The following is a 123,875-nucleotide window of genomic DNA, read 5'->3' as shown; positions in this document are numbered from 1 at the left end:
TGGGAGGAATTTGACACTTTAAAATAACAAAACAGAGAGAGACAATCCCCATCATGTTTTTTCTTTCCCTTTTTTCTATTCAAGGACCTCCACAGGGTGTGCATTTTTCACACTGTAGAAGAGGTTACACAGGATAACAGAGCGTGCATAGCAAGTTACAAATCTCAGACAGAAGTTTCACAAACATCTCAATCAAGAGCCGGGCTCAAGCCTGGGCAAAATTTTTCCAAAGGTCCGTTTATGTGGCAATTATATGCAGAAGAATCTGTGTTACTGGCTTTTACGTGCTATACATTCAGCTCTGAAAATGGCACTTGGGACTCGACACCATTTATGCACTCCTGGAAATACTATTTGGAGAGCAGAACTCTATTAAAACTGCCAGCATGGAGTTCTGGAGAAGAAGAGGGACTAATCAAGATGTCTGGTGCAGCTCGTACAGTTTAATGACAGGACAGCATTGGGGCAGCCGTGCAACCTGGATCCTGTTCACCTTGGCGCTTACTCAGGCCAGAGCCAAGTGAATAACTGTATTTGAAATTGGACACAGAGAAGGATGATCTAATTTTAGATCAAACTATAACATTTTCCTTCATTTCTCCATTAATAACCTTCAGCGTTAAATTCATCATTTATAACCTGCTGCTGTACAAAAAAGCAGCATATAAACGCAACTCTGGTAGAAGTGGTGGCATCAAGTCGGGGCAGGTCCTGCAACCTTAGCTTTTGTGAGGTCAACTTGTTTCAGTATGGCACATGAGCAAAACACTCAGCAATTCCTTACTTTGCCTAGCAATAGGGCAGCGGAAGGGAAAAGCACAGTAGTCTTTCCCTCAGCCGTGAAATGTTGAAAGCAATAGGTGGGGTGGGGTGGGTGGGGAGATCTTCTCCCCTGTCCCCTTTCAGCCCAGGGTGCAGTTCAGGCATAGCCGCTGGAAGTGAACACCGGAGAGCACTTTCTCCTCGCTTTGTGTCAGGGAACAGCCTTGTGAACGGCTGGAGCGGTCTCATTTGATCGCTTTACAGGGAAAAAGAAGTTTAAACAAGACAGAAACTTCAAGGCGTCGAACACAGTTCCAGGTGTGTGGAAAGCTGTGCCGAGCCTAGCTGTCCACAGACCCTGCTTCGGCAGGGGTGTTGGACCAGATGACCCACAGAGGTCCCTTCCAACCCCGAACATTCTGTGATTCTGTGTGATTCTGTGATGTGTCAGCTGTCAGGACGGATCACAGCCGGATTTGGTCCTTGGTGTTAGCCACATAGCAGGATGTTCTGTGTGGTTACAGTATCTACAAGAATAACTCAATCTCATGAGGCTTTATCCATTATAGCAGCTCTGCCAGAGCATGTTTGGTCCTGGGGCTGTGAAGTTCTGGTGCCAATATGAAAGAGAATTACTGTTCAGCCTCGGAGAATCAAGCGTGACTCCCTTTCCATTTTCTCTCTCTTTCCTCCCTCTGCTGGCCGACAAGTTAAAATCATAAAGCGTTCAGAGTTTCCTTTTGGTCTTCAGAGACATCCTAATCTAGAATTCAGCGAAACTTCCAGCTCTGACTCATCTTGCAGGTAAAATTAAGATAAGCAAAACCAGGTGCATCAGACCTACCCGAGGTTACCTTGTTGTTCTGGGGCTAACCTTGGTTTCAGCCCTGGGCTAGCATCGGTCACAGGAATGCTCTAAAAAGGCCAATGCCCACGAGTGCTTAGAAAACACCCTGAGAGAGAACCTGGTGCATCTGGCTGCCTGGGGCCAGGCTGACCATGACCACCCCAGAACCGCAGAATCGCGGAGTGTGAGGTCTCCAGTCCAACCCCTGCTCAGAGCAGGGTCACCTACAGCAGGTTGCCAAGGGCTGTGTCTAGTCAGGTTTTGAGTATCTTCAAGGATGGAGACTCCACAACTCCTCTGGGCAGCCTGTTCCAGTGTCTGACCACTCTTACGGTAAAAGAGCTTTTTCTTATGTTTAATTGGAATTTCCTGTGTTTTAGTTTGTGCTCATCGCTTCTCATCTTTCCTGTGGGCACCACTGGGAAGCGTCTGGATCTGTCTTCTTTACTTCCTCCTATCAGGTATGTATACACATGGATAAGATCTTGCTGAGTCTTCTCTTCTCTAGGTTGTACTGGTGCACAGGTTCTTGCTTCTCAGGTGCAGGACTTTGAACTTCCCCTTGTTGAACTTCACAAGGTTCCTCAGCCCATTTCTCCAGCCTGATGCTGTCCCTCTGGGTGGCAGCACGAGACTCTGACTCCTCTCAATTTTGGATCATCTGAGGGTGCACTCTGCCTCCTTATCCAGGTCATTAATGAAGATGTCTTTCAGTGGTGCCCAGCGACAGGACAAGGGGCAACGGGCACAAACTGAAGCAGAGGAAGTTCCAGCTGAACATGAGGAAGAACTTCTTCCCTCTGAGGGTGACGGAGCCCTGGCACAGGCTGCCCAGGGAGGCTGTGGAGTCTCCTTCTCTGGAGAGATTCCAGCCCCGCCTGGACAAGGTCCTGTGCAGCCTGCTCTGGGTGACCCTGCTTCAGCGGGGGGTTCGACTAGATGACCCACAGAGGTCCTTTCCAACCCCTACCTTTCTGTGATTCTGTGATGTTTAAAAGCATTGGTCCCACTATCAACCCCTGGGATCTGCTGCTAGGGACTGGCCTCCAGCTGGAGGGAAAGAAGGAAAACCACATCTCTTATAGAATCTGTGTTGTCCCATGTAGTGCACAGATCATGGACAAGAAGTGAGTTAGCTGTTGGTTTCCGTACATGCAAGAAGGTGCATTTATGGAGCTGTGCAACAGGGATGGAGCCTGCTGAGTGACAAACAGCCCCATTTCTTCCCATCTGAGAGGAAAATTTGGGCAAAGGACAAAGCTTCTAAAGCAGATATTGTGGGAGATCCTGGTGAACTCTTTCACGAGCAATTTTCCTCAGAGCTTGACATTTCACTGTGCAACGCATTGATGACATTGCTCGGAAACACACCACGGCCTTTACTAGATGAGTTCCACCTCTGTCATCTGTGTCATACCTGTTCCCTTGATACAAAATTTTTTGGACTGTAAGAGCCACTGTTCATGGGAATACAACCGGCATCAATCTGTTCCTTCCAGTAGCTTTTGAGGATGCTAACAGCAAACCTTGCAAATATCTAGTATTGGTGTTAAATGCTTTTACACCCCAGAGTTTTAGACTTTTTCTTTTACGTTGCCTGCTGGCTTCTATCTTCTGAAAGGCAATCTCTGGGTATAAAATGAGATGATATAGCAACAAACACTTTGTAAGGTCGACTACCGATGAAAGAAAGCCTGTCCAGCTACATTAAGAGAAATATGACCCTCTTAAAGCTGCTTGCCTCCCCCTAGTAGAAGAAACCTATATGCTGTTCTGCCTTGGACAATTTAGTAGCAGCCATTTCAAAAACAGTCTTCAGCATCTTAAAAGAAAACACGCTTTTGACAAGGCTGCTGAAAAAAATACCCTCATAATAAAGGTATTCTCTTAAAACAGCTGCTGAAACAGTGGCAGGTATACTAGACTAAAGTTAAATTTTGCTGTCTTTGTGATTACTAGCACCTCGATGCATACGTTTTCCTCTCTCTCCTGGTCTGTGTGGGAATTATTTGGAACAGACCTGCTTTAGATTTAGTACACTCTTTAAACCGACTGTGAGAAAAGCCATCTTTAACCGTCTCCTTCACCCTCAGGAGAGCTCTTCGTCTTTCTTCCCAGCTTCTTCTAAGTTTGTCATCTACAGCAGACTAGATGTTTCACAGCTTTTCTTCTGGAAGACTTAGAAGCACCCTCTGTATTGCGGTAAGATGCATGTCTTGTAAGGCTTCTTGAAATCCTCTGCGTAGCAGGTTCACCCCAGGACTGAAAACAGTTTTGAATATGTAACCTACAATCCCTTTGGCAGTGTTTTACACAGCCATTTTAACATAGCAGTTAGCAGTCTCTACCTCTTCTCTCCAAACAGCAGTTTTTCAAGGGACAGTGGCCCTGCCTCCATAGGTCACAGAGAATCCCATATACGAAGGAGGAATATCCCTCCCAGACTACACAATTGTTTAGGATCGCCATAATTTTCATCACCTCAATGCTTGTTGGTCTGAGGTGTTTTTTTATATTTCAGAGGAGGTTTGTGGGGATACAGTTCTATCATCACCTTGACAAAACAAAAATCAAATATCTCTCTTCTGTTCTGAAATTATTGCAGTGAAGTAGTGCCAGTAGGATGTTTAATCAGAGGAATATAATGTGGATAGTCATAAGCAGTGGTAACAAATTTGTTGGCTTTTTTGTGCTGGATAAGTATGCAACGCAACAGCAATGCAGATGGCTCCTCAAACACTGGTATTCTATAGTGCCTGTTTGTGGCTTCCAAAAGCTGAATCCTTTGGAAACATCTGCAGAAAAAGGGATATAAAGGGTTTTGCGATGCTGTGGAGTCCATTGGATGACATGTGATGAAAAATGCCCGAGTGCTGTCCAAAGCTTTCAGGTTAGTTTCTCTCCAAGCACATCATCCACCAGATGATGAGCTCAGAAATCATGGACTGCCTTGTTAAATGTTGGAGAACCAACCCCTGGAGGACTAAACAAAAGCCATGACTATTTCTTAACTGTAAAAAAGACTTTGAAAAACTGTGTTTTCCAGTCATAGGGCTGCCATGTTTCCATCATGATTGCTTCCCAAGAGATCCAGGGGTGCAACTAACTGTACTGGAAAGGCAGATTTGGCATTTTGTTGCAATACTCGGGTGCTGACTCCACTGGGAAGAGTGATGGAAACCTCCCTGTTACATGTCCATTCTGGAAAGCATCGTATCCAAGTGTTGCAGATATGGGAAATTACCCTCCCACGTATGGGATTTAGGAAGCCGTTCCAATCAACTTGCAATAACCACTTCCTTCTCCCTTTTCTGTTTCTAGAGGTACAACTCTGTCCGTCCAGCAAACATCATGCTGTTTGGCACGAGTGCTTTGCACTCCTTCAGGGTAAAAAAAAACAAGAATCACCCCACCTTTGTAGTCTTCTGTTTGATAAGTGGTTCTCCGTGACAGGTCCCTGCTTTCAGTCACTGTGGAAACGTCATTAGTGAACAACCGTCCATAAACTTACTCAATGGTCACAGAATGACAGCATGGTCGGGGTTGGAAGGGACCTCTGTGGGTCACCCGGTCCAACCCCCTGCCCAAGCAGGGTCACCCAGAGCAGGCTGCACAGGACCTTGTCCAGGTGGGTCTGGAATATCTCCAGAGAAGGAGACTCCACAGCCTCCCTGGGCAGCCTGGGCCAGGGTTCCGTCACCCTCAGAGGGAAGAAGTTCTTCCTCCTGTTCAGCTGGAACTTCCTCTGCTTCAGTTTGTGCCCATTGCCCCTTGTCCTGTCGCTGGGCACCACTGAAAAGAGTCTGTCCCCATCCTCTTGACACCCACCTTTAAGATATTTATAGGCATTTAATTATTGGTATGATATTACAATTACGCAACTTGATTAAGTTTCACTTCCAGTATGTTGCAGCACTGAAGAGAAAATACTGGCCCAAACACAGTAAATATTGTTAGGGGCAATATTTAAGGCCAGTAATTAAATGTATATACAGGATTTACCTCATTTCACACTTATTATACAAAGTTCTATTTAAAAGGAAGTAAATGCTATTAATTCTTAGATTAACCAACTCCCACAGAATATTATTTCATTTTGTAGCCAGTGATACATGCCTTGTCAAGTGGATATCTTTGAGTAAAGGGCTTAGATGCTTCCATTAAGCACAAGGCCTGTAAGAAAACCCAGCTCTCTGGTATACCACGAAGTCATTTTCCCTTAAACACTTCGAGATGCTCTCACAGGAAAAATACATTCTCTCTGCAATATCAAGACAACTGTAATATTGGAACTCCCAGAAATGGGACCATCTGAAAGCATCTAAATCCAAAAAGCCTTTGGATTTAGATGCTGTCAGGTGGTCCCTTTTTTGAAAAGGACGGCGCACCTCTTTTTTAAAAAAAACCCCAACCTCTCAACTTTCCATAAACAGCTTCCCAAGCCTTCTGGGAGTACAAGGTAGTGGCACCCTCAAGGCTGCTGCTTTCTGTGAGAGCCGCATTTAGCTCTGGTGCATAAACGCTGCAAACGTATCCGTGTAGCAAGAAGTGTTGTGGGCTGTAAAATACCTCTGCATCCTAGATTTTAAAGTGCTGTTAAATTGCTTTACAGTATGAGCTTTGACTTCATTATTGGTAGCAAAGCGGTGAATGAGGTGTTTGAGAATTATGTTTGAGGACTTGTTTGCAATTTTTCTAATCCTAATGGAACCGTAATTCTGAGATGCAAAAAAGGGGCCTGCCTAGGTAGTGGCAACTCAGTCTTCCATCTTCCTGTTTAGCTGAAGAGCTCGGTGTGGGCATACTGAGACAAAGCTGCTACCTCTGCTGCGATGAGCTGAGAACAGAGCAGCCCAGCCTGCTGTCGTGCATGCGCATCTGAAACGGTAATTCTGTTTCTCTTCACATTTATTTGTGCCGTCTAGGGCCAAAGCTGTGAGAGCCCTGCTCCTGCCTGCCATTTTTCAAGACCTTAGTTTGGTTTTGGTTCCTTGGAAAAGAGCATTTGCCCTTCCAGCAATATCAGGTTTGGAATACATTTTCTTTAGCAGCAACACGTTTAACCTTTCTCAGAGCCGTTGCTGTTATAAATACAGGGTGCTTTTCAAATATACAGTAAAAACCACCCTACGAAACATGATTTATTAACCATGTGTGGAGGTCCATTATTTTACAACAGCATTTTACTCTCCGGTTATCCAGAACTCTTCTTTAGCTGGGCAAGAACAGCGTTTGGCTGCATCCAACACACTTGGGAGCAGGAGGGGTCAACGCTTGGCACTCAACAACTCAGAGGCCAAAAATCTGGCACAGGAAACCTAGGTCCTCCTGAGCAAGCAAGAGATGAGATCTTTCAAAGGTGGTTACAGTTAAGGTACAAAAGCAGAGTGCCAGGTCCTGGGTGGCATCTGTATAACTCTGCTCCGGGAGGAGGGGTGTTAACAGGGACAAGCGTGACCTGCAAACAGGATGGGGTGGCTTGGTTGCGCGCCAGCCGCTGTGCGCGTGTCTGGAGGGCTGCGTGGCTTTGCAGGGAAACGGTGTGATGTCCTGGGTAAAACACGGAGCTGGGCACTGGGAATCCTGTGTGGTCCACCTAAATGAGAACTTCTCAGAGAGAAGGAAGCGCCCTCAGCACGGAGTGGGTTTAAGTCTGGTTTCCAAAGCAAACAAAGCTTGTCCGAGACAGGCATTTTTGTCTGTGTTTGCTGTCACTTTACCAGCTATTCCCTCATCATTTGTCAACTCGCTGCCTAATTTAACCAGATCGACTGGGGGAGGGTGGTGCGGAGGACATGAAGTCGCTGCAGTTTTTGGTGGCAGGGTCACTGGGTGACATAACGGTAGTACTGCTGATAGGTCCAGATGAGTGCCACCACTGAGGGAAAGGCTTACATTTTGCTACTAGTCCTTAGCCACTGGTACATTAGCTGTACAGCCCAGCTCAAACCACCCCAACCAGATGTGGTTTCTAGCCCAGCAAGGAAGCAAGGAAAGGCTAGAAGAACAGCAGAAAAGAGGAGGGAAGCAAAGGGTGCTGTGAGGAACATTAGAAGGTATGAAGGGGTTAGAAGGAACATATGGGAAGAGAAAGGAATGGGAATTATGTGACTGAATGGGAAACCCAGCTTCGCTAGTTGTACTCTCACAGAGGTGCTTGCTGTTTGGCTTTACCTTTGGGGTGACAAAGGTTTCTATGTTTCCAGAAGAAAGGAAGAGGACCAAATAATTTAGATTTATTTTCTATTTGACCGGATCCACATTCTGGCATCTGCAAATCTAGGTTCTGCTTTAGGCTGCTTTTCCTGCCCTCGTTTTCCTTTTATGAAGGTCTGCAGAGTAACAGAGACCCTTCACTTGCTGTCAGTCATTTCCAGGAGACTTTTCTCCTGCTTCCTTGCTCTGAAATGTCATTATGTCCAGTTTTTGGTATCTGTGCTACCTGCTGCCATTTTCCACTAGTCTTTTTTTGTGTGTTTTGTCCCTTTTCTTCCTGTCTCTCTTCTCCTTTTCTATATACTGTTGTTCCTTCATTTCACACCTGACTTTTTTCTGCCTATTGTCTTCCTGTCATCTGCCACTTCCATTTTGAAATACCTCTCTTCTTCTACCAACTAGATCAGGCTGCCAAACTGGCTTTTGAATTTCTCCAAGGATGGAGAGTCTCCAGAATCACTGGGCAACCTGCTCCAGTATCTGACCACCCTTATGGCGGCATTTTTCTTCCTTAGATCTAAGCAGAACTTCCCATGCCACACCTTTGTCCTTTGCCTCTCATCCTGTCACCGTGCACCTCCAAGTAGAGTCTGGCTCTCATTTCTCTGTGTGCTCCAAACACATAATTGTAGCCAGCACCGAGGTCACCCCGAGCCTTCTTCTCTCCAGGCTGCACAGACACGGCCCACTCAGCTTCTCCTCATGCCACAAGTGCTCCAGCCTCCTGACCATCTTGGTAGCTCTGCATTGGACTTGCTAGGCATGGTGATGTTTTTCTTGCAGTGGGGAGACCAAAACCTGACACAGCCCCCCCGTGTAGTCTCACAGGTATCGTACAGAGGGGAAGGATCACATCTGCTGGCAAGGCTCTTCCTAATGCAGCCCAGGAGTTTGTCAGCCTTCTCTGCTGCGAGGACACACTGCTGGCTCATGGTCAGCTTGTCCACCAGAAGCTCCAGGGCATTTTCTGCAGAGCTGTTTCCCAGCCAGTTGGCCCCAGGCTGTGCGGTGCACAGGGCTACCCCTGTCCAGGTGCAGGACCTGCATCTGCTTCTGTTGAACTTCATGTGGCTCCTGATGGCCCAATTCTCCAGCCTGCGCACGTCCCTCTGAGTGGCAGCCCTGCCCTCCTGCAGGGACTGTGCTACCTCTAGTAACTGATCAGCAGCTTGATTTTGGACCAGGTATTTTAGTCCTTTGAGCACAGTGGCGCAGGTATTTTTCCATTCAACTTAGAGTCAGCTTATCAAGGCTGTATCTCAGCAATTTTGCTGTAAGGACCACGCTGGAAGCTTTACTACAGGCAAGGAAACAGCATCAACTGCACTCTGCATCCACAGAAGCCAGTCACTGGGTCATAGGCAGTAATCATAGACAGGATCAGGCTTTGGTAAGTCCATGCTGGCTGTTTCTAACCACCTTATTATTCCTGTGCAGGGATTTGCTTTGCAGCCTTCTCAGGGATGGAGGTTGGCTGACTGACCTGTGTGTCCTTGGATCATCCTTCCTGCCCTTCTTGACGATAAGCATGTGACACTTCTCTTTTTTCAGTCACCAGGAACCTCCTTGATCTCCAAGACAACAGGTGGTGATGGAGTGGCCTCATAAAGATATTGGCCACCTCCTTCCTTATCCGGGGAAGCGGATCTTACTTTTCTCCTCTTTTACCCATTTTCTGCCTCCATTTTTGTGGTTTTCCTACTTAAAACAGTCTTCTGATTTTTTTCTCCTGTTTTTTCCCTCCTGCATCTACACAGTTTCCCTCTCTAATTTCTCATTTCTCTCTTTTTTTTTTTTCTTTTCTATTTTATTTGTCCTTTCCTCAGGTGTAAGATGACATCCAGCCATTCAAAAAAGAACTCCTACAGAGAAGTCAGATTTAAAGCTTTCATACAAGATTTTTTCTCATGCTGGGCACTATACTCAAACAGTTGTTCTTATTCTTAAATATGACCCCTCTTCCTCTCCAAGGAGCTATAACACGAAAAGATGCTTAAACAAACAGGCACCCACCTAAGCACTACTAACCTGGTCTTATCTCCACACATCATACTTCTTTATTAATGAAAACCTGCTGGCCGCCTCAGAAGATATTGTCTAAACGAGCACAGAACAGCTCCTTAGAGAGATGATCTCTCCAGGTTTACACACACAAATTTATTACTGAATCATACTTCTAAGAAAAGAGTTTTTCCTTATGCTTTTCTCTTCTGCAAAGCACTCTTCCCACAGATTATTTTTAAATTTTCATTACAAAAATAAACTTTAAAAAAATCTATAAGACTTTAGTAATAAAATTAAATGATCCTGATTTAGTCACGTTAAGGGGCATATTCCAGCTATGTGGAATCTCATCTTGAAAGTCTAGCCATGGTGTGAATGCTTAAGGAGATCACGTAAAGACAGGTCAAGCAAAAAAGGTGAGAGGAGGTGTGCATTTAAAAGATTTGGGAAACACCACCCCGGGGAGATATCTGCTCAGTCAGCTGGGGACCCTCACATTGCCCCTGGTGTGACGGGGTGACGGAGCTTTTCTTAAGGCTGGCTGCTCTCAGGGTAGGTTTTGGGGATCCACACACCCCCACGGTATTCTTGTAGCATCATCCCCATGCCCCCATCTCAATGCACTCCAACCTCTAAGGACACTTTCAAGCTTCTTCAGCGCTCTCGCCCAAATGGGAGAAATCAGAGTCCCAAAAGGAGCTGCTGGGTTTTATGGGCTGTCAGCCTGGCCTGGTGGTAGGTAAGGAGCTGAGATAGCAAGTCAGCATTAAATCTCTTCTCTCCTTTAAACCAGCTCACCTCTTCATTGTCTCAAGATGTGGACAGCTTTATGCGTAGCCAGAGAAAAGAACTGGGGATGTCAAGTATCTGCACTTTTAAACGTTATCAGTCATTTCCCCTAATCTAATAAATTCAATTGACGTTGGAGGAAAAAACACAGGATTTACCTGCACACACATAAAGAATATTTCTACTACTAACTTTTTCATACCTCTGAAGATTTGGCTTTCTTCTCTCTCTCTCTCTTCTTTATCTGAAATCTGTCTTCTTTCTCTCGGCATTGCCTTTGGTGCCTAGACTCTCTCTTTCATCTTTCATTACGACAGTGTTGTTTTCCCTCACCCGCTGGTTATCTCTTTTCACTTCCCTACTGCAGAGAAGAAAGTGGCTTGCCTTTGGAAGGAACTCCAGCACTGAGACATCCAGAAGCTCCTAATCGATAGGACATACAACCCAGGTTTTTAGGTTTTTCTCCCGCTTCATCTAAAGATTTGCAGCCACCAAAAAAGCACTGCTCTTCTATGGGAATGCAATTCACTCAACTGCCAGGCATCGCCATGCCCCACCACTGACAGTCCGTAGGTGAGTCAGAGACTGCATTGGTGTATATCTACCACCTTGTACTGAGAGACCCATAAATACGAAAGCTAAGAGCCGAGACAGATTACGTTTGGGAAGTGCTGCCTTGGGTGTGAATCAGCCTTATAATGTTGTTTATAGTAATGTTTCTATGTTTCTATTGTATTTTAGGGATAAATGTGACTTTTCTTGTGGACACAAATATCTGGCCATTTTGTGGGAGCGTGGGGCACCCACAACCCCTCCTTCTCATGGTGCCTTCAGGAGGAGGAACAGGCCCCGACGGTGAATAACGGAGGAGCCTCTCTGTGACGCTGCGATGGTTGCACATGTAGGAGGTACTGCTGCAGATGGGCGTGTTATGGTCCCTTCTCCTCCTCATGGACTCAGAAGGGAAGAAAGGATAACAACACTGAACTGCAGAGCTCCTGTGAAGATACCACATATGCTCTTCTGCTGGGTATATTTCCCTCCTACTGTCTCTTGGCCTGCTTTTCTCCACCATTGTGGTCTGTGAGCTGTCATGTAGCCTTTGCTCAAGGACATGACCTCAATTCCAGTTCCTCAGACTCTCTCACTTCTGTAGATGTCTCCAAACTATCTACATCCTCTCACCTTTTGTTTTCTGTCAGCAGCGACTCCCTGAGGGCTCCCAAGGTGCACATCTGCTCTGCAGTGCTTTACCGCACTCCAGAGTCTCTCCAGCTGTCACTGGCTGCTGCAAAACAGCTCCTCCTGGCACAGCTTTCCACCCGGCCAGAGTGTCCTCACACCACGATGTCTCACAGCGGGAGGGATACAAGCACTCTGGAGATGGGTGAGGGAGCAGGAGGTGGCTGATGCCCTAACACAGGTAGGAATCGCTCTGCCACAGCCCACCCTCCCCTGGGCTTCAGACACAGACACAGCTCCTCCAGAAGGGATGCAGAGCACTGTGAGCATGCACATGCCTCCGTGCCGACTCCCGCCCCGTGGCCTGTGTTTTGCTTTGCTCATCTCTCATGTGGCTTGCCTTCATGTTGGATGTTGCTGTGAGAGGCGTTGGACTCGGGACCTTTTGTAGAAGACATCTCTTGGGAGAGCACGTGGCTCCACGATATCACCACAGAACATCAGGCAACAGAGCATGGCAGGCTTGGGATTGCTCCCTCCTTTCCGAGCAAATTCCTCTTCTATTCAGCAGCATATGTCTGCATTCACCCTGCCCACTCTTGCTCTGCTCCCCCATAGTCCAGATGTCCTCTCCTCCCTCCTGAGACCCACTCTTTTTTGCTGTGCTCCAGGTGAACCTTATCGCTTTGGGGATGAAGGGGCAGTGGGGTGGGTCCTGCCACCTGCAGTCACAGGGCAAAGGTGTCCATATACCCAGAGAGACCCAGTCTGCCATATTGTTGTAGCAGAGCGCAGAGGGCAGTCAGCAAGCTGATGGGAGATGACTGTGAGTCGGGAGCTCAGTTAAGGCCGTGCAGCAGTAAAGGACATCGTTCTTTCCCTGCTTGCTTTCTGTGCAGTAAGAGCCGGCCACCAGAAAGCTGTGTGTAGCTCTTGTTCAGTGCAATGCAGAGGCAGGGTAGGCACGCGTGCGTTTTGAACATTGCAAGACACTGCCATACAACAGTGCTTGGCGTGGCACTGCACGTCTTGACGTGGTACGGAGCTGCTGTTGGCACTGGAAGAGCACCTGGGGATGGGCTCATCGTGTTGGGTGTGAATGCAGGCTTGGGATGCTTGAACACACAGCTGAGCTCCAGAGTTCTTTGGGATCCCTGTGCAGACAGAGCAGTCGTGCGCCAAGTTACAGAAGGTCACAATGTGCCTCGGCCAGGACCTCAGAAGAGCTGAATGTGCGTGTGCTTTTCTGTTTCAGACCAGGATTAACGCAGCGCGGACTCTAATTTCGATTCCAGGAACGAAGTTCAAGCGTATATCCTTGCATGGCCAGGAGGGCTACTTGAGGCAAAAGTGAAATTGATTCTGGTTTAAAAGGGCTGTAAAGCAAGATAGGAGTAAATATGGAGAAAAATCATCTGAAATTGGTTAGAAAAGAGCCATTACCCAGCAGGCAGTAAACCACTGAAGATAGGCTGTTGAATAACCATGAAAAGAAAATGAGAATGCTCTGGCATATACAAGCAAAAACCAGAACATTGCACTCCTGCAGCAGTATTTTTTGCTTTGGTCCACGTGTCACTCTTCCATGGTTTAAAATTAGCAACTGCCTTGAAAGACTAGACATGTGCCCCATAACTTGGAAAACACTCTAGATCAGGGTCGGTAACTATCAGAGGGATTTATCCCAAAGTTCACCCTAGAAATGCAGCAGTGGGGACATATTCTGGGAGCTGCGTGCAAGCAGGACTTGTGTGCCAAGTTACATCACAGATAGCAAATTGAAGGACAAAAGATGGATTTTGTACTTGGTGCTGGCATGGAAAAGGAAAATCTGGCTGTATACTTGCAATATCTGGAACACGAAACTGTGGCAGTGGTTTTAATTACATAGATGGGACTTACTGAATATACCAGTCTGGAGACTGTAGAGAAATTCCCAATGAGTGGCTGTATCACAGACAGCGAGTTACTGTACGAATTTCAACTGCTTCTTTACAGCCGTACAGTGGACTTTGCACCCTGAGTGATGTGGTCTGGGCGTTTCTACTTCTGGTTCTCTGTTCAGCCCAGATTTGATGCTGCGTATAAGGCATACCTAGTATCTTAATGAGAAAATAAAATTATTCATTCCACTTTGTCCTTGGGAATTTCTAGAGGTTGTATTACCAAATATACCCGTGAACTCCTTAGACTTATGGATTAGCTTCCAGTCAATGAAATAAATAATGTCTCACTGAGCTATATATGAGACAATTAAATATTTTAAGAGTAAGAGCCTAACTTCTAGTTCAACCATTCAACTTGGCAAGAGTTCAGGTTTAGAATATCATGTGTAATCTTAAATATCACTCACAGAATTCTTGATGGGAAGTGCTTTTAGGATAGTCCTTCTAACAACCAGGACATGAAGTTTAATCTTGCGCCCAGCTGTAATAATGTCTACTTTTCAAGTAATTATTTTAATATCAACAGTTGCATAGGTAAATTATATATCACACCTGCATGCCATATAGAATGACTTTTTTTTTGAGATAAAGGTTTAGGAAAAGCAATGCTTGAGATACTGCCTCCGTACCCGAAGGGGTGGGTACGGCTCAGTGTTAGTTTGGACCCTGGCTGGTCAGAAGAGGCAGGAGCCACAAACAGTCCAAAAGTCAAGGTTTTTTTACAGGTTTCTTAAATAGACCTTCCTGTAACACTGTGGTGTGGTGCCTTAGGTGTGGTAAGTGGTCCACATGAGAGTATCTAAGATGTATAGACCTATGACTTCAGTTTGAAGAAAAGCGCGTTCTCCATCAACGCAAGTCAAGGCCTGAATTCCTCTCAGACACTGGTGACCTCCATAGCATTCATGCTGCCACTTTATATTAATGTGCCACAGGTGCCTGCCACGTGTCTCACTGCATTGTGATAATTAGGCAACGAATATCTGAATGTGCAATGATAAACCTATACTCGTAGCTGTTGCTTGTCTCAAAAAAAAATCATCTGGCTCGCAGCTGGATCCAGCCTCTGCACCTTCCCTGTCCTGCATGTTCCCATCGAGGTCTTCTTCAGCCCATGGAGTTGTGGTAAGTCTCTGCGGAGACCAGCTTTTCCCTGTACAAAGGAATGTGCTGTGGGGGGATCTGACTGAAGGAAAGGCATTAAAAGCCATGGTGGTGTAGGACAGAGAAGCAGGGATTCTGTCTTTTGGGATTCTTTTGTCTTGTGAGACCTTAGGTTTTCCTTCAGTCCTCTGTGTCTAAAATCCTGTGATTTTACACAAGAATCTCAGCCTTCTGAAAAGGAGAAATTATGGTTTTATCCAACATACGTGCATATAGAGGGTCTGAGGAGGGAGTTTTGAAGGGCCTTAATTTCCTGATGGTGCTGGGACAGAGAGGCTGACAGGGCTGTAAAGAAGACGACATTGCCTCTTTCCGAGGAGCGGTGAGAGCAGGTCTGAGGAAGTTAGGCACAGACATATATATCTACACTTGCCCTGATCTTCCACTCTTTGTTATATATTTAGTTTATTATAGCTGCTGGAAACAAAAAGCCAATATTGGGTTTGAAAACACGACTTGTATGAGATAGAGGAGCCCAGAAATACAATGCACATAAATATGAGAAAAGGGAATTGCTTGCTCTCAGCAATGTGGAATAAATTTGCAGAGGCACAGTAAAAGATGAGAGATTATAAAAAGGCATTAGGGCTGTCACTGTAAAGGAGTCGGGGAATTACGGAGCGAGCTCACATTACCAATTCAAACTGGAGTTTGCTGTAAAGAATGGCCTGGTCTTTAGAGGTAACAGAATAGCAGTGCCAAGTGCATTGAAATCTGATATTCTCTGGAGAATTTAGCAGGATCGTATGGGCATAGAAAAATGTAAATGGGAAGCATGAGCTATGTAGATGTAGCAAGCTTCATAAAAACTCAGAGATAAAGAAAATTGTAAAAACGAGCTATTTGTTCAAAATATCAGCTTAAAAAAGAATAGAACTCGTGCTGATAGATCAGGACACATTACAGCCATGGTTTGAAGTAAGTGTAGATATATTTATACTCTGCTTTTCTGGCACAGACTACATTGCAGTGTTGGATCATTATTTGCATTTCCCTGTGGTAGTGCTACAGGGAATCTAGCATTAGAGCGTCTCACAACGCCCATCATATCTGCATTTGCCAGGCAGAGAACCACAGAAGGGAGATGAGTAACGAGCCGTGATTCAAAAACCAGGATTTTCAGCCATTTTCAGGGGCTGATGGGGAAGATTCTACCGTGTAACATCTAGTCCCAGACATCCTGTATTGAAATGTCTACTGAAAAATGGCATTAAGATGCTTGAGATTTCTTTAAAAAGCTACTGGAACTATAGAGATTCTTCTAATGCTGAGCTTGGGAGACTGCCTTTAAAGTACAGTCGGTCTCCCTTTATTTTAAGAGGTGGTTGAGAACCAGACTGGCTAATACAGGGGCTAAGCTGGGTGCTTATAAATACGGACGAAGATATCCCCATTTTATGGGGAGCAAGGAGACACAGCCTGCATACAAAACCAAGGCTTTGTGGACTCACGGAGCTCTGCCTGCTGCGGAGCTTGCTTCTTTCTCCTTCAGAGCACAAATGGGTACAAAGGACAGGCTTTGGCAGATAAGGAGAATATGGAGATGAAGCCCAGGGAAGTAGCATCTGAAAAGACTCTGCTGAGATCAGGCAGAGATCTGTGGGAGCTCCTGAAAGACGTTTTTGCATGCTGTTAGAGCAAGGAATGCCATTTTAATTTTTTTTCTTTACAAGAACCATAGCGAAAAAAAAAGGGGGGTGGAGAAAGAGGTGTAATATGTGCTATTATTAAAAAGATCGGTGAGAACTGGCCTGAGAAGATCAGACTGGAGAGAAACTGGTGCAGAGGTGCCCATTATGGGTACCTATACTTGCTTACTGTATTATATGCTTGTATTAACTTTCCCTATCATGAACTCTGCTGAAGTTCTGCCTCCCAAGGAACACAAAGCTACTGAAATGTTATTTTCAACTTGTATGGTTCGGTGCTCTTGGTCTGGTTGGTTGGTTGTTTCTTTTTTTTTAAGCTGTAATTCAAGGGTTTAAAGAGCAGCTAAAAGTAACTTTGCAAGTGTTTGTGAGTCTGTATCTTTCCCCTTGTGTGAATGCCACTAACCCACCTCTAGCCACAGCGGTGTGCTCCTCAGCTGTCTCCCTGGAGCTCCTGCCCTACTAGGCAGAGGACAACAGCTCCCAGGCGTCTGTCCCAGCGGATGAGTGGCTGACCATAAGCCCCATTCCTCTCACCAGCTGGAGTTTCACTACGCTCCTGAGCTCACATGCACCCATGAGCAAATGCCCCAGAGCTTTGGGAGCGACCGGTTTGTGATCTCCGGGTACCCCTCTGCTGCTTCCACTGCCTGTTGTAGGGAAAGCCCGTGCCACATTGCCCTCCCATGCCCAAAAGAGGGTGGTGGCTGTCTAGCAAACCCTTTGGTCACCCCCAACAACACCTACCTCCACAGCCATCGCCCGTTCCACCTCCTCTGCCTTCTCTTTCCATTTCCTCTGGCCATTCCCAGTTCCTGGACTCCCACGTCTCTGCCCGTGCAGCTCACAGGACCAACCCAGCTCTCCCACGAAGACAGGACGCTGCTGGGGGAGTGCTGAAGCAGGCAGATGTGGTGGGTAGGCAAGCTTTGGAAGAAGTGGGTAGGAGCTGGGTTGGGTTGTGTCCAGTGCAAGTGTGCCAGCTTGGTAAAATAAAAGAACCAGTGTTTTGGGTTCTGTGGCTAGGTGTTAGGGTACAAAAGTCTTAGTAAACACTCTACTTACCGTAACACTGGGATACATTTAAATTAAGCCTGATTTTGCTGTCTCATCTTTGGTTGTGACTGAATGGTGGCGTTGTTTATAGCACTTGTTTTCATGTGTCAGTAAAGCAGCTCATGTGGCGGTGATGCTCAGGTGAGAAAGGGTGAGTCTTTCTGGATGGGGGGGGGGCAGAAGGAATTTGATGGGGATTGTCATAAAATTGAATTCCAAGTGTGTTTTGAACCTGGTGAGACTTCAGCAGCATCTCTGATCTTATTTCACTTCGGAGAACACCTACAGAGAAAAGAAACTATGTCCATTTGTACCAGGCTGTATTTGGGTACCTTTGTTTGATAGTGCTGAGAGATGAACTCCGCGGCCACTGCGTTGTACAGCAGCAATATTCGGATGAATGGGCTTTTTGCCGTGTTAGACGTGAAACTCCAGCAGAGTGTTCACCTCCCCTTTCTGTCTCGTGGCTTCTCTTCCTTAGCTTTGGAGTGTTTAGGTCGCAATGCTGAAGGCACCCATTGCCACCTCCACGTGTGGCCTCAGGAACTCTGCCCTGCCTGCTTGTCCGTTGTCTGTAAGTTTTTAGAACAGCTGCACCTCACAGATGTGAATACTTCAAAAGAAAGAATTTTTTTTCCCTCTTCCCTACTGCCCTCTTGCGCTTAATATTCTTCTGCGACACATTTAGGAGACTTACAGCGTGTCCTATTTCTCCTACAAACAGCTCACTGACCGCTTGCTAGAGACAACCTGCTTGACTAGGCGGACCTTTGCGTTTGAGACTTGGCCTCACACCTTTTCCTCCTTATCTTAAAAGTAAAGAAGACAACAACAATTTTGCAGGTCACAGTTACACGTGAATATACAGGTCTTTGGGTTTACTGCTCTCGTGTCGACAGGTTGTCTTTCAGCACCGTTTTCTCCCCCTTGTACGACTTCAGAGCCATGCATGCAGGTGTTTGCGAGGAGGACCTGCTCCCTAGTTGGCTGCTGACACCTCTATAATCAGGGATCCGTGGTCATCACGCGGCAGAATATGAATGCCTCATAGACAGGTCAGAGATTTACTTTTCTATTACTTGTGGAAGTAATGCGACTCCTCAGCTACACAAATAGAAGTCTGGAAAAAAAAGGCTTGTTTATTTTAAGGTTATGGAAAAATAAATCTGACTTTCTCCCAGTCCTCAAAGCATTGGTCTAGGAGAGTAAGGTCTTTGGGAGACTTTACTGCTTGTTTCAGAATGTCTTAATGCTTTGTTTTCTTTGAAAGTTACCTGCAAAGAAACCAGTTGCTTGTTGCTTCTTTCACATATCTCCTGTGGAGATGTGTTTTCTGAAAATCTCTCCAGCAACACACCTGTAATTACAAAGTCAGATCTTGTTTGCTTTGAATGGCTGTGCCTAATGGGCAAACAAGTAATTAAGATTTCCAGCCAACTTCCACTAACTTTAGCCACAAAACATTTCAGAGGGAGCTGGAATAATTGATTCGACTTTAGTCTGCTTTGAAAAACTTAAACAGCTGTTTCGGAATATTGGCAAAAAAAGAAAATTAAATTGGACTCACTGAATTGGTAATTGTTGATTCTGGTTTCATGTTTCAGAGTTATTAAGGTATTCCTTTCCAATATATAGTGGGCTAGGCTTTTTCACCTCTTAATTAACAAAGAATGTTTTTTTTAAGGACTTGAGTCCTTAACTGAAGGAATATGCTCTCAAGACGTGTGAGACTGCCAAAGATCATAACCATCAAGGAAGCTAGAAAACAGTGACCCCATTACCACTGAGATGAAAAAGAAGAGGAAAATGAGGGTGAGGACTTGTATGGCGAGACTGTGAAATACAATCTGAGAAGACTGATCCGGACATTTTTGTACAGTCACGAAGAAGACTTGTTAACCTGTTTCATCGATTCCAGTTTCTGTTACATTTAAATTGGAATGTGTAATGTTTCCTTTTTTTTTTTCACTACTATGTAGTGTAATACAGTCGCTATTGCTATTAACCTTCAGGCAGACAGAAAATCAGTGAAAGCTGATGTGTGATACACTTCTATCTGGAATTAATAGCCCTTGCCCTCAGTTTCACAGAAAATATTGTAAGACTTGATTTGTGATAAAGGTGGCAGGAATGAGAAGTAATGTGGCTCAGAAAAGCCATTTTCTGTTGTCTGATGGCGAGCTCTTCCTTTGGCCACAGGTGTCTCATGGTGCGGAGGAAGGAGTTGGAGAAAGCAGAGATAATTAAACCCCTACAAAAGCTTAATGCTCCATAAATGGCACACGGAGAAAGCGCGACGGCAGCTGCTCTTGAGTCCCCAGTGACGAAAATCTCTGCCTGGTGCAACCAGCTGTTACCTGCGCAGCGGCTGGAACAGCAGAAGTTTGATAAAGCTGTCAGGAAGCCTGCTTTGTCGGGCTGCACTCCGGTGGGACCGGTGGTTATGTGCCCCCAGTGGGACCGCTGTCGGAAATTGTGTTGAAAAGATGCAGAGGTACCCGCTGCCCAAAGGGGCGACAAAATTTCTTTGTTGTGGAGTGAGTTCCGTGGGTCTTAACATTCATATGCAGACAGCAGCATCTGTGGGGAAAGAGGTGGAGTTTCACAGGGCTAGTGAGTGGGATGACTCGCACAGTCACAATCTCTGCTTTCGTGTATGCCTGCAGCGTCACTCACGTCATACGGACGATGCCACGCTGGGCTGCTGAAGATACAGCTGCCAAAAAACATGGTGCAACTGATTTAGTATGGAACCAGGTTTACAGAGCACACTGGGGCAACAGGCGAACGGTAAGAGGTAGGACCGTCAGGTCCTTATTTTGAGCTTAAAAACAGAGGGTTTCTGAGTGGCGTTTAAACTAGTCATGCTATTTTGAAAAATTCAGCTGACAGTTCTACTTAAGATGCAAGCCAGTCAGGTACAGGATACTCACTGAGGTATGGCTTCAGGAAGCAGAAAACAACATGCCAGCAAAAGGCAAGAACGTAGACAGGGTGGAAGACTGCAGCACAGGCCATAGGTGACAACTGGGCTTGGGCTCATAAATCACATGGCAAACTCTGATAATACCAGCGCTCTTACTGTGGAATATTAATTAGCACAACGTAATAAGTGACAATTTAGCTCTTTCATAACTTGCTTTTGATACAACTGTTGTTGTTGAAACAGATTTTTTTCCCCTGTCCCTTCAATTTTGTATCAGAGCTGTGCCTTTTGCAGCGCTCTCTACAATAAAAGGTAGCTGAGATCTCGCCTTGCCCGTCGGAAATGCCTCTTCCTCCTCCCTCCTTCACCTCTCACTATTAGGACCTATGCTCTGGTAGCTACATTTTTTGCACAACAGGCTTTGTTTTTGTTACTAGTGGTATTAATTTTACCTGCCTATCCCACAAGGGTGTCTTCTTCCAAAGAAAGGCACAGGGAGCTGGGGCAGGGCTCACGTGAAAGAATGTGCGGTCTGTGCAAAGTCCTTCCTTCTGCGAAGGGAAGGCTGCAAAGTCTAGATTTGCTCAAGCTTCGTGTCTTACCTTTGGAGTCATCAGCCGCGTTGCTCAGGCCAGACTTTGTGTTTAGGAATAACCCCGCACTCTCCGCCTTTGGAAAAGTTGCTGTCCACAGGTAGGAAGGGAAGACAGCTGGGCTCTTGTTGCTAAGGTGGAGATGAGAATCCTCTTTACTGTTGCTAAGGACAATTAGAAATAAGAAAACAGCCCAGCATTTACCAGGTTCCTGAATCATAAATTTCATTTTCTTGAAATCACCTTTGGGGCATGTCCTTGTTCTTCTCTGCTTGTGTGATCAGTGCTTTTCTACCTCCCGAGGTTACGAGACCACCCCAGGAGTTAGCAAACCAGCCACTCAGAAGTCAGTTGCCCTATGAAAAATGAAAAAAAATTGCTGCAGCTGCATGCGTGGAAGGGCTTGGTAAACACCTTCCCATCACGCTTCTTGAAAGCCTGTAGAAAGTATTTCAGTTGTTGCTAGAAAGTCACTGCCACGCAGCTCAGCGCCCTCCTTACTGCTGGATCTCATTCTCAGGGAGCAGCCAGCCCTGCGCTCCCCTGGGGAAAAAGCACCGAGCTCAACGGCCGTGCACCAGCAGCACATGCAGGACGTCCAGCAACAGGTAAATTTTGCCTGGGGTGGATCTTTCCCTGCGGCACAGGCTGCATGCGTGGATGCCCTGGGATGCATTCAGCAGCACACAAACAGCAAACTTTTAGAATTAATTTAGAATTTAGAATGGTAGGGGTTGGAAGGGACCTCTGTGCTGTCATCTAGTCCAACCCCCCTGCCGAAGCAGGGTCACCCAGAGCAGGCTGCACAGGACCTTGTCCAGGCGGGTCTGGAATATCTCCAGAGAAGGAGACTCCACAGCCTCCCTGGGCAGCCTGTGCCAGGGCTCCGTCACCCTCAGAGGGAAGAAGTTCCTCCTCATGTTCAGCTGGAACTTCCTCTGCTTCAGTTTGTGCCCATTGCCCCTTGTCCTGTCGCTGGGCACCACTGAAAAGAGCTTGGCCCCATCCTCCTGACACCCATCCTGCAGATATTTATAAGCATTTCTAAGGTCCCCTCGCAGCCTTCTCCAGGCTGAACAAGCCCAGCTCCCTCAGCCTCTCTTCGTAGGAGAGATGTTCCAGTCCCCTCCTCATCCTCGCAGCCCTCCGCTGGGCTCTCTCCAGTAGCTCCTCATCTTTCTTGAACTGGGGAGCCCAGCACTGGACACACTACTCCAGATGGGGCCTCACCAGGGCAGAGCAGAGGGGAAGGAGAACCTCCCTCGTCCTGCTGGCCACACTCTTCTTGATGCACCCCAGGATCCCATCGGCCTTCTTGGCAGCCAGGGCACACTGCTGGCTCATGGTCACCCTGTCGTCCCCCAGCACACCCAGGTCCCTCTCCGCAGAGCTGCTCTCCAGCAGGTCCGCCCCAGCCTGTACTGGTGCCTGGGGCTGTTCCTCCCCAGGTGCAGGACCCAAACGATGCCCAGCATCTCAGAGAACCTTTAGGCGCAGCAGCGGAGCGAAAGCCTCCCCTCACCTGAAGAAAAGAGTCCCCAGGGAATGAAACACTGCCCTGCCACCGAGAGCTGGGGCCAGACGGCAGCTCTGGGCTTCGGCGCTGGCGCTTCCCTGCCGGCCCGGTGGAGCACAGCCGGGGCTGGGAACGCGGGCACGGCGGAGAGCGCCGGGGCACGGTTCCCCGGGACCCGTGTGGGCTTGCCGGCCGGGCCAGGGACCAGCGGGCGACGCTCCCCGCTCGGCAGAGCCCCGGGCGCGACCCCCGGCGCGGCCCCTCCTCCCGCCGCCTCCCTTCGCGGGCCGCGCCAGGCCCTCCCGGCAGGCGCCGAGGCTCGCCCGCCCCGCGGCCCAGGCCGGGCCCCCCCCTCCCCGAGGCGGGTCCCCCTCCCGGGGCCGGCCCTGCGCGGAGCCCGGCGCAGGCACCGGGTAACGGCGGGCAGCGCAGCGGCCCCGCCGCCTCCTCGGCCGCGGTAAGTCCGCCGGGGGAAGGGCCGGGCCCCGCCGAGTAACGGGCCGGGAGCGCGGGGGGGGGGGGGGGTCCTCATAGGGGGGGGCCGTTGTCGGGAAGGCCGGGCCGGGGCCGGGCAGGGCAGGTGGCGGGGTGGGGGGGTGCGGGCTCTCCGCGGCCTGCGGCCCCCGGTGCGAGGGCGGCCGAAGGGGGGGGGGGCCGGGGCCTGGCCGGAGCCGTCTGGTGGGGAAGCCTCTGGCGTCGTGAGGCCGAAGAGTGTGCGGGGTGAGGGCAGGGCAGCCCGCGGGCTCCCGCCCGGTGAGGGCCAGGCGCTGGGCCGGGGGTCCGCCAGCAAAGCGAGCGAGCAAGCGCGTCTCCTGCCCGTGACCTGCCTCCGGCCCCGGGAGAGATTCCCAGGACGGACGGAGAGCCTGTGGTTTTGAGATCTCCTTCCAAGGAGCTCTTTTTCCAAGGGGCTTCCTTCAGCGGGCGGAGACGGAGCCTAAACCTCGCTCAGCTGGGCTTGTGTCACTTGGGCAGCATGGAGGGAGCAGGCGTCCCCGACCCTCTCCGCAGGGATGCGCTCGGTGTGGTGCCTCCATGGGCAGAGCTGCCTTTGGCCCCTTCCTCCCTGCAGCCCTCGGTGGAACAGGTTACGAGAAGGCCTGCGGCAGGAAAGGTGAAGAGGGGATTCTCACTTTAGTGGTGGTCTCCTGAAAGCCGAAACCAACCACTGGCATTTTGAGAAGGTCTGAGGTAGCGCTAAACTCATTCTGAGCAGAGATTCGGAAAACCGGAGCTGGGCCCTGGAGAGTTCCCGCTCCGCTTTTAGCAGCGAGTGCTGGCTCCGGGTGGCTTCACACAGTTGTACTTGCAGGTATCCCCAGTGTTTATAAAAGGAACAGCACTTCAGCCAAAGCTCCCATAAACCAGACTCTCTGATTTTCTGAGAGAGACAAGTGGAGGTCCTTAATGTGAATATTTGTCCTGTGTGTTTAATAGCATCTAGTTCAGAAGTGGACGACAGCCGTGTGCAAACACCAATATAAGGAGAACGCCAGACCAGCAGCTCCCTTGCAGGGTAAGGCCTCCCTGCATTTAGAGAGCACCCCTTGTATGGATACGTAGGTACATTCACACACCTACTTCAGAAAAAGATTCTTCCCTTAATGCTTCTGAGCAGAAACACCTATATTTGATAAAGAAAGGCTAGCGTTCTCCCATGACGTTCGCTGAATGACACAACAACCCCCATCTCTCTGCCCAGGACAGAGAGATAGTGGTGGTGGTGTAACCTCAAGCAGGAAAAATGAGTTATTTTTCAGTCTTGCCTTGTTCAAGAATAGCCGTCTGCCAAATGAAACAGTAGCGGCTGAACAGTTTGTGTGGCAGAGGACGCTGTCTCTTCACTACAGTTAGTGCCTGTTCTCTTTGAAGCCCGAGCAGCACCATTTCACGTGCCTGGGTTTTCCCATGTGCTCGGAAAAGATGGCTTTTCCCCTTGATTCCCACGCTGTTGGCCTGGAGATCCACTGGTGGTGCCTCAGGGCTAGGAAGGAGGACACCTTCTCCTGTTTCTGTCTTCCCGTATGTCCCCTCTGAGACTGCGTGTCTGACTCGACACCATGTAGAAGAGCCACCATGGCTGATCCTCCTTTGCTGCTCACTTCTCTCTTCTGTGCCCTGTCGCAGTGCTGGTGGCCCACTGAGACACACTTGCGTTGTTCAGGGCCACCAGCAGCTTCAGGGCGACAGCCTGCAACTCTTCCTCCCCCACTGCCTTCCCCATGGCCAACAACTGCTGGAGCGTCTTCAGTAAACTCTGCACGTGGGCATCTTGTAGCCTCAGGAGGAGATCTTGGATGTCACTGGCTGGCAGCTGTCCTTGCTGCTGGCCACTGGCTGTCACCTGTGTGGCATGTGAGTCAGAAGGAGTTAGTTGGACTTTCCTCGACCATGATGTTCCCTCAGGTGAGGAGGCGGGGATCACAGCTCCTTCAGTGTTAGGGACGAAGTGGGCTGGCTGGGCGGCTGTGGGAGACGTTGGGAAAAGGAGCTGGGGACTGAAGATGCCAGACAACATGTCATTGCTGCTCATGGTCATGTCGTTGAAGGCTCGTCTGCTGCCCAGCTCAGGTCTGGTCTGTCTTGGGCATGCAGTCCTCTGTGGAGGAGAAAACACACTTCTGTGGAGGCAGCGGGCCTGGGGAGCAGGCACCTAGCCACCCCCCTGTTCTGTGTGGTTAGCACTCACTGCACAATCCTGTCTTTCCCACTCCCTGCAAAGATGAGCCCAAGAAAGGAAAGAAACCTTCTCCTTTCCTTGCCAAGTCTGCCCATAAGTCTCTTCTTGTGATTACCAGTTCTCTCTCTGTTTGCTTTCCTTCCCATGAATCACCCTTTCTCCTGCAGTAGCCTGGATTGTCTCATCTTGGTTAGGAGCGAGAGCTAGAGATGAGGGCTGAGGTGGTCCTCAGAGGTTCATTTTCTTCAAGAATACCTTCTGCAAAGTCTCTTTTTTGGCACATGGCTGCAAGTGCCATCTGTGTGAGCTAGTCAGCTTGGTGTGAGTGCTCCTAGAAGGTGAGCTGCCTGTGGCTCTGCCTGTGGCTCTCTTCTACCTTCCCTGTGTTTTAGCCTCCTGTTTTCCCGCTTCCTCATTTTCAGGGCTCTCCCTTTTGCCTGATCGTTGCCCAGGGCACACCACGGTCTTCAGGAAACAGCTAAATAACTCACCTTAATGAAGTACCTTCTCTTTATACAGCGGTAAAAAGAAAAGCTGCAGAAGTTGGGGAAGAAATGAGTTCCTGGCACTTCAGAGCATATGGGCCCTAGAAAGAGGCAAATAAAAGACACAGACTCAGTAGTAAACTCCAGTGCTGGCATCCCACCAGTCCTCAGCAATAACCTCACTGTCGAGTGACATGCCTCCATGAAGACCCCTGTGCCATTTGGGGCCCTCCCTGAGCCTTGGTGAGAAACTCCACCGCTGCTTGGTCATCTCCGTGACCCAAGGTGTGATAGGAGGCTGGCCCTAGGGACACTTGTGGATGTAGTTGAGTGTGAGAGAGGATGCTCACGAGCAGATGTCTTCTCCTCACTGCAGGATCGCTACCCACCCCTCTCCCCTACCAGCTCACGAGTCTCCGTCCCCTCCCAGTGATCAGGTCTGGTGCTGGTCGTGCAGGGGCCCTGTCCATCTGCCTGCCCTTGGGATTCACAGTCAGCTTTACCCTCAGGGACGACTCCGTGGTTTTCATACTCGTCCAGTCTCCGGACCAGGGTGTTCTGGCAGCCGTACAGCTCACGAAGGAGGCAGGCAGACCTGGCGCGGTGGGCAGTCCGGAGGGACTTGAAGAACTGGTGGTACTCCTGGTCAGAGAGTGGCGTTCCCGGCTGCTGCGCTTTGCCACCCCAGCACAAGAGCACTGGCGAAAAATAAAATGCAGGGAGTCAGAGGGAGAAGGAAATGCTAACCGTGGCACACTCAGAAGAGCTGGAGGGCTGAACCCAGATCTCTGAAATGAAACAGGCTCAAGGTGCAGGTCTAGACCTGAGGAAAACCTGTTCCACCCATATTGAAGGGGGTGTAGGATTTGGGGGACAGTACATGGCTGAGGGACCTTGACCAAAGCTCTGGAGATTCAAATCCAGAACTGGGAGAAATGTCTTGGAAGTCACAGCTGAAACTGGGAATGTAGCTCTGCCGTCAGGGCTGGAGCAAGCAGAGTGTTTCCTTTCAAGATTTTAGACTCTGCAAATTCTCTTCCTCTGGGTCAGTGGGTCCAGACCCCCTGAGTTACTGGAGCATGCCCCAGTGGACGTGTGTTTGCCGTTGCAATGGTCCAAGCATTCACTGAACCCTTATACAAAACTCAAAGACAGTTCTTCCCTGTAAAGAACATTATGAAACCTTGTGAAATCAAACATTTGGAGGTTAGATATGCCCACGTAAAAGCTTCCTGTGCAATCTTAATTTCATCTCCTCTTGCATATGCTTTTTATATATTCTTGAAGTACACAGCAACCTACTCGTCTTTCCTTAAGACCTGCAGCCCCTTCAGTGTAGAGACTGGACCTGCTCTGGCAGGGAATCAGTTGCTGGGGTTAGGCACTTACTTTGTTCAGGACTTCTGCCTCTTCTCCCACAGCTTGGAAGGTGTATGGAAGAATGAGTCGGGCAGATGCTGGAAGGGCAAGGGCAGTTTTCTAGATACTCTTCCAAGAAGTAGGTTTTATTCCAGGCTACACCACAGAGGCTCCTGTGTGATGCTAAGCAAGTACCAGGTTTCTTAGCGTGTTATTAATGGCATTTTCCTTACTTCGTGGGTTGCCATTTAGAGGAAGGCTGAGCTCTCTTGCAGGTTTGGAGTCTGCATGTGGTGCATTTTGAGTGGCAACTGCTACATTAGCATATGTACTCTGAAAAGGCAGAGCTGAGATTCCGCAAACTGAGATTCTAAAAGTGGTGGGTGTTTTTGACTTTAATCCCTCTCTGCCCTCATTTTGCCATTTGCAAAATCACTATAAGCCAATTAATAGCTGTGAAGCACTAAAACATAGAGTACGTTAAAAGTTCCTGAGGAAATGAATCATTCTGTATATAGCAGAGTTCAAATGGGATCAGTACGTAGGTCAGAGTCAAACACCGAGCAAGAAGGGTGACATAACGTACTGAATAGTGGCTCATGAGAAAGGCAGTGTCCATGCAGGAGCTAGGCAAGACAAAACCCATGTGAAAAAAGTGAGGCCAGGTACTGAAAGAGCTGGGTTACTACGCCCATGTGCAGAGGGAGCAAACCTAAGGCTGCAAAAAGGCACGCTCGCAGTTTGGCTTTGCAACCTCTGTAATAGTCTCTTAACCTAAGATGTCTTTTACTTTTCCCCTTTGGGTAAAAACAAACTTTAAAACTTCCTCGTGGCCTCCATCTTATTAACACCTATGTGTCTACAGATGCAGCAGGATGAAAGGAAAGCATGTAACTTTCCCCCTGAGAGGACAACGGGGGCTATCGAGCACTCGATGAGGCAGTGTGAGACGAGAGCACCGTACTTTGCCAGGTGACTGCGGGGAGGTTTGCAGGATGCAGGGGATTGAAGAGGGCCAGGGATATGGGACCCCTCCACGGTCTCCCACCAGGATGTGGCCAGGGCAGCCTGGCCTTTCTATCCATTTCTTCCAGCTATATCCCTTTCTGTTTGTCTTTAACCAAGGTCCTCTCTCAGACCCTGTCTCCTGTCTCCCCTGTCCCATCACCTGTCCAGCTCTTCCCTTCTGGCCTGGCGGGTCAAGTCCAGATCTCTGCATTTGTGCTCGTGTCTGGTTTATGTGCCCAGCTGTCCCTGTCACCACGTCTCCCGTCTCCACCTCTGCTCCAGCCTCTGCCCACTGCATCCAGCTCCAAGTCCTCCTCCCCAGCTCCCTGGTTACGCTCTGGCTCTCCTTGATGAATAAAACACCAGCTCCGATGGGTGAAGACCAGCAAAATTTTAAGCACCTGAGATCTTTGCACCTGAGGCATTTGAGGGTGCTCCCGTCTCTTCCTCTCACCTCCAGACTGCTGAAGCTGAGGAGCGATGGGGAGGGGTAGGGAGCAGCCGGGTCAGCTGCCCTTACTCACAACCTGGCCTGCAGGAGAGACGTTCCGTACTCACCAGGCAAAACCAGAGAAACCCACGTGGCCAACATCACACCGCGAGTGGTGCCTGTAGCTGCCGGAGGTGTCACCTCTGCTGCCTTGCCCGCCTGCCCACGTCCCCCTGCCCCTCAGGGTTCACCTGGGAGAGTGGGGGGAGGCGGCGCGGCTGTGGTGTCACAAACGCCTCTGTTGTCACTGTTCTTCCCTCCGCCGCCCCGCTTCCTCCCGCCCACACCCCGCTCTGTCTCCTCTCCTGCCCCGACGCCGGGTTGGTGTCGGGGAAGGCAGCAGCGGCCGCCTGCCTGAGGCTGCGTTTGACATGGCAGCGAGGCCTGCCCTCCCCATCGCCACGCCACTGGGTCGGGGCTCAGAGGAACCCCCCCATGGAGGGTGTTTGGTTTGCCCAGGCTGACGCTCACGGCAGCTTTCTGTTCTCCATGCGTCCTCGAGGCTTGTGGTCTCAGTGGTGGCTCGCCCGCCCCTGGCCTCCGGGGCCTCTGTCTGTCCGTTGTCACAGGGGCTTGGTGCGGCCCATCACGTCCCCATGCTGCAGGTCGCTTCTCTCGTTCCTCGTCTGGCCTCGTGGGGACTGGGGTACCTCACGAGCCCGGACGCTGCTTCGCCACTCGGCTTTGTCCAAACATGGCTGCTCTGGAGACCAGCACCTTGTCCCTGTCTGGTGCTTGGTGGCATTTCAGGTTTCCTGTCCTGTTTAGGGACAGGGCTTTACTACGCACCACACAATGTACTTCTCTGCCGCATCCCGCAACCTGCCTGGCTCTGCACAGCATCAGCTGTCCCCTGCGTCCGCTTTCTGCCTTCTGTAGGTGCTCACCACGTGGTCTCGGTGGTGGCTCGCCTGCCCCTGGCCTCCGGGGCCTCTGTCTGTCCGTTGTCACAGGGGCTTGGTGCGGCCCATCACGTCCCCATGCTGCAGGTCGCTTCTCTCGTTCCTCATCTGGCCTCGTGGGGACTGGGGTACCTCACGAGCCCGGACGCTGCTTCGGCACTCGGCTTTGTCCAAACATGGCTGCTCTGGAGACCAGCACCTTGTCCCTGTCTGGTGCTTGGTGGCCTTTCAGGTTTCCTGTCCTGTTTAGGGACAGGGCTTTACTACGCACCGCACAATGTACTTCTCTGCCGCATCCCGCAACCTGCCTGGCTCTGCACAGCATCAGCTGTCCCCTGCGTCCGCTTTCTGCCTTCTGTAGGTGCTCACCCACCATCTCAGGGTGCGTGTTGACTGTGTGCTCGCAGCAGCAGGAGAGGACGGAACCAGTAGGACGTTTCTGTCCTCCTGAAATGGGAAGGATGGTTCAGCAGGGTCAGGCTTACCCACAGAGCAGCACTGCCTCGCGGGTGGATGGGGGGGTGTGGGGAGGGAGCCCTCGGCTTCCCTGGGATCGCTGCCTGCTGCCCGAGGAGTGGGAACACCCACTCCCCAAGGGGGGATGCCCACCGAATCCGAATGTGGAGGAGGCAGGATGTGACTCCAGGCTGAGGCAGAGCCGGCAAAATATGTCAGCTCTCCGTTTTGGGGGCTTTCTGTTATCGTGGTGGTGGTGTGCGGGTGGGGAATCTTCCCGGTGTCCTTGGGAGGGCCTGGCAGCCGATGTCCATCACAGTACCCTCTGCTGGTACACCACCGAGCAGCCAGTTCAGTTTGTTTCTCATTTTGAGAGGAAAAGATGCTGGTTTACATTTCTTGTTCTAACAAGCACCCAGTCATGGGTAATTTTACACTGGTGGCATGGTGGGAATCCACATGAGCAAAATGGTGCCACGCAGTTGCAGAGCTGGCTTTCACATGTGCGGTTTTGATGCATTTTGTTTCTGTAACCTTTACCTTTCTAGGACGTCACTGAGCCCTCAGCATGTTAAAATGCCTCTGTACAAATACCACTGCTCAAATGTAGTCCTAAAGCTAAATGAGTGACCTGATTTTCTATCCCACAAACCCCAGTCCCACGCAGCCTAATTCTGCTCTGAAAAGAAATCCTGGAGAAGTGGGATTGCGTGTTGGCTGACTAAACCATCTCGGTGTTCATGCATAAACAAGTGTGTGTGTGTGTGACAGTTTTTTTCTGCTCACTGCCAGCCCTGTAAACTCCATCTGGACCGAGGCAGCCAAATTGCCATTTTTTTCTGGAGCACAGGACAGGAGATTCTGCCTTCAGACAGATAATGTGTGCGCAGACCAAAAATCTCGTCTCTCACCCAGACCTGTGCCTGGCTGAGCCACTTGAGAGCAACCAAGCAAAATATTCCTTTGACAAAGGTGGTAACCGTGACGCCACAGATGCAGAAAGCAGCCTAGTTGTGAAGGTGACGTTTTTCCCTCCACCTGCAGAACAGAACTGCATTAACCACATTATGTTCTCATTTAGTTCGCTAGGAAGAAAGGTGATGGAGAGAAAATGGTTTGAGGAATCCATATTTTCCTTATACAAAACTCAGCCGGAGGCATTTCTGGTCCGGAAGTGCAGCAGGAGGAACATCCAGCCACTTGGGAGAAGGCAGCAAGCCGGCAGGCAGCTCTCCGCAGCATGTGTAGTTGACCCCCTCTTCGCTACACGAGCCGGCCATGGTTATTGGGTGTGCGTGGCAGAACAGGCGGGGACCCTGACTCGTGTTTCTGGGTGTCATTTTCCTCTGGTCTAGGTTGCTTTCATCTCCTAAGTACTTATCCTCCCGTAATCTCGCTCTACAGCACCGCTGCTGTGGCAGGTATTTATTACATCTGTTTTCTTTCCTCTGATCAGGGTCTGCGGTCCCTGACTTGGCTTTAACCTCCTGGATGGAGTGAAGAGAAACAGCTTTGGGGCCAGAAGCAGCTAAGCACCCTGATAGTAGAGAGATTGCTCACAAGGTGAGAAATTGAATAGAACATGTCTGGGAAGGGAAGAAAAGAGCTGAATGCTGAAAATTTGGCATGTACTGTGCTGCACGCTCCGCGCTCACCCTGCCTCTTCTGCTCCCATACTGTATAGACTCTGCTTTCAGGAAGATTCGTAGGCAGGGTATGATAAAGATGAAACACATCCCTGGGGAATCTAAATACCCTTTTGAAAAGAGCCTATCACAAATGAAATCAAATCTTGTGTGTTTTTCAGCAAAAACTATAGTCAGAATGTTAGAAGGCATAACTAACCAAAGCGTGGCTTTTCCTTCCTTTCGTGCTGACAATATTTTTAATGTTTTATTGGTCATTTTGCTGCCGTGGGCCAGTGCTATAGCTTTATTTGTAAAACAAATGTTTCTCAGCCCTGAGTGTTGTAAACAAAACTTTGGAAATCAGTATAACCAGTGTGGTATTGTCTTCCAAAATCAGCAGATCACCCGAAACAAAACCAGAGGGGTTTATCCTGCTGCATTCGTCTCGTATTCTGACCTCCCACATGTAAGAGGATGATGTTAAGTCGCTGAGCAGCGTCATCCAGCTGACCGGCTTACCTCACACTCCAGCATCTGTTGCCGAGGTGTGTTCTCCATATAACTAATAATAAAAACAGGAGCTTCTAAATGTTTCAGTCTAAATGTTCATTTCCATGCTTGGTTAATAAAACAGTTCATCGTTCCACTTGCCTATCTGTTCTGTAGACAAAATCTAGATACAATTTGCTGCAGAATATGTAGGGCTTTCTTTTTAAGGAAAAGGGCTATGACTGGAAAGAAGAAGGAAGAGAGTCTAGTTGGCAGGGTGGATGTCCCTGTGGTGTTGGCTGTTTCTTTCCATGATTAAGCATGGGAATGGTGGAAGAAGAGCAGTGATTCATAGCCAATGGGAAGAGAAGACGCTACAGTGGTTTTTGAGGAGAACAGTGATGATGCTCCTCTAACCTCGCTAGACATGGGAGCTTTGAGGACAAGCAGGTAACAGGTTTTGTCCTTTAGGGCTGTCACTTTATGACAGAGGACCCTCTTTGCAGTCAGTGCCACAGTGGCTGCCCATCCTCGGGTCACACTCCCTTCCCATGCTCCTCGGTCTCCGTGCCCTCCCTCTGCCCAGAGAAGATTCCGAGGGGCTGGCTCCTGTGCGGTTACCTAATGGTGGCTGACAGGCAGTAGGTCTCTGTGGCTGCCCTGTTTGGACTTGTCCCTCAGAGAAGCCCGGGGGGTTATTCATTGCTAGTTCCTCTGTTCACTCCAGCAGGTGACAGGACCATGGGCGACACGCAGAAGGGCAAGCTTCACCAGGGAAGTCCTGTGAGAGCTGAACTGCATCTGTTCCCCTCCAGAAAGCTCACAGGTGATACCCTTCAGGACACCGATCAAAGACAGGACCGCAGGCAGGAGCTGGAGACCGAAAGTGAGGTGGAGACGTCTTTTGGAAAGAGGCGGGCAATGGTAACACCCTGTGGGATGGAAGTCTGGGAGTGCGAGGACAGTGGCAGAGCGCACATCAGCAAGGTCATCCTTGCTGGGGACGAGCCGGACCCACCCATGTGTGGGAACGGTGCCATTTGGATTCAGCAGGTGGGAGAGAAAACCTATGAGTGTCCCGAGTGTGGGAAGAGCTTCAGCCGGAGCTCGTACCTGAGCCAGCACCAGAGGATCCACCTGGCAGAGAAACCCTTTAGCTGCTCCGAATGTGGGAAGAGTTTCACCCGCAACTCGGACCTGATCAAACACCAGCGGATCCACACCGGTGAGAAGCCGTACCAGTGCAACGAGTGCGAGAAGACCTTCAGCCAGAGGTCCAACGTGCTCAGGCACCAGCGGACCCACACGGGAGAGAGACACTACCAGTGCAACGAATGCGGGAAGAGCTTCAGCCAGAACTCGCATCTCATCGTCCACCAGCGAAGCCACAAGGGAGAGAAACCCTTTCACTGCCCCCGGTGTGAGAAAAGCTTCAGCGACCGCTCCTCCCTGATCATACACCGGAGAGTCCACACCGGAGAGAAGCCCCACAAGTGCCAGGAGTGCGGGAAGCGTTTCCGGGACAGCTCGGCCATCATTCGGCATCAGAGGATCCACACGGGAGAGAAACCGTACGAGTGCACCGAGTGCAGGAAGACCTTCCGGCAGAGCTCCTCGCTGGTGACCCACATGCGAACGCACACGGGCGAGAAGCCCTACAAGTGCCTCGTGTGCGGGAAGGGCTTTAGCCAGAGCTCGGCGCTCACCACTCACCGCCGGATCCACGGTGGGAAGGCCTTGCCCGTGTACCACGGCGGCCTCCTGCCCAGCCCCTTCCAGTGTGCCGAGTGCGGCCGGAGGTGCAGCGACCGCTCCGCTCTGGCCAAGCACCAGAGCACGCACGCCGAGGAACGGCCCTACATCTGCGTGGAGTGTGGGGACAGCTTCCGCCGGAGCTCGGCTCTCAACGTGCACCTGAGGATCCACCGCGGGGAGAGACCTTACAAGTGCGAGGAATGCGGAAAAACGTTCAGGCATAGCTCAGCCCTCGGTGCCCACCTGAGGATCCACGCAGGAGCCAAGCCCTACGAGTGCGGCGAGTGTGGGAAAAGCTTCCGGAAAAGCTCGACGCTTCAAGTCCATTTGAAAATCCACGCGGCCAAGAAACCTTATAAATGTACGGTGGGCAGGAGAACGCTTGCGTCTCGCTCACTGCTGCCATAGGGCTCGAGCGGACGTTCGGAGCAGGAGAGAAAAGCAGTGTTTGGGTGCACCTGAAAAAGGTGGGTGATGAGAACCACGGTGGGAAGAGACTGGCTGGAGACATGTTGACTCTGGGGTCCAGGCTGGGCGCTTAACCCCAGCAGCAGAAAAACCACTGGGAGGTCTGGAAGCAGGGAGCTGGTCCTGCGAGCCGAGTGCTGGTGGTTTAGCAAGAACACCGAGAGCCCGAGGAACGGGCACCAGCTTCTGGGTAAAGCGGGGGCTGTGAACATGCGGTAGGGTAACAACTGGGAGAATCGGGCTTGTGAAATAACTTTTCAACTGAAGGTCAAAATAAAAAATTGCGGGTCGGTTCTTGACTCAAAACTTTGGCTTGTTCGACCCTGTCATAGTCTTAGGAACTCTCGTTACCTTCCCTTGTTTTTCATGAACGTAGTGGAGTTTACCCAGTGTTTGACAGGGCGCTTCCAGATCTTTCGAGTCTGAGACTCTGGAGCTGAACCTCAGTCTGTCTTTTCTTCCTCCTTTCCAAATCTTACATGGGACAGGGAATTCCTACCTCTGCGCTACCTCTCCAGAAAACATGGATGCGCACGCGTTCCCGGTTGGAACGCTGCCCGTTCCTAGCCCGTGGCGGCTTCTCCCAAGTTGCTCCTCTCTGCTTTGAAACACCTCCAACTTGGGGCATCGACAAACTGTGGGCAAAAACGTGGCCTTTCCTGATTTAACCAAAGACAATTCCCCCGCCCTGAGATGTGGTGGTCAGAGCCGGTACATGGCGAGTTCCCAGCACTAGTCCACAGACCGCCTGCAGTTTTGCTGTCCTTTTTATGATAGAATACTCTTCACTATTGTTTGTAAAGTATTAATACGTAAAGCTCGGCACTACCAGTTGGGAATTACTCTGTTGACTGCGGATTACACGCTCCTCCTCTCTACTGCCGTGTTTTGTTGCCGGCGATGTGTTCCCATCCTAAATAAACCCGTTGTTCCCCCGTGCGATCCAGTCCTCTGCCCCTGCCTATGGCAGGGGTGAACCCTGCCTATGCCGGGGAGCGGGCCGAGGGCAGCCGGACCGGGAACGGGAGGGGATGGAGGGCGCAAAGCCGCCGAGGCCGGGCCGCCTCAGCGCCCGGGGCTGCCGAGCTGGGGGTCGGAGGGCGGAAAGCCGCCGAGGCCGGGCCGCCTCAGCGCCCGGGGCTGCCGAGCTGGGGGTCGGAGGGCGGAAAGCCGCCGAGGCCGGGCCGCCTCAGCGCCCGGGGCTGCCGAGCTGGGGGTCGGAGGGCGGAAAGCCGCCGAGGCCGGGCCGCCTCAGCGCCCGGGGCTGCCGAGCTGGGGGTCGGAGGGCGGAAAGCCGCCGAGGCCGGGCTTCCTCAGCGCCCGGGGCTCCGGCCCTCTCCGCGTTACCGCTGCCCGCCACCGCCCCCCGGGCACAAGATGGCGGCTGGGGCGCGCGCCTTCCGGCCGTGGGCGGGGCGTGGCGGAAGGGGGCGGGGCGTCCCCGGCGCTCGGTTCGAAGCGGCGCGGCGGGATGGAGAGCGGGGCGGCGGCGGGAGAGGGGAGCCCCGGCGGGGGCCGGTTCCCGTTCCCCTACACGCCGTACCCGATCCAGGAGCGGTTCATGGCGGCGCTGTACGGCGCGCTGGAGGCCGGCCGGGTCGGGATCTTCGAGAGCCCCACGGGCACGGTACCCGGGGAGGGGGGGGGGCCGGTCCCGGTGCCGCGGGGAGGGGGCTGCCCGCCGGTGCCGCGGGAGCCGCCGCCGGTCCGTTCTCTCCGGCAGGGCAAATCGCTGAGCCTCATCTGCGGGGCCCTCTCCTGGCTGCGGGACGCGGAGCAGAAGAAGCGGCAGGAGGAGGAGCGGCTGCTGGCGGCGGCGGAGCCGGGGCGCCCGGGAGGCGGGGGCAGCGCCGGGGAGCCCGACTGGGTGGCGGCCTTCGTGCGGAGGAAGGAGGAGCGGGACGCGGCGGACAGGCTGAAGGTCGGGGGCCGCGGGAGGCCGCGGGGCCTGAGGGCCTGAGGGCGGGAGGGAGGACACGCGGGGGAGGCTGCGGGGCCTGAGGGCGGGAGGGAGGACACGCGGGGGAGGCTGCGGGGCCTGAGGGCGGGAGGGAGGACGCTCGAGGCGGGCTGCGGCCTGCGGCTGTCGCAGGGCTCCCCTCCAGTCCCCAGGGACGAGGCCCCCTGGCTTTATTGTAACCGCATGAAGTTCAACAAGGCCAAGTGCAAGGTCCTGCACTTGGGTCGGGGCAATCCCAAACTCAAGTACAGGCTGGGCGGAGAGCGGCTCGAGAGCAGCCCTGAGGAGAAGGACTTGGGGGTACTGGTGGGTGAGAAGTTCAACATGAGCCAGCAATGTGCGCTGGCAGCCCAGAAAGCCAACCGTGTCCTCGGCTGCATCAGGAGAAGCGTGGCCAGCAGGGTGAGGGAGGGGATTCTGCCCCTTTACTCCGCTCTCCTAAGACCCCATCTGGAGTCCTGCGTCCAGCTCTGGGGGCCCCAACATCAGAAGGACATGGATGTGTTGGAGCGGGTCCAGACGAGGGCCATGAAGATGATCCGAGGGCTGGAGCACCTCTGCTACAAGGACAGGCTGAGGGAGCTGGGGCTGTTCAGCCTGGAGACGAGAAGGCTCCGGGGTGACCTTAGAGCAGCTGCCAGTACCTGAAGGGGCTACAGGAAGGATGGAGAGGGGCTTTTCACAAGGGTGTGCAGTGATAGGACAAGGGGGAATGGCTGTAAACTAAAAGAGGGCAGATTTAGATTGGATATTGGGAAGAAATTCTTCCCCATGAGGGTGGTGAGGCACTGGCACAGGCTGCCCAGAGAAGCTGTGGCTGCCCCGTCCCTGGCAGGGTTCAAGGCCAGGTTGGATGGAGCTCTGAGAAACCTGGGCTGGTGGAAGATGTCCCTGCTCACGGCAGGATGGTTAGAACCAGATGATCTTTAAGGTCCCTTCCAACCCAAACCATTCTATGATTCTATTATTTTAGGAAGAGCAGATCAGGAGGAAAAAGCGAGAGGATCGCCTGGAGAAGATTCGCCATAACATTCAGTTAAAATACGCAGCAAAGAGGAAGGTGGGTTGTCCCGCAGAGGTTAGAGCTCTCTGTTGTGGTTGCCTCGAGTGTTGCTCGTGCTCGCTTGTAGCTGCAGCTTCACTCTGAACTCCCCAACCTGTCTGTCTGGGGAGCTCTCTGTGTTAGGTTGCTGAAATTGGCCATCCAAAATTTTTGGTTGGATTTTCTGCTTAAAGTACGGGTGTGAAAAACAATTTGCGTGTAGATGATTTCCTGTGACCATGTTTGTGTGTGGCTAGAAAGGGCGTGTATTCTGATGGCCTTCTGGCCCTCTGGTTCTGTTTTAAAAGCTGTAATACTTGGATTTCTTTGTTGTTGTTCCTGAAAGCTGTCTGTTTATTGAGCGTGTGTGAACACTCTGAACTTTTGGAATAAAACCTGTAGAACTGGGATTAAATGTAAGATTATGGGAACAGAAGCCGCCCTCAAAAAAGCCAGGTCAGGCTTTGGTTTGTGCTTTGCTCACCCCTAGGGAACGATTGTACTCGTTTACTTTCATAGCAAACGTGATTGTATTGTTCAGAAATGTCTCTTTTCCGCATATAAAAAGTTCACAGATATATTTTCTTGCCACTTAGGTGGGTGAACTGGCTTCAGTACTCTTGACTCTAAGAGCTTTTTGATGATATGAGTCAAACTTCCCAGAAATACCCACTTCAGGTCCCCAGGCAGGCAGATTTATTAGGCTGCCAGGCTATTAGTTTCTCGTGTGCTTCATCTCAAGTATAACCATCTCTAATGATTTTTATACAGAAAATTGAAATATTGGATATGAGTAGAGTGCAGAACACTACACAGGTCATGTTAGCTAAGGATAAAACCTCAAGTGCAGTGTTATGTTTTGGTCAACTCCTGTCAAAAGGATGTGGCAGAAATAGCAAAGGTTCAGAGGTGAATGGCAAAGAAAAAACAAGTGGAACAAAGAACTTTTGTCTCTTAAAAGAGGGTGAAGAGCATGTGAAATGAGAAGCATGATAAAAAGCAAGAAATCAAATGAGAGAAACATAGAGCTTTGGAGAAGCAATTGATTCATCTCTTCTGTAGTGCTTACTAACAGCGTTTCATCATAATGTTGAGGTTGGAAGGTACTGTTTTCAGGTTGAAAAAGTGAGCTCTTCTGTATCAGAACACAAAGTGAGTCAGAAAACTATTCTTCAACAGTTTAGTGGAGTTTTTGTACAGGGGTAGACCTGTCTTAGAGTAAGAACCACCTAACTGGAGAAAAAACAGCGAGAGAAGTCTTGTGCTCTGCGTTTTAAAACGGGTGCTGGGTTTATCCTAGCTTTGAGTTGTGTGGGCAGAGTGTTTGATTATGTCCTTACATGTATGTTTGTTTGGGTTTATTTGCACACTGTTTTTTCTTAGGCAGACATCTTTTATGGGCCGCTTTAGACAACTAAGACTGAATTACATGGATGTTGTCATTTCAGGATCTGTTAGTTCAATGAGCCTTTTGCATAGAAGGTTCTTTGTGTTTCCCCCTTCATCTGTGTCTGTGTGGGCAAGGCTTTGGTTGCTAACAGCTGCATTCTGTGGGGCTGAACAGCTTCAGACACCCTTGGTGCGTTTGCTTGTCCTGCTTGGGGTTTACCCAGCAAGCCGTTCCCTGTGTTCCGGGTGAGGAGCTGTGCTGACTTCTGACCTGTCCGTGGCATAAAGCCATGCGTGTGCTACCTCTCTTTCTGCATGGGAAATGATGTGATCGTCTGTTCCTTTCAGAGGTCTGAGGAGGATGAGGCAAAGCGTCTGCTTCAGCTCAGCAAGGAGGTTCTTTCAGAGGGAGCTGGAGTGGATGCTCTGGCGCAGCTGGATCACAGTGAGGAGGAGCTGATTCTTGCTGAATATGAGAGCGATGAAGAAAAGAAAGCGGTATCTGAGTAAGGATGGGGACTGGGGGGGTTTTGTGCCAAGGAAACATTTTCTCTGTCATTTTTGGCGTGCCTTAATTAAGGGGATTTCATATGTGGTTGTGCAGATCTGGAGTTTCTCACCCATTTAAGCTGGGTAAGGTAGTGATTATTCTGGGGATTTGTTTGTGTAATTGGTTGTATTTGTGTTGGGGGGGGATTTGTTTGGTTTTGTTTTTGAAGCTTTTGTTAGACTGATCAGAGTGACCTGAAGTGTTTTCTGAGAGTGCATCTTTCTTAAAATGTGTGGCAATGTCACGCCTTTATTCATGACTGGTTTCCCAAATAATGCCTCTGGATGCTGAGTGAGTGACTTGAGATCAAGTTCCTTGCTTTAGACAAGCAAAACGTGACTCGGGCCATCAGAGGGAGGATCAGTGTTGCAGATTAGTACTGTCATCTTCTGATACTCTAAAGGGAGAGATGTTTGCATTTCTAAAGGTCGACCTTCAGCATGAAAACCCAGTGCACGCTTTTCTTTCTTGTACATTTGCTGTATGCAGAAAGCCAGGAGCCATACTTCAGCATGAAAAATCAAACACATTTAAAATACAAATTTACTAATTAGTGTCTGCACAGATCCTCCTGCCTTAAAAGTTGCAAAACACTTAACTACTTCATTTATATATAGTTTATCAAACATTAAACTGCTGTTGCCTTTGAGGAACTCTGTGGCAGCTAAATATCTTCCTGAAGCTTTTCTTTATGCGATAGCTTGAGGGTGGTAAATTGTCTCTAAAGGGAAATTTTTACAAAAATAAATAAATAAGCTCACCAAAGAATAGTATAGCACTGATTAGCTTATGCCCGGGGCTGAGAAGCCCCAGATTTAAAAGAAAAAAATACATTTCTTGAAGTTGTTAAAGGCACAGCCTTACAGACCTTTCTCTTTTAAAGAGCAAGGCACGGCTTGATTGTGCGCGCTTACACTATTCTTAAAACATCGTTTTTTCTTTTACCTCACAAGTTAAGATCTGAGGCTCTTCTAGAGATGACATAACCACCCCTCTCAAGACTTCTCTCCTGTGGTAGAGCATCATTTGATTCTAACCGTCAGCGATCTGCTGAAAGGAAACTGTTTGAGCTTTCTCTTTTCTTAGGCTGGAGGAAGATGACGATGATTTAGAAGAGGAGCATGTGACTAAGGTGAGATGAGGAAAGCAAATAGTGGCACCTTGTAGAACAGCGTAGGTGAGCAGAATTATGGCCTCCTCGCACCCTTCCCAGGGTCATGTGGTACAGAAAGATTTAGGAACTAGCATCCAAGAATTGCCAAGTTTGTTGATAACAGCAACCAGTTCTGCTGCGCTCACCTCCTGGACTATGCTGGCTGCCTAAGCAGCCTGCTCTGCTGGCACTGCTGAATTTTTGCTGTGGCTTGCTGTAAAAGCACACTGCAAGAAATAGTTTTTTATTACTTTCCATTGGCCAGTCCCTGTTTTTATAGGGACCTTGGAAAATTACATTGAAACAAAGGCAAATGCATAGGAGAAAACAAAGATGAGGCTCTTGGCCTGAACAGTTGTAAGGTGACACTCAGACATGTGCCTTCCCTCGTGTTTTTGACTGCTTGAGCAAGGTTAATCTTGTTGAAGCGTTCGGCTGCTTCCTTGCAGGATTGGTTGTAGGTAGGGGATTGGCTTCCATGTTCTTGTCTTCCCTTTGTTCTTCCTCGTTGTAGATTTACTACTGCAGCCGCACTCACTCCCAGCTGTCTCAGTTTGTGCATGAGGTGCAAAAAAGTCCTTTTGGCAAAGAGACGCGTCTGGTCTCCTTGGGATCCAGGCAGGTATGTGGTGTTGTTCACAAGGGCCCCAGAGTGCACGTTAACTTCATGTGAGAGACTTTGCGAGGAGGTGCGTGGAGGTGATGCCACAGAAGGCATCTCGGGGATTGACTGAATGTCCCATTGAAAAACTAAAGCAGTCATGGGTCGTGACACAGATCTGTGTGATGTACGTTTTTCTGCGAGCTGTGTTTTGGCCATTTACCCTTTGATGTAAATGCAAAAATCTGTTTTACCTTTTCTGGTGTGGAATATTACAGATGTCTGAGTCACTGGGAAGGCGCTTCTTTTAGTGTTACTTCTGGCAGCATTTTTTAGAAGCTGCTATGTAGCGATGAGCCATCTCACTGCACCTTTTCTCATTTTTTTCCTCCTTGCTAAGTTTTTCTGGGTTTTGAGCAGATTTGTAGCAGTTAGCATGAACAGTGTCTGACCGATAGACTTTTCCATTTCAGAATCTGGCCTGAGATTGCTTTTATTTTACAGCAAAGGGTGTGCTGCAGGGGTACTCAGTGCTTAATGACCCCCTACCGCTCCCTCTCTTTGCATGTCCAAGAACCTGTGTGTGAACGAGGAGGTGCGACGCTTGGGGGCTCTGCAGCTCATCAATGACCGCTGCATGGAGATGCAGAAGAACAAACATGGTAGGAGCACTTCCAGCCTGGGGAAGCAGTCGCTGGTATGAGAGCCTGGAGACAGTGTGCTCTGCCAATCAGCTCTAGCAGGAGAGTGGTAGGAGCTTGAAAATGGCAGGTTGGAGGAGGAGAGCTAGAGATCCGTGGCACTTCTCCTTTTCTTGTCCTCCAGGCTAGGATGCAGAGATCTGTACGTGTTTTCTGACTGCCTGAAGTTGGTCAGGACTTCTGCAATGGAAGGGATACTTGTCTTTAACTCGGTACTAGAAGTGTTGGAAAATGTCACATGGCTAAATCTAACTGGCACGAGTAGTATCCACTGTGGAGATGGAAATGTTACTGCTGAGTAATATTTAAATAGATGATAGGTCAAAAACGCACATGGCAAAGCCTGCTTTGAAATCCAGGAGGTTCTGCAAAGGGGTTGTTCTAGGCTATGCGTTGCTCATAGCTTTCTTTCGATTTCTGTGGTTAGAAAAGAAGAGTGATGAAGATGTGGAAGGGAAGAAGAGACGTGTGAGTCGCGCTGTGTGCCCATTTTATTCCTGTGAGCAAATGCAGTTTCTCCGTGATGAAGTTCTAGTGGAAGTGAAGGATATTGAGCAGTTGGTGGCTTTGGGAAGGGAGACCAAAGCCTGCCCATATTATGGGAGTCGATACGCCATTCCTGCTGCTCAGGTAAGGTGTGCACACTTTTAGTGGAATTAATGCCAGGGCCTCTAGGAATAAAACAATTGCCTGCTCCCTTCAGTGCTGTTACTCAATATTGTGGGAGTTTGTAAACAGACTGTGTGTCTGTCACTGTAGTTTTGCTGAGAACGCAAAGGGAAATAAGAATACCCATTTGCAGTTAATAGGGAGGCTGTAAGTGTGTCTCAGCATTCTGAAATACTTGAAAGGCTCAATAACTCCGAGGCAATACTGACACGTGGGTGTAATCTTAGCTCTTGCCACCGCTCTGCTTCCTTGCTTGGTTCTCTGTCAGAAGACATGCTTTTAGTGCCTCAGAGGAGATTTGGAAGGTAACCTGAGCCAATAGGCAGCTGTAGGATAATCATTTCTCTTTAGCTTACATCCCAGTGCCCCTCTCAGGCACGTGCTCCTGTCTCTTTTCCTACCTTTCCCATAATAAGAGTAAGTAATTTCACTGAATTCTGCGAGGCCATCTGATATGGGCCTTTAATGAGCGGCTGGGGGGTGCCCTAAGTTTGCAAGGATGAGACCTAGAATCAGGGCAGTGTGTGCTTCTCTTGTAGCTGGTGGTGCTGCCCTATCAGATGCTCTTGCATGAGCCTACCAGGAATGCTGCTGGGATCAAGCTGAAGGACCAGGTTGTAATCATTGACGAGGCCCACAACCTCATAGACACCATCACCTGTGTCCATAGTGCGGAGGTCAGTGGCTCTCAGGTGAGTCACAGCCTGGCCTGTTAATCAGGAGCGAGCTCTGCATCCAGTAGAAAGCCCTTTCTTGACTCCTGTGTAACAACAGCTCCTTTTTCTGTTCGTGTAGCTGTGCTGTGCCCACTCCCAGCTGTTGCAGTACATGGAGCGATACAGGTGAGGATCTCGCAGGGAAACAGCGCAACAGTGGCAGGTGGTGTGGACGCCGTGGCTTGTCTCACGTCTGCGGGGTCTTTCTTGCCTTTTCCCGGTGGAAAGTTATTTGCATTAATACTTTTGCAGATGAAAAGCCCACTGGCTTCATTATCTGCGTCTAGATTCTGTCCAAGTCAGACTCCTGGGGCTGGTGTTAAGCAGTGAGAAGGGGGGTGCCCTGATACTCTCAGTTCCTTTCCCAGTATCTCCCTCTAATCGCTCCTGCTTTGCGATGCAGAGTTTCAAAAGGTCCAGTCTTTCATGTCTCTCCTGGACCTTAGTCTCTCGTGCTGACTGGCATTATGGCAGAGGCAGTAAGCTCTGAGGAGGGGGAAGCTACACCTGCGTTTTGACACTGGCCAAGTCTTGCGTCTTGACACCCCTACAGTGGGTGACTGTCGTGCTCAGTACTTTGACTTTGTGGAGCATTATTGCAACAGGGACTTGAGACGGCACTGCTGTTGTAATAAACAAACTTCAATTTATGTGTGAGGAGAAAGGTGACAGTATGAACAGCGTGGGGTGCATGGCTGAGTGCCCTGGGGTGACCTGGGGCAGGAAACCCAGGGGTCTGTGCCCTGTCACAAACAGGGAGGGTGAGTCTGGGAGAAATCATTCTTGGTTTCTGTCTCCCCAAAACAAAGGGGAGTTCAGGCACTTGTCTCTGCAGCTCAGCTGCTGTGAGTTAGTCCCTGAAGATGCTTTGGGGCCTAATACCCATCTCATTTTTCACAGGAAACGCTTGAAGGCAAAGAACTTGATGTACATTAAGCAGATCCTGTATTTGCTGGAGCAGTTTGTGGCTGTGCTGGGAGGTAAGCAAACCTATTGTATCTCCAGGGGTGCTGACAGACTCCGAGCTCGTTGGTGCTTCCTCAGGACACTGTCCCCTTTCCCCCTCTGCAGAATCTGTGGGCTGGTGTTGCTCGTGTATCGGTTCAGATGGCATTGATTTTATTTCTCAGGCTGTTCTGTAGCATGGGGATGTCGATTGGTGTATGCCTGAACCCCTCTCTTTGTTTGATTAGCTGAGGAGCAGCAGATGACCTAAGTTGGTAGAGGCAGTTTCACCCTCTTTCTGTGAGGTTTTCAGATCTGATCTGAGTGGGGACGAGGGAGGGTGCTAAGTGAGTAATACAGCAGATGTGTGACAGTCATCAGGACAGCGCAAGAACCGCACAGAATAAATCTCCTGGGTCATCTGGTGGCACAGCCTCTACCTGTGTCAGGCGTGGCTCTGCAGAATGAATCTTTCTTGAGTGATGCCTTTCCTTTGCGGAAAAAAATGTTATTTTGCTGTGACTTTTAAATCTACTGGCGTTTGCAGGGCTCCTTTCCTCTAATGATCTGTTTGCGAGACCTCAGTGTGCCTCGGGGGGAGCCTCTCATAAGTTCAGAAAGACCTTGCTCCTCGCCCAGGGGAAATGCAGCTCTGTGGGGCCGGGGCCTGGTGGTGCTCTCTGCCCTTTCACAGAATCACAGAATGGTAGGGGTTAGAAGGGACCTCTGTGGGTCACCCAGTCCAACCCCCCTGCCAAAGCAGGGTCACCCAGAGCAGGCTGCACAGGACCTTGTCCAGGCGGGTCTGGAATATCTCCAGAGAAGGAGACTCCACAGCCTCCCTGGGCAGCCTGGGCCAGGGCTCCGTCACCCTCAGAGGGAAGAAGTTCTTCCTCATGTTCAGCTGGAGCTTCCTCTGCTTCAGTTTGTGCCCGTTGCCCCTTGTCCTGTCGCTGGGCAAAGTTGTAAGCCCTCCTTGAAGCAGTTTTGTGTCTTACAGGTAATGTGAAGCAGAATCCTAACTGTCAGGCAGTTTCCCAAACAGGTAAGAGTAGAGTGAACACCTGGCGTGTGCAGCCATCAGTCAGGGACATGGGGGTGGGCAGTAAGGGGCTGCAGGCCCAGCAGCTAATAATTTTTATTCTCCTTTCCCCCCCTCTCTTTCAGGGACAGTGCTAAAATCCATCAATGACTTCCTATTTCAGAGCCAGACTGACAACATCAACCTCTTCAAGGTAATGCAAACGTTGTCTTCTAGGCCACAGGTGGTGGTGACTCGCTCAGGGTTGTCAGGAGGTGTGTGTGAGAGCTGGAATTAGAGCCAAGGCCCACGTGGCAGAATCTGCTCTCCAGTGTATAGATTTCTTCTGATCTCTTCTGCTGCTGTCTGGAGCTGGATAGGTGGTGTTGGGGTAGAGGGAAGCAAGGAGTTGAACACGTACGGGTGCAGAGGCTGGCTGTAGGCAAAGCTAAACTGTCAGGGTTGAGGGTGAAGAAACTATCCTACTCCAATAACCTATCCCACCCCTCGAACCTCCAAACACGGCACCCTCATGCTGTGTGTTTCCACGCTGGAAGCAATGCCTTTGTCATGAACTATTGTCTGGGAGGCAACACTCACGAAGAGCTGTCCACCCCTCCCCAAGAGCACAGCAAGAACAAGGAGTGATATCCCTGCTGGACGGGGATCAGGGGCAGCGAGATGGGAGAAGGGATGCTGAATGCCGGCTCACTTCTCTGTCTTCCTCCAACAGGTTCGGCGTTACTGCGAGAAGAGCCTCATCAGTAGGAAGGTGCTGTCCCTGTGACGTTGTGGTTGACAGCATTCACGTGCTGTTTCACACATTGAGTTTGCAGTGGAAGATGCAGCAGCTGGGGTGGGAGGCTGTCTTCTCCACCCTGCTCTGCAAACAAAGTGGTTCCTGCAAAAAAACACTGTATGGGCAGGTTATCTTTGGCAAAGCAGCATACAGCGTGGCGTACTACGGCATTCCAGTGGGTGCTGCTTCTGTGCTGCTTGGCCTCAGGCTCGCCAGCCTGGCAGGCTGCACTGCACTGGGGGAATGAGATCAGGGACCTGTTTGGGTTTTGATTCAGTGAGTGAAGGAAAGCAGTGGGAGCTCTGGGCTGACAGATTCTGACTAGGCTGGTTTGCGAACGCCTACCAAGGAACTTTTATCTGTGGCAGGCCAACAGCCTGGTTTTACAGAATCCCAGCATGTTGGGGGTTGGAAGGGACCTCTGTGGGTCACCCAGTCCAACCCCCTGCCGAAGCAGGGTCACCCAGAGCAGGCTGCACAGGACCGCGTCCTGTTTTGTCTTGTCTGATTCCTGCTCTTGGTAGTCTTAGTCTTACTGGCTTTTGCTTGGCAGCTTTTTGGGTTTGTGGAGCGATATGGAGGCCCTGCCACAGCTGTGAAGACCAACAAGGAGAACCAGAAGTTGGCTGGTTTGCAGAACTTTCTTCTGACCCTCCAGCAGGGATCTGATAAAGAGGGTGAGCTGAGACATCCCCCGCTTGTGCACCTGCAGACAAAGTGAGGTTGTGGAACCTGCATCTATCTACACGAGGAAAGGGGGGAGGCAGATCTGAAGAGTGATAGACTGCAGAAGCTGTCCTCTGCAGATGTGTTTTTAGTGTATCTGTCTAGATGACCTGGGCAACGATAAGTATGATGAGAAGATCTCCTGAGGTCCCTGCCAAGTTGAATGATGCGATTCCATGTTTACAATGCAGGCAGTCAAGCTTTGCCCTGCTGTGACCTGCTGGCTCTGGGACCTGAGCTACTGTGGGTAGCTCTGCTTAGTGGTGCCAGCTATAAAAGCCAGATTTTCCTCCTCTGTTTGTTTTTTTTTTTTTTCTCCTAGCAATGAGACAGAATTTGGGTTCTCCCCTTTATTGGGTTTTTGTTCTCTGCCTGCGTATGTAGACCAGGTATCGTGTTCCTGTAGAAGGGACCCATCTGTATTTTGTGCTTAGTCCCTGCCTTCAGAAACGTGGCCTAAGTTGCCTGTCTCTCCTTTTCCCTTCTGGCCAGCGGGTACTCTCCAGAGCCCTCCCACGGAGGCTGAGAGCAGCCAGCTCCGAGCTGGCTCTCCGCTGATGCAGATTGAAGGATTTCTCTCAGCCCTCACGAATGCAAACCAAGATGGCCGAGTCATTCTCAACAGGCAAGGTACTGGAAAGGGCGAGCTGGGGAGGGGCGGTGGGAATCGCAAGCAGGGCGCTTCACTGGCAGCGAGGGAGGAGATTCTGAGCCTGGAGGGAGCCGGCAGCCCTGCCGAAACGCATCTGTGCTGTCCATGATGCAGGCTGGCAGGCGCAGGCTGTCTGAGGACTCTCGTGAACCCAAAGGAATTCTTAACCAAGGGCGTTGGGGCTGGGGTTTGCAGAGCTCTGCTCCCTCTTTGGATGTGGATTTTTTGTCTTTATTGCACTGCTTCCACAGCTCCAGGAAGATTAGGAAGCAGCAGGTAACTTCCAGGCTGGTATTACCTGCTGCTGCCCCTGGCAGTGTTGAATAGCAGCGAGTCCTTGCTTTGAGAGGTGGGGACATGCCCAGGGCTGGCGGGAGAATCTCTCATACCCTTGAGTGTGTGTCACAGCCAGTTCCTGGTGGTGTTTCTCTCCTTTTCCCAGGCACGGTTGGTCAGAGCAGCCTTAAATTCCTCTTGCTGAACCCAGCTGTCCACTTTGCCAAAGTGGTGGAAGAATGCCATGCTGTGATCATTGCCGGGGGCACCATGCAGCCGGTGAGGGAGTAAGGATGCTGTGCTGACCTCTCAGGAGGTCTCTGATGCTATCTGCAAGCAGGCATGGAAAGATAGCAGCTTGGCCCCACTAGGATGTGGTCTTCTCACTTCCCGTGGTGTGTCAGGGAGAAGGCTTCTCCCACCCACCCTTTTATCTCCTGGCACGGTTTCCCTGCGTGAGGCATCGCACTGCCTGTTTATGCAAAAAGTTGTAAGGGCAGGATTGCCCTTGTCAGCCTTCCTCGTCCTCAAGACGATACAGGCTGAGCTCATGTGAGGTTGGACCTAGCATGGGTAGCAGTCAGAGGACCTTGTAAAGTCATCTGGCCTTCTGAAAGGACAGGGATCCCACAGGGACCATCTCACAGGGGATCTTTCAGAAGAATCAAGACATCAGTCTTGATATGGTGGCAGGCAGCTTATTGTCCTTCTCCCGTTGCTTCAGTGCCTAAGAGACATTGTGTCTGTGCTGCACAGATGCAGTGGAGTGTGACAGTACCCCAGTTAGTTACGTTTATCCCATTCCTGGACACAGATGTCCTGAAATGTCCTCTTTGCCCTTGTGGTGACGAGGGAAGGAGGGTGTGAAGTGCAGGACCTCCTTTTTGGAATGCCAGCACTCCAACTTCGAACCTTTTAGACTGGAACTTGGAGAGGGGATGAAGTTGCAGTCCAGGCTGTGGTCTGTGCCGTGCTTGGGAGTCCTGGGGATGGGTTTTGGGGTCGGGGGAAGTCTGAAACAGGGGCGCGTTGGGCCAAGAGGCTGGGTGGTTCCAGGCAGGGGTCCTGCCCTGTGCGGTGGGGCCGTGGCCAGGCTCTGGATGGTGGGTGCTGGAAGGGGAGACCCCCCCACCCCGCTCCATGCCGCCTGCTCTGCTTGGGCCAGCCGCAAGGCCGTGCCCTTGGCAGTCACAGAATGGTCAGGGTTGGCAGGGACCTCTGTGGGTCACCCAGCCCAACCCCCTGCCGAAGCAGGGTCACCCAGAGCAGGCTGCACAGGACCTTGTCCAGGCGGGTCTTGAATATCTCCAGAGAAGGAGACTCCACAGCCTCCCTGGGCAGCCTGTGCCAGTGCTCTGTCCTGGGCCCTTGACTTTGCAGATGGCAGGGGGAGCCCATTGCCCCCACGCCAGCAACCCGCCGCGGTAAGCTGGGCAGCGCTGGCGCTCGAGGAGCAGCACCGGTGCTGCCGGTGCGGTGTCTTTTGGGACGCCGGTGCCTCACCTCTCCTTGGCTTGTGGTCCGTAGGTGGCTGATTTCCGAGAGCAGCTGCTGTCCTGCGCTGGCGTGGACCCTGCGCGTGTTGTGGAGTTCTCCTGCGGTGAGCGTGCTGGGGTTGTCACCTGTCTCTGCGGGAGCTGAGCGTTGCGGTTTGCCTTCGGTGCTGTTTAGTCAGCGCTCTAAGCAACGTGGCATCTTTCGTGGCAGCAAGAGGAGTGCTGGGTCCCTTCCACTCCGAGCTTCCCCGGTTTCGGCAGGCCGTGTGCCTTGCCTGCTTCCCAGGGGCTCAGGGAGCAGCAGTTGGAGCAGCTGGGTGACTGAGGCAAAGGTGTCCCTCGCTGCACGCAGGTGAAGCTGCTCAGCTGGTGGGGTCTGCACATAGGGCAGTGGTGGTCGCTCTCACGACTTGTTTTTATCTCCAGGACATGTGATCCCTCCGGAAAACATTTTGCCCATAATCCTCTGCAGTGGTCCTTCCAACCAGCAGCTGGAGTTCACCTACCAGAGCAGAGACCTGCCCCAGATGGTCAGTCTTTCCTTTGTTCCCTTCCTTGGTGTCTCTTTTTTGGCTTCGCAGGACGCTGTGCTCTCTGTTTGAGAGTCGTACTGGTCAAAAGCCATGGCAAGGGAGATCGTGGGATTTGGAGCACGTGTGTTGCCAAGGCATTGGGAAAGAGGAGCAGCAAAAGGGGTTCTGAGCTGCTGGCTCGGAGGTGGCTGCTGGAGGCGAGGAATATTGGCAGCTCCTGTTTGGCTGTCCCGAGATCCTGCGTTTGTGTGCGGGACACCTGGAGGAGATCTCTGACTGCGCTGCGCAGTTTGAAGGGCTCGGTGGGAGCGCAGCGCGGCGGGGCAGCCCAAACCACGGGGCGGCTGCAGACGTTGCTGCGCTTTTTCCTTCTTCCGTTGGTGGGCCAGTAAGCACCCAAGGCCAGACACTAGATCTGCTCTGCCCCTGCTGAATCTCCACCAGATGTGCTAGGTAGATCTCCACATCTGTTTGAGAGTGACAGGTCCCATCAGCTGGGACAATGTAAACCCTCCTTTCCTGAAGGACCACTGCTCCACAGCAGGAACAGAAACCCTGGGTTAGGAGGAGAGGCCAGGCAGCGAAGAGCTTTTTGGTGATTCCCAGCTCCCCTAGAGACTTCTCTTCAACCTGGTGTGTTTCCCACATTTTTCCTCCCCTAAGGCACGTCGTAGGGGAGGTGCGATCCTGGGACCGTGCACAGAATTGGAGCAGCATTAGCTGGAGCTCCCGTCAGCTGCAATACGCTCTTGTCTCTCTTGCAGATGGATGAGACGGGTCGGATCCTTTGCAACCTGTGCAACGTGGTCCCGGGGGGTGTGGTGTGCTTCTTCCCCTCCTACGAGTACGCGAAGCAGGTGTATGCACACTGGGAGAAGACGGGGCTGCTCACCCGCCTGGCGACGAAGAAGAAGGTAGTTGTGCAGCCGGGGGCAGTTGGTACTTTGAATGAAGGTTTCAAAAATCAAACAATTATCTGTGCGTTACAGCCCTCTCTCGCTGAGTTGTTCTCATACTCTGCAGAGCAGAGCGGATGGTTATCTAGCCAATCCCTCCAGTAATGAATAAATGATACTTCCCGGGCGGCTGATCACCGAGCTAGGATCTAAATTGGATTAAATGCAGCTATAGATTCTTTAAGTGCACAGTCTGTGTAGCGGCCTTGGGGGGAGACAATCCTCAAAACCTGCAAGCCTGCTGCCGTCTGGCTGGGGGGCTGTTCAGCTTGAGCCCTTCCAGGGAGCTGGTTCTTCCCAGGCCCAGCTATGCGTGCCTTGAACACAGCTAAGGGCTGGGCAGAGTGGGACCAGGCTGCGTTCACAGGACACGTGGTGTTCTCCTGGTAGAAGTGCAGAGTGGAGAATTCAAAGACCAGCAGTGGTGACTCCTGTTAAGCAGTGATGAGAAACACTGAATGGGGAGATCACTGCAAATACGAAAGCTTTGCCATGACTCTCACAAGTATTTGAAGCTCGGTCGGGCAGTCCGACTGTCTCAGGGTGTGGGGCAGGGGTCTTGGATCACATGCCTGGGCTGGAGAAAAAGAACTACATACACGCTGGCTGTGACTTCTGTTTACAAAAATGCTAAATAACTTCCTGCATGGATTAGGAAAGCACCGTCCCAGACATTTCAAGGCCTTGGTGTGGCATTCTGGCACGTGGATCTGCCTGGAGGTTCTTGTGGTGGAAGCACTATGCTTCAGCTTCTCCATGCATTTCCGTGGCTCACGGTGCCTTCCAGGTGTGGTGTTGTCAGGGCCGCCAGCAGCCTGCCTGGTGCCTCCAAGGCTCTGTGCCACAATCACGCCTCTCGCTGTCCCTTTCACCTCTGATTTGTTCGTGTTTGGCCTTTGCAGTCTCCAGAAAATTGAATCTGCATTAGCAAAGCAATTTGGTAGAAGTGCAGCAAGTGTGACTTTCAGCTGCCCACACGCAAGCAGAGGAAGGTTAAAGTCTTTCCTGAGGTAGCTGTGGTGAGATTACGCGTGGGGAAAATTAATTTCAGTCATAGGACTAAATAGCTACCCTTTACTAAGTTAAATAGTCTTGGCTTATACTTGTAATTGCCAGTTATTTTTCTCCTGAAAGACTGATTCTGGGTTGTAACATTTGACAGTCCTTTCTAACCAAGAGAAAACACGTCCTTTAGGTTCTTTGCTGTCACAGGAAAGACAGATCTTGCACCTCTTGTTTACTAGGAAAACAACTTGTGATTTAGGCCAAGGTGCAGCACCTATCAAAACACAGCTCAATTAACTGCAGGGGCTTTCAGTAACTGATTAGGCATGCTAGAATAACATGAAGAAATAATACTTTGTGTGCTTTGCATAGAAAACTTAATTTATTCACTGGGCAAGGGGAGCTGTTACTTGGAATTAATTGGTGATTCAAATTGATTGGTCCTGTCACTGTCCTCCAAGATCCTGCAGCCGGAGCATCTCCTCACCCCGCTGCGTCTGTAGTCATAGATGGGAGAGGGGCACAGGCTCTCCTGCCTTTCAGCTCTGGGATGACTTTGATCTTCTTGCAGAATTAGACAAGTCTGCCAAAGCTGAAAGGGAGCATTAGAGGGGCAGGATCAGCTGCTGCTCCCTTCAGAACCCAGCTGAAAAGTGCTGCAGCGAGCTCACAGTGCTTGTCCTGAGCTCGCGGTGCTTTTCCAGGGTGGAGGGGAAAGGTGCTGGTTAAGTTGGTTTTTCAGGCAATTTGCCCTTCCCAATCTTAGTTCCATGTGCTGTTTAAGGGCATGGGAGTAAAAGGATTTGCTTGTCTTGAACTGTTTGCTTCCTGTTGCTGCAGCTGATGCCCTGTGCCTCTGACAGATTTTTCAGGAGCCCAAGAAAGCCAACCAGGTGGAGCAGGTGCTGGTGGAATACGCCAAGTGCATAAAAGTAAGCTGAGCTGGTGGGAGTGCAGCGTCGCAGCTGCGTATGGGAGCGCTGCTGAAGAGGGCATTGCAGCTCTGGCAAGGAAAGAGGGCTCAGCCCTGGTGTGGGAGTGTTTCTGACCCACAGAAATCTGCCCTGCCCTGGTCCCTCTCCTGCAGCGCTGCAGCCAGGCCGGAGGACAGATGACGGGGGCCCTGCTGCTTTCTGTAGTTGGAGGCAAAATGAGCGAAGGGATCAACTTCTCCGACGACCTGGGAAGGTACGGTGGCTGCTCCGTGGGAGGTGAGCACGGGGCTTGCGGGGCGGTGACGCCAAGCAGGATGGGACCCGTTGGTGCTCGCATAGAAAATCCTGCGGAGCGCAGGGCTTGGGCTGATGCTTAAACCAGCGGGACCAAGTCTGCTGGGTGGTGTAAAAACCATCCAGACTGCTCTTCATGTGAGTGATGCAGCGAGGCTTGCTGTGCTAGATAACCCCTCGTTCTGGCACCCTGCATCCCTCTGCAGCTTGCAGTTCAGACTGCTGTGCTTTATTGCCGGCTTTGGTTTTCGGGGCTGGCCGTCTTTCAGGGGTGCAGTGACCTCTAATTCATCGGTCTGGTGGCAGAGTGCTCTAGGATGAGACAATGAAGAATAACTCAGCCCTCCCTTGCCCCTTGCAGGTGCGTGGTTATGGTGGGAATGCCTTACCCCAACATCAAATCTCCAGAGCTCCAGGAAAAAATGGCTTGGCTTGACAAAACAATGGTAACGGAGACACTTACCCCTCTGCCTCTTCTGCTTTTTCGTATGAATCTTCCTCCCAGCCCATGAGTCCCAGGGCTGCCGTCAAAGATTGTTTTTCTTTGCGCTTGCCCTTGTTTTCGGGGCTGTGTGGTACTGAGAGCACGGCCTTCTCCATGCTGCGTGGGTACAGGTGGCCCTAAACACGGGGACGATCCGTGGAGGGCAACACCACCGGGGCTCCCTGGGAACGCTGAGGGCAGCGAGCTCCCTTCCCCCCAGAGGAGGTGGCAAGGTGGCAGAAGCTGCTTGCTCCTCGTGGCTCGCTTGCTCTTTCTCACTGCCCACTGGAGATGCCGTTCCTGGGCAGCTGAGCAAGAGCGTTCTGCCTTCAAGGGGACCTTGGGCGGGCTCTTTGTGAATGCTCAACGTAGTTTTCTGACTGCAACCTTTCTTCTCTCCCTCCTTCCTCTCGGCTTGGGGTCTGCTTGGGCACCCACTCACAAAAAGCATTTGCCTCACCATGTCGATAAGACTCACAAGTTTGATTTACGTCTGCCTCATGTTCAAGTCTTACCCACCTCTCCTTTCCAGCCCAGAGCCACCGGCCAGGCACCCAGCAGAGTGCTGATTGAAAACCTGTGCATGAAGGCAGTAAACCAGTCGATAGGTAATTCATCCTTCCTTGGGCAGCCCGGGGGACACAAAATGTGACTGCGCCGAAGTAAGAGGGTGACAGAGCACTGGAACAGGCTGCCCAGGGAGACTGTGGAGTCTCCTTCTCTGGAGATATTCCAGACCCGGCTGGACAAGGTCCTGTGCAGCCTGCTCTGGGTGACCCTGCTTCGGCACGGGGGTTGGACTGGGTGACCCACAGAGGTCCCTTCCAACCCCCACCATTCTGTGATTCTGTGAAAAAGGATGCCTCACCAGTCTAAGTACAGATGGCAGGAACATGAGCTTCCTTGCCCGAGAACAAACACTTGAGTGGGCCAGGTTAATGTGGTTGCGCACTCTCGTACAGGCAGAGCCATTCGCCATCAGAAGGACTTTGCCAGCATCCTGCTCCTGGACCACAGGTACGCGCGCCCTGCCGTCTTCAACAAACTGCCGCAGTGGATCAGGGAGAGGACCCAGGTGAAGCCTGCCTTTGGATCAGCGTTCGCGGAGCTAAGAAAGGTCAGAACTTGCATCTTGTGTACTGCTGCCACCGCTGCGTCTCACTGTACTCAGCTGTACTTTTTGAAACCTTCACTTTGTCCCTTTAGTGTAAGGCCAGGGACAAACTGTCTGGTTTTGTGTGTTCCTAGTTCCATCGAGGGAAGCTGGATGCTTTGTGACGTGGACCAGGGAACAGGCTGTAGGTCAGCTCTGTGAGCTATGCCTTTGAAGAACACCTGAAGCTTTTCTGTAACAAGAAGTTTGTGAATCTCCTCCTCCTGCCATCTTTGTAGATGTTTGCTGTTCAGTATCTGAGCGCTACGATGCGGAGACCTAGCCTTCAGCAGCGTAACGAGGAGGAAACTGGGTGTAGTTCTGAGGCTGGTGAAGGCAGCAGGCTCCTATTTGTTTACAGCTGTTAAGATTTTATTTAAACTGATTAAATATTTTCAACCCAAACACTGAAGTGGGAGGAGTATAATTATTTTGATTGACCACGTCTGCCTTTACCTATGAAACCACCACCTCTAGGGGGCTTGATGACCAAGGAAAAGAAGCAGAAACATTTGTTGATGCCATGTTGGAATTACACATCACACTGGTAAGACACGGGGCAGCTACTGGTAGCATTTCTTATCCTCTGCTTTCTGTCTTTCTTCAAGCAGGCAACAGATTCTAGGAGTGATGAATTCTTTCCAGGGAAGTAAAGATAGGGCCATAATACAGCACAGCACTTCTCCTCTGATCGTGCTTAAACGCAGCGTTGCTCTGCTCTTTTTGCTGCCTAGTTTCTTTTTTAATTCAAAGTAACTTCCTTTGGGGAATGGTAAAAAATTTTTTGGGTGTGTGTCACCTTCCTAGGCTTCTGTCCTAGGTCAGGGGAGAAATAACAACAGGGATGGCTACGTCATCCCACAGCTGCTCCCAGCTCACTCTTCTGTTATCCCGAGCAAGTCTCCTCCCAGGAGCTGTTTCGCGTCCTTGCCCGTAGCAGCAGCTGGATGCTGCCTCTCAAGGCTCTCCACAAGACATAAAACACTTAGAATTGTAAGCTGGTACCCATTCCCTACGTGCCCATTAGCCCCACAGGGAAAGAAACAGCTGCTTCTGAGAGTGTCCTGTCCCTGTGGTGGGTACAAAGTCCCCCCTCTGGCACTGGGGCTGGGGTGTAAGGCTCAGCCCCTGCCTGAGAGCAGACGGGACAGCTAGGCTTTCCCATAAAAGACACTTCCCCTCTTCTGCCAGAGCGAAGGCTGCAAGGGCCTGCTTCCTTCAACTTTATTGAAATTCTTCAGACAGCAGCAGGCAAAGAAGTATCATAAGCCAGGCAGCCAAAGAAACCAGCACGGGCAGAGGCACCAGAAATAGCCCCCGCACGAAGGGACCCACACACACTCATTCTCTCTTCTAGCAACACCCAAGCAACCAGGAGCTTCAGCAAGCAGCAAGGAGACAAATGAGGCCAGGGCTGTTTGCCTGCAAGAGCTGCTTTTGCAGTCACCACCAGTCACATTAGGGAAGACCGAGGGCCCTTTAAATCAGGAGCAACGCTTGTTCTGATCCCACACCCGGCAGCTCAGGCAGGATTTACTGCACAGGGGGGAGCAGCAGGAGCGTTCCAGATGGAATGGAGTAGTTGGAGTGGAGAACAGCAGTCAGCAGCAGAAGAACCCTCACTGATAGCTGTCACCTCAGCAGGGGCTAGCTCCTGCTCTTCTCCAAAAAAAGAAACACCAGCATCCCCCTGCCATGGGGCTGGTGTCTCTCAAAGGTGCTTAGGTCAAGAGTGCTGGGATTTGCACTGATGCTCAACTGCCCTCAGTCTATGACTCCCAGTCATCCTCGTCTTCCTCACCCACGGGCTGCTGTGGGGGTGGGAGGGGTGGTATTGAGTCCGACATACGAGCAAAGGCACCGGCAGGAGTTCCACCAGCATCAGGATTTCCAGAGGCTCCTGGCCCTTTCCCCGAAATACCTGTGAGGGAAGGAAAAGCACCAGTGAGTGACAGCCCCACGGGTGGGCACAGCAAAGGGGACAGCAAAAACATGCCTTGCACCACAGCTCCCGCCAGCCCCTGTGTGACCCTGTGCAAGGCCTCGTTTAACTAAAGCTCCACCTGAGCACGTCCCTCCCCTCTCTGCCCCACCAAGGGGCAACACAGGCCCTAAATGCAACTGAGGAGCCTCCACGGGTGAAGGGCCCAGCTGCCCTGGTACTGAATTAAAAACAGACCACAGCTGTCCCTTCCTCATGGCCAACCTTCAGCATCCATCCTCTGCCTTGGACACACACCCTCCTCCCGTGTCTCCAGCTGGACTTGAGGTAGCAGTTCCCCTGCTCGCCCTCTGTAGAGTCATTCCCAGCCACGCTATGGCACACTCGCCGGGCAAAGTGTCTCTGTTCCTTTTTCTACAGCTGTGGTGGACACCACTGAGGAGCCAGAAAGGGCTCTCCCCCTTTCCGAAGGGGAAGGAGCAGCCCACCCTGCAGGACAAGGGGCAACGGGCACAAACTGAAGCAGAGGAAGCTCCAGCTGAACATGAGGAAGAACTTCTTCCCTCTGAGGGTGACGGAGCCCTGGCCCAGGCTGCCCAGGGAGGCTGTGGAGTCTCCTTCTCTAGAGATATTCCAGACCCACCTGGACAAGGTCCTCTACAGCCTACTGTAGGTGACCCTGCTTCGGCAGGGGGGTTGGACTGGGTGACCCACAGAGGTCCCTTCCAACCCTGACCATTCTGTCATTCTGTGACAGTACCTTTGCGCCTCAGCACCAGCTTGTTGAAGAGGTCTGACATCAAATCTCCACCTTGTCCCGTAGCTCTCACTGAAACAGAGCAAAACCGTGTGAGTCGGGTGAGGAGGAAGAGTCAGTCTGAACCTAGCCCTGTGGCGACAGCTTTCTCCTTCAGATTAAAGAAAAAAAAAATACCCTCCAGTCTTGTATCACACCCCTCCTCTCAGCCCTGTCCTGCTCGAGCCCAGAGCTCCCTGTCTGTCCCACGCAGCACACACGAAACTTCCACACATGCCCGGAGACAGAGTGGGTCTCCACCCACAACACGAATGTCCTCCTGGCAGATGGAATTTAGAAGTTCCCAAACAAGTTCTGCTGCAGAGCCTCAGCACCTTGTTCTTGTTCCTTTTGCTTCTTCTTCTCCAGCTTCCTCTCCTTGACGCTGCGCAGCTTGGCCTTCCCAATGCCGCCGGCCTGGCGGATGGACTCCAGCAGGCTGGCGCGCCCCGTAGAGGGGTTCACCACCTCCTTCGGGGCTCCCTGTACCGCGGCTGCAGGGAGAGGAAGGGCAGGGGTCAGCGCACCAGCTCCAGGCCCAGCCAAATCCCCATCAAACGGGCTGCTCCGATACCCCTCTGCCAGAGGGCCGGGAAACCACGGGGAACCAAGCAAGGACACGGGCTGAAGGCAAGGAGTCAGGGGTAGATGCTGCTGCAGCCCTTACCTGCAGGCACTGCGTTGCTGCTCTCCTCGCTCGCTGTCCGGGCAGGCTCAGAGGGGGCTGGGGGCTGGGGCAGGGGCGGCGGAGGAGGCACAGCCGTTGGCGTAACGGGAGGTGGGGGGGGAGGCGGCGGTGGAGGCGGCGGCAATAGCTCAGCATCTTGAAGGTCTGAAAGATGAAAGAAGTTGCATCTGAAGTGTCCCAGAGGACGGCAGACCGAGAGGTTCAGCGCAGAGCTTCGCCTGCCTCAGCGGCAACAGATGGGCACCGTTCAGCAGAGCGCTCCCGCCCCGTGCAGCATCTCCCAACGGCAGCAGGGCCAAGGCACAATCTGAGATGCCCCCGCTCTGCCCTCCTCAGCTGCCTTCCACGGGCTCGCCCCGGGGCTTCCCACCAGGCTGGCATGAGGCTGGTCCCCGTGCACCGCTCCCTCCTCCCTAGCCATGCAGGGGCTGAGCGAGGCCTGAAGAAGAGAAGGCTGCGAGGGGACCTTATAAATGCCTACAAATATCTGCAGGGTGGGTGTCAGGAGGATGGGGCCAAGCTCTTTTCAGTGGTGCCCAGCGACAGGACAAGGGGCAATGGGCACAAACTGAGGCACAGGAAGTTCCGTCTGAACATGAGGAAGAACTTCTTCCCTCTGAGGGTGACGGAGCCCTGGCCCAGGCTGCCCAGGGAGGCTGTGGAGTCTCCTTCTCTGGAGATATTCAAGACCCACCTGGACAAGGTCCTATGCAGCCTGCTCTGGGTGACCCTGCTTCTGCAGGGGGGTTGGACTGGGTGACCCACAGAGGTCCCTTCCAACCCCTACCATTCTGTGATTCTGTGATTCTGAGGCGAGGGGCCCGGAGCCCGGCCGGCGCCGGCTGCAGCTTTGACTCAGGCCCAAGCACAAGCCAGAGGTCATCTCCAACATCTGTCTTGAACTTTCCACCAAGGGACTTTCTGCCTGTCTCCATCTCCTAGCCATCCCTGCCTTCCTCCTCCGCAGGGGCCTGGGAGCAGGGATTGGAAGTACCTGGTTGCAAAGGCTCCGCCGACTCCGTGTTGAAAGTGGGCAGCTCCGGAATAGCACTGCTAGGGGCGGACGGCGCGATGCCGGGGCCCAGGTCAGCGCTGTACATGAGATCTGCAGCAATGCCAGGCAGGTCTGGCAGGTAGGACGGCACATCGATCTCGGGGACCTGGCCCAGATCTGGCACGTAGAAGTAATTTTCTGCTACCTAAAGGAAACCCGAAACAAAACAGAGAAGGCAGTGAGGGAACCGCAGGGAACAGCCTGGGCGGCAGTCAGAGCTGGGCTTGTGTCCCGTGGTTCAGTGGCCGCTCATCAGCTACCCCTACAATTCTGTGCTCTGGTCCAGTAGCAGCTCCCCGTGCTTGGAGGCTACCTGCTGCAGACCAAGCCTGGAAAAGGCTGACTGCAGAAGGAGGTAGAAGTGCAGAACTCTTCCTGGTTTCTTGCAAGTGTGTTTTATCGTCCCCTGAAGGTCTCAGGCACCAACTTTTGCAGCCTACGTAGGGCAGTCCCTTCTCCTCAGACTGTGCATAACACACGGGCAAAACAGTACCAGAGGTGCACTGTGAATCAAGGGCTTTGTTTGCTACACACACTGCTATCTCCTCGGGTACAACACGACAAGCAAATGGCTCCCAGGCTTCTTTCCCCAGGCCCAAACCACACATTCAACCACGAACCAGCAAAGCTCCCGGTATGGCCACTACGAGGTGTTGGGGACAAGGTCAGTCACATGCTGGGGCAGCTGGGTTGGTGCACCTCCTGCCCACAGAATCACAGAATGACAGAATGGTCGGGGTTGGAAAGGACCTCTGTGGGTCACCCAGTCCAACCCCCCTGCCAAAGCAGGGTCACCCAGAGCAGGCTGCACAGGACCTTGTCCAGGTGGGGCTTGAATATCTCCAGAGAAGGAGACTCCACACCCTCCCTGGGCAGCCTGGGCCAGGGCTCCGTCACCCTCAGAGGGAAGAAGTTCTTCCTCCTGTTCAGCTGGAACTTCCTCTGCTTCAGTTTGTGCCCGTTGCCCCTTGCCCTGTCGCTGGGCACCACTGAAAAGAGCTTGGCCCCGTCCTCCTGACACCCACCCTGCAGATATTTGTAAGCATTTATAAGGTCCCCTTGCAGCCTTCTCTTCTCTAGGCTGAACAAGCCCAGCTCCCTCAGCCTCTCCTTGTGGGAGAGATGCTCCAGGCCCCTCCTCATCCTCATAGCCCTCCGCTGGACTCTCTCCAGTAGCTCTTCATCTTTCTTGAACTGGGGAGCCCAGAACTGGACACAGTACTCCAGATGGGGCCTCACCAGGGCAGAGCAGAGGGGAAGGAGAACCTCCCTCGACCTGCTGGCCACACTCCTCTTGATGCACCCCAGGATCCCCTTGGCCTTCTTGGCAGCCAGGGCACGCTGCTGGCTCACGGTCACCCTGTTGTCCCCCAGCACTCCCAGTCCCTCTCCACAGAGCTGCTCTGCAGCAGGTCAGCCCCAGCCTGTACTGGTGTATGGGGTTGTTCCTCCCCAGGTGCAGGTCCCTGCACTTGCCCTTGCTGAACCTCATCACGTTCCTCTCTGCCCAACTCTCCAGCCTGTCCAGGTCTTGCTGAATGGCAGCACAGCCTGCTGGGGTATCCACCACTCCTCCCAGTTTTGTGTCATCAGCAAACTTGGTGAGGGTACATTCTAACTCTTCATCCAGCGCCCAACACCAAGCACAAACCCTTTGCTCATGCTGGCTGGTCCTTCTGTTCGCACCAGCAGGGACCCCTTCCCAGCAGGGACGATGGGGCACGGGCCTCCTCCCAGGCACCTTCCTGCCATGGCACCATCACTCTCCTCACAAGGCTCAGGAGTTAGCACCAGGGGGATTATCAAGCGATGGAGCCTCCAAAATTCTCTAGAGCCCTGAGGTCTAGCAGCAAGGTCAATCGATATTACATTACTCTTCTCACACCACCCAGCAATGGCTTGAGCAGAGAAACACCTGCCAAGTTTGAGGGTTTTGTGTCATCCATCAAGCCCAAACCAGGAATTCAAGCTCAAAAATGGGCAAGGTCCTTCTGATAAGTCAGATGCCCTACAGCCCCCTGAGGGTCCATTCTCCTACCTGCTCTCCACCCTACAGAAGCCCTCCGCTCTCAGAGAGCTGAGCACAATCCCCTCAAGGGGAAGCAGCTCCATCCCCACAGCTGCATCTCACCTGTCGGTCCAGCTGTCCCCTTTTGGTGATGGAGAGAGGAGCATCAAAGAGCTTCTCTTCTGTCTCTGTTTCCAGAGCCACGTGGGTCTTGGTCACGGCTCCAGCCAGAGGATCCAGGAAAACATACTTCTTGTACCTAAAGGTAGAGGACAAGGATTTCAGCGATGCCACCTTGAGAGCCAAGGCCAGAAGAAACAGTGTACCCAAGAAGGCCTTGGAGGTCGAGATCTCCCAACTCACTCACACAGGTGGAACATGTCGGGCCTTCCAGTTTCCTTCCGCTAGCCCCGTTTTCCTGCCTTCCCCCTCCACAGCCAGCAGGCCATCAGCTCCTCACCCTGCCAGCACAGCTCCCACATTCAGCAAAGCCCCACTGCACTGCCATCATGACCAAGCTCGCCGCCTCCCACCGCCTGGCCTGAGACCGTCCTACAACCTGCAGCAGGACACGAGTCTCTCCTGGTGACTTGCCACTCAAGGGGCAGGAAGACAGACACGAGGGGAAATAATCTGTGGCTCAGGGGAAGAAAGAGGAGATCCAGCAGCTGAGAGCTCAAGAAGGGCTTAAAGAAGCGAAAGGGAAGTGCAGTGAGAGGCAGTGGAGACAGTAAAGCAGCAGCAAAGCGTTGCTGTGAGGAGTCATCAGGAGAAGGAGCAGAACCTAGGCAGGCACGTGGGGCAGAGGAGGGCAGGAGTGACAGCAGCTTCCACAGCCAGAGAGAAATTGTTACAGGGATATGACGGGAAAAGCTAAGTCGGGGAAGGGAAGCGCAAAGTTGGGTTGAAAGCAGGTGAGTGGAGGATCAGGTGCAGACAAAACAACTCCTTCCACCCAAGGAGAAGCGTGGGGAAGACGGGGTTGCTAGCTGGAAGCCAGCGGAGAGGTACCAAACCCTGTCCCGTCAGGAGCCTGGTACGTAAGACTCCCCAGGAAAGCAAGCAGTTACTGCTGCCCCGGGGGAAGGGAAAGCTCCTCAGAGGACAAGCAGGGGCAGGTGAGCAGCACAGCACTGCTCCAGCTCTCACAGGTTCTCGGTGGTGTTGAAGAGCAGCAGGGAGCTGAGGGAGCTGATGTTCCTGGGGAGGCTGCCAAGGCCTTCTTCTGCATCATCCTCCTGGTGAATTTTGGTGCTCAAGCACACAGGGAAGTACTTGAGCTTCTCCTGCAAGAAGACAGATAACGGGTGGTAAAGACACTAAAACCACAGCTGCTGAGACACCTCTCCCCAGCCACCACAATCACAGAATCATAGAATGGTTTGGGTTGGAAGAGACCTTAAAAATCATCTGGTTCCAACCCCCCTGCCATCAGCAGGGACATCTTCCACCAGCCCAGGTTGCCCAGAGCTCCATCCAACCTGGCCTTGAACACTGCCAGGGAGGGGGCAGCCACAGCTTCTCTGGGCAACCTGTGCCAGTGCTTCACCACCCTCATGGGGAAGAATTTCTTCCCAATATCCAATCTAAATCTGCCCTCTTTTAGTTTGCAGCCGTTCCCCCTTGTGAAAAGCCCCTCTCTACCCTTCCTGTAGCCCCTTCAGGTACTGGAAGACTGCTCTAAGGTCACCCCGGAGCCTTCGCTTCCCCAGGCTGAACAGCCCCAACTCCCTCAGCCTGTCCTCGTAGCAGAGGTGCTCCAGCCCTCTGATCATCTTCGTGGCCTCCTCTGGACCCGCTCCAACACATCCATGTCCTTCTGATGTTGGGGGCTCCAGAGCTGGACGCAGGACTCCAGGTGGGGTCCACTGCATGGTCTGGGAACCCTACTGCTCCCTCTCCACCTCCTTTATGAGCAAGGAAGCACACGGACAGCACTGCAACCCCACGCCCACGACAACTCTCAGCAGTTGGGAGTCATGGCATGTGCTTTTGGTGCCATGGATGGGTCGTAGTGAACAGGTGTTGCTGTGGCAAGGATCCACCAAAACAAAACAATCCCCTGGGCTCTACAGCCAGAGGCACGGACCAAGGACTGCAGCCTAGAAGGCATTTGTTACAGCGTCTCCAACTACCAGATGTTTTCACGCAGGCAGAGTCCCCCAGACCTCTCTGCTACCTCCCCTCCGCTGCCTTCAGTTGATGTTCACAGAATCACAGAATCACAGAATAGTAGGGGTTGGAAGGGACCTCTGTGGGTCACCCAGTCCAACCCCCCTGCCGAAGCAGGGTCACCCAGAGCAGGCTGCACAGGGCCTTGTCCAGGTGGGTCTTGAATATCTCCAGAGAAGGAGACTCCACAACCTCCCTGGGCAGCCTGGGCCAGGGCTCCGTCACCCTCAGAGGGAAGAAGTTCTTCTTCATGTTCAGACGGAACTTCCTGTGCCTCAGTTTGTGCCCATTGCCCCTTGTCCTGTCGCTGGGCACCACTGGAAAGAGCTTGGCCCCATCCTCCTGACACCCACCCTGCAGATATTTATAAGCATTTCTAAGGTCCCCTCGCAGCCTTCTCTTCTTCAGGCTGAACAAGCCCAGCTCCCTCAGCCTCTCCTTGTAGGGGAGATGTTCCAGTCCCCTCACCATCCTCGTAGCCCTCCGCTGGACTCTCTCCAGTAGCTCTTCATCTTTCTTGAACTGGGGAGCCCAGACCTGGACACAGTACTCCAGATGGGGCCTCACCAGGGCAGTGTAGAGGGGAAGGAGAACCTCCCTTGCCCTGCTGGCCACACTCCTCTTGATGCACCCCAGGATCCCATTGGCCTTCTTGGCAGCCAGGGCACACTGCTGGCTCATGGTCACCCTGTCGTCCACCAGGACGCCCAGGTCCCTCTCCGCAGAGCTGCTCTCCAGCAGGTCCACCCCAAGCCTGTACTGGTGCATGAGGTTGTTCCTCCCCAGGTGCAGGACCCTGCATTTGCCTTTGTTGAACCTCATCAGGTTCCTCTCTGCCCAGCTCTCCAGCCTATCCAGGTCACGCTGAATGGCAGCACAGCCTTCTGGTGTATCTACCACACCTCCCAGTTTGGTGTCATCAGCAAACATGCTGAGGGTACATTCTAAGTCTTCATCCAGGTCGTTGATGAAGAAATTAAACAAGACTGGGCCGAAGACTGTTCTAAGAGATGTGATCCCACCGGTGGGGTACGCAGGGAAGGCAAAGGAAGAAGAGGTTAGGAAAAAACAGAGCGCCTGCGCTAGGCAAGAGATCAGGCAGAAGGGAGCAGGGTAGAACGTGTGCCAGATGGTTTTGCAAAGCCTGAGGGATTTGCAGGAGTTTTCAACTCTAATGAACTGAAATCTCCTCTCTCTCGGCTCTAAAACTTCATGCATAATATATAGAGCTCCCTTTAGAAAAGGGCTTATTACAGCTGAACTGCTTGACTTTTACAGAGCGCTGGAATTGCCAACCCAGATCAGACCAGCGCTCCAGCTAGCGTGACAGCGCCCGCTGCCAGATGCTCGGGGCACGAAGCTCCGTGCCCACAGCACACACTGCCGTAGAGGGAAGAAAGGCATCAGTTCCTGAACCCCGAGACAGCCTGGGACGGATGAACACCCCCCAGGCCTCTCCCCACGCCCTTCCTCAGCCCCCTTCACAGCTCCTGTTCTTTCTTCACAAACCAGGACAAGCAGCAGCCCGGCAGCTGCGAGGTGCTGAAGGTTCATACCAGAAGAAAGCAGAGAACTAACCAGGACAGTCTGTCAGGTGAAACCACTGGCCACGCTCTGTGGTTTTCTCATGTCACCAGAAGATGACCACTTCAAGCACTGTCCACAGCTTCCCACGGCCTCACTACTTCCAGCATCCCTGCTCTCTGCCATTCTCCAAGCCCCTCTTCCCTCCCCGTACTGGTACAGGGGAATGGAGACCACCGTTGGCTCCACTTAAAGACCGCATTGCGGCGACATCAGCAGTTCCTGCTGATGGAAATTTCAGGCTTGAATCTGGTAGCCAGAAATCCTGGGAAATGGCTTAGTCACAGCTCAGTTAATCCACTAAGAGTTTGTATGATGCTCTGACTCTATAAAATGCTGTAAGAAAAGACCTGGGAGGTTTTGATTTAAACATTTTTTTCCCCCCAAATAACACATTCCAACTTGTGAAAAATACACTAAAATAAATGCTTTGAAATTTTACAGCAGCAAGAAGGCAAATAATACATAAATTGTTATTTAGAGACCGCAGAAGCAGAGATTCAGAAATAAAGGTTCTTTTGATCATTAATATTCAGTTCCCAATGTTTAATTTTTTAAGCATGAGGGAGTACTGATGTTTTTGCTAGAACTGTTCACACACACTTAGCCCTCAAGTCATATATATATATTTTTTTTTAATTCTCTCTTTGTAGATTTCAATTAGCACTGGAAGACTGTGCATTACTTTAAGGGTGGAATGAGAAACCAGCCATTACCTACATTTACTTTTAAGCCTCATCTAAGGCAGTTATAAAAGCACGAAGCGTGAGTATTACTCTGAAACGTGAGGCTCTACATAATTCTTTTAATTTAAATGCCACCAAAGTGCTAGTCTTATTCAAGTACCTAGAGTTGTTTTGAAATTTAGAACAGCTACTGTCAATAATATCCTGCAACTGCGAATTCCACAAGTTAACATGCCACTTAAAAATGAGTTTTCTAATAGGGACGTTGAGGCCTTAAGCCTGAAGTCATGTGGGGTGCCTGAATGCTCAAACACCTCAGCCTGGGGTTTGGCACCTGCCAGGATCACATCCCTAAGGACGCTGCATTTAGAATCACAATATGGTTCAGGTTGGAAGGGACCTTAAAGATCATCTGGTTCCAACCCCCCTGCCATCAGCAGGGACACCTTCCACCAGACCAGGTTGCTCAGAGCCCCATCCAACCTGGCCTTGAACCCTGCCAGGGAGGGGACATCCAACAGGGTACAGTTAAAGAGATACAAAGTCACCCTGGTTCTTAAGTTTAATTAAGCACACACCCTTGCAAGGGGAATTGTGTTGACACACCACAAACCGCATTGCTCGCCCGTCCAAGGGCTTGCTGAGGCTCGGTAAGAAAAGCACTTGTGCAAGTGCCAAGAACCCAGTTGAGCCTCCTCACACCTGCGGTGGAGGCAGAATTGGCAAGGACACGCCGAGTCACTGACATTTTTGAAGCCTTGCAAGGTCACTCCAGCCGTGGACTGTAACTTTTGCTCGGATCTCTTCCCAAGCCCAAGCAGACCATGTCTCCCACCTCATTTTCCAGCCTCCTGAGCGGCACTTGCAGCCCCTGGACACAAGTCCCACTGCAAAGGGAGTGCCCGGCACCTGAGAAGCCCCACAGGGCTGCAGCCGACTCGCCGCCGAACCCTGCCTAGGGCTCCCACAGCAAGGGGCTTTCCGCCCTCACCGCAGGGACCCCGCTTCGGGCACTCCTGCCCATCAGCGTTTACCTTACCGACCGAAACAGCGTCCTCTCGGCCGCCGAGTTCTCACTTGCGTGGGGTGCAGAGGGGGAAAGGGAAATTTCCCGGGAGGGAAGCACCAAATAACACTGCAGAACGCCGTGCATTTCCAGCTCAGCTGCTTTCCCCCCCCAAGACCACAACCCCCGAGCGCTGAGCACCGGCTGCCACCCCTTACCCTCCAAGCGACAGGAGCAGAGCTGCTTTCCTGGCGGGGCACGTGTGCGTACGCGCGAGTGAAGTTCGCAGAGGTCACCGCGACTGCTCGCAGCAGAGGGGCCCTCGTTAGCAGTGAAAACAGGCAATGAGCCTCTGCTGAAAGCCCTGAATAATTGAGGAGAGCATAAATGCAAACATTAGGCTTCCCTCTGTCACATTTCATTTACTGCAAGGCAAGGCAGGCTCCGTGCCCGGCTACAGCCCAGAAGGGCTTGTCCCCCCGGAACGTGGTGGGACCCGTGCAGCACCCAAGCTGCTCCTGGCACCGACCCCTCCGTCGCTCATCAGCTGATGGCAGCATCCCCCTGCCCCATGGAAGAGCTGCGGGAGGTGGTGAGGGCGTGAGCTTGGCAAGAGTAAGGAGACTGCTGCGTGAGGTGGGGTCGGCAAAGCCAGAGAAAGATCAGCGAGCCCATGGGAGGATCAAAAGGTGGGTCACAGGAGGGGAGGAACAAATACAAATACTGCAACCAAGTCCCTGTGGTGATGGTAGTCTTGGTCACGAAGGGCAGAACATGGCAATGGTGAGGCCTCATCTGGAGTGCTGTGTCCAGTTCTGGGCTCCCCAGTTCAAGAAAGATGAGGAGCTACTGGAGAGCCCAGCGGAGGGCTACGAGGATGGTGAGGGGACTGGAGCATCTCTCCCATGAGGAGAGGCTGAGGGAGCTGGGCTTGTTCAGCCTGGAGAAGAGAAGGCTGAGAGGGGACCTAATAAATGCTTATAAATATCTGCAGGGTGGGGGTCAGGAGGATGGGGTCAGACTCTGTTCAGTGGTGCCCAGTGACAGGACAAGAGGCAACGGGCACAAACAGAGGCACAGGAAGTTCCGTCTGAACATGAGGAAGAACTTCTTCCTTCTGAGGGTGATGGAGCCCTGGCACAGGCTGCCCAGGGAGGTTGTGGAGTCTCCTTCTCTGGAGATATTCCAGACCCACCTGGACAAGGCCCTGTGCACCCTGCTCTGGGTGACCCTGCTTCGGCAGGGGGTTGGACTGGGTGACCCACAGAGGTCCCTTCCAACCCCCACCATTCTGTGATTCTGTGATTCTGTACGGCGACTACCCAGGGGCGAGGAAGAGGAGGCACTGCAGGCAGGGGCAGTGGGGAAGGGCACGCAGACCCTACTGCAGCCAGCCGATGGGATGGTCACACCATTGTCTCTTTGGGGGACACTATTGCTCCAGGGTGACCTTAGAGCAGCCTTCCTGTACCTGAAGGGGCCTACAGGAAGGATGGAGAGGGGCTTTTCACATGGGTCTGTAGTGACAGGACAAGGGGGAATGGCTGTAAACTAAAAGAGGGCAGATTTAGATTGGATATTGGGAAGAAATTCTTCCCCATGAGGGTGGTGAGGCACTGGCACAGGTTGCCCAGAGAAGCTGTGGCTGCCCCCTCCCTGGCAGGGTTCAAGGCCAGGTTGGATGGAGCTCTGAGCAACCTGGGCTGGTAGAAGATGTCCCTCCTCATGGCAGGGGAGTTGGAACCAGATGGTCTTTAAGATCCCTTGCAACCCAAACCATTCTATGATTCTGTTTTTTACCAGCCGATGCTCTTCCCAATCCCCTCCCTGCTGAGGGGCTGCACATTGGCACCAGCCCTTCAGGGTGGGAGAGCATCTCCCCACCTCGCTCACCACCCACCTCTGCTCCCCTGACGTGCTGAGGGGATGGGGCCACCAGCCAGCTGCGATCGGCCAGCAGCAGGTCCCACGCAGCTCTGCCCTGCCCGACTGCCAGGGCGCGAAGGACGCACGACCCCTGCAAGGTTGGCCAGCTGTCCACTCGGCCAGCAACCCTGCTTCCTTGGCCTGGCTGAAATATTTATAACTACCTCACTGTGCGAGGTCTCAACTCCATTAAAACTCAGGAAAGTTTATCATGATAAATTATTCAGTGGCAGGTTTATTTTTGGGCCATGGCACACAAGGATGAGGAAGTCTCTCTAGGGGTGGAGAGCAGAGAGGTTGGCGGGTTGATCCCTAACCTGCCAGGAAGAGCACATCTGCTCCTCCTGGCACAGCACGCACACAACAACTTTTAAACTTTGAGCACAGCAACTCCTCCTCCTCTCCTTCCAGCTCAGGGATGCTGACCCAAATTGTTGGAGACTCCTTTGGCAGCGTTTCCTGCCAAACCCACCGCTTCTCAGACCTCCCGAAGAAGCCCTTCTCTGCCACTCAATCCACAGGCTGAAGGGGAACTCAATGCCTCAGGATGTCCTTCAACACCACCAGCTGCAGACATCTGTGCTACGGACACACACGGATGCCCTAACTGTGCTGGGTACTGAGAGATTCAGCCCCTCTGAAGGGCCTGCAACCTACAACAGCTGAACACAAGGCAAGGGAGAGGCAAAGCACAAACAAAAGATGTGAAGAAGCAAAACCATCTTCTCCCCCCAAGATGTAAAACTTAGCTGGGAACCAGGGAGGGACAATACCCAAGTGCGATGCTTTCCTGGGACAGAAAAATGCTGTCCTGACTCCTTTTTCTCCTGACACACTCACAACCACTCTTGCCTTTCCCTTCTCACCACCGCTTATATTAGAGCCTTCAGAAAATATTTTTCACACAGTTATAACCCTGCTCCCAGCTGCCTTGCCATGGACAGCCGAAGCCTTAAGCCCAGCCAGCAGCACCCACCTGCACTGCCGTGGGAAACGGCGGCGTTTCAGGAGATGGAACTGCTCCGGAGAGCTGTCACCCAGAGCACTCGACCACCCAGCCACTGTCTTGAACTGACACGGCCCTCTCCAGCTGGCAGCTCCGCCAGCTTCCCGGCCTGACCTCACACACCCCCACCAACAGGTCAAGCTGAAAAGATGTTCTGCTCCCAGCCTATATCCTAAAACCCCGGTCTACTTCATCAAAGACACTAACAGGCTCCCAGCTCCTCTTCGCTTGTTCATCTGAAGGTCTGTTCTCCTCCTCCTTACCTGCAGAGCTTTCTCATCCAGCACTCGGTGCTTGCTCTGAATCTTGTGTCTTGGGCATTTCTGTTTTGCTGGGTCTTCTGCACCAGCAAAAATTGAGCTGTACTCCTGCAGCCGCTCAGGGGCTGGATACTTGGCACTGGAAAATACCTGTGGAGAGACAAGGAGGGACTGAAAAATTCCAACTAGGCAATCCTACGCTACAGAAAAGGCACACAGTCTGTGCTGCAGGCAGGAATGGACAGCCTTAGAGTCAACAGACTCATACAAGGTATCTGCACAGGCCCAAACACGCATGGGCTGTCCCTTCAGAAAGTGGAAGTGCCAGACCTTCTCTCTTTTATACAAGTACTAGATCATAGGCTTCTGCTGGCAGCAAGTGAATTTGAAACACTGCATTAAATGGAGAAAGAATAGGGAAAGGAGAGTTTTCACCAGTTTTACACAGCTCAACAAGATTAAGATGCACTAAGGGGAGGCTCTCCAACAGGAGCTTTCACTGAAATAGCCAGTGTCTATAGGCCCGAAGTACGAGTGTGTTGGGCTTAGCTCAGCACGTGCCTTTTCTCTTTCTCAGGGAGAAGCTGGGGCAGCAACTTATTTAGGCCTCGTAAGGTTAGGAGCTGCGCGGGTCATGGGTCTAAAAATCATCAGCTGGCCAAGTCAGGAAGGGGGTTCTCATCAGAACCCTGCTCAGCAGCAAGGCGTGGAGAGGTGGGCGGGCAGCAGCTGCGCCAGCCAAGCACCCGCTCTTCTCCAGAGCTGACATCAGGAGGAAAGGGAGAAGGTGAAAGGAAGATGGGAAGCCATGCAGCCACCACTGCAGTCACTACCTTGATAGCCTTCTTGCTGCCCTTTATCTTCTCAATCTTCGCTTGGGCCAGCGTGACTCTCTCACCGATTGCCCGAAGCTGCGCCCGGCTGGCCTCCACCCGCTGAGAGATCCTAGGAGGCAAGCACCTTTCTTAAGACAAAGAATCCAGAGTCAGAGACTTTTTGGCAACAGCCAGTGCCCAGGCCCTCAGAGGAGGAGGAGAAACTCGGTGGGCTGGATTATCCCATAGGGCAAAACAGTGCTGGTTGAGATATGCTCGTCTCGGTCCCAGTGCGAGCTTTACGTGCTCGGACACGAAGGCAGGCCTAGCCCGTGACTGCGGCACAACGCTCCCGCAGCCGTCTGAGGCACCGCACAGAAAGATGGAGAACCGCAGCGTTTTTGTGACACCGGAGTGCCACAAGCCCCAGGTCTCCCTGCAGGTACTGCCGAGGAGAAAGCCACGGCCAGTTACCAACTGCCAACGTATTTTTAATAAAAATGACTTGTTAAAAATGGCAGGCAACACATGGTAATGAGCAGACTTCAGGACTCACAAGGCTTCTCCTGTCCTCTACCATAACAGCAGTTTGTTGCACGACTTCTTCCACGGTGCTTTGCAGCTTTGTGACTCGGTTTCCACACAGCTAAAGAACATTAGGACCTCATTCGGAGCAACAAAGCATGCTAACTTGCATAATTTTTGCACAACTAGATCAGCATCAAAATGTTTTGAGACTGAGGCAGCAAGGGATAGCGGTCACTGGTAAAAGTAGGTCTGCGCTCACCACGTGGACATACTCCTTTCCCACAAAGCTCATAGCAGATGCCTTGCAGCCAGGGGCACGACTGAAATGGCCACCATCTCGTGCACAGATGCTACCATGCTGCAGGAGCCATCACACAGGCTCAACCAATGGCTAGGAGGGACATCAGGACCAGGCATCAGCTACAGATAACTATGGAGTCTATGAACTTGGGAGGTTCTCCTCCTCCTCTACTCTGCCCCAGTGAGGCCCCATCTGGAGTACTGTGTCCAGGTCTGGGCTGCCCAGTTCAAGAAAGATGAAGAGCTACTGGAAAGAGTCCAGTGGAGGGCTACGAGGATGAGGAGGGGACTGGAGCATCTCTCCTACGAGGAGAGGCTGAGCGAGCTGGGCTTGTTCAGCCTGGAGAAGAGAAGGCTGAGAGGGGACCTTATAAATGTTTATAAATAAGTCAAGGGTGGGCGTCAGGAGGATGGGGCCAAGCTCTTTCCAGTGGTGCCCAGCGACAGGACAAGGGGCAATGGGCACAAACTGAGGCACAGGAAGTTCCGTCTGAACATGAGGAAGAACTTCTTCCCTCTGAGGGTGACGGAGCCCTGGCCCAGGCTGCCCAGGGAGGCTGTGGAGTCTCCTTCTCTGGAGACATTCCAGACCCGCCTGGACAAGGTCCTGTGCAGCCTGCTCTGGGTGACCCTGCTTCAGCAGGGGGTTGGACCAGATGACCCCCAGAGGTCCCTTCCAACCCCGAACATTCTGTGATTCTGGGAGTCACCTTCTCAGAAGAGTCCTTCCTTCCCCGTCTATAAGTAACAGGTTCTCCCTAGCTTCAAGCTCAGAAGCTGACAATTGTTCCGAATCTTCACTCCTCTAATGAAGCCAGCAAATAACATTTTTATGGCTATACAACCCCTTAGGAGAGATAGCACTCCACTTCAGCAATGCTTTGTAGCAATGAGTTCCATGGGATCATTTCGTGCTTGTAAAAAATCAGTCTCAAGTATTGTCTTTAAACTTTACCAAAAGTCCCTCTTTGCTGTTGAGTAGAGAGCTCCCGTACTTTTTTCCCCCCCTACTCTGACTGTATAATTCCTCTTAGTAACAAATTTGACATCAGCAGTGACCCATCGTTCCCATTTTCAGACTGTACCAAACCCATCTTTTCCCGTATTTTCACTCTGCGCAGCACACTCCCTCTCACAGTACAGGAATGGACTCCACTAAAGCCCCCCCCATTTTAGGGAGTGAAAAACCAGCAAGTACAAGCAGCCTGTTCACCTTCTGTCGTTCCAAATGAACCCCACCTCTCTCTCAAAACAGCTTCAAGCGTTTCTGTTTGTTGATAGCCAGGCTCCCCTCTTCCTGGAGGCATGAAAATCCTGCCTTACGCATATGGCAGGAGAGCACGCAGCCTGTTTCCACTTTACTCCTGATGTGGGGAATTGACAGAATCACAGAATCACAGAATAGTAGGGGTTGGAAGGGACCTCTGTGGGTCCCCCAGTCCAACCCCCTGCCCAAGCAGGGTCACCCAGAGCAGGCTGCACAGGACCTTGTCCAGGCGGGGCTTGAATATCTCCAGAGAAGGAGACTCCACAGCCTCCCTGGGCAGCCTGTTCCAGTGCTCCGTCACCCTCAGAGGGAAGAAGTTCTTCCTCATGTTCAGCTGGAACTTCCTCTGCTTCAGTTTGTGCCCGTTGCCCCTTGTCCTGTCACTGGGCACCACTGAGAAGAGCTTGGCCCCATCCTCCTGACCCCCACCCTTCAGATATTTGTAAGCATTTCTAAGGTCCCCTCGCAGCCTTCTCTTCTCCAGGCTGAACAAGCCCAGTTCCCTCAACCTCTCCTCGTAGGAGAGATGCTCCAGTCCCCTCCTCATCCTCGTAGCCCTCCGCTGGACTCTCTCCAGTAGCTCCTCATCTTTCTTGAACTGGGGAGCCCAGAACTGGACACAGTTACAATTAGTTCGATTTTGCTATAGCTTTAGTTTAATTTCATTATATAACTTTGCAGCTATGTTAGGGTAAGAGTTAAACACTGTTAATTAATTTAGTTCTGCTCTTTGTAATCTTGCTAACAAGGACTGGTATGGCTCAAATGTAGCTCACAAGGGCTGCTTGCGAGACAGATGAAGAGAAACAAGGACTGATAACCAGAACTTTGTTGTCTGTAAGAAGCAACTCTCCAGCTGAAACTGGTCCTATGGTTTGGGACTCAGCCAACACAGACAACTCAGGAATTTCTAAGCCAAAGGTGAAAGCACGCAGCGAGGAAGACTACGAGCCTTCATCCAGAAGACCCCCACAGACGACCACCAGACGACACTGCGCAAGTGCTGAAGGGGGGTGGAGTATGATAACGAATTCCTAGAAATAATGACAATAGCCCAGCCTACTTAGATAAGCTTTGTAATCAATAGGTGCACGCTTCGTGACTCGGTGTGCAAGTGAGGAGGAGCGATCCCCCTCGCACCCGGCGCCGCAATAAACACACCTGCTTGATAACCCTCTGAGTTGTGAAGTTTGATTCCGCACGTCACTCCTTTTGGAGTGCGAGATCAGCAAAACTGAACCTCATGAGATTCTCCCTCTTGGAATTCTTCTCCATTTCCCCATCCTTTCATTTTAAACACAGCCTAACAGCTTGCATTTTGTACCAACACTACGTACGAATCTGTTCATGATTTCCTTCCCACACTCTCCCTCTGTCTCAGTGGAGGAAGCCCACATCACTTACACACTTCAGAGGTTCTCAGAGCAGTTTCTGTTGTTCTCTTTCCTAGCACCTGCCTGCAGCAAATTTCACGTGTTATAGGGCTGTCCCATTGCCTTGTTTTTTTTAAAGTGTGAGATGCCTCTGAAGGACCTAAGTCTTCCCTAACTGCTCTCCCCAGCAAATTTTGCTACCTCTTTTCTAGATGTTTCATACTTGTATTGATTGACACCATTTCCAGTACTGCTCCTGGGGGCATCTAACTATTTTTACTTCCTTCAAAGCGGAAAAAATCGGTCATTTATTTCTGCTTTGCTGCTCTCCCTCAAATCAATGATGCAATTTTCCATCTCACCTGTGAGGAGACCCCTCTCCTAGAAGAGCTCAACAAAGCCTTCCTGAAGCTCCACATAAAAGCAAGTTATCAATTGCCTTTTAGCCAGCACCCTGCTGACTCCCAGACACCATTCTCAGGGGCTGACAAGGCACATGTTTCTCTCCCAGAAGGAAACGTTAACCAAACAGTTACGCAAGCTCAGGTCTGGAAACCAGTAACCGTTCTCCTCCCTCCCACTCCAGGAATGTGAGTCAAGTGAGGCTTGATGCTTCCCTCACCCCCTTTCCTGTCCCACATCATCCCCACTGCGTCACCAGGTATCACCTCTTCCTCTTCCTTCCCACGCTCACTTTTGCTAGCTGTGAAGAAGCAAAGGGGTTTTGAGGAATCCCAGTTATCCTCACCTTTCACCCTTCACCACTTCCACATGTAACATTCATCCTGCAAGACGCCCGGTTTAGGAGAGGAACGGTGCCACAACTCCCTTTCTGCCCCCACCAAACACAGCCTTGGCTATGACAAAGCACCTTCTTGATGCCAGAGCACCAACACCTCCCGCAGCGCACGCAGGGTGCCCGGGGAACAGCAGGAAGCAAAGCGCCTCTCAGCCCACAGCGCTGCCTCCATCCTTCTCATTCCAGGTTTGCTGGAACCTCTCAAAAAGGAAGAGTCCCGAAAAACAGAGCATGACTGGCAATTACTGTGCCCTAGCTGCAACAGTAAGGGTGCATCCAGATGGGAAGGAGGGCAGACAGCTATAGCTCATCCACCCCTGCTGCCCACCAAACACAACCGAGAGGGACCACGTTCACCCGTAAAAGGACAGTATCAGCAGATGGCCCGCTCCCAGCACAAGCTGTCCAGTGCCACCTCAGGTATCTTCAACCAAGATGGCTCTTCTCCGAGGCACTCTATACTTTCTCCTATGATCTCCCACTCTAGAATTTGCCAGGCCAAATCCCACTGACCTCAGGAGATGCGCCAAAAACCTTCACTTGAGGCACACAACACAGAAGGAATACGCGCCAGTCTTGCAGGATGAATTTATCTGTTGCTGAGCAAGACAACTGTGAAAAAAATTATTAAACTCCCTCAATCCAACTCGTCCAAATTCTGTCACACGTACAGGCTCCTAAAAGCGCATGACGGTTACGCACGCACACTGCAAGACACAGTTCTGTGTGTTAGTTAAAAGAGACAATATACCACACTGATACTGAAAAAATACATGGAAAAAAATCCCCTCGTGTTCCAGTGTACTCCAGCAACTTTAATATTTCTGCTGCTGTGGAAACGGAACTTGCTCCAAGGAGCCAGACTGGTGTTTGTAAAGGAAGGAAACTCGAAGGGATGGAGAGGGCTGTTGCCAAGGATTTGGGTGCAAAGCGTTGGAAGCAAGGTGGTGCTCAGACCTCAACCTCCAATTAAGGAGGAGCGTGTCAGTGAGTGGCATTTGTTTGAAAGGCGACTGCAGTCAGGACAGCAGGGGTAAGGGTTAATAAAACGGCCCATTACTGCCCCTCAGACAGCCAAAACCACCATCAGCCTCTGAACCTACCCCTCGCCTATCCTACTAGTCATCGCTGTGTTATTTTGCTCTCGGTGCTCTTTTCTGTTTGAGAAACCCCTTTAGTTAGACTCAAGGTGACTTTGGAGTCACACAGCAACAGCCCCTCCCTTGAGTAGGACACACGCTTCGGGACGAGCGAAAAGGGGGCCTGCGGGAAAAAGCAGAATATATCACCTGCCTCCAAACCCCGGGCACTGAGCCAGACCAGCCTCCCCCTCCCAACGCTTTTCTTTGGGGAAGCAATACACGTGGCAGATTAAATCTATCTAGTGGATTATCTCTTAATCCATACAGAGTTTTATTTTTGATCTAAGCCGATACTAAAGCCAATCTTTCAGCTGCTTTGATTCAAGCTTTCACATTCTCTTATCCCTCTGAAATCTTTTTGCAGTCAAGCCCCCTGTGCCTCAGCCCTAACTTAGATCTCCTTTCTCTTAAAGACCTCATCCTGGTGCCTTGAGCTCCTCTCCATTTTAGAGGCAGCTCTCTCCAACACCCACAGCAGGTCCCAGGAATACTTCCTCCCACCTCACCACCTCCCTTCGCTGGCCCCATATCCTCTGTCCCATCTCCACCCACGGAGCAGATCGCTTCCCATTATTTCCTTGGAACTCCTCTAATAAATCTCACATTCAGGCAGCTACTGAAAGACCTCCTCTGCTGCGTCTGTGTCTGCTCATGGGGGAAAAATTACTGTTCTGTTACTCCCCCAGGAAAAAGGTTTGAGGCATGAGGAATCTGGCATCCAGGACACTGGACACTGTCACTTGTCAGCACTGGTAATAATACTGTATTTCTATAAGGGTCTCTCCAAGCACGCCACAATGCCAAAAAAGAACTGTGATTTTTATCACCTGTATGTGCTAGGGATCAGACAGCATCAGAAAAAAGTTTAAAATCAGAGCAGGTTTAAAGACAGGCTGACAAAGTCCCAGAAAGGTGGCTGAGCAAGACAGAGTTCATCTGGAAGGAAGCATCACAGCAGCAGGAGACCCTTTGCTGTCCACATACACGTTACCCAAAAAACGACAGGGATGACGAAACTCGGGAAGTGGGAGAAAGAAGAGGCGAGCCCCACACTAAGGTGAACAAGAAAAGTACGGCAGCAGAGGCTGGAAGCAAACCTCTCTAGAATACCAAAGAACTTCAATTTCATGTCTCAGTACAAAAGTAAGCGATCAGCCAAGGAGAAAGAACATTACAGAGCAGAATGAGAAAAGAATTTGCACAGGACGATAAGGCAGCTGAAGTATTAAATGACTTTTTTCTTAAACGAGGACTGTACATCACAGCCAGTCAGGCTTCTGGTCTCCTCCCAGCCCAGGCTCCAGCCCTGAGAGATAGCAGGGGGATGCTCAGCACTGCTGTTCTTAACTTCAGGGTACACACAGTAAATTTGTTTTACAAAACCTTGGCTTTTTGCCTAAAAGCCAAGCTGGTTTGTTGTTTTTTTTTCCCCAACAAAGTATGCTTTTATTAAATCCCTCCCTTACTGCAGCAGGCATGAACTAGAAGGGACGGAGTTTATCGTTCTTTTATTTTATTACATCCCCAGCCTCCCCAAGCGGCTTGTCGTGGAGCAGGGTAACAAGGGAAAACAACAGTGCTGGCTGCCGTTCATCCTTCCTCAGCAGCGGTGCCAAAACCGGTAGGATACCACTACTGATGACTGAGATTCCACTGAACCTCAGTTCTGGGCTCCCCAGTTCAAGAAAGATGAGGAGCTACCGGAGAGAGTCCAGCGGAGGGCTACAAGGATGGTGAGGGGACTGGAACATCTCCCCTACGAGGAGAGGCTGAGGGAGCTGGGCTTGTTCAGCCTGAAGAAGAGAAGGCTGCGAGGGGACCTTATAAATGCCTACAAATATCTGAAGGGTGGGTGTCAGGAGGATGGGGCCAAGCTCTTTCCAGCGGTGCCCAGTGACAGGACAAGGGGCAATGGGCACAAACTGGGGCACAGGAAGTTCCATCTGAACATGAGGAAGAACTTCTTCCCTCTGAGGGTGACGGAGCCCTGGCACAGGCTGCCCAGGGAGGTTGTGGAGTCTCCTTCTCTGGAGGTATTCCAGACCCGCCTGGACAAGGTCCTGTGCAGCCTGCTCTGGGTGACCCTGCTTCGGCAGGAGGGTTGGACTAGATGACCCACAGAGGTCCCTTCCAACCCCTACTATTCTGTGATTCTGTGAACCTCTAGGAAAAGTTTCAGTAGTTTCCCAGAAGTGAGAGAACCACCGGTGAGGTGAGGACAGACTACCTCCCAGGGAAGAGGAGACATCATCCCACGATGAAAGCAACAGCAGAAGGTAGTGCTAAGGGAGCTGAATCGTAGAGTAGTTTGAGTTGGAAGGGACCATTAAGGGTCATCTAGCCCAACGCCCCTGAAATGAAATGTCCACCTTTCTTCTCAGGCTACCGAGGCCCTTCCTCACCCTGCGTCTTTCCTGGGACCCGGAGGCATGTCACTGCTCTCTTCTACTTGTACGCTGCAGAGAAGAAGAAAATCTCAAACTTTTCCAAGTTTTAATTTGTCTAAGAATCTTCTTGAAACAAGGCCGTGGGCTTTTATGGCTCCTCGGGCTGCTGAAGTGATGGGGAAACATCAATGCATCGCCCCCCGGGCCCATAACTCAGGGCTTTGCTGCACAATCCACTCGACTGAAGCAGGCCTAGAGAGCTAGGCTAGAATATCTAAGCGTGTTCTGGCTGGCTAACCAAGGACAGTGTTCTATGAGGCACCAGAGTGTGCTTTACAAACAGCCTTACCGCATCGGGATGCTCCTGCACACTGCGGCGGGCAGCTCATGGCCTGTGAGATGGCTGAGCCCCGCTCTGACCGCGCAGCACCTCTGCTCCAGCCGCTGGCAACGTCAGGGACCAGGATGGAGAAGCCAAAGGAAAGGCTGAGAAGACATCTGCCATTTGCACAGACCCAGGGAAGCGTTCAAAGCCAGATCACAATGCCAATTCACCTCGAAAGTTTGAAAGGCAAAAAGTAAAAATGCTTGCTTTTATAAAAAGCCAAATATGTTCAGCCACGCAAAGAAAGATCCACTTGTAGGCTTTCTGCTCTTCTCACCACATTTAAGCAGTTTTTAAAGTCTTACTTCATGTCTGAGTAAGTGTAATCAGAAACTATCATCATATACCATCCCTGACAGAAAGAAATCCCAAGTGAGACAGTGTAATCAACGTTCCTTCCTCCATTAAGGGTTTGGGTATTATACTAATTAATGTTTATCACACTTTGATTGCTTCTTGAGCCTGATTTGCAGGTGTTTCGGTGTTCATATACTGCCTCGCTCCTGTGATGCCGAACGGCTTTTCGGATTGGAGGGTGATCAAGGTTGCCAGGTTATCCTCAGCAGGATCTGGCATACATCACTCTCCACAGGTCACGTTCTCACAATAATTTCGTTTTGATTTTTAATCTCTCATTTCACAAGGTGCTCCCGCTACTGTGACTTAAGTTTATGTAAAACTGGAAACTTAGAATTTTGACCTATCATCACAGCACCCTCCTCCCTCTTCCCCTGCAGCTTGTTCTCCTCCCCAGAAAAACTGCTTTTTTTTTTTTCTTTCCTTTTCTTTTTTTTCTTAAGGTCACAAACAAGTTGTTCTTTAACCTTCCCACCTTTTTACTTGCCTCCCACCACTGACTGATCTGAAAGCAGACAGGTTTTCCTTTTTTTAGAAGAAATATATACTAAGCAGAAAGTCTGTGTAAAGTCTGAGTTTGCAAACAAATTACACAATTAGATCTTCTATTTTAACTATACAGGCTATTTTTGGTCAAACTGCTTCTCTGTTAATAGTATTAAGATATATAAACACAACACGTTCTGTCATCACAGGGACAACTTTGGGGAAGGATGGTCTAAAAGAAGCAATGGGAAAAAAATGGTTCTTCTACCAGTACTGCTGGAGTTTCACAGGTGACCTTTTGAGTTCCTCCACTAGCAGTGTGGGGGCAGATACTGAACAACATCACGGAGTGCTTCCCAGAGCAGCAGACACAGAAACAGTCTTGCGATATTAGGCACCAGATGCTGCAAGTACTAGTAACTGGTTTGTTATCTGTACAGTCTTCACTCGTCCTTGCAAAATTCTCACAAGTATTTACTCACTGAAGCTCAACTGTTTGTAGCAATAGCGTTAAGTGGTTGGTTTTCCAGGTGTTTTTTTTTCCCAAACCACAGCTGAAAGGACGGCTAATCCTGTTTGGACAGAATTTTAGAAGACTGTCAGATGTAAATTTTGTTTCCATGTTGCTTGAAGTTATGAATCACATTTGGCAGATAGCTTGAGAGGGTGTTTTGGCACCTTGTAGCCTCAAATTAATCAACTATGTACACAAACATTAGGTTTCTCTTTCTCCCATCAAAGCTTCTTTCTTTGAACAGCCAAAGACCTTCGTCCCCGTCCCCACAGAGCAGAAATTGCGTATCACCACAGAGAGTCACGGGAAGTGTGAGCAGAGGAGAAATGCCCAGGTGAGCCTGCGCTGAACGGTATCTGGGGGCAGGGAGAGCTAATGCCTTGAAAAAGGTCTCAGATTCCTTTGGATCACTGAGCGTGGAAGAAACTCCTTCCCAGCCTTCGTTTGGGCACCGTGTCTGATTCTACAAACACCACTCCTGTGACACAAGTCACTTTTAATCAGTGTTACACTCTACATCTCCTGTCAGCAGCAGTCACAGGAGACAGATTAGCCTGGATTTCAATGTCTGATCTGTGCCTTCTCCCAGGTGGGGTTGCAAGAGAAACGCCTGAGCCACCAGCCAAAACTGAGGTTTCTTCTAAGCTTCACCTGAAGGTAGCAACAGCAGGGGCAAGCCCACAGCAGCCTCCCCATCTTTCAGCCTGTGCCTCACTTGAGCGAAAGATGCCTCGTTACATTGCCATGGAAATGTGGGAAGGAAGAGCGACGTTTGCAGAGCCTTCCTCCCCACTGGCAAGGCAGTCCACATCGACCCAATGCTGAAGAACAAGAGAACAGCCTGGTTTATATCAGAAGATTAGGAAGTCCCTCTTTATTCCTAGCTTTCTAGGAAGTAGAAAGACGCAGTACTCTCACCTGGAGTCCTGCGTCCAGCTCTGGAGCCCCCAGCCCAGAAGGACATGGAGCTGTTGGAGCGGGACCAGAGTGCCACAAAAATGATCTGAGGGCTGGAGCACTTCTGTGAGGACAGGCTGAGAGAGTTGGGGCTGTTCAGCCTGGAGAAGAGAAGGCTCCGGAGAGACCTTAGTGTGGCCCTTCAGTACGTAAAGTGGGCCTATAGCAAAGAGGGGGACAATCTTTATAGCAAGGCCTGTTGTGACAGGACAAGGAGTAATGGTTTTAAACTAAGGGAGGGTAGATTTAGACTGGATGTAAGGAAGAAATTTTTTACAATGAGGGTGGTGAAACACTGGAATGGGTTGCCCGGAGAGGTAGTGGAGGCCCCATCCCTGGAAACATTCAAGGCCAGGCTGGATGGGGCTCTGAGCAACCTGGTCTAGCTGAAGATGTCCCTGCTCACTGCACAAGGGCTGGGCCTAGATGACCTCTAAAGGTCCCTTCCAACCCAAAGCATTCTACAACTCTATTCTATTCTAAGATTCTTTCCCCCCCACCTTCCAAGTGGTTTTAGATCAGTTTTCTTGACCAAGATAAGTAGCACCCAGTGGCACATATGATAAGAACTGAGTTAGTGAACATCCCTAAAGGTTCTACTACAGGGCTTGCCCTAATGTAAGGCTGAACGTACCAGGTAAGGTGAGCTCCCACTTGTTCATTGGGATGGAGGCTTTTTATACCAACCTGGCACATAGCACAAGTGCTGCTCCTAGTCTGTTTATCTCTGCCACCTAAAGTCACTGCCACCAACAATAAGAATGCTGATCAAAACACACCCGCCTCCGGAGCAGAAAATGATTCCTTGTGATGGAAGTTCAAACTCTAATAATTCTCCGACAAAAGCATTTGCTTTTCTTTGCATTTAATCAAATATCATTAGAACTTCATAGCTTTTCACCCAAAGATCTCAAAGCAATTTCCGAGCGTTAATTAAGTCTAGGTTGCTTGTGACACAGAGTGGAATCATTTTTCCCCAAGACAAAGGAAATCTTGGGAAAATTCACAATATAGTCCCAGCAGACCACATTTTCAGTCCATTATTCACTAATTCAAACAATTTTTGCTTTAATTCACAGGACTTAACACATACATTTCAGTAGCTGTTTAATTTTCAGTTTTACTGAGTTTAAGACCATCTGTGCAAGTACTTCTACGCTCCTCAGAGCCTCCCCGTTGCCAAATCTGTCCCACTGCTGCTCTCTAGAACAAACTACAGCCAGCAAGCCCTGATGCAAAACGCTGACCACTCTCTCCATCACCACTTCTTTCTCTGGATCCAAAACATATCCTCTCCCCACATTTACGACACAAGTTTGAAGGTAAAGGTTTTTTGCACTGACTTTAAATTTTCCCCTCTTCGCAGCAGCTGATGGCAATCACACAGAATTTGACTGTCGTGCCACAAGTTGATCCCTTCAGTCCCATTTTCAATAACACATACTTAAGAGCTATCATTTACAAGCTAGTACTCACACAACAGTTGCTAATTAAAATCGGTCTCTACAAAAAACACCACTGTCCTGCACAACTGGACTAGCATATCCAGGAGAAAGAAAGCCTAACCAAGAAAAAGGACTTGCTACCACAAAGCATTCTGTTTCATCAGCTGTGAAACCCTCAAAGACAACGGCACTTCATCTCTTCTTCTTGTAACTCTTAGCTCCTCCCCGACTTCCACCACGTAGTAAGAGTCTGCCTCTGGTCTTTCCTCGCTTTGTCCTGACCTACTGAGGTGGTCATCAGATACTTGGCAAATGACCTAACTAGCTTTTGAAGGATGATTTGGGGTATCCAGGTCATTTTGGTTTGCTCTCAATACTATGTTTCTGCTCATCATATTTGCTGCAGGCTTTCCAGAGCTTACAAGTCCATCACATTTCTTCTATTCCCTTCCACTCTTCCTTCAGTTAGACACTTTTACCCATGCGAGCATTGCCAGTCGCTGCTCCTCTTCAGCAGTCAATGATCCTCCTCAGCATCCTGTGAGGACCAGTGCCGATTCCAAGGATTCCCCCAAAATTTTGCTACAATGAAAACAAGCCCAACCACATAGGATAACTGTTTCTGAGAAAGTGTATCACCCCTTTGGCAGCTACGAAACCTCCTTGCTGACTACATCTTTTCCCTTTCTCACCCATGCTTCCAGTTTGAACTTCTCATAACAGATCCTTCTCTTTCAAAACAAGTCTCCTTGTCTTAAAGGAAAATTTCTTTCTACATTTTTTGCAAATGGAGCTTTTTATTTCAAAACATTTGCTTTTCAGAGACAGAGGTTGTTTGGTGTTGCTACTTCATTTTCCTACAATCAATTGCAGTCACACTGCAATCTCAAAAGGCACCTTCGATGATATGCCCATCAGCAGGCTAATCTGAGCACAAGTGCTTCTTCAACAAATGAGAGTAACTCTTCATGACACGTTTTCCATCCAGCACCTTTCCTGAGTGATTACAGCACTTTCTTCCTTTCTTGAGAGATTTCTCGTTACTTTTCCCCAAAAAAACTTTGGGCCCCAGGCAGAGCTTTTTCTAACAGTATCAAAGAGCAGGTGCCCCTCTGCTTGGTCTGATGGCTGCTCTGTCATTTCAGTGAAACAGCCTGTGGCACATCACTGATCAGACACCACCCTTAGAGCAGTTCTAGACACATGATCTCATTTTCCTCACTGTCCTTTTAAAACCCATCTTCTCCACGTAGTGACTCGCAAATAGTCATTAAGAATGGAAATACTAGCTTCACAAGAGTACTAGAACAAATTTGTACAGTATACTTTTCAAACCTCCTTCCCCACCCCAAAACTGTTAGGGCCGTAAATTCATAAATTTTAATAGACTAACCAGTCTTCCTGTGACATACTCACACAATATGTTCTGACGGGCCAACGCCTTCAGCAGCAGCTAATCCCCTCGTCCCGGATAAAGTAACCATGAAGAATAATGCAGGGCACGATTTTGGCTGTGGGGTTGTTTGCTGTTTTTCCCCCCCCCTTAAACAGTCCTTGTGGTAGAAAGAACAAAGCAAACCCTGCCTGCTGCTCAGTAACTGAACAGGAGTTGGGAGCGTCTCACCCTCGCTCCCTCCAAAAAGTCAAGCAAAGTCTGAATTTGTTCTGTAATCAACAAAATCCAGGATACCACCATCAAAACTATTGTTGTTGCAGCAAAGCCAAAGAAACCCAGTCACTGGGCCAAAGTGACAGAGAGAACTGAACTGTGGAGACCATGAACTTTGCAGTTTCTTCATGCTGAGCTACCAGAATGACTGGCGTGTTATATATATTTCACAGACAATCAGAAAGGCTATTCCTGCTGCACTACCACAGAGCAGAAGTGCAACAGTCTTACCTTCTCTTCTAAAGGAATGTCCTATCATGCTCCTAAGCCATCACGTACGTCTTCTTATTCAGCTTTGATGGCAGATCTAAAATTAAAGTCCTAGAAGTAAAAATTCATATTCTTGGATAAATTCAGAATGCAATCCAACTCAGAAGATACTAAATTACCCACCTAGGGTTTCTCTTCAACACACTTTACCATCCAAATCCTTCATGCCTGGCTCCAAAAACCATTTTTTATCCCCTTCTCTCCCTAATGGCACAGCATGGTGGATTCTCTCAACAAAATGATTGCCTGGAGGATTTAGACAAAAGAAAAACAAGAACTCCTTTATTAGCACGTGCAAATGGATCTGCCGCCTCCAAACGTCTTAACTGTCAGTTGCACTTACACCCAGACTCTCACCTACCCCATTTGGACAAGCCCGGTGACAGCACCATGGCCAGTCAGAAAGAAGGACCATGGAAAGAACTTCATCCGCCAGTCAAGCGTGAAGAACAGACCTTTGGCACTTGTGTTTCCTCCCACAGCTCTCACTCCAGCGCGCACGCTCCCGCTCACATAGGAGGGAGCCCGTAATACACATTTCAAGCCACTCGGTGTTATTTTCCAGACAGTTTTCTCCGCACTAGATCCCTGATGGAAGTCATGCCTGTGAAACAAAGTGACTTATCTGAATCTCTTCCTCCAGGGCTGACTGAATAGACAAAACTCATCCACAGGAACAGAAAATGACTCCAACAAGTGTGAGAGCCCAGCGTCTGAAGCTGGTTGAGAAGGTAGAGCTATCACTTTGTATAATAAAAGAACGACATAGCGATTGTGTCAAGAAGAGTGGGAGTATCTGACAATATTGCCAAACCTGCAGGCTAAGAAACTACAAAAAAGGGAACATTTCTTTTGCTGTAAGGCACACACTGACTTGTTATGATGATCTGCTTCCCCTCGGATATTTCTAGAGAGTATTAGCTACAGCCACTTGGGTTAAGGGGCTGGTGGAAGGGAATGCCTCTCTGGATGGGGAAGTTCACAGGATCTTGTCCAAATCTCTGTAAAGAAATGGCCACCTCTTGTCACAGTAGTTTATAGACATGACTTGTTGCTGGACAAAATCTCAGCCACTGCACCTCCCACCAAGTGGATCTTGATCCTTCCAACCCACAGCCATCCAGAGTACTTCAAGGAAAGGAGGTTTACTCAGCTGCACAACGAGCAGAGTTTCAGAGTTCTCCCAGAGAACTTTCTCAGGGCACAACAACAGTGGGAAGACACCCAGGAAACACACTGAACACTCCCAGGCTAAAGTACTGCAGCCATGAGATCTCTCTGCATTAGCCACTCGGAGCTGTGGCTGGGAGGTCAGTCCCACCTCTGCTCTCCAAGCAGCCCTCGAGGCCCAGGTCACTGCCTGGACCCTGAGTTGACACTGACACCCCACCAATCCACTGAGGAACTGGCACCACGGCTGTTAGCAACACACAGCCAGAGAGGGACCCACTTAGCCCCACTCACCCACCGGTACCCTTTGAAACTCGTTTCCCTACCGCACCGTCCCACCATGCTCACACTGAACTGCTGCCTAACTCCAACTCAACGCTACCTTTAAGGCACCCCCGAACATTTATGAACACCAGACGAAAGTGATTCAGATGTTAGCAGAAACTCTGAAACAACATCCAAGAGATGAGCCTAGAAAAGGTGTCAACATGCCCACGCAGCTCTGGCTTCAGAATTCACTGAAAATAAACATGCAAAGGTGGATGTTTGGTCCCATTGTGAAGACTTGCATTGCTTACTGGAACAAGTCTTCCTGGCACATTATGAGGACGACAGATCACCACCATTTCAACCCCCTGCCAAGTTTTTTTACTTCTTCCTCAAAGGGTTCTTGCTTTCTCAGTGCTTTAGCTATACAGAAAAGCCTGCTTTAGGGTTCAGCGTGGAATTCTCTTCTCACATACCTTTAGACCATCATGGATACACCACCATTATTATTTCCGGAGCCGTTATTCTCATGCTCTAGGATATTACAGCTTCCAGCCCTGTAAAAATCTCACTGCATTAATGTGTCAGACAGTATTTCTGAAGCCCATAAGCCTCCACAAACATCAGCTGGTTCAGACCCTGCTGCACTCAGCTTCAGAGACCGTTATTTCACCGCAGTCGCACAGCGCTTGGGCTCCAGGCTATTCACACACTACCTTTTCAACCCAGAAACGGTTCAGTAAGCAAAAAGTTACATCTTGTCAGTAGCAGAGAGGTCCTCTTGGGCTTCCACTTCTTAAAGCAGTAAAAGCAGGGGTAATTCTACCTCTGTACTTTTTGTAACGAGGTAGGTCACAAAAGTTTAAAACAATTTATAGCAATTGGGGCTATACAAAGTGATCCACTCTTCAGCTTTGTCACAGCTCTCTGTCTTCAAATTGACTGTACTTCAAAATAATTGTCGGTGAAACTAGGCAACATTGATCAAGATAATTACTTCTCACCGCCAGGATCGGGTCTAACAATTGTTTCTTTTGCCTCTTCCTGCTACAGGTTTTATTTCCACAGATAGTTTTGAAACGGACTTTTATCTGCTTTGGAACATGGCCTTTGAATAATAAACAATGGTAGCTACCATACATGGCACATCTCCCATTAAAATCACAGCTCTTTAAACATTTTAGAAAAGTTTTGCTGAGCCATAGGCAGTCTACAGATAGTAGTAAATCGATTTTAGCCTACGGACACATAAAACATGAAGTTCAACAAGGCCAAGTGCAAGGTCCTGCACGTGGGTCGGGGCAATCCCAAACTCAAGTACAGGCTGGGCAGAGAGCGGCTCGAGAGCAGCCCTGAGGAGAAGGACTTGGGGGTACTGGTGGGTGAGAAGCTCAACATGAGCCAGCAATGTGTGCTGGCAGCCCAGAAAGCCAACCGTATCCTGGGCTGCATCAGGAGAAGCGTGGCCAGCAGGGCGAGGGAGGGGATTCTGCCCCTTTACTCCGCTCTCCTGAGACCCCAACTGGAGTCCTGCGTCCAGCTCTGGGGGCCCCAACATCAGAAGGACATGGATGTGTTGGAGCGGGTCCAGACGAGGGCCACGAAGATGATCAGAGGGTTGGAGCACCTCTGCTACAAGGACAGGCTGAGGGAGCTGGGGCTGTTCAGCCTGGAGAAGAGAAGGCTCTGGAGTGACCTTAGGGCAGCCTGCCAGTGCCTGAAGGGGCTACAGGAAGGATGGAGAGGGACTTTTCACAAGGGGGTGTAGTGATAGGACAAGGGGGAATGGCTGTAAACTACAAGAGGGCAGATTTAGATTGGATATTGGAAAGAAATTCTTCACCATGAGGGTGGTGAGGCACTGGCCCAGGTTGCCCAGAGAAGCTGTGGCTGCCCCCTCCCTGGCAGGGTTCAAGGCCAGGTTGGATGGAGCTCTGAGCAACCTGGTCTGGTGGAAGATGTCCCTGCTGATGGCAGGGGGGTTGGAACCAGATGATTTTTAAGGTCCCTTCCAACCCAAACCATTCTATGATTCTATGAAAAATATGAACAAAAAGCAAAGAAAATTAAGTCAGAAAGCCACTATGAACTGCATGTGGCTGGACCAAATGTTTTTTTGATTAATGATTTTCTTCAAGATGCAAAGTTCTGCTGCATGAACAGAGTCTGCACAGCAAGAAGTTCTTTGGCTATCAAGAGCTTATCTTTATTGAGTGTGTTAAGATTTATCACAGACTCTTCTGGGACACCTCTTTTCAGGAAATCCAACCCATACAGTTGTAGACAGCAACATTGCTGTTACAGATGATCAGCCTGGTCATAATCCATCCTCTAGAAGTTTAGGTGGGATTTCCCCTCTCTCATGACCAAACAAAGAAAACAAAACACCTTCAAAGCAAAGCCCTCCTTTACTGAAACAGCAACCCAGTCTCCCTCGATTCTCTTTCGGTATCATTCCTTTGCCCTTTGAGGAGCAGCAATTCCTCATTCTGAGCATGGATCTGATCTCCCCAGAGCTGCAAAAGCAGAATAAAAGTTGTCCAGTGAGGAAGGAACAGATTCAGGCCTCAGCATGGGCAAGCCACAATGCGTATTCTACCAGGTATTTTTCCAGCTACTGAGTTACACTTCCACAGGTAGGCACGACTTACACTTACTCCTACTTTCCAACTCTTACGTGCTTTCTCAGGGAGTCTGTCTTGTCCTGTCTTTAAGGACCAGGGAGAGAATTAGCTCACCAGAACTTGAAAGCTGCTATTCATTATTGAGTTTTCTCCAACAAAGCACGCAGTACAAACAAGAGACTGTCAGGGTTACAAAAACCCCACAAACTAAAATAAAACAACAAACCATACGTACCAATGTTGCCTAAGTTTCTCCCCACTGCTTGCCTTTCCTATTGCACATGCCACCTGTTTAGACCAAACTGTCCCACATTTCTGCTAGATATTCCACCACCATGAGAGGCTCTGTAAGAGCCAAAAGAATCCTGTCAAGCAACCCATTAAGTCTGAAATTGTTACCTGCCTCTTTTTGCTAAGCAGATTTGAGACCAGCTCCCTAAGCGGGAGAACACGTCTCCCGGAACTTCTGCATTTTCCTTCACTTTTTTTACTACTAACATAAAATTGATATATCAGCAGTTTAGCATGACTGCCCCTAAACCACTTATTTTATTTTTAGTGACTGAGGATATGGGTAAGGCTTGTGGTTCCTTTGTGTTTCTGGATGGCCATTTCAGCATCCTGGACACAATATTCCATCATTTTCTTTTCAGATGTAGAATCAAGTATGAAGAGCCCTTCCTCCCCACAGAACATTCTCCGTAGCTAATGCAAACTCATCTCATGCTTTGAGAGACATTTTGCATTAATGCTGGCATGGAGTCTTTTAGCTATTCATTAAAATGTCCCTCTATTTGCAGACCTGCTATTAGGTGCGAAAAGTTTAAGTCTGCTTGGAGGATATTGAAGGTGAAGCACTTCAATAATTTCTTTAAATTGCTCGTTTTAAACTACGCTGGAGGCCTTGCTCATGTACAGAAGGCTACAGCTCTCTTATCAAGTTCAACCCTGCCTTTCAATCACTCAAGGCAGAACAGATTGATGACCGTCCTTTTGGGGGAATGGGATTCAAATATAAACAGGCTGCTAGTGAAAGAAATTGATGTGGAAGAGCTGTTGTTAGCAGACCTGGACAATGACAATTCCATAAAAAGCATCTTGCTTGCAGAACAAAACTTATTACTGTCTTTCTCTTCTTCAAAAGGCACATTTAATCTCTGGGAAGTCCAACAGACACAGGTTTTCAGCACTTTCTGAGATGAGCAAGAATCTTGTCTTGCTAATTCTCCACCATTTTTGTTTCGTTTTGAAGGAATAATCTTTCAATGACTTCACACCATTCAGTCTCCTCTCTCCTACTGCTCCCATTTCATTTCAAGCCGTGACAGCTCTATCTGTGCCCCTTCCCACCCGCTGCCCCACTCCATGGGCTGTCGAGGCATCTGATTTGAGCCTGGGCCTCAGATCCTGCAAGATTTTAAGCTTAGGGATTTTAGCAGCAATCAGAAAGAGTTGTAATCTGGATTCAGGCAGAACAGCCGCTACCCCTTCCCCTCTTTTTGAGAGCATAGGATGCTTGCTACTACCAGCTGCCACCAGCCTTCCAGGCATGCTGATCTGATGCCCATATGTCTCCTCCTAAAGTCTTCCTAATAGTTTGGGAACCTCTCTCAAGCTATATCTTTAAAAGCTTTCAAATTTCTCTTCCAGAGGACTATGAGAGCTAAACAAATGAGTGGTTTCTCACAAAGTGTTATGCTTAAAATCCACATTACTTGGACGTGCCTCTAGAAGTATAACCAGTATTTGCAGGCAAAATTCCTCCCTCTGTCTTCCCCACACTCCATGTCCTCCTGTCTGCAGGACCATCCACTCACTCCTGTACCTCACTGTTTCCACTTCATCTTCCTGGCAGTGAATGACTGCCCCTACTGCCCCTCAAGAGAGGTATCTGAAATTAGACTAGGCCTAGCATCATCTCTCAGACGGCCTCTGGGACAACTTCAAAGTACCATGAGGTGACCTGTTCCTTAATAAGGGCCATATCACTCTCAAATTAACTGCAGAAAAATTGATTCCCTGTGCTAAAGCCAGCCTCCTGGTGTAAACTCACCTGAATGGTGACCCACCACGATGGAGCCCTCTTGACAGCTCTCCTCCTAGTAAGATCAAAGCCTTACAGCTAGCAGAGAGGCAACTACAACGCAGCGTGTTCAAGCTCCAAGCTGCATCCCAGAGCCACAGTGCACAACAAACAACACAGTACAGCTTGCAGCAAGACCCTTCTTGAAAGTTTCCATGAACTTTTAATAATACATTCCACAGACCTCCTAAATCAAGCCCATTCTTACGGAGATACTCAATCACCCATTTCCACTATTGATCATCGTGACTTATCACAGCAATAAAAGAAGGGGGGGAACATCCAAATACACCTCATGATTAAGGCTTTATCTGCATTTTCAATTTCAGGAGTACTCGCATCTCAACCTCCCTCCTGTCCCAAACATCCCTTAAGGCTCTGCTGCCTAGCCAGCCACTCCTCACCTTCCTTCATCAGACACTTAGCAGACTTCCTCCTCACGCTTAACAGCATTTCCACAGTGCTTCTGTTTTCCAATCACTGCTTTCAGACGTGCAGCCCTCATTTAGACCTTTGTTTAATATTAAAGCCCTTTTCAAATATTTAATATGAAATTAATTTGAATCCAGCTGGGGAAGAACAAGAAGGATATACCTGTTTAGCAAAATACTACTCCAGACAAGCAAAAGACACTGAATAAAGATCTTTTAAAAGATCAACCCAGAAATTCTTCTGTAGACTGAAAAAAAGAAGGACAAGGATGAGAAATTTTGTATACTGGACAACTTGTCGTTGGATCGCAGATGAAGTTGACCAGAACCCTGACAACAACATTTCAACCCCAGGTATTTGCTTTCTTTCTACTGCTGCAACACTCCATGAGATAACTTGCATAGGCAATTTTCCACAAATCTGTTATAGGAAAGTGCACACTCTGAATAATGAACTGACATATTAGAGGTTATTAACATCTCCTGACAACCAAAACTCTCCTCAGAAATGGAGAGATCCCAAAGGGCAAGCCTAGCTAACCAGGGGGGGATGCTGGCAAAGCCAAACGCATCACCGACCTGAAGTACTTATCGCAACAACGTGCCTAGAGAGTTCCACAGCACACGATTCCAACACAAGCTCTCACCCACAAAACACTGGTAATGAGGAAGCAAATAGATGAAAGACTACTGGTTAATTGAGTGTTTAAATTGGCCATTCTGCCTCCTGTGACCTATACCAAAAGCACTCCTTTAAAGTCCAGGAGTTAAACTCATATAGATTTGTCAGATTGGCTATGTTAGAATATTTATATCCTAAAACAATATGTATTAAAATCTCAGTAGCTACAGGCGATGAATCTGATCTTTACTGCAGCTTCCACGGCAGATTAATTACATTAATTCAGTTAACATACACAAGGTTAAAACTTCCATTACACCAAAATACAATCCTGGAAAGTACGCGCAGCCCCTTGATCTCCTCACCATACCAGTATCAGCGCCAAGAGGACAAGACTTCTTAAGAGGACGGGGCTGTGGACATGACTGACCTCGGACATCAACCTGTACTGCCCCGCAGCCAGGAGCCTGCCCAGGTCCGTGCTCTCCCTCTGCAGGATGCCGTACTTTGCTGTTCTTCGTGTGGAAGAGGCCGGATGGGTCCCTGCTCCCAAGAGTCAGGAATATGACAGAGAGGGATGCTGAGCGAACGCCACTCTTTCTCGGCGATTCCAGACTGCAGTCCAGGTGCATTGTTAGCAAGGTACAGAGGAGGTTTAGCTGCTGTGGGTTCTAGACCTACTCTCCAAGGCTGTTCCCACTGGGTCTGCTCTGGGTGCCAGCCATCTTCTACATGTTTTTTTTGCACCTCTACATCTCGATTCTCTACAAACTAACTGACTTTGTGAAGTGCCTCATTTACCACCTACCTTGCCACAGTTAACTTAATAGCAAGTCAGCTTGTTTGAGAGGATTTGGAAAGAAGACAGCTTGGCAGAGACTTGTCTCATGGGTTATTTCCCAGATTCCCCAAACCGGGGAAGTGGAGGAAAGCTGTTTACCTTCTTTCTGCCAATTCTCCAAATGCAAAGGTGTCTTTCTTGTGTCCCCATGAGAAGACTGAATCCACAGGCACTTTTCACCACTGCTGCTTCTGCACAGCCACTAACTGGCCCAGGGAATAACACTTCTACAACCATAACAGTACCACAGTTGCCTTCCACCGGTTTCCAAAAACAGCGAGAAAAAGCTCACCTTCCTTGCTCAATGGGTGGACGTGTTCATTTGAAGAATTCATACTCAATAGCCATGTCAGCAACAACTCAAAGCAGAAGCGTTGGTCAGCTACCATGGAGAAAAAAGATATGGTTGTGGAAAGATTCCTCTTTCCGTAGAGAGGAAGAGAGACTCTTTCACTCCCCCTTCAACAAATTACTGATCGGCTTGCCACTCTCGAAAGCACTGTACCAATCCAACTGTTCCCACAAAACAACCCCAGAACATCTGCATCTTTGTAGTACTGAAGTAATGAGTTTGACACACTCAGTTGAGTCTGCCACACTGAACAACTTTCCTCTCCATCAACACTGCAAGCTGCCGCTTCGCAGATCCGAACAGTCAGCTTCCCCAGATAAGGCAGCTCCTTCCTGGAAATGGAAGATAGAGCTGCCTTATCTCAGGAAAGCGAAGATAAAAGGTCACTCTTCACTAAGTGGCAAAGTTCTCACCTTGAAAGCTTTGCCCCTTGATTGGCATGGAACAGCCAAGGTCATGGAACTTTTAATCAGATGCCTGCATAATTACTCAATCGTTATTAATTATATCAGAGAGCCGAGACCTCAGAGAAAAGGCAAAGCAAACAAAGAACCCAATGAAGCCGCCTCTGTTGTTGGAAAAAACTGGTAATTAAAAGTCATGAGTGCACCAAAGAGCGAGCGAACAGCATCACAGTCACTGTTCAGGACTCAGAAGTGACTTGCATATAAAACAGGAGGCTTGTCTCCCTGGGGAAATTACAGGGTACTGCGTTACAAAGCAGTGAGTAGGAATAAAATTAAAAAAAAAAAAAGAGAGACAGAGAAAGAACCACTCCTGTTTTACCAATAGCTTTATTTGCCCCACAGAGAGTGACAGCACCGCCAACCAGTTCCAAGTTTGAGAGGTGCCTTGCACATGATTTTGGCAGCTCTAGAAAGCCTTCTCCCAGCCTTACATCATGAAGGGTTCCCATACTGAGAAACACACAAAAGCATGAGAGCTTGTGTTCAACCTAATCCAGCCTACCCACAGGCCTTGCCCAAACAACAACTACTCCAACGAAAAGCCTTTATTTCCCTCAATGACCTGAGCTCAGCCTTGGTCACTACCCTTTCTCCAGAGGCTGCCCTTCAAAGTATCACTGCTGAAAAATCAAGGAACTTCAATCTGCCCTAAACACCCCAAAAAACCAAAAGAAGAAAGAATGCCATGGTCCTGCTCACACCATAATTATTCAGACTAAATAGTCATGATCTCCACTGAAACCAAAGCAAGTGCTTTTGGTAATCAGGCTATGAGAAGATAAATGCTGATGTGTTTCTATACCAATGATACAACATGCCATCTCGGGGCATTGAGCTAATCAAAGATGATATCAGATGAAAAAAAGGCAACAGACTATCTACCAACATCTACAGGCAAACACAGGAATATCTCTCACTGCTATGTAGGAAGTCCTGTAGATCTAATCCTAAAGATGACCATACACAAGAGGTAGCAAGTCTGGGCCGAGTTCCTGAAGACATCAGTTTAGATGGATTATGAGACTGGTGAGAAGAACAGACACTCTCATGCACTCAGCCCTCCCAACCTACAAAAAAAGAACTGCAAAACACCAGAAGCCCAAAGAGAACAGTTTGTAAGTCCCAGAGATCAGAACAAAGAGATATTTTCTACTCCACTGCTCCAAGTATAATGACTGAAAAAAATGTATCTTCAAGATACTATAAATAAGAAAGTCTCCCATTTAAAATATGAGCAAAAAGGAATAAAGGATAACTGCAGCAGAAGCAGTAATGCAATTTGTGGGAGTCCACCACTGAATAAAAAAAATTAATAACAAACAACCTCTGGCTAACTGCAGCCATTTCATTATGCTTAACTTTGACAGACCCAAATCCAATGAACATTTATTGAAGTGCATCTGGTTCTTCTTTATCCCTTTTCTGAACTTCCACTGCTTGCCAATGCAATGCCCTTCCACTGCTGCAACCTTATCCCAGCACTCTGTTTCCTACTGCTGAATGCTAAGCCCTCAGCCCCCATGTGACAGCACCGTACCTGTTGAAGATATCACCCGACACCTTCTGCAGATACTGCAGTGCATCTGCCATCTGCTGAACAGCCTCCTCCCTGCGCAAGTCTGGTTGGATCAGGGGGACCGAGTACGTCTGCCCTTCCAAAAAGTGCTTCTGGGCTACTGTAGCCATTGTGCCTACAGGAAAAAGCAAATAGGTCATTAGAGCAAATAGGTCATTACAGTAAACACACCTCCAGTTTGTCACAGCTTTTATTCAGGGACTTCCACTCTCTGCTCCCTTAATTATTTTAGGAAAGCATTTGCGATGGAATCAGTGAGCTGAAGAGAAAGGCACAAGTAGTAAGGCTGACATATTGGATTTTTAATAAATCCAAGGCAGCTACAGTGAGGTGGGAGTCTCTTGCTTACCTGAATGCTCTTGAGAAGCATAATTTTATTTTTAGCATGATACTTGGAAAATTTTTGCTCAGTACTACGCTGAAAACAAAGACCACACTTTGGAGCAAAGTCAGTTCAGGGTGGTGGTAAGACTCATCAGAAATCACCCTGTCTCGTCCTCCCATCCTCATATTCCAGATGGATGTATTTCAGGTCATTCAACCCTCTTAGCAAAATGCAGTATTTCATCTTACACTTCTGCTCCAAGAAACACAGCCACTGCTCCCTTCCAAGAACATTACAGGGCATACATGTGCACACACGCCCTTGCTCCAAGTAGGTTAATGAGAGTTCTTCCATTCTGAGACTCCCAGGAGCCACTCGTTGCTTCTGGTGCCTGGATTTCGCCTTAGTAACTGTCTTGAAAGAAGCCTCCTTATTTCAGGATACAGTTTTCGAACCCAAACTCTGCTGCTAGGCCTACACAACTCCCTTCAAACTTGTTTTCTCTATGTGTCTTGCTCATTCAGACTGTAAAAAAACCCACAGCCTACAGCTGCTCATTACAGGGTTTCATCACGCAGAGTGCTGCATGTCTGTATAACAAAATATTCATTAAGCTGAAGAAAAGCAAAACAAAGTAGGATCAAAAAGGAAGGTATCAGAAACAGACACGTCTCAGGACACAACTCGTTCCCTTCATGGTACTTGGAGGTCTGCAGGAGCTAGTCCAGGGAGCACTGCTCTGTGCAAACTGTATTCCAGCCTCTACGGCACAGCAAGCCGAGAACAACACAGAAACACAGCCTATGGAGGAGAAATTCAAGAAATAGAATCACAGAATCACAGAATAGTAGGGGTTGGAAGGGACCTCTGTGGGTCATCTAGTCCAACCCCCCTGCTGAAGCAGGGTCACCTACAGCAGGCTGCACAGGATCTTGTCCAGGCGGGTCTTGAATATCTCCAGAGAAGGAGACTCTACAACCTCCCTGGGCAGCCTGGGCCAGTGCTCCGTAGAAGAGTCTGAAGAGACAGTTACAGCATAAACCACCTGTTTAACAGGTGAAAATTAGAGGGGTCTTCACAGGTTCTTTAAATTCCCTATCTCACTTCACAAAACAAAAAGATACCAGATCAGACTTGCCTGCAGACGTTCCCGTACATTTAAGAAACACCATCCACCCTCTCCGAATTTGTACTTTCGGATCCTGCCACAGCAGGTTAGCAAAGGCTTTCTGTAAATGTGATGTGGCTGGTATTTTTTTTTTTTTTGGGGGGGGGGGGGGGGGTGTTTAATAATGAATCATATAAGAGGTAAAAGCAGGAGGAAACCTAGGAGCCTTTCAGCAGATAACAAATTTGCCAAATCCAGCCCTGCCACGCTGCAGGAAGCCTAGACCTGTTCTGTTTCACTTCGTGCATCGCTGGCAGCCAGACTCCGTATCCACGCTCTTTAGTGGCAAAGTTTGCACACCGATGAGTCTTCTTGACGGGCCTGTTTGGCAGGCAGGCAATTATTCTTTAGAGTTGTAAAGCACACAAGTTAATCGGTGAGGAGCACAGCTAATTTTGAGATAGCATTTTTTGATCTGCTGACCACAACCAAGCTTGAATCCTTTTTCTTTCAAACCTATTTGACTGACAACGCGGAACAAAGCGACCAGACAACACAGCGAGTGTGCAGTTATGAGATACTTTGGCTCCTGCAGCAAAACAAGTTTATGATCCTCCCTGCCACTGGCCACAACTCTCCTCCTGCATCAACGCTGCTGATGTCGGGGACGCCTATTTTTACCTCGGATCAGTTCAATAACCCAATTTGCCGCAGTCAGATAAACAGCTGTAATTGCCCGGTCGTGAAACAGAGTGGGAAGCAGGGGCAAGAAGGGACTTCTTCAACTTGCTTCGCCGTCAAAACCATTACTGTGTAAGGGCAATCCTGCCCCACAGGATGAGGCAGCCAAGCTTTCCACCTCCTGAAGCCAGAGGAGATGATACAGCCCCAGTATGATTTCCTAGACTCTCACCAATCCCAATTCCCTTAATGACCTTTCTAAAGCCAAACTCAGTTCAGCTGCTGACTGACAGATGCTCACACTCCGAAGCAGCACTCCCCTAGCTACTACCAAACTGTTTCCTTCCTCCCAGTCAGGAGCTGCAGACTGTTCTTGAGGACCCACTGCCCGCTCGCAGAGAGCGGGGCACACGGCAGTGGGGCAAAGCAGGAAGAGCCCCGGGTGCTCCTGCTCGCACCGTCACAGTTCGGCTGTCAGGAAGGTTCGGTTTCACAGGGTCTCAACGCAGCCTCTCACACCAGTTCCAGATTCTCACCTTTCCTAAAAAAACACATTAAAAAATGTGGTAGACTCTGTGCGACCTGCTATCAGAGACAGATACAAGATACAACTATTTCTGTGCAAGGTAACAAATTAGAGATCTTTATCAAGAAAGAGGAAAACCAGCCACAGCCTTCTGAATGACTAGACTCAGGCAAAATCCCATGCTACAGCTGCTATTTATTACCTCTGGTGACGAAACTAAATGGAGAAACAAGCCAGTTTTACAAACACTGTGAGTAAAGGCCTGACCATACGCTTAGGACAAAAACAGAATTGCTTCCCACAACAGACAGTGACTGCAGGAACAAGGAAGATTTTAATAGGGAAAATTCAAAAATTCAGCAAAGGCTGAATGTCACTCAGCAAGACTGAATCTTCCTTTATCTCAGCCTCCAGTGCACTGAGAAGTAAGGAGCACATTTCCTTGCCGTGCTCCACTACCAGAATTAGGCATTACACAAAAACAAACGTGCTGCAGACTAGAAATATCTCAGCTCTCCCATTCAGCCCAATGGATGCCAAGCCCTCACGTAACACACACACCAAAGGTGCAAATAAACTGTTCGTATCTTACACACGTGACTCCCACAAAGCAACAAACTGGTTCCAGTATCACTCCAGAATCTTACAGAGGGAGCTGGTGCGTTTCAGCAGAAAGCACAGCATCCTGGAATTACGATGGCTGATACGAAATACTCATCTGCTACAGGAAGAAATGGGCACATAAAACCCCAAAGCAACTACGATTCAGGAGAGCAGATGTTGGATCACCCAAGAGATTTAATCACTAGTGGTGTGACCACCTGTGGGTCACACAAGGCAGAAGAAACAGCAACACAGCTCCCTTCTTGTGATCAAAGAGGCTCTGGAAAAGAGTTGCAGCATCTAGGGGCTCCAGCCACTCTTTATTCAATTATTTTTAATATGTCAACTTTCATGATCAAGACAAATGTGTGCTGGTGTTATATAACAACCTCATTTGCCTTATTAAATTGCAAACAAAGAGAAAAAGGTTGTTTTCCCACTGCAGCACCTGCTTACAAGTGCTATATTCAGAAGTTCTGACTAGAGCTAGCGACTGCACTTTCATCTTAAGCTGTCTACGCCTTCAGCGTTAAGCAAGCTGGTACAAAGCTCATCAGGGCTGGTGGCTAACCCTCTGCACCCAAAGCTGCTCTCTCCCTCTCAGTTCCAACAGTCCATTCACACTAGCAAAAACTGAGCGAAACAACAGCAGTGGGAAACACAACGTCAGCCTCCACCAGACTGTCTCACCTTACCAAATGACCTACACAGGGCAGAGAGAGGCTGAGCACTCCGGGGCTTTCAGGTATCTGGAACCAGCAACTGGCCCTACTGTTCACTCGTTGCAGGCAAGTCTAACATTCTGCTAGCTACAGAGAGATCTGCAGCTCTGAACCCAGAGAAGGAAGCATACAATTCGCTGCTGCTCTGGACAGGTAGAGAAACACTCCGCCTACTTTGATCACCTCTTGGGTTACTTCCCCCAGACCCAAGAATAAAACCTCTTATGTCAAGGCTAAGTCCAAGAGAACTTGCTACGGAATAAGCAGAGTCTGTAAAAGAAGCAACACTCCTCTAAGCTCTTCAGAAAGCATCCCTCTATGGAGCACCGATCACTGAGATGGTGATCTACAAACAAAAAAACCCACAGCCCTTAAACATCTTAATTTTTCAAGCGAAAATAAACAAAGGCAATATTAAGAGAATAATCTGGCTGCCCTCAACACCGTATATATAGTAATATATAGTATATAGTAACACTATATACAAGGACTTACCAGATGCATGCTTTGCTGTGAAAACAACGGGAGAATAAAGCAAGCCACTAACAAGACTTGTTTCTTTAAAATACTTCAAGAGATTAAAAAAGTGAGTCATGGGAGAAGAGGCCTTAAATGCCTTGGAAAAAATACCAGTGCGTATTCTTCAAAGACACAAGGGCTGCTTCAGCAATTACTGTGCTGTTGCTTCTGTCCCTGCACTGGAAAGGCAGCATGAACGAGAGGGCTTCAACTCCCACATGCAGTAACATCAAGATGTGACAGGCTATCTCCAGCCCTCCGTCTCTCCTTTGTAGGAGCCTAATAAAACATCAATGCCTTGTAGCCACCTGCAAGGATGAAAAAAACAGCAATCTGCAAGAAAACACAAGTCTGCATATCCCTCACCACATACCACTACACCACTACCACCAGGTTGGTTCCACGGTGGGGACAGACTAAGTCACAGATGAACCACAGGTTAAGATTAAACATTCTCAAAAGATGGAGCAGAGCCTGGCTTTGGGCATAGCTTATCAGCAGGTTCTGTCTCCTCTGACAGAGGAAAGTCATATCCATAACTTGGTTCACAGTGAGAAATCATCCCAGATTCCTCACTGACAATAATTTCTTACACCTAATACTTTCTGCCATGTTTATGTGGACAAAAGTTGTCCCATCCTGGCTGACAGTACCAGACCTCTGTTACTCCCACTTTCCTCTGCCCCAGCCTAGCATACTACATCAGCACACTGCTCGCAATACCCAAAGGTGACTTTCAGAGCTCACAAAGCTCTCAGCTGCCACAGTGTCTCCTGTGTGTCTCATCACAAACTTCTACTACTGTGCACATAACGGTACTCTGTAGTACTGTATCTGATGCACCACTGCATCATTCTCACTCTCTACTTTCCGCACAGGCCTACCACAGAATTTCAAATCATGACCAAATCTGCTGGCGTATTCAGGTCATCCCTTGGTTGTACTAGCAGCTTGCCTACAGGCCATTCCAACAAAATATCAGAATGAACTCCTCCACGGAAAAAATCAAAAGAAAAGATCATTTTATCACCTTGCCCCCCACAGATAAAGCACACTCCTGTGAGTTTACCAGCTGCAAAGCCAGGGAACTGTATTTAAAAAGGAGACTTTAAATGCTAGAAAAACAAAACACATCACTGCATATGCTCCTCCCGTTACGGGACAGGACAAGGCAGTGTCTGCACGTGCTCTCACAGCGACACAGACGCGCAACTGGAACGGCAGCCAGAAGTTGCTTACACTCTGGTGGTAAATGCAGCACAAGAGCCTATATGTAAGCACTATTTTATTGTGCAGCAAATGGTCGTTCTGCCCTGCGTTGACACTCGCTGGAGGGGTTGAAATTCAGCCCTCCAGCAGAGCACACCGTGGGTCCCCAGCCCGGGTAGGAGGGCAGGATGTATTGCCAGCAGTGAAATGAGAGGTTCACCACAGCCCCCAGGCTGAGCCACCTTTACCTTTTGGGGGGGGCAGGGAGGGGAAGGGAGGAGGAGAGAAGCACTCTGATAAGTTAAGAGGACGAAAAGTCTATTTATATTTTTTAATTAACCATGTTCTACAGTGTTATTAAGCAGCAATCAAAGATGCAGATGGTACTGATTTGATTGGCAAGAGGTGCACTGTGCTGAATATTAAGGCACTCTGCCCCTATAAATAGGTCTAATCACCATCTGAAGGCTGGAAGGCACTGATGAAAGAAAGCATTAATAAGACCATAATTAGGCCCCGTAGCAGGCTGTACTCCACCAGGGTGCTCCTAGATGCCTCTTATAGCAGCATTCTCAAACTCCATTGCAGATGTTACTGCTCTGGGTCTCAAGACCTCTAGTAGCTATTTTAGACAAAGCTATGAAGAGTGGGGTTTCTCCATCTTTGGAGGGCCTGGCATTGGCCCTCCAAGGGATTGTACTCCCAGCACCATTTCTGGAGAAAGAGAGCTCTCCCTTCCAACTGTCCCACCCTTCGCACTCTCAATGAGTGAATTAAGCTGGGCAGCTGGAGTTCCCCAGGCACAGAGACTGGCAATGGGTGCAGGAAAAGCGAGAAGCTTTAGGCAGCTATCCCTCTCCCTCCTCACAGCAGCAAGAGCACACCATGGCCACATCTACATCACAAAACTAACCTAGCCACAGCTGTAAAAGCCCTTTCTGCTCCTAGTTGGAGTCTAGTTGAGTCTAGCTGGAGGCCGGTAACTAGTGGTGTGTCCCAGGGGTCAGTACTTGGCCCAGTCTTGTTCAACTTCTTCATCAACGACCTGGATGAAGAGTTAGAATGTACCCTCAGCACATTTGCTGACGACACAAAACTGGGAGGAGTGGTGGATACCCCGGCAGGCTGTGCTGCCATCCAGCGAGACCTGGACAGGCTGGAGAGTTGGGCAGAGAGGAACCTGATGAGGTTCAACAACGGCAAGTGCAGGGTCCTGCACCTGGGGAGGAACAAAATCCAAAATCCCAAAACATTTTTCCCCCTCCCAGTTAATTCCCTAAATTGCAGAGGGAACACAATAAATACGCTGCTTTGCAACACAGTTTCTGTAAACCGGGTGGCTGACAGGAACACATCTCCCTGGGCCATGGGCTGTGTCAGAGCCCAACAAACACCCATTGCTACTTCTCTGTTTGTCTTGTCCTGCCGCTTCCAGACTAGGCGGCTATCTGTGCGTGATCCTTCCTGAGCACTCAGAGCTACCAAATGAAAAGCACTGGGCTGCCAAAAACCTACTTCTCAAAGCGAGAGCCCAGGATTTCAGGCAGCCCCTTCTCAGGAAAACAGGGCCTGTTAACACCTTTGGCTCAGACACCTTGCTTTGAAAGAAACGGTAGCTATTGCAGCTACTCAAGACCGATGAAATCCATGTGCAATACTACATTAAGGCAAAAATATTACTGACAGGTAACTAAACACACATGAACAGGAGGATCTGGTTTCCCACCAGCAGCATTGTCTCTTGGATCAAATAAGCATGGGCCTGAAACAATACATCAACAGACTTGGCAATCATTCTCACATGGAGACCCTCCCTTTCCCTAAAAACTACTCAGAGCCACTTAGATTTGTTGGTTTGTCACATACTACTCTGCCCTAGTCCATTTAGGCTAAAGAGAAAGAACCCAAATTTGAGATCTCGGAGCCCAGCTTTGTAATTTTGTTTTTGCTGGGCAGAGAGGAACCTGATGAGGTTCAACAAGGGCAAGTGCAGGGTCCTGCACCTGGGGAGGAACAACCCCATGCACCAGTACAGGCTTGGGGTGGACCTGCTGGAGTGCAGCTCTGCGGAGAGGGACCTGGGTGTCCTGGTGGACGACAGGGTGACCATGAGCCAGCAGTGTGCCCTGGCTGCCAAGAAGGCCAATGGGATCCTGGGGTGCATCAAGAGGAGTGTGGCCAGCAGGTCGAGGGAGGTTCTCCTTCCCCTCTGCTCTGCCCTGGTGAGGCCTCATCTGGAGTACTGTGTCCAGTTCTGGGCTCCCCAGTTCAAGAAAGATGAGGAGCTACTGGAGAGAGTCCAGCGGAGGGCTACGAGGATGAGGAGGGGACTGGAGCATCTCTCCTGCGAGGAGAGGCTGAGGGAGCTGGGCTTGTTCAGCCTGGAGAAGAGAAGGCTGAGAGGGGACCTTATAAATGCCTACAAATATCTGAAGGGTGGGTGTCAGGAGGATGGGGCCAAGCTCTTTTCAGTGGTGCCCAGCGACAGGACAAGGGGCAATGGGCACAAACTGAAGCAGAGGAAGCTCCAGCTGAACACGAGGAAGAACTTCTTCCCTCTGAGGGTGACGGAGCCCTGGAACAGGCTGCCCAGGGAGGCTGTGGAGTCTCCTTCTCTGGAGATATTCCAGACCCGCCTGGACAAGGTCCTGTGCAGCCTGCTCTGGGTGACCCTGCTTCGGCAGGGGGTGGGACTGGGTGACCCACAGAGGTCCCTTCCAACCCCCACCATTCTGTGATTCCTCTGCTCCAGCTTTAGAGAGATACTTAGTCAACCTCATACTTTCAGCCTGTCCTTACAGTATAGCATTAGAATCATAGAATGCTTAGGGCTGGAAGGGACCTTTAGAGGTCTTCTAGCCCAACCCCCCCACAGTGTGCCAGGACATCTTTAACTAGATCAGGTCCATGTACAAAATGCATCCTACAAGGCATCTGCTGCTACATCCTGATACTTCCAGAAGTCACTCACTGATACGGGACTGCCTGAAGAGCCAAGGTCTTTTCACAGAATCACAGAATAGTAGGGGTTGGAAGGGACCTCTGTGGGTCACCCAGTCCAAACCCCCTGCCAAAGCAGGGTCACCCAGAGCAGGCTGCACAGGACCTTGTCCAGGTGGGTCTTGAATATCTCCAGAGAAGGAGACTCCACAGCCTCCCTGGGCAGCCTGTGCCAGGGCTCCGTCACCCTCAGAGGGAAGAAGTTCTTCCTCATGTTCAGACGGAACTTCCTGTGCCTCAGTTTGTGCCCATTGCCCCTTGTCCTGTCGCTGGGCACCACTGAAAAGAGCTTGGCCCCATCCTCCTGACACCCACCCTGCAGATATCTATAAGCATTTATTAGGTCCCCAAAAGCAGTCAGCCTCCCGCATCGCACCACGGCCCTGCAGAATCAGCAGCGCACTGAGGAGCCTGACCGGACACTCAGCAGGACGCAGGGGCTCGCACTGCGTTTCACACACCACGCATCCTGGCCTTGTGGGCCAATATTCCTGCTTGGAAATAGCAGGAGTAGATTCCATCACCGAAGCAGTCTCACCTCATCCGTCCCAGTAGCAGCTATGGGAAAAGGAAAAGCTTTTTCTGCTGCACGGGTAGGTAGCCACTAGTTTTCACCCAGGGATAAAATGCCACTCAGTTCTCCATACCCAACTGTGTGGGATGAGTGGCAGTTACCACATATGTGGTATCTTGCACATCCAGGTGCCACAAGAACCTCGTGTTGCACCACGACGTCAGCCACAGCGCTAGGTGTCTGTTAGCTGAATCTATGCACTGCTGAGAGCCATTAGTTCAACCCAACCTATCTTGGGATCTGCGTGAATGAAAGGTACCCAAGATCCACTGAATCTGAAATACATCTTTCACTCAACATGCTGACTAGCAGCATTGTACTAGCAAAAGGTATTCAGGTAATGCTGTGAAGATACTCACTTTCAGAAACACCAGAGACTCTGGTACAGAGCTTGCATCCAAAATCCCAAAACTTTTTTCCCCCTCCTAGTTAATTCCCTAAATTGCAGAGGGAACACAATAAATACGCTGCTTTGCAACACAGTTTCTGTAAACTGGGTGGCTGACAGGAACACATCTCCCTGGGCCATGGGCTGTGTCAGAGCCCAACAAACACCCATTGCTACTTCTCTGTTTGTCTTGTCCTGCCGCTTCCAGACTAGGCGGCTATCTGTGCGTGATCCTTCCTGAGCACTCAGAGCTACCAAATGAAAAGCACTGGGCTGCCAAAAACCTACTTCTCAAAGCGAGAGCCCAGGATTTCAGGCAGCCCCTTCTCAGGAAACCAGGGCCTGTTAACACCTTTGGCTCAGACACCTTGCTTTGAAAGAAACGGTAGCTATTGCAGTTACTCAAGACCAATGAAATCCATGTCCAATACTACATTAAGGCAAAAATATTACTGACAGGTAACTAAACACACATGAACAGGAGGATCTGGTTTCCCACCAGCAGCATTGTCTCTTGGATCAAATAAGCATGGGCCTGAAACAATACATCAACAGACTTGGCAATCATTCTCACATGGAGACCCTCCCTTTCCCTAAAAACTACTCAGAGCCACTTAGATTTGTTGGTTTGTCACATACTACTCTGCCCTAGTCCATTTAGGCTAAAGAGAAAGAACCCAAATTTGAGATCTCGGAGCCCAGCTTTGTAATTTTGTTTTTGCTGGGCAGAGAGGAACCTGATGAGGTTCAACAAGGGCAAGCGCAGGGTCCTGCACCTGGGGAGGAACAACCTCATGCACCAGTACAGGCTTGGGGTGGACCTGCTGGAGAGCAGCTCTGCGGAGAGGGACCTGGGTGTCCTAGTGGACGACAGGGTGACCATGAGCCAGCAGTGTGCCCTGGCTGCCAAGAAGGGCAATGGGATCCTGGGGTGCATCAAGAAGAGTGTGGCCAGCAGAACGAGGGAGGTTCTCCTTCCCCTCTACACTGCCCTGGTGAGGCCTCATCTGGAGTACTGTGTCCAGTTCTGGGCTCCCCAGTTCAAGAAAGATGAAGAGCTACTGGAGAGAGTCCAGTGGAGGGCTACGAGGATGATGAGGGGACTGGAACATCTCTCCTACGAGGAGAGGCTGAGGGAACTGGGCTTGTTCAGCCTGGAGAAGAGAAGGCTGAGAGAGGACCTAATAAATGCTTACAAATATCTGCAGGGTGGGTGTCAGGAGGATGGGGCCAGACTCTTTTCAGTGGTGCCCAGCGACAGGACAAGGGGCAACGGGCACAAACTGAAGTAGAGGAAGTTCCAGCTGAACATGAGGAAGAACTTCTTCCCTCTGAGGGTGACGGAGCACTGGCCCAGGCTGCCCAGGGAGGCTGTGGAGTCTCCTTCTCTGGAGATATTCAAGACCCACCTGGACAAGGTCCTGTGCAGCCTGCTGTAGGTGACCCTGCTTCGGCAGGGGGGTTGGACTGGGTGACCCACAGAGGTCCCTTCCAACCCCTACTATTCTGTGACTCTGTGATTCTGTAATAGCATATGGCAATTCCCTGGCAAATTGCAAAATACCTGACATTTAAAGATGGATCACGTAAAATCAAATTATATCAACTCTCCAGAAGACGGAATGCTATTACACTAAATTGTTTTTTAAAGAGAATCTGAAAGGTAGAGATTTAAAAGACTTTAGAGGTGCACTTCAATCCTCTCGGCTCCACAAGCTAAGATGGCCTCTAGGCCACTACTCTCCAAGACAATGTTCCCCCTCATCACAGAGCTCTGCTTTGGGAAGCGCAGACAGCAGCCCCCACTGCCACGAGGCACCGAGCCGCAGGCTGCACCGCCTTGCTGAGAAAGTCCTGTCCTCTGAGCACGGGCTGAAACTCATTTCCTGCAGCTGGATACACAGAGCTCATTCTGATGGACAGATGTTGATATCCAAAGTTAATCAGATAAACCACTCTGCAACTGTCACCTTTGGCTCTCATCATTAATGGAGACAATCAGGTGCTCTAATGAACAACTGATCCAGTTCTAAGCCAGCCACCTAAAACTGACCAAAAGCAGTGTGCTAATTGCCTGCCTTCCCTTCCTCTCACTATTTATCATAAAAGAAGCCTAAGCAAACACGGTAGCTACACCTACAATACAGACATCAAATGTAACACTGAGAATTCCAGCCCAAACATCCAGACACAGCTCTTCATTCGATTTCCTAAACAGGGACACTTTGGTTTGTAGGCTGGAACTACACAGAAGCCACTGGCTATACCACAAAGTCCCTTGAAGGGACATCTCCCTGCTCTAAGTTCTCTTAAATTGAGGAGTGATTCAAAAGCAGGCTAGCTGCAAGGCTGCTGTAGAGCTTCCTCCAGAACATTTGGCTCAGAAAAATGTGGAGCTGCTCAATCTTACTATGAGACCACAGCAACAAATACATACTTCCAAAAACCTAGCACTTGCCTAAAACAAAAGATCCAGTTTATTTTTTCTCCTTAATTTTCTGATGCAAAATCAGCTTCAGTCTCCTGCAGAGTGACCTCAGCTGCAGACCCAACCATCGACACACCTCGCCGCTACAAACCCTAACTAGCAATGTCCTATTTTTCAACTCCACACTCAGTACCCTCTGCTCCAAAATTCTGGAGTTTTACAGCACCCCTACGCCACACACACTGTGTTACAGCAGATCCTGAGATATTTAACAAAGGCAACAACCGCCTCAGACTGGCAACCAAACCAGTTCCTGCCTGGTATACACATCCAAAAGCAAAGGGAATGCTTGCACATCTGCAAGATGACAGGAGGGGAACTCACTCACTATAAAGAAGTCTCTTCAAGCCTGTTCACATATATATGACACACACATATATAGATATGAATATCCCTACCAGTTGGTCGGGATGACAGGAGCCAACAAAAAGCTGGCTCAAAAGAGTGACACCTGGGGAATCAATAACCCACTAAACAAACTGCTGGACAGAATGTTTTCTAGCAAAGGTCATCTTGTGAAGGGGTCTAAGCAGAGTTGATTAGCTACAGAAATTGTTTTTTGAGTGATAAAAATTACTTCCTTCAAGCTCATACACCACAGCCACAGGAAACCGCACAACTTCAGACATAATGCTCCTCTTCCTCTGCACACTATCTTTAATCTAAAAAAAATTATTTAAAAAAAAATCTGCCTTGCTTTCAGGCTTATCTCAGTACTGTTTTTCCCCAGTCCTCAATTTCTAAATTTCTACACTTCTCTTTTACTGCTCAGGCTGAGCATGCAGTGACCACGGTTACCTGGTTTAACCAGAACCCAGACTGCAGATTAGTTCCCAGGGATTATCTGCTTTCAGTTTTCTTGCCAATGAACTTCTGAGTTGAGAGAACAGGACTATTTTTCTGAAGGAATGAAGACTAGAAACTCAGTTTAAATATCCAGAGTGACAGAAGAAGGACAGGTGCTAAGACTAGCAGTCTGTGCCGCTCCAGGAGTGCCTGAGGCATTTTTCTGCCTGAGGGCTCTTTGGAGGTGCGGCCGTTTCCCCCCAACCAAAGCAGCCCAGGAATACAGGGGTATATCCGGCAGCCTTTACATCACAGCTTTACTACTCAGACAAGACAAACCTAATTAAATACGAGGAGAACTTATCAGCCCTTAGCTAACCTTTCTAAAAGAAAGCTTAAGCAAGGGACAGTTGACTGGAGCACCTCTGATCCTCCAGAAAACCGAAATGCAGAAAGCTTCTCCAAGGACATGCCAAAGTCACTCTGCTTCCAGCCCTTGCCTCTGGCAAGAGCAGCACTACCCGCTCCGCTTCCTTTCACTGCTCAAGGAAGGCTCCGTATTTCAGAGAACTGGCAACAAATAGGGACAGTTTTAGCTTCTACCTCATCTACTCCAGGACAGGCCAATCCGGTCTGCAAACCACTTCCAGCAACACCCGCTGCGCAACCTAAATGAAATAAATAGGTCATCTCCAGCCACCTCCGAGCTGACATTTGCTTGAATCACACTAAATGCCACAACCACAGCTGGCACTACCCCACACGCCTTGCTGGAAGCTGCGCCGTAGAAGCAAGCAGAGGCGAAAATTAGCCTACTCTCCCCAGGGATGAAAAGCCTCCTCTTCTGAAAGCGGCCTCTGGAAAAATCCAGGTGCTGTCCAACCACTCAACATTTGAGCCACACCATTTAAAAAAAAAAAAAACAACTAACAACAACAAAAATTCCTGTCACCACAATAGGACTTCTGTTGATTACTAAAATAAAGACTAACAACGATCACCACTGCTGGATGTGGACTCACAATGTTCACTATGTCCTGCAGTAGCCTTTCTTTACGTGCACAGCTAGGGCTAGTAGCCCTGTGGTCTTTTTACTGCTGGCTGACTCATTCTTTATTGTCGACACAGAAAAAAATTAATACAAGGAGTGCATTTATCACAGCAGCATTTGGGTTCGCTTTCTAACACTGACAACGTGTTTTCATTCGACAAACAGTTACATGACCAGCTACCAGCTTGCGAGTGAGGACGGTGCCCTTGTGCAACTTAAAGGCAACCCATTGATACCTGTGAATGTAACAAATGTAACATGTAGGGGATGTTATCACTTCAGGGGGTCAGAACCATTGCACAACCAACACAAGTCTTGGCTCTTTGTGAATAATTGGGACGGCTGTAAGACAAGAGACTCCTGAATGATCCCTTTAGGCCTTGGGAGAACAGGTATGCGAACTACAGAGATAAGGAGGCCACAAGATGATCTCAAGACCCCCAACAACTCGGAAAAACCTTACTATGATAAGCATTTCTTGGAAATGTAATGAATATGCATGCTGACATAGCATCAACACCTCGTAACCGTGTCCCTTCAGGACACACGTTTGGAGGAGAGATCCCCCTGCGTGCCCAGCGCCGTAATAAAGAATACCTGCTTAACAGCCTTCCGACTATCGAGTCTGCAACTCCGGCTTTTCACGGCGTCACCATATTAAAACTGATTTGCCGGCACTCCGGGTAGCAAACGGTGCTGACGCCCTGACGGTCTGGCAGTTCTGTTTTCTATAGTCTGTGGCGTTCAGAGATAGCTAACGGCAACCATGCGGTGCTTGCCATAGCGCACACTCCCCACAACGCTACTCCCAGCCCGCCGCCGACGCTCCGAGCTCAGAGTCACCCAGCCCACCCGCCAGAGCCCCTCCCGGACCCCTCCTCGGAGAGGACCCAGCCCCCGGGGAGAGCGCCTGGCCCCCGCCACCCCCGAGGGTGCCGCAGGCCTCCCCCGGCCCGCCTGGCCAGACCCCCGGCCCGGCCGCGGAGCGCCTCGGAGGTCTTCCCGCCCCGGCTCTCCGCCCCGGACGGGAGCTGCCCGCCTCCCCCTTCACACCGCCTCACGCTCCCGAGGCCTAGCGGGGTCCCCGCCCGAAGCGCTCCGCCAGCGGGCAACAGGCCGCGGCCCCGCGGCAGCCCCTCGCAGGCCCAGCGGGAGGGACCCCCCGCGCCCCCGGTGTCCCGGCGGGCCCGGCCCGGCCGCCCGGAGCCCGCCCCAGGCACAGCACCGCGGCGGGGTGGGGGAAGGAGCCGAACGCGCGCTCCCTCCCGCCCCGCGCGCCCCTCACCTGCCGCGAGCCAGCCACGCCCCGGCACCCGGGCAAGGGCGCCGCTTCCGCCCCTAATGCTCCGTCACTTCCGCCCGGTCGGGGCGCGCCGGCGCCCGGCGGCGAGCGCCTGGGCGGAGCCGCGGGCTGGGCTGCGCATGCGCGCGGTGAGGGCGGGGCGCGGGGCGTGAGGCGCCGGCCGCCATATTGTGGGCTCTGGCCGCCTGCCCGCTGCCCTATTCCTGGCCTCTGGCCCGGGCGGCCGGAGTGGAGGGACCCCGCCGCGGCCCCTCGGAGGCTGTTGGCTGCCCGGTCGGGAGGTGGTGGGCCTCCCGCGGGCCCTCGCCGGTGGCTGCGCCATGGGGCGCCCGGGGCAGGCGGTGCGGGCGCGGGGCTCGGCCTAGGCCCTGCCCGCGGGCTGCGGAGTCGCGGTTCGAGAGAAAACCCCGCAGGTGCTGGGTTCACTGCGCCCGGCTGGTTCCACGCGTCTGGTACAGAGCCCGGCAGGCAAAAGGGGGAACCTCACTCGAACACTTGCTCGTTTTCTCTCCAGTGCCCGTTTGTAGAACTGGGAAATGTCAAAATATATTATAAAATGGGTGGTTTTTTTTTTTTACAGTGCTTTCTATTAGTTTGTTCTTGTGTCGCTTTTATACTCCCCTTTATGCACACATTCAAGCAAGTTCTTCCAGCACAAGTGCTTGTGAAAAGTGAATTTCAAGAGTGCGTCTGTCAATATTAAAACCACACGTTAAAGGGGTGTGTGCTACACATGACAGGTATGGGAATGCTCATCCGCTTCAGGGTCAGAAACAAATTCTCAAGGCTTAGGTAAACGATTACAGCTTCACACTATTTAAATGGCAATTACCAGGGAACACAGGGAACGTTTGTTACTGATACGTAGCATTAAAAACAGTGCACGAGGGAAGATTCAGACAATGACTGCGCTTGGAAAACATCAGGACCGGCTCATGCATATTCAGCTCGAAGGGGGAAAAAGGGTAAATCCATTCCATAAATTAACCATTGCAGATTTCTTTGCTCAGTTCCACTCCTTTGCAGTGGGAAGCACGGACCGAAGCAGGGGAGCGATGTTAGACCCGGTGGAGTTGTGAAGGAGAGCAGGAGCCAAGCAGCAGCAGCTTCCCCATTTCGGAGCCCACAGGAGGGTGCAGCGTTTGCCCCTCTGATGTTCTAATGATCAGCCTGGTGAGACCCATCAGTATGGAGAGCACGAGGGTGCACAGCCTCAGAGCTAAGGACTCGGGTAAGAGCGACGGAAACTCTGTGCGGGAAGGTTATGAAGAATGGAAAATCCTGCCAAAAACTCAAAGCAGACAAAAAAGCAGATCTAGCCGAGTCTGAGCAAGGAGCATGTGTGTGGGTGTCAGGACCTGTCAAAAACAAAATAGGGGAGCGGATGTAAGAAGCAACAATCCAATCTATTCTGATCCATTTTTATTTATATACTGCTGACGGAAAGCCCTCCAAATGCTTTCCGCTGCTTGGATAAAAATCTAATTCGGTACATTTATAAAACTCAAGAGAAAGCAAGAGGTGATGGCAGACTGACGTAGCACATTCCCATGTACCCCTCCCAGCCACTCTGAGAGAGGAGCCAGCAGGTTTGCAAAATCCGTCATTAAAAGGCAAGAAGAGAGCTAACACGGAGAGAAAGGGAAGACAGCGAATCTGAGGCCGGGCAGGCAGAGAGGTGATGGAGCAGCGGGGATGCAGTGAGCCCCACGTGAGAAGCGATGGCAGGGTAGCAGTGGACTGGACGGCCAGGACGAGAAGACCCTGGTAGCGGGTCAGAGGCTGTAAGTGGTAGTGAACTCCTGTGTAACCTTGTCTTATAGCAACCTGTGCAGACAAGACCTATCTAATGGGGCACAAGTAGGTGTTAATAACAGCACAGAACGAGCCTGGCAGCAAATCAGGAGAGCAGCTGCTTAACACAGTGTTTAATCCAACCGCCGAGGCACTGGTCTCTGGCAGGCCGCACGTCTCAGCCCACACCACTGGCTGGTGGAGACCGAGCGATGCTATTCCCAGCCAGTGGGGTAATGGACACAATTTCTTCTCTCTCCAGAACAGTGTTTACTGGCTACATTTCATGATCTTTCACTGGCTCATTTTCAGTGGCCCTGAGAGCAGGATCCTCTTACTTAAGCAAGGGTTGCTCTCGGGGAGCCGACTGGCACCTATGGCCGCCGAGCTGCTCTGCTGCTGCTTTGCATTGGCAAGTTCCAGCCAACAAAAACAAAATCACGCACAGCAGTTTCCTCCCCTAACAAAAGGAGCAGTACTACCCACGGTTGCTCGGGTACGGGAAGGTTTAGACGGAGGTCCTTCTTCCCACGCAGTCGGTAAGTCGTGATTTTTCACAGGGCGCAAAAAGCAGCATCTTGTGGTGTGCCAGGCCACGTATGGCAGCGTGGCAGAGGCTTTGCAGTTAGGAAACACGCTAACTGCTGGTCTGGAAAATGCCTTCTGGCTTTCCCGGAGCCATTGCCCAAGTCAACACCAATGGGAAACACTAGTTGTGGGGGCTGCAGAGAGATCCTGCTTGTGAATGGTGGCACTGCCACTTCCAGTCACTTTGTTCTGCGGGGGCAAGGCAGTGACCTGGACCCCCAGTCAGTCAGAACCTGCTTTTTCCCTTGGCTTGCTGAATAAATGAAGCTAGATGTTTCCACCGGTCTTCCTGTGGGCTGCGCAGAGGCTTTGCGTGCTCTGCTTTGCTGTCGTTTGCCGGCACAATCCTCACTGTGAGCAGCTAGCTGATCCAGAGCAGCTCAGGGCACGTCAGGTTCTCTGTGCTTTTGCATGCCACTCTGGCTAACTGTCTAGAGAGCTTATTCTGTCTGTTAGTTTTTCCAGCACTGCAATATTCAAGCGTTTCCACCGTGTACTCTTGCATAAAGACATTTTTTTCCTGTAGGCTAGACTCATGGCAATTGTCTATACACAAACTGATCACCCATCTGTTGCTGTGTCACAGCCACAAATTCATGTGCAAGAGCCAGCCCTTTTAGATTCACATTATATTTGAACTCATTTTCACTTTCTGAAACTGCATTTTCCCACCAGAGTGCCTTTTCTCAAGTAAAAAAAAAAAAAGCAAACCAACAAAGTCAACCTTCAGAACATTAATTTGCTCATTCTCTCGCTGCAGTATCTTTTACCAAGCAAAGTCACCTTGGGTAAGTAATTAGTGCCTCACTTTCTGTTGGGGAGTGGGCTGGATCAGTGGATGCGCTGGTAGTAGACGATCCCTTTTAGTTAACCTTGGGTATGATGTTAGCAGAACTAGGCCTCGAGCCTTAGCATAAGTAGGCCTCGAGCTTAGCGTAAGTAGATTGCTTGCTATAAGGGAATTAAGCAAGTGCTGATGTGGCAAGGACGAACAGTCCTTGACATTTTAGAAATGCTTAGCTATGGGGCAAGAAGTAACATTGCAGTTAGCAAAAATGTGAAAAACAGGATGCAGTCCGATAAGAATGAGGAAGCATAGGCGGAGTTGACATTTAGCTGGCTAGCCAATAATGAGCTCTAACTTTGCAATATGTATGAGCTAATTAATCACTCTATAAATTGTGTAACCAAATTGTAATAAACGAAGCTTGCTTATCACTCACATTGAGTCGGCTGCATTCTTCCGCCGCTTCTCCAGGTTCGCGACCCTCGGGGCAGGACTTAGCCGATCGCCCCGACATCTGGCGCCCGAACAGGGACCTGGAGCAGCGGCAAGGAGCGGGGCACTGGGAGCAGCGACCAGGGGGCAGAAGCGACCGAACACTGCGCTGTGGTGTGTCGACTTAGGAGCCTGACTACGTGATTTTGCGTACGCTCGCCACCGCAAGGGCTACAGGTTAAGGGCTGCAAGGATATCGCTTCGGCAGGTATATGTTTTTAATTGTTGTTAAAGGATAAAGGCTTATTGTTAAAGGTATGGATAAGGAAGTAGCCCTAGAGTTATTACAGCGCTTTTTAGAAAAGCGGGGAGTAGAGCTTGGTTGTATCAAACAGCTAGCGGGTCTAGTGGCAACCGGTAAGCTCAAGGGGTTTTTTAAGACTCCAGATTCGTTATTTGAGGAGAAGGAGTGGAGGGATTTTGGAGACGTGTTATGGGATATGGTGATTGATGATGATAAGATAGGTAAGAAGTTGATGAAGGCGTGGCGGGAGGTTATCAATTGCATCAAGAGGTATAAGGTGGAAAAGGACATTGCGGCCGTAGCGACACAGAGGTTGGGAAGGGTGGAACCGTCAGCTCCCCCGTCGGGACCAGGATGCTCTTCATTTGCTAGTGGAGCCACGCCACCTCATGGTGACAATGCTTTGTTGTTTAGTACGAGTAAGGTTCCAGAACCTCCGTGTTGGGAGCGGGTAAAAGTGAAGTTAGAAGGACCAAGGAAGAGGCAGAATGAGGAGGCGGAAAGTGTGTCGGCAGAAGGAGAAGGGTCAGAAGAAGATCAGGGGAAGAAAGGAACAGGGAAGGATGGTGGCTTTAGTAGGAGACCGATGGGCATTAATTGGAGGAAGGTGGCTGACGAAGCGTCGGAGGCCGGGGAATTTTTTCCCTTGGCCTTCCCGGTAGTGTTTGAGGAAGATGTGCATGGGGATTATCATGGTAATCATGCTCCGTTAGGCTGGAAATTGTTGTCACAGTTACGGAACACGGTGAATGAATCAGGTTTACACGGCGAGCCATCTAAGCAGATGTTGAATTATATATGGGGAGGTGCTGTGCTTTGTCCTGAGGATATTAAGGTTATTATGCGAATGATTATGACTCAGTCGCAGTTATTGTTGTGGCAGGCACATTGGCAGCGATATTGTGAAGCGTCCGCTCAAACGCCGCGGGAACAGGGTGATCCGTTGCGAGGCGTAACAGTGGAACAACTGATGGGGGCAGGTCCTTTTGTCACAATCAGGGCACAACTGCAGATGGGGCCACAACGATGCTTGGAGGCTATGCGTACGGCTAGGGCCGCTCTTGAACACGTTAAAACTGCACAGCCCTCGCCGTCCTATATGGGCATTAAGCAAGGAAGGGAGGAAACTTTTGCTCGCTTTATTGATCGCCTCACTAGTGCCATAGAACAGTCAGATGTACCGGAATGGATGAGGGCAGCTTTGCTGAGGCAGTGTGTTATTCAGAATTCGAATACTCAAACTAGAAACATCATAAGTTCTTTACCCGCTGATGCCACAGTAGAACTAATGTTGGATAGAATGAGTAGGGTACCGGTAGGACCACAAGCTATGTTGGTCGAGGCTATAAAACAGTTAGGAAGCGATATCCTTCAAGCCCAACAACAGGCCTTCACAGCCCAACAGCAAATCCAGCAGCAAGTGTTCGCCGCTCTGCAACCCCTTCGAGTTAATGCTGCGGAGGCACGACCAACGCCGCCGCTCATCAAATAGTGCAAGAACAACTAGACCAAAAACATCTGCGTTTATCGACAAGCCCTTGGAATACCCCAATTTTTGTGATCAAGAAGAAATCTGGGAAATTTAGGCTAGTACATGACTTAAGGGCAGTTAACACTCAGATGCAAGCGATGGGAGCGTTACAACCGGGACTACCTAACCCCGCTATGTTACCAGAGCATTGGAGACTGTTGATAGTAGACTTAAAAGATTGCTTTTTTACTATTGCATTACACGAGCAAGATATGCAACGCTTCGCGTTTACTTTGCCCGCTATTAACAAAGAGGCGCCAGCACAGCGTTTTGAATGGACAGTATTACCACAAGGAATGAAAAATAGTCCCACGCTGTGCCAGTTGTATGTGGACAATGCACTACAACCCTTAAGGAAATTATGGCCACAAACGTTCATTTACCATTATATGGATGACATCCTGCTTGCACAAGAATCGGAATTCAGTGCAGAACAAGTTCGGCTATTACATACAAAACTGAGAGAGAATGGTTTAGTAATAGCCGTGGAAAAAATTCAAACGAAAGCGCCATGGCTATACCTAGGCTGGAAGATTTCTGACTCTCAGATCCACCCACAAAAACTGCAACTCAACACGTCAATCAAGACACTGCATGACGCCCAAAGGCTGATGGGAGACATCCAATGGATCCGTCCTGTCGTCGGAATATCCAACGCACAGCTGGACAGCCTTCGACCGTTACTACGTGGGACAGACCCAACTACACCGCTGCAACCCCGACCTCCCTATTGACCTTTGTGTATTTTTAACAAATTCTCATCTATTAGGAGCCCTATCGCAATTTAAAAAGAAAAAGGGGGAGGTGGAGGGTGAAGGCAAGGGCGTGAAAGAGGAAATATGGGTGTTAGAGTGGGTTTTTCCTAGACTTCAGCCAAGAAAATCAATACAGACTAGGGTAGAATCATTAGCGGAGTTGATTAAGAAAGGGCGAAAACGCATATGGCAGGTTACAGGGCAAGAGGTTAAAACAATACACCTTCCCCTGCACAAGGAAACTATTGATTGGTATTTAATAAACAGCTCAGAATTTTGTGAGGCACTATTGACCACAGGCTTAAAAATCGTAGTAGCACCCCTAAAGTCACCGTTGGTACAATGGATCGGTCACAATGAATGGGTTCAACAGCCACTGTACAGTGAAACCCCCTTGAAAGAGGCTCAAACAGTGTTTACCGATGCGGGAAAAAGGTCAAGAAGGGCGGCAGTCACATGGTTTGTCAACAATGAGTGGCACCACCACTTATTGGAGGCAGCCAGTGGTGATTCGCTACAGACCTTGGAACTCGCAGCGGTAGTGTGGGCTCTGGGGAAGTGGCTAGACACCCGACTTAATATAGTGACTGACTCCCTGTATGTGGCCGGGGTGCTGCAGAGGATTGAGGATGCACAAATTAAGGAGGTCAGAAATACCAGACTTGGGCAGCTCTTTCGCCAGCTACATACACTAATACGAGGGAGAAGGGTTCCTTATGCAGTCATACACATACGGAGCCATATGTGGGACATTGGCCTTGGGGAAGGGAATCAAAAGGCAGATCAGCTGGTTATGGCTACCGCTCCGGTTAGCGAGTTCGTGAAAGCTAGGGAATCACACAATGCTTTCCACCAAAATGCTAGAGGCCTTCAAAAACAGTTTCGTATCACTACAGAAGAAGCAAGAGGTATCGTGAGAACATGCCCACAGTGTAGTCATCATGGCCCTGGTTTAGGAATAGGGGTCAACCCGCGGGGGCTCGGTCCGAACGAAATATGGCAAATGGACGTGACGCACGTCCCGTCGTTTGGTCAACAGAAATATTTACATGTCACCATTGATACCTTTAGTCACTTTGTCTGGGCCACTGCACAAAGGGGGGAGAAAGCTATCCATGTAGCTAGGCACCTCACTAGTTGTTTTGCCGTTATGGGTCTGCCAAAACAGATAAAGACAGATAACGGCCCGGTGTATAAAAGTGAAAAGATTAGGAAGTTTGTTCAGCAATGGGGCATTCAGCACATCACCGGAATTCCGCATTCACCTACTGGTCAGGCCATCGTAGAGCGGATGAATCAAACCTTAAAGGGTTATTTAAACAAATTTGGAGATGTATCAGACATTGGGGAAAGGGTTAGCAAAACGCTGTTCGTACTTAATTATTTGTGTATCTTTGAGGGACACCAGGAACCTCCTGTGAGAATTCATGCCGGAACAGCTCCCAAAGAATTACCCAAAATGCGAGTGATGTACAGGGACCCAGGATCCGGACAATGGTTAGGCCCTGCTGCCGTACAGTATATAGGTAGAGGTTATATGTGTGTCATTACTCCTGTAGGCCCGAAGTGGGTACCTGCCAGATGGACTCGGCCGGTGTGTCAATTGGATGAGGAGAAGAACTGAAGATTGAGAACTGGATCAACAGCGAATTACCAACAGGAACATGGGTTCATGGATGACTGGTTAGAAAGGTTATTTGGGAATATTCCTATGTGGCTGAAGGGGTTAATCAAGGAAGGTTTGCGCTTGCTATTATATATCTTAGTTTTAATTTTAGGGGTAGGGATAGCCATTAAGTGTGTGAAGAAAGCGGTGCATGCGGTAGTTGGTCAAGTCTGGCTTGCCCAAAAAGAAAAAGGGGGAGATGTTGGGGAGTGGGCTGGATCAGTGGATGCGCTGGTAGTAGACGATCCCTTTTAGTTAACCTTGGGTATGATGTTAGCAGAACTAGGCCTCGAGCCTTAGCATAAGTAGGCCTCGAGCTTAGCGTAAGTAGATTGCTTGCTATAAGGGAATTAAGCAAGTGCTGATGTGGCAAGGACGAACAGTCCTTGACATTTTAGAAATGCTTAGCTATGGGGCAAGAAGTAACATTGCAGTTAGCAAAAATGTGAAAAACAGGATGCAGTCCGATAAGAATGAGGAAGCATAGGCGGAGTTGACATTTAGCTGGCTAGCCAATAATGAGCTCTAACTTTGCAATATGTATGAGCTAATTAATCACTCTATAAATTGTGTAACCAAATTGTAATAAACGAAGCTTGCTTATCACTCACATTGAGTCGGCTGCATTCTTCCGCCGCTTCTCCAGGTTCGCGACCCTCGGGGCAGGACTTAGCCGATCGCCCCGACAACTTTCCTCACTAGAAAAATATTATTTCCATCTTTGATATCTTTAGGATGGAAAATGTTGCTACTTATTATTTATTATAATGTTTTACACCAAAATTTAATAACATAAAAGTCAGAACCTGAAGGGAAAATGTAAAAAGCAAAAGTGAGGAGAATACAGAGTGCTGCTTGATTGTGTGTTTTGAAGATGCTGGAAATTTCTTGTCTGTTGAATCACGTTTGTCAAACATTCAGGCAGAGCTGGCGGAGTCGCTTTTGCACAAGGTCAGGAGAGGGCCAGGAAATGGATCAGATCTTACTCCAGACTTCACTCTCTTTTTGCAGTGTTTCAGATCTGAGGAATGTTTTGCTGTTGCAGTTGCATGTAGGGTTGAGCTCACCTAACGTTTAGAAGTGTTTGGACCTCAGGTTTTGCTTCAGGTCTGACTCTAATGTTTTGCCTTAGAAGCACGGGCAGGATCCTCCTTGAACACCTTGTGCTCTGTCTGCTGAGAATCAGCACGCCCTCTGAGTGCACGCTACTGATCAGTATACGCTCACAGGATGTTGAAACTAGACATAACTAAACAATGTTCTGTCATTTGGGAGATAAAAGTATTGTGCCAAGAACTCTTTTTCCCCCCTAGAGGCATAAGATACTCTAATATCTGTATTGCCTCTGAGGTGTTCTTGTTGCAGGAGATAATAGAAGGGCCAACTGCATCTACCTGTTCTTCTGCACAAGCTTTCTTCTGACTCAGATTTGTGAAGAGAAGACACTTTTCCCACACACTCCTCTGCAAATATGTGGCCTTCCTCTTCCCCTAGCAATGGGGCTTTGGTGTAAGATGCAGTGGAGTGGAATAAACTACAGCCTGAAGTTGACAGAAACACTGTATCTTTCCCCCTTTGCCTTCATGTCTGCCACGCTTGTCAATGTCCCCTCCTCAACCCCTTCTGCTTCTACACTTTCTTCCCTATCATCCAAGCCTCCCCCTTGGTCCTGGACTCACAGCTTTAAACACCATGCACCAGCATCACGTTACTTATTCTTCGCGAGTGCCAGAGCCCTTCTGACATCCCAAGCCTGCACTGCCCATCAGACTGCAAGTTCTCCAGGGCAAAACGCGCTGCAGTGTTTCGCGTAGGGCTCAGGCTGTGGCTGGTTCTCAGGCAGTGCTGAAGGAAAAAAAACCTGATTCACAATAATAATGCAACTTCTTCAATGCACACATGAGTATCAAATGAGCCGTGTATAAAATAAATAGGTCTGGTGAGACCTCACCTGGAGTCCTGCGTTCAGCTCTGGAGCCCTCAGCACAAGAAGGACGTGGAACTGTTGGAGCGGGTCCAAAGGAGGGCTACAAAAATGATCCGAGGGCTGCAGCACCTCTGCTATGAGGACAGGCTGAGAGAGTTGGGCTTGTTCAGCCTGGAGAAGAGAAGGCTGCAGGGAGACCCGATTGCAGCCTTGCAGTATTTAAAGGGAGCCGATAGGAAAGATGGGGACAATCTTTTTAGCAGAGACAGCAGTGACAGGACGAGGGGTGATGGTTTTAAACTAAAACAGGGTAGGTTTAGGCTGGATATAAGGAAGAAATTCTTTACAATGAGGGTGGTGAAACACTGGAACGGGTTGCCCAGAGAGGTGGTGGAGGCCCCATCCCTGGAAACATTCAAGACCAGGGTGGACAGGGCTCTGAGCAACCTGATCTAGTTAGTGGTGACCCTGCTCACTGCGGGGGGGTTGGACTAGATGACCTCTAGGGGTCCCTTCCGACCCAAAACTTTCTATGATTCTATGATTCTATGATAAAATGGTACCTTTTTGTACGGCTGCACTGAACTAGTGTCTCAGATTGATGCACCTTGAACTGGTCTGGGAGGGAAGGCTGGACTGCGAAGGTCTCCGTCCGAAGTGTTGCTGGGAAGACTCTGAGCTACGCGTTCCAAAATGCCGTTCTTAGCACTGAAACCACACCGTTCTGCACGCTCACAGAAATTGCCTTTGCTGACTTAAAAAAAAAAAAAAAAAAGCATGTTTATGAAATAATGGTACATATGAGGGGAAGAAAGGTAACAAAAAGTAGACAACAAGAGAGTAGAAAGCTCCTGGAATGAAGCACAGGTGAGGACAGTGTTTCATGCACATTCTGTTATTCTGTGGCTCCTTTCCACATCCCCACATCACCCCCACTTCTGTGAGTCCTGAGTAGGGCTGACCTTGCTGAGCACGTGAGATCCGACGAGAGCACAGCACGCAGCAGCAGGGCTGCAGGCTAATGCTTTTGTATTTTTGTAACCGTGCATTCCTAAGAGCATCGTAACAGGAGTTAGGGATCAAATCCATGCTTCTTGCATAACTGAACAGAGTATTCCTGCTAGGCTGCCCGGCAAGAGATCAAACGTCCCATACCAGGCCTTTGGAAAAAAATAAAGGAAAGGAAGAATCATTAAGAATAGCCATGGCCGTAAGAGAAAAGCAACAAGTATTCTAAGGCGTCCACTTAACCATGCTCCTAACAGGCACAAATTGCTTGTTTAATTTCAAAGTCAGCACATACAAGACTCCCAGGATCTGCAACACTTTCAGACACCCAGCTATTTGCTGTGCAATCCCAGTTACCATTGCATATTCAAACCAAAATCCAGCTCTCCTAACCGTCTCCTCTCTGTTTCAGACATGAACCCCACAGCTGAACCATTCTGCTATAGTCAAGTTAGGAGTTGTCATGAACTGACTAATCCCCCTCTGCCACATGAAGAGGGCATTAACCCAGGGATGAAGGAGCCAGCTACAACTACCGGCTACCGTGTTAGCAAGTCATCACCAACGTCATTATTCTTTTGATTCTGACCAGCTTCATTAAGCTCCTTTAGAACAACATGGGTGCTAAATATTAGACCTTGTTTCCAGAAAAATTGAACTTTAATTTTTTTTTGCCATTCTGAAAGGCTCAGATGAACGTCAGCATGCTTATGAAAATTCACTCCCTACCTGGCTTTGGACATTCCTTTTTTTTTTTTTAATCTTCTGGACTTTCGATTCCTAAAAGAAAAAAAAAAAAGAGATGGAATTTTCAAGAACATTTCTCCCTTTTTTAAAAATACCTCTTTTAAAAATTAATCTTTTTCAAATCACGTATGTTTAAGCCAGGAACTTTTAATAGTGTTTTAACAGTTTCCTGCATTAGCTTCAATGTTTTTAAATGTACATTTTAATGCTTCAAGACATAAGTCATTGCTGGATGCAAATTAGGGGATTTCTGAATATATCTGGGAAGTTAATAAAATGAGAAGCATGAAAAGAGATGCAAGACCCTACACTAAAGATTAAATATAACTGGAGAGAGAGAGAGAAAGATGTTCTGCTAAAAGCCTACTGAAAATATTAGTGTATATTAAGAACCTCCTGACAAATGGTTGTCTAAATAGTGACAGCGGGATGCTCGATACATTTTAGGACAGTATGTTTCCAAACAGAATAATGACGGATGAAACCAAAAAAGAAAAAAAGAAGCTTTCATGAAATAATTCATTTTAATTATTGTCACCATCAATTAGGACTCAGTCCTGCATTATTTAATTGGACTTTTGACATTGCCTCCAAGAAGCATATTTCAGAAATGAAGTAACATGCGATAAAGAAAAATTTGCACTGGAAAAAAATCCATTAATAAAAGCTTGTTCCTGCAGAATTAGTCTGAAGCTGGAAACAATTTTTCATCTTTTCAAATATAAAAACTGAATAACGGAAATCAGTACTCGCTGGGAATGAGACTTACCCCTGTGAGAATAAGTTCATCCAAACTCTTTGCTGTCATTGACAAGCTCCTATTTCAGCATTTAAGTGGGTGTTCAAATGGCTGGCTTGGGTGAATAATTGATTATTTGATTCAGTTGTTGAACCAAAAAATTAAACTCTGCTTTTTTCCAAAGTCAACTTCAAAACAAACTGTTTTCAGGGTATTTGGTAAATAACAAATACTCCATAGTTTTAGCGTAAATTATTTCCTATTTGTTTGTTTCTTTGGGAACAATTTTAATTCTTCCATTTTTTTCCAGGTATATGCAATAAAAGCAAAGGACTAGATTCATAGACGAGCCTAGGCATCACCTTCAGAGATGTTTTTCCAATTTCTACTCAACTGGAAATCTAGTGAAAACTTGAAATTCTTGCCTAAAATAGTTTATTTCTGAATGAGCAGTGAAATACACGTTAAACATTTCCAGTCATGTTATTGCTCTTTCATTTCAGTATTTCAATTGCTTTCTATTGCTGTTAACTATTCACATGAAGTCTTTTCATTTCAAAGTTTACCATATCAGGCTATTATAATTGCTCTGTGCTGCAGGCCAAATTTCCTGGTGGTCCTTAAAATTATGCCATGTTAACTGCCTTGTAATAACTGTATACTAAGGTGCCATGTTAATTTCACAAGACTTTTCTCTAGAAACATGAATTTATTTTGCATCTTTATTATAACACCAGGTCCCTTTTTAATTCTATTTCTAAGACCTACAGATATATTCTTCCTTTTCATTTACAAAGCAGTAGGATATGCATCTCCCACTTCAGTCTTTAATTCCCTCCTCCACTTTAGAGAGAAGAGAACAGGCAAAAATAATATCGTGTGCAAAACAGCATCCATTTTAACAGTATTTTTGTCATTCTTTTATAATAAAACCAGTGCGGTTATTCAATAATAAATAATATGCGAATAGTAATTCTATGTGCTAGCTAAACTGAATAGCTCATTCTTTAAAAAAATAGTAAAGTTAAGCATCAGTAAATAACTGCTCCAGGTTTTCATTTTCTCCCTGTTCTTGTGAGAGGAAAAAGGGCTTAGAATAAAACCACCCTTAAAACTCACAAGTCTGGGGAGTTTCATACGAACTCAAAAGCAGGAAGAGGGTGTGCCTTATGCTCCAACGTTAAAGCCTCTTCCCTGAGAAATGGGCTTTTTGTGGGGAAATGGGCTGTTGGAGGGGGCTTTGTGCACCTCTTTGGTGGGTGACATCATTCTGCCACGGTCCAGGTGAGCATCCTGACCAGGAGCTGCTGAACAGAAGGACAGTAGCTGGGTGATGGTGTAGGACTCCCCTCTGCCCTTACCACCTTATGACTTCACCTAGGACATCCAAACAATTTATTTAAAAATACATCAGAAAGAAGCCTTTCATCATTCCTATAATGTTGTCCTCGTTTTAAATGTCCAAAATGTTCAGGGAGTGCATCTCAAATTCACAAATAATCTTGCATTGACTGAGTGTTTATTTTGGCAAATAAGCAATTTATGACAAACAATTCACGATATTGATTTCAAGATGGCCTTCGGTAGCAGGTGAGAACATCCACTAAGACGAGCCAGGAACCGAGAATTTTCA

The 123,875-nt window shown here is 49.8% G+C and overlaps 3 protein-coding genes across 13 annotated transcripts; 2 read left to right on the top strand and 1 right to left on the bottom strand.

Moving 5' to 3' along the window:
* Window positions 1-22,963: 22,963 nt before the first annotated feature.
* LOC104330266 (uncharacterized) lies at window positions 22,964-35,118 on the top strand. 7 transcript variants are annotated; one of them, XM_075428153.1, is made up of 6 exons: window positions 22,964-23,107; window positions 24,088-24,166; window positions 28,040-28,146; window positions 31,487-31,593; window positions 32,056-32,203; window positions 32,875-35,118. In XM_075428153.1, exon 6 carries the CDS (start codon window positions 32,889-32,891, stop codon window positions 34,308-34,310), a length of 1,422 nt encoding a protein of 473 aa, XP_075284268.1. In that variant the 5' UTR covers window positions 22,964-23,107; window positions 24,088-24,166; window positions 28,040-28,146; window positions 31,487-31,593; window positions 32,056-32,203; window positions 32,875-32,888; the 3' UTR covers window positions 34,311-35,118. The 7 variants fall into 7 exon arrangements, with proteins under 7 accessions (XP_075284268.1, XP_075284267.1, XP_075284270.1 ...); XM_075428152.1 differs by lacking the exon at window positions 24,088-24,166; XM_075428155.1 differs by lacking the exon at window positions 28,040-28,146.
* Window positions 35,119-35,844: 726 nt separating this feature from the next.
* Window positions 35,845-54,825, top strand: DDX11 (DEAD/H-box helicase 11). 2 transcript variants are annotated; one of them, XM_075427954.1, is made up of 26 exons: window positions 35,845-35,997; window positions 36,094-36,291; window positions 37,304-37,390; window positions 39,110-39,267; window positions 40,398-40,443; window positions 40,979-41,086; window positions 41,640-41,727; window positions 42,194-42,396; window positions 42,975-43,127; window positions 43,231-43,277; window positions 44,052-44,131; window positions 45,097-45,141; window positions 45,264-45,331; window positions 45,851-45,889; window positions 46,470-46,593; window positions 47,135-47,272; window positions 47,737-47,849; window positions 49,098-49,170; window positions 49,493-49,596; window positions 50,364-50,513; window positions 52,424-52,492; window positions 52,648-52,748; window positions 53,151-53,235; window positions 53,806-53,881; window positions 54,236-54,390; window positions 54,522-54,825. In XM_075427954.1, exons 1-26 carry the CDS (start codon window positions 35,932-35,934, stop codon window positions 54,549-54,551), a joined length of 2,604 nt encoding a protein of 867 aa, XP_075284069.1. In that variant the 5' UTR covers window positions 35,845-35,931; the 3' UTR covers window positions 54,552-54,825. The 2 variants fall into 2 exon arrangements, with proteins under 2 accessions (XP_075284069.1, XP_075284068.1); XM_075427953.1 differs by having other exon boundaries at window positions 45,082-45,141.
* Window positions 54,826-55,841: 1,016 nt separating this feature from the next.
* WASHC1 (WASH complex subunit 1) lies at window positions 55,842-110,035 on the bottom strand. 4 transcript variants are annotated; one of them, XM_075427956.1, is made up of 11 exons: window positions 109,947-110,035; window positions 94,643-94,796; window positions 70,388-70,499; window positions 69,558-69,704; window positions 62,064-62,200; window positions 61,038-61,173; window positions 58,847-59,051; window positions 57,832-57,996; window positions 57,500-57,658; window positions 57,129-57,197; window positions 55,842-56,347 (listed from the first exon to the last, which is right to left on the bottom strand). In XM_075427956.1, the coding sequence occupies exons 2-11, from the start codon at window positions 94,789-94,791 to the stop codon at window positions 56,196-56,198; spliced, it is 1,431 nt and encodes a 476-aa protein (XP_075284071.1). In that variant the 5' UTR covers window positions 94,792-94,796; window positions 109,947-110,035; the 3' UTR covers window positions 55,842-56,195. The 4 variants fall into 4 exon arrangements, with proteins under 4 accessions (XP_075284071.1, XP_075284073.1, XP_075284070.1 ...); XM_075427958.1 differs by lacking the exon at window positions 109,947-110,035 and adding an exon at window positions 109,259-109,494; XM_075427955.1 differs by lacking the exon at window positions 109,947-110,035 and having other exon boundaries at window positions 94,643-94,821.
* Window positions 110,036-123,875: the final 13,840 nt, after the last annotated feature.

The sequence above is a fragment of the Opisthocomus hoazin genome, chromosome 8 (assembly GCF_030867145.1).
Source record: "Opisthocomus hoazin isolate bOpiHoa1 chromosome 8, bOpiHoa1.hap1, whole genome shotgun sequence".
Lineage (NCBI taxonomy): Eukaryota > Metazoa > Chordata > Aves > Opisthocomiformes > Opisthocomidae > Opisthocomus > Opisthocomus hoazin.
Note: the sequence above shows the minus strand (reverse complement) of the source record. Positions and strands in the feature narration are given on the sequence as shown.

What these genes read in the sequence shown, in the direction of transcription:
- DDX11 (XM_075427953.1), top strand. Translation starts at nt 35,932, where the DNA reads ATGGCGGCGCTGTACGGCGCGCTGGAGGCCGGCCGGGTCGGGATCTTC. An exon ending in CAGTACATGGAGCGATACAG is followed by an intron (nt 43,278 to 44,051) that starts GTGAGGATCTCG and finishes CATTTTTCACAG; the next exon opens with GAAACGCTTGAAGGCAAAGA. An exon ending in TGTTGTGGAGTTCTCCTGCG is followed by an intron (nt 49,171 to 49,492) that starts GTGAGCGTGCTG and finishes TTTTATCTCCAG; the next exon opens with GACATGTGATCCCTCCGGAA.
- WASHC1 (XM_075427955.1), bottom strand. Translation starts at nt 94,821, where the DNA reads ATGACCTATTTGCTTTTTCCTGTAGGCACAATGGCTACAGTAGCCCAG. An exon ending in TTCAACACCACCGAGAACCT is followed by an intron (nt 61,174 to 62,063) that starts GTGAGAGCTGGA and finishes CTCTACCTTTAG; the next exon opens with GTACAAGAAGTATGTTTTCC. An exon ending in GGCGGAGCCTTTGCAACCAG is followed by an intron (nt 57,997 to 58,846) that starts GTACTTCCAATC and finishes TTCATCTTTCAG; the next exon opens with ACCTTCAAGATGCTGAGCTA.
- LOC104330266 (XM_075428156.1), top strand. Translation starts at nt 32,889, where the DNA reads ATGGGCGACACGCAGAAGGGCAAGCTTCACCAGGGAAGTCCTGTGAGA.